The sequence below is a fragment of the Gavia stellata genome, chromosome 32, assembly GCF_030936135.1.
Source record: "Gavia stellata isolate bGavSte3 chromosome 32, bGavSte3.hap2, whole genome shotgun sequence".
In the NCBI taxonomy this organism is placed as follows: Eukaryota; Metazoa; Chordata; class Aves; order Gaviiformes; family Gaviidae; genus Gavia; species Gavia stellata.
Window position 1 is genome coordinate 3,198,025 of NC_082625.1, and position 143,810 is coordinate 3,341,834.

Below are 143,810 nucleotides of genomic sequence, written 5' to 3' on the forward strand. Positions count from 1 at the left end.
TGTTCAAGTGGGAGCTGCCCACTCAATACTTTCGGATTTGTTTTTCCATTTAATGCTCGTTCCATTCTCAGTGAACTGAGTCCAATCAAATGATTGCATTCCTCTTCCCCGGGAGTATCTCAAAAGCTCAGTCTTTACTTAAGTAAAGGATGTCACAACAATCAAAGATGTTTGGGGAATTTCTTCTTTAATAGGATAAAAGAAAAACATACAAACACCTCCCAGGCTTCTGTCATGGAATGATTCTCACAACTGTAAGGAGCACAACTCAAAAAAAATAAAATAAAAAAAAGGAGACAAAGAAAAGAAAAAGGTTCCTATGGGAGACATGCCTACCAGAGATCTAGAGCAAGCCCTCCATGCTCTAGTCTGCAGTGGGGAAGGGGATGGCTCGTAAAGGAACTAACACAAGAAGCAGCAACAGAACACTTGCCAAAACCGAGTGGCGTATTGTAACTGAAAGCCATGCTGATTTTTAACTAGAAAGCAACTGTGATGGCAAAGATGGGGAAGAAAGATGACAAGAATGACCAAAACCTGGTCCTTTCTTCCCTAAGTCTCTTCCTGGTGACATGGCAGAAATGCACGTATCTATCACACGTCTTTAAGAGAACTAACGGTAAGAAACATCCCAGCTATGAAACATTTCCTTCCCCATCTTCCCCAGCTTACAAAGAAGATAGTGTTTCTTTACAAAAAAAGAATCCAGAACTTTCCAGGACATCTGCTCTTGCTCTCTCTCTCCCCGTTGTAATATTAGTCACATTTCATGTGGGGGTGAGAGGGGAGGATATTGTCTAGTTTCTGTTTTAAAGCCATAATCTAGAAAAATGTTTTTTGGAAACTTTTGTTTTCCTATTTTTGTTTGCTTTTTTTTTTTAATAATGCTCATTTATAGAAAACTTCACAAAGGTGACGTCTATGTACAGAAAACACAAATCCAAAGGCTGCTTCAGTAGTCAATGTAATAGCACCTTTAAAGACAAAAGAGTTTGACATATTTTAAAAAGTCATTTTGTTAAATTTTAACCCTTTCCAAGCCTCATAAAAAGTAGCCAGTCACAAAGCTCCGTTAGTACAAACTCTTCCCAAGTCTCCATGTGAAATGCTGTCTGAAGGTTTTTCAAGCTCCCTGCTCTATTGGTCAGCATCGTCTGGCAGAGTAGAGGTAGCGTGCAGCCAGACAGGATTTTCTTGCCGTCCAAACCAAGAGTAGATGAAAGGAATTCACAGCAGGCTATTGCACAAGGATGGTCTTCTATTCCACAGTTTCTGGTTATTTTTCCACAGGCTTGAAAAGGGTTAATTTAATATTTTTATTTAATTCTGGTTAAAACATGTTGCTCTGAGAGCCAGGCTGGTACTGTGTCTGCAACAGGCTCTCCATAAAGGCCAAGTAATCTGGGTTTTGTCCGTATTCTTCGGGATTTCTTGAATTCCCCAGCCGGGGACGCTTGGCTGGTCTCACTTCATCTCCCGAAAATACATCTTCCTGAGGGGCCCCAGTGCTGAGGGACTGCGGGAGACAGGAAAGTACAATCATTAGAGGCACTGCAGAAAAACAGGGAGAGACACGGGCGCAAACCATGGAGCACGCCTGCGCAACGAGACAGCAGGGACAGCAAGTGAACAATTTGGTTCAGAGTATTTCTGTAGAAAAAGCAAACTCAGAAACATGCAAAGCACAGGGCTGAAATTAAAAATTCTGGGCTGCTGAAACCAAACTGGAAAGAGAAACCCTCGAGTTGCCTTCCTTCTGTTTCAGAGTATCTTTCACTTCAGCTCCTGCCTTGCCAATTCTCTGTTTACTCCTATCCTCCTCTGCCTCTTCAGGTTATTCATTCCTAGGAGAAGGCGCAGAGGAAATTGGGACTTCTCTAATGTCTTTTTTTTTTTAAAAAAAAAAAGCAAACCAAAGAAAGCATTTGGGGATCACTATACAAACAATTGCTTCTGCTCATCCTGCTCTTAGACTCTCAAATGAGATGCATTTCTTGGTAGAAATTATTATCTCCTATTGCTTTGTTCCTTTGTTCTGCTGTGCTACATTAAAGCACTGTGAGCATCACTTCCACAGAGCATCGTCTAACACTTCTGGCAGCAGAAAGTACATGAGAAAAGCCTGAGCTTTCAACCAGACTCGAAACTTTCTATTCACTTTCCAGCTTGCATTCCTTTCTCTGGAACTGTTATAAAGCCTGATGTCTCCACTGCAGAGAATATGTTTTCTTTCCAACTCCTGTATTTCAGGGCTCCAATACATTGTCTTTATTATTAGACAAGCTTAAATAAACTGGAATATTGAGCACATCCTAGAAATTAATTCTAGGGTGCTTCTTTGCCACCAAAAGTCTTTCAATGGTAACAAGGTAAATTATTAACAACCTCTAAAATTTAAGCCATGAGGTCTTATTGAGATAAACAACCTCAAACAAGATGGAGATGCCATCCAGAGCTACATTACGGAACGCATTTTAGAAGTGTTTTTTGGGTAAAACCCTTGAAGATTTCATGCATAAGCAAACAAAAGTTTCCTCCAAATTGTCATCAGTTTTTCCACCTAATGGCCTGTCACCAGGCCATTTTTGACGACGTTCTGCCACACGCTTCTGCTAGCAGCCACGGATTCGCAGGGTCAGTGAATCACTGGTTTAACTTGCCACAGCAATTCATATATTCTTAAGGGAAGGTTTTTGTCTCGTAAAAGAGACAGAAGCCCACAACCTTATCACAGGTTAACTTTGTGGATCCGCCCCGTCCTGCAGTGGCTGACACGACAGACATTGCGAATGAAGAAGAAAACTGTATATTCTCCATTTGCGAAGAAACCAGTCTCATCATTTGTTTAAAGGAGATGGCTTTAAAGGTTAAAGCACCAGGTTTGAAAATACCGAGCAAGTCTGGAACAAAAAAAAAAGCTATGAAATAAATCCCTCATTTTCTAGGCTCAATAATTCCATTGTATGCAGTTAAAGACAGCCTGATCGTTTAGATTAAGAGCTTTATAGGCAAGAGCTACATTCTAAATCTCCTATTTGGTGAGAAACGGGGGTTTGGTCCCATGTTGCTAATCAGTTCTTCAGAAACCACTTAGCTGTAGACCAATTCACCTCACTTCTGATGAAAGGCAGTATTCAGACAGAATGGCAGTCTGTATAACTAAATTCATACGGTGTAAAATGATATGAACATAATCTCTTAACCAGAGAAAACAAAAATCAGATCTGAACATGTGAAAGGGAAAATCATTTAAATGCTTCCCAAGCATTTACATCAAGGATTTCCTTTACTCTATGTATTTTGTGAATGACAAGTGGTTTTACAGCCACAGAAATTGGAGGCTGCATTCACCTAATGTCTAAACAACACGCTAAGAAAATGTGAACGAGTACTGCAAGCCACAGCCATTCTACTGTTTCTGTTACTTTGATACCCACCAGGCGAGACTTCACTCTCTTGGGAAGCTCTTCCTCCAAGGTATAAATATCACCACGCTTTACCATTAGTTGGGAACCATCTTCAAACTCGACCTGCAGAGTAGGCAGAAGATGAAATAAGATCATGGCCTCTACTTTTACAGTACTTGAACAGTCTATTCCCGGACTATGCCACATACGGTCCCTTCATGGGAATACCAAGGAAGCATCAGGGGCCAGCTCCGCTGGATAGATCCCCTGTTCTTGGCACTGCATGCCTCTAGGATTGCTGTAGAATGAGCATCCCTAAGCTGTGTTAAGGGTGCTGAACCCAAGAAGTGCTGGTTTCAGTGCTGCTCAGGCACCCCGTCTTATCTGGCCCAAGTGGTTTCATTCCGTGCTCCTGTGTATCCCAAAATGTCTATACTACAGCCAGACCAGCACCTCTGCTCCCTCCTCCCAGTCAGAGCACTGGAGATTTCCACTGATTTTGGATTCAAATCCTGAAAAGAAACAGCTTTTCACTTACAATAAAAGGCAGCCCTGTATTCAGGCAATATGGTAATAAGAATTTCTTTCATCTTAAACAAAGCATTTTCACACGTCATAAGGAAACAACTCCAGCTACTAAAATACATTTGTATTTTAACAAGCAGAAATAGTCAGCCAGGTACAAAAACCAGTGGTAACTCCTACGTCAAACCTTTTTTGCTAAGCACTGATTATATCATGAATTATGCATCAGATGTTGCAGGAATGTTTATTCACGGAAACATGCATATAAAAATGTTAAAACTATTAAAAGTTTTTAAGAGATTCTCATTTCCATCGCTCAAGGATTACTACTCTTTTCTGGATAATGCAGAAGGACGTACACCACAGTTTAATAGGGGACACCAGGTTCAGACTGGCCAAATTCAGAAGGAAGAAAGCATCTATGCTCTGAACTCCTGCTGCGCTGCCCAGGTCTTGCAGCTCATCAGTTACGCAAGCCCAGCGAAGCCTGCTGAGGTCCCTTAACCGAGCCGCATACATCAGCTGGAGTAACTACCCAGGTGGGAGAACAGGCTTTGAAAGATGAGCTCTGCTGAGCCCTGCTGCGGTGGTTTAAGATGCTACTGGTCCCATTTACTCTCTAGTTTTACAGAGCACCACGACCGTAACAGAGTCAGAAGGGAACACGAATGACGAAGTTTAACAGCCCAGGCACAAGCAGATTGCTGTCTGCCACTTCCACTACACGAGCTCAACTTCCAGTAGAAGGGCAGGAGTTGCAACTGAGGGCAGCGCCATCTTAAACTATTACTTGTTTCTTTAAGTTCCAAATTACTGATATGGGTTAGACCCCTGTTAGAGGAAGTTACGAGACAGTCATTTGGGCTCCATTTTTTAAAAAATATACACATTTAATCTAGTACACAAAATACAGACTTAGAGATGTGAACTGGGAACGTACTGCAAAATAAGACAAGTTTAAACGCAAAAGATAATCCACGCTGTTGTCTTCCCATTAATGCACTTACTTCATAACAAAACTGTTTCTGTGTTTTAAATATAATCCTATTCCAAAACAGATAAAAGCAATGTACCGTAAGTACTGAAAAAGCATCTACATAGGGAACCAATGTGGAAAGCTATTCAGGCTATTTTCCCCGTGGAGAAGAGCTTTACTTATAGGTAACTGCATGATTTGAAAAACACAGACTCCTCATGCATATTTTTCTGTCATCTGGCACTATCAGTGGAATAGCCTATTTCAAATTATTGTACCTTCGAGAAATCAATGACAATTTCCTATACTGTGATTAAACTGGAAAGCATGCATAACAATACATCTTTATGGAACTATATATTGTACTTATTCATAACCAGGGTCACCTCAGATCACATCTTCTCTGAAGCCGTTAAAATCCGTTATACACCCCAAGAAGTGTTAACTGACAAGGTGGATTACCGTGCTTTTCGCACACAGATATGAAACACTCTGGGTAGAAAGGATAGAAACCAGAATCCCATTTCAAACAAATACAAGATACAGGACTTCCTTTGCCTTTTTTCCAGAGGCATTAGTCTCTTAAAAATATTTTTTAAAGAAGTATTATTATTAAGAAGTATCATTAGAAGAAATATTTTATTTAATAAAAGTTATTTGCAAATTTCAGCATATATTTTTCAAAAGGATGTGCACAAAGCATACTCTCCAAATCATTGTAATTTTCAACTTCTTGGTATCATTTAAAAAGGATTTAATCAAACGAATGTACTGCATTTTATAAAACCTTCTGTGCCGAAATACTAACACTGTGTACCAGCTTAAATCTTCCTTTACTGACTATTACAACCTTCCACAAACAAAAATCCCATATGTGGAACAGACTCAAAGACAAAAAAAAACCTGGCTGCTGGTTTTCTCACCTTAAAAAGAGAGATGGTGAGAGCGTATGAGACTAGGTATTGAAGGTTTCCAATTCCTCAAGACAACAGCAGCAGGACATTATTCCCACATGCTGCTGCTGCTCCTCAAAGTACCCACGCATGACCAGATGATTATTCCGCCCCTTGAAGTAGTCTCCTGACCCATCGTTTCCCTTATTTCCTCTCAAAGCATTGAGGAAAGTTGTAATTATATAGATACTGACTCATGGGGACGAGCTCAGCTCCAGCCACAGGCTAGCCGTCAGAGAGTAGCTCGAGTAGGTCACTTTGGACCCGAGTCAGATCTGAGCTATAAGAAAAAGGGCAAATTTATTTTATATTTTAAAATCAGATACAGTCTAGACATTTGTCTATCCATACATCCACATTCCGCCACAGAAAACCTTTACCCCGATCCTATTTTAGCACTGTACTTCTCTTTAGACTACCAGCAGTATTGATTTCAGAAGGCAAATTCTCCCTTTGTGACCAAAGCAAGCATTCAACAGCAGTGAGCTGTACAATTTGAGCAACAACCAGACATGTTGACATGAAGTACATGAGTATTCTTCCACACTCACCTGGTAAATCTGACTGATCTGGGCTGCAATAAACTTGGCCTTATAGATGACTCCATCTGTCCACTGCAGTTGAACCATCTCACCCTCTGGAGGGGGTCCCATCTGGATGCAGTCTCTGCTCTGAAGACACAGAGTGACAGAGGTCAGACAGCCAACATCAACACAGCTCAAGAGCTAGGTGAAGAGGTGGGTTAAAATCACTGCTCAAGGAAGTTGCTACATAGCACTATAATTAACTGTAAGAAAGTTTCTGCACTTGTGATTAATTGCAGTCATCTCAAACAAAACCATTAACCAGTGAGAGACCAGAAATAAACGCTCGCCCCTCCTTCTGGTGACAGTCCTCAGTTCTAGGAGATTTCTCATTACAACTCCCAAAACATCAGATCTCCTCTATCAACAAAAACAAGTGGGGTGACCTGCTCTGTTTCACATGGTGAATCAATGGCACAATCAGGAAGAGAATGCATGAGCTGACAAGTCAGCCTCTTCGAGACATTCCTCCTATTAAGTGAATTCCCTATTTTGAATCAGAAGGGCTTACAGACAATCTGCTTCCCCCATGAATCACACTTGTCAGTTGAAAAATAAGAGATTATTCAACCACAAAACAAATAGGATGCAACTTAAACATTGCTTTCTGTTAAGTCATCTGCATATGGCAAAATCACATCTTTGTAAAGGAACAAAAAAAATGAAATGAGATAATGTCATAAACAAGAACAGTAATGAAAAGCAGTATGAGTTTTTCTATGCAAGCAGCAACTTTACTTTTTAATGTTTTTTTTTTTAAAAGTTTTACTTTGTTGTTCCACCCCAAAGGCCATAGAAGAGGAATGCACGCATCACACTTTGTACTCATCTATAACGGCAATAGACTCTACAGAGAGCTGCTTACAATAATGCTTTCTGGGTAAACGTTGTCACTGTATGAACCATCGTCAAAGTTTACTTCATAGAAAGTCTGTGTTGTCATGCCAATCACTTTACATCTGTAGTAGAGTCCATTCCGGTTCTTTGTGATCACAGTCTGTCCAAGGGTCACCTCCCGTCGAAATTGAATCTGTGTTATAGAGAAAAGGGAATAATTTGCAATTTGCAATCATAAAAGCTGCGTCAAAAATATAGGTGCAGAGAAACTATTCTACAAAAAAACCCAGAACATCAAAAAAACCAAACCAAAACAGAAACCCACCCAAACCCAGACCAAACCACATACATTCTGGTTAGCTGCTTTGTGTTTGAAGCAAGTGATGGACACAACATAGGGCCAGTCATCCGGCTCCATGGGCACGCCGGCTGCGTGCGCGCAGGTCACGTGGAAGGACGTGGAGCAGTGCTCGTAGGAGCACTGGATGCAGGCACCAGACACTTTCTTCATCCGTTTCCGACAGTACACACATTTCTGAAAAGAAACACAGGTCAGCGTTATGCAGGCAGTCAACAGCGGCTTTAACACAGCGTATGGCACCCTGTTACCTGACACGGTGGAAAAGTCCGTATCATTAGTGGCTAGGGCCCAGAAGCCACAGCCAAAGATGGTGACGTTTGCTGCTGAGAGGTCAAGTCCAATACTTCCAGAATTGCCTACATAAACTTGCCTAGAATCACTCGTAAGCCAAGAAACTACGGCAGATACTAACTTATCATTCCCTTGAACGTGACCACATCTACCAGTAACTCAGCCCTCCAGAACCACGCTGGACAGGGAAGCAGATGTAAATCCAGTTTGAGACCATGTTCACTGGAGGGCTGAGAGGAAGGGAGGGCAAATGCACATCAGCATTATCAGAGAACGGCTACAGCTCAATACTCATCCTCCTTACGTATCTGAAATGTACCTATGTTAATTCAAAGAGCAGCTGGATCTTCACAGATACACTGCTAGCAAATAATGTTTTCACTTTTTGAAAGAACAGAACACAGAATCACTGTGTAATAATTTGTTCTATTATATTTAATGGAACATTATACCTGTTAGATCTAATAGAATATAATTTTATACAATGGAACAATATTGCATGTTTATTTTACACACATAAACATATCAACTGTAAATATTTTATTGGTATCCATGTCAGATTAGCTATTGTAGATAATTCAGTCGCTGTTTTGCAAACAGAAGAGATAAAAACATTGTACCAAACACCAGAATTACAGGGGGAAAAAGGTATGAAATCTTTCAATATTTTTTAAACTCATCTTCTGCAAAGCAGATCCAGTTGTTAGGCTAATCGAGTCAGACAGCACTTAGGGGGGGAAAGGCATTCAACTTAAGATGTGCCACTACTTTAAAAAGAAATCTAAATTTTTTCTAAGCTAAAAATCGTAAGCCTTACGGCACTGTAGACTTGGCAGCAAGCATCAGGTGTCAGGGGAAACGAGATACATTTCCTCATTCCCTAACAGCACCAAATTCTTATTTCCAGCCCCTCAGAAATACAGAAGACCAGATTTTGGGAATGCCATCTAAAGAAATTTAAGTTGGACACTTGCGCAAAGTTTCCCGGGAACTATCTGGAATCTGTCACTGATCAATGGCAGCTTCTGCACCTTACGTGAGCCTTAGACAAGGCAAATCAGGGGAAAATTAGTATCTCACACGCGAGACGAACGTGCGTTTTACTTGTCAGAATGAACAGCTCATATAAATAAAATTCTGAGGGATATTATATGCCCATGAATCTGACTATACAGCTATGTAATTTATTTATTACAAAGAAATATTTTCCACACGTAAGGAGGAACAGAGGAAGGCAGTAATTTTCAGTGCCCGTTTCCATCTCCAAAGCACACCACACTGGCTTGCTCCAGCCACTGCCCCCAGGTTTGACCCCCACCTCCCTCCCGATCCATCCACTCATCTGAACATCAATGCCATATAAACATACTATGATACTAGGAATGACAGAGCCTTTTTCTCTCTGCAGCATGTGATATTAAACAGAGCCTTTCTTCCCCTCTTTCACTCTCCACAGCCCCTCGTTTACCTCACTCCCATTAAAGCAGTGCTCAAAGTATGCAACGTTACAGAACACACGACCTAAATTTTAAGATCTGTATGAATTACTACATCCCACGGGATTAGAAATGTAACATAAGCTGCCCGAGATCACACGATAAGCCAATACAACCCCCAGAAGTACAAATTCACTCTGCTTCTAGATCTGAGCTATCTTAAAAGTGTACCCTTGAAAATATGAAGAGTGGTATCATATTATAAACTACCCAGTAAATGCAAAATAAGAATTGCCAAATTTCAATGTTATGTTTTATTTGTGTTATCACAGCTAAGAGCCAGGGCCCCACTGCGCTAGCTACAACACATTGCCAAGACAAATAAATAACCATTCCTTCTCCATTTCGCCTTTCCTTGAAAGCAAAACATGCAAAAGAAAGGGAGATGCATTCTTCCCTATTTCTGTGCCACATCACCCCTCCCCGACTGGAGTCTGCCCCACACGTATATCACATAAGCTGAATCCACTTCCTGTGAATTAACTGAAGTCAGTATGTTTACACCAAAGATTAATTTGGCCTTTTTACTCAAACTAACAAAAGCCAGGAAATTCAAAGCCAGGGCCTTAGTGTTGCCAGAATGTGTTTTTTAGTATTTAATAAGCCGTGCCTTTATCGCTCTGTAAACCACGCTCAAAAGCTAGATAAGCACCACGGCAAAATGCGCAGCAGGAACATGGCACTGAAAGCAAGTCAATAGCAATGAGATCTCATTATTAAACTGTCAATACCCAATTCTCCCGCCAGCAGGGACAACTGCTGATATACAGTGTGCTCAATACTGCCTCTCAAGGGAGCATTAACCCTCCAGTATCAGGAATCTGCCTTTATTGATGCGAACAGGATTCTTCCAAGCCAGAAGGATTAGCATGCACCTAATGACACCACAGCGGCAAGACAAACTCCTTGTGACAGGCAAGAGAGCTACATCAACGGAATATTCAGAGCAAATACGATCAAAGGGTAAAGAAAAACATGAGCTACAGTGAGACTGAGACGTAGAAGATGGTGGAAGGGGTGAAGATGCAGAAGATCTGGAAGTGTGGGAGATGGGATGGACAGCGGCACCGGTGCCAAGAGCTGCGGTAAAGCAGCACATGTAGATTTAAAGACATTTTCTGCGGGAGGGGAGGTAGCAGGAAGAGAGAAGGTCTAAAGCACAGGAGAAAAATCTTCAAAATAAATGCACACCGGAGAGTCGGGTCACAGCTGAGAGTAAGAAATGGGCTGTCTCCTGCATGATGAACACTGCAATTCATTTACTCCACTGAGGAATGACAGCTAATTATTCCAAATTTCCACGTCATAAATAATTTACGCGCACAGGCCCGTAATACACCATTAATCAGGAAGCAGGCAAACTGCATTCTTTAAAATGATGCAACACCCACAAAAGGACTGAAAAGTCTATGCTTGAAAGGGGAGGCCTGGAACATGCTCAAAGAATGGGAGATACTCTTTAAACAGATCACTGCAACTGCTTGGTACCTCAGCCCTCTCACAGTAATGTAAAACAATACAACCATATAAAAAAAATTAAAAATAATCACAGATAACCCCTACCCCCCTCTTTCCTTCATTACCTTCATCCATTCACTTCAACTGTCCTCAACCTTCACATCATTCCTTCTCTCCTTTTCCATCTTTTTCAGCAACAAAGGCCACTCTCCAGTTTTATCTAGTACTGCATCAACTCCATCATCGCCAAAGTCATCAGATCCAACACCACCACCTTTGAGTCACCTTCAGTTTCTCTTCCTAAATGCAGCTGCACACCTCCAAGAAACAGACACTCCCCCAACTCCTCCACTGACTCTTCATGTGCTCCACGAATTACCAGAAAATTCCTATAAAAGAATCCTAAAACTCTTCACAATGGCTCACGAGTTTGTTTCTCCGCACAATCTTATCCAATTTAAATTTCCTTTGTACTTCTTCACACACACTACAGCAACGCTGCTGCTATAAGCACCACTGCCTTTACATTCTGCCATCCAAATTAATTTTTTTTTAATCTTTACCCAGTTCATAAATCTAAAACCCATTTCAGTTTTAGCTCAAGGTAATTTATTTGCTTTCTTTCCTGTAGCAAACAACACACATAAAGCCACAATGTATGTGGTGACACCACCAGCTAACTGTTTTCAACAGACATCGATGGTGTGTGCATACGTACTGTAAAGGCATTCACAAGTACAGACAAAGAGAGCAGAAAGATTTTTATAATCAGTCTAGATGAAACAACTACATCCCTGATGACATTGTTCAACACAGAGTAATTAGGCTGAAAGTCTACTTCTTACATCCTAACAGCTGGGCTCGCTGTATAGGGGCACCAGACATCTTACAGAGGGATCACCGTGGCATGCTGACAGAAACTCAAGACCAAGACCGGAACCTGTGTCCAAAGCTACCTGGACTAGCCAACATTCCTTGCTGGCAGAGTCACGACAGATCCTGGCAGAAATAAAACAGCATTACACCTCTAGAAAAGTTACTCTGATTGTGATGAAGCAGTGTGCAGCCCCATCCATGCTAACACTTTCCAAGTGAAGTGCTTAAAGCCATGCTTTGACAAGAATTGAGCTACAAGCCAGGCTCTTGCTAACTTCAACATAAGGAATAGGTGCCTGTAAATCACATCATTAGACTGTGGAAGTCAAGGTACTTCATATAAAAATCCTCTACCTTTCCTGAGACATGAAGAAAACATGAGGTGCAAATGGAATACAACGCTGAAGAAATCAACAAAACTACGAAGCTTTAATTCAGGAACAAAACAGAAAGATGTGTAGTAGGTCTGTGCAGAGGCTTTGGGTGGCATAGCCAATGCTACGGAGCAGAACGAAGCAAGAGTTTTACGTACGTTAACGCTGCCCTGGCTCTATAGGATTGTAAGGTAGCCACAGAAGAGTTAAAGAATTAAGTCATGTTTCCTTGTGAGGCTCCATTAAGCAATAAAAGTGAGTCTTGTGTAAAAGGATTTTTAGTTCATCGTTACAAGTGCTGGTAATGAAGAGGATGCATGCTGGAAATGTCAGATGATCCATAAAGAACCACTGCTGTAAGATTTATCACTCTCACATCACACTGCTCCATCGCTCCACCTGAATAATGAATGCTTTTTACATTCACATTTGTGTACAAAACCCATTTGCACAACAGAGAAATAACTCTGGAAGCAGACAGAGATTCTTCCTAATCTCTCACCCAAGCCCTGGCTGGGCTGCCTGCACTAAATAGCTGCGCAGTTAACAAATACATCAATGCTAACCAATGTATCACTGCTACATCACCTTCCTCCGTACCACACTCCCAACTGTCGCCCAGCTGACTTCTGTACGAAAAAAGCATCAAAAGCACAATTTATTTTGCAATAACACACTATAGTGATGGGGCATTAACTAACATTAAGATTAATTGCTCTGAGCTAATGAATCATCCATTACTAATCCCTCAGATGAGTCTATGCAACTAAATAACAAGTTGCAGCTGGATTTTTATTACAATTTTTGCAGAGTCTCGCCTTGCAGTCATGGTCACAAAGAACTGTTTATTAATTTCTACAAGAGATTTCTTGATAGAAAAAGAGAAATATTGTAAAGAAAGACGAATCAAATTACAGATGAACAAGTCAGCAACATGTCAACTTCCTTCTCGTTACCACGTCCCTTCACGCTCCCGCTATGCCGTACTTTCAGTAAATGAAGCTTTCGGGTAGCTTAGCCCTGACTGTGAGGTGGGTAAGCGTCCTACGCCCTGCCCAGGGTAAGAGCACACTCCTCGGGAGTAAAGGCAGATCTGGTAATCACAACTTGTTTGTGTGTCAAAGCACTGAGACAGCACCTCAGAAGACGTCCAAACGACACAGCTTCTTGGTGCATTTGTTGGAAATAGAAGCAAGAAGATCACCCCCAATCTCAGCTACTTTATGATCCCACACAACGTTCTTCTGCCTAGTTAAAGCCCTTTTTCTTTTCCTTTTTATTTTTCTCTTGCTCACAAACAGTCTCTACAGGTAAAAGACACCTACCAGTTTCCATCTCTGCTCTGGAATAGCACTGATATCCACAGGATGACGCTCTATTACATTGAGAAAACGGGCCTCGGGGACAGCAATAGCACAGATTATATGGATCCACCTGGAAAAAAGTTAGGGAGAAATCAGAGTCTACCATTGTTTGAATTAAATACTCAAGAAGGCAGTTAACATTTCTCTGACTCCCTCAGTATCAAGGCATATTTATGGTGGTCGGCAGCCTTGGCAACAGTACCAACTGATCGCAGTCACACAAGGTAAATGTCTCTGGAACAACAGGGATCAACCTTCTTATGCATCTCATCTTGCGTGATTCTAAACATTCTCTGAAAATACTTTTCTCTGAGAACAAACCAAATTTAACAGTGTTCAGAGCCACATTACCCTGCTACTGAAAAGCCTGGTGCAGAGTGTAAGACAGCTCAGTCATTCAAGCTCATCCTGTCAATTTAGTGAGTAGCAGTTACCTCCGTAATGACAAAACTAGCTGCTACACTGAGGACCAAGACCAAACTCACAACACTAGAACATTAAGACGCCATATGGAAAGACAAAACACTTTAAAACATCCCTTACCGCCCATCAGTGGTCATCTGAAGAGCTCCTCCCCTGAGATTACACAGGCAACATTCCTGTAGGAACAAAACTCCTTCAGAATGGGACCAAAAAGCTCTGCTAGACTGCCTATCTTTCCCCCAAAATGACTACACCACATCTGGGATGCAAAGGCAAACTGTACCCTCCCACCACCCATCTCTGTTGAAGTATCTAATTAATTCCCAAAGAATGTTTTCTTTTGTCTCCAGAAGAATAGATGCTTACCGCTGCCCATGCGTTGGCTGAGCACCGTGAGCAAGACCAACTTTCATTCACCAAGTCTGGACGTATTCCGTAACAGCCTGAAAGAAACAAAGTTATATCCTTCAGAGTTTTGCTAACATATCTGTAGTATTGACTAGTCGACTTTGAAATCAGCTGTAGCATTTGAATAACTCTATTCAATAGTCTAGGCTCAGACAAAAGTCATAAGGAAAGTCATCTTTGGGAAGGGGGGCAGAATTTGGGACCAGCAGGTCTGAAAGCGAACAAACAAAAAACCACACACAGGTAACCCTCAACACTTTTTGTCTCCTTCGTAAGGACTACAAGAGCAGTACTTTGACCCTTCAGGCAAGGACTGGGCTCAAAAGGTGATGCTACTGCTGCTGGAACGCACTCACACATCAAAACAGTTAAGACCACTGGATTTTAGCATGACTGAAGCAGTCATCTTTGGTAAGTGGTATTACGAGGCAGGACAAACCCACTGATATTGCAAGGAAATTAAATACATGCATTTCACATATTTAACAGAATTTAAACTAATACTGATTTCTGGTTATATGAAGTGTTAGAAACATACTTCTCTGCAGCACCAAAATAGTGAAGTGATACTATGCTCGTTATAAAGACAGGGAAATAAGACCAAAAAAGCCCTTAAAACTCTGTAAAAGACACTGAGTTTTGCCACTGAAGACAATAGGGACAAGACATACAAATGCTTTTGAAAAATTGGATCTACGTGATTCCCGAAAGCTTGCAAAGAAAGCCTGTAGCAGAAAATTAAACAAACCACAAATTGCTGGCCAGCATTCTAGCTAACACGAAGTTCATCCCATGGCCTTTACCTATCCTAACAAAACTGAACACAAAAGTTCAGCTGGAGAGTCTCCAGTTACTGAATTAAACTTAAAAGAAGTTATTCAGAAAGCACTGAGATTTCCACAATAACCTGATTTATAAAAATCATCCACTTAACCAGATAAACATTATGTCAAAAAAAGTCAATAATATAGATCCCCAGCTGTCTTCCACATCTGAAGTCTCTTTCCATCATATGGCAAATCAAGAAAGCAGATTCCACCCAGTCCTAGAAAACGGGCAGGGGTGTTGAGTTTAAAAAACTGATCTGGAAACTGAGCTGCAAGAGAAACAGACACCCTTAACCGAAATACTGCGGGAGCTCAGAAGGGGGTAGAACAGGCTGAAATTACAGCATTGATTTCTTGCTTCAGGACCAGAGGTAGCTGGACTAAGGGATCTGAGGGGAGAAACAGTCACGCTTGCTGAACACCAGATTGTCCCGTAAGGATGATCCTAACAGAACAAGAAAAGTATGCTCTTTTTATGGATGTTGTCAACACCTTAAAAGCCCAGAAACCTTCACAAAAGCTTTCTTCTCTGTACGTCCTTGCTGTTGTCACAGCTGGATGAGGGCAATTCTCAATAACAAGCAGACTGCCAACTGGTTTTACAGCATGCTGCCAGATTAACCAAAATACACCTCAACACTGCAATCCTATAATAAAAGGAAATGGATTCTCTGCAGCAAAGTCAAAGGGATATCACAGTCTAGAAGTACAAACAGCGACAAGGGAACAAGACGACACTGGAGACCACGTCAAACTAGATTTAACTTCTGCCCTATCCTCAAGGGTAGAGCACAGCCAGAATAGAAAGACAGATTTCTCTACACCCGTCTGAGACTGCAGATTAACGTCACCTTGCCCACATTCTTGTGTCCCTAAATAGAGTTTGGCCACTGAAACCATTTTGATGGACTGGACTGTCAAAGACATATGGATGTACAAGATGCAGCATCACTGTTTTGATCGCAATTTGTGAAGACAGACAGCAGTCTTTATCCTCACACTCACTCTGCATCACATGCTCTTATTAGCCAGAAGTGACCATAATCACGGATGCAGTACAGAAATAAAAGTTGCATTCTAGCTCTCCACAAGAGACAGTCATGCTGAGCTGCACGGTGACCTGCGGACTATAAAATTGGAACAACAAAAGTAATTCCAGCTGATGCAAGTTAAATAAGATTTCCCATCTGTCAAGATCAAACAGCTGAACAATAATTCGTCACATCTAGTACGAGTGCAAATGTTAGCTAGATGTCCCACAATCTACAGCAAAGGTACACTCTACCAGGATTAATCAGATCTTCTTTTAGACATAACTATCAGGGAAACAAACAGACATATGTTCCTTTTTGTAGTCAAGTGCCATTCCTACAAACAGTAATACAGACACGAATAAAATACATCTCAAACTACTCCGTAATCTCTGACGCACAGAAGAACAATACAACCTTACCCAGCAGACCAATATTTGGACAAGTGAAAAGAGTGCGATCAGCTTTGTGATTTCTGCTTTATTACAAAAACTGAAAGATAACGAAAGAAACGATCTGTTCTGTGAGACAAAGAATCAGCCAACAAAACAAACGGTTAAAAGAATATTTGTGTGTATTTTTGAAGACCAGTGACTGCCAAGATGGACTCAAATATACACACATGCTAGCACCAGACAAGGAAAAAGTGGGAGTGACACGTATAGCAAGCATACCCAGAAGGAATTCAAATATAGGCAACATACAAAGAAACCTGTGAATCTCTCAATACCCAAAACACTTTGGTGAAGAAGGAAACACTCACTAGCATGAACCTGCAGGCAGCATTTGGCACAGGATATCAAGGGACTGGTTCCATCCTCTCCAATATATGAATTTGAAGGAAGGGGCTCTGTGTTTTCTCCACTTGAGGTAAAGCACATCTCCGGGATCAGAGGCTTGGTCTTTTGTCCGCACTTAGAAAGGTGGACGAAAGAGGTGGTCTCCCCTACAGAGACTGGGACAGCTTCTTTATCCATCTGCAAGGACTTAAACAGAAAATACCATCATATGGAATCGCCTCTTCCCTGGTCACAATTTTAACCTTAAAGTCAGAGCATTCCCCTTGCGAAAAAAGTCATCCAACACCTGACGCCACGCAGCACAAATAATGAACTTTAAATCCTGTCTTGTCATGCACACCCCCCCACCCCTGCCTTTTTCTCGTCTCTCTCTTCCTTAGGCCTGTACTGGGATCTGTAATTTATTCTGAAAGCTCAAAGAAGGATTAGAATAATGAGAAGTTTTCCCTGTTTCTCTTCTGTAAAAATCTAAATTCCTAAATAGCAGCTGAAATAAAAAAAAAAAAAAAGGAAAATATTAGTAAAAGCAAGACCTTCCCTCCCCCTCTCCTATCCTTCTGGCATCCTTCCCTACTCTTTCTGCAAGAATTTCTCCAGAAGGACATTTCAAGGTTTCTGGTAGCAGACTAGAGCTAAAAACAATGGATTAAAACAGCCCAGCTGTACCCAGTTTTCCTTACAACCGTTATACAACAACATCCAGCAATCAGAAGATATTTTATTTTCAGTCTGTATAATAAATCAAGAGATTTTATTGAAGGGGGAGGGGGGTTCTGCTTTTCTCAGAAAAAGCTTCCAACACAGATATATGCATCTAAGGCACGTATTCCTAGTGGACACACAAAGCCAGATTTGGCTCTATAAGCATGCAAGAACAAATCAATACACAGCTGGGCAAATAACTAATTCATCTGATAAATTCTGCCTTTCTGCTCATAACATATCCCAAAGCATATTGGTAGTTTCCAAAAAATGATGTATGTGCTTACTCAGTAGATTTTTATTTTGCTGCTTGTTTGCATATATTCAGAAGTCCGGGCCTCTATCAAAACAAGAGCGATCACAAGCCCAATATGGCACTGTTTCTCTGCATGAAATAGTGTTTGCAGTGCAAAGCTGTTTAAGTGTGATTTAAAAAATGAAAGCTGAGAAAGCCAGAGAAGCCAGGGAAGAGAACAAAAAAGGCTCCATCCACCGCCTCTGCCAAATCCAAACATACTACTTTGGTGTGCAAATTTGTACGGGTCTTCTTGCTTTATAATAAAGGCCTGCATCATAACTTACACAGTAGCCACCACTCAGTACCCACCACTGACACGTCCATCTGAGCAGTATCAGGAATTACCTGGTTATATGGGTAAAAGAGGGTACAGACAGCACAGTATGGCTCACTCAGGGCAGCAGCTGCATTGAATTTTCTTTCAGCTGGGAAATTATGTGCTTTATTCTTCCACTGGAGGGAAAGTAAAGATTTCAAAGCCTCCGGGTCACTCATATCTTCCTCCCCAGAAAATGGAAATGTTTCTAGAAAGAAAAAAAAAATAAATCCCAAAACAACAGACAGTCAGTAGAGGCAAAACAGCAAGGTAGGGTTGAACAGCTAATGTTTCAACAACACAAGAAGTTCAGTAAATAAGAACATTCAACACATCCATGGTTCCACATACGCGTATGCCTCAAATACTTCCTTAAATGGATTTAATCGCCACTTTATGGGTAGGATAGACAAGATAGAGACACCGGTGACCTAATGGAACTGGCCACGAGGAAGAAGAAGGAAGAGAGTCTAGATTTACTGCCTTCTAACTCTCTCCACTTTCTAGCTGTGGAAACCTACAACATCCTTTTAATGAAGCCAAGGTCAGAATGTGTGACGCAAGTGCAAGGAAATCTCCCTTTCCTTTCTCCAACTGGGAGCTGTGTTCTCTGGAAGACGCACATGCAGTTCGTGCTGGTTTGGTTAGGCCAGCTCCCAGTTCCCACCAGTCAGCAGCAAGTCTGTTTCAACCGTCGCAAAGCGCATCCCGTACCTGTTTCTGCAAACACAAATCTTGGCCATGAGATATCCTGGGTTCAAGTTTTCATTTTACTCTTCTGCAGCTGCTTCACAGCTACTGCCATCAGGTGCACACCGCCAAGCCTTCAGTTTGCGTTCCCCATCACCTCTTCTTCTGCCAGAGCTCTGAGAGGTACCGCTTGTGCTAATTAGTTTGCTAATTCTTTGTTTTTACAAAACCTTTAAAAGGCCCTTGGCATTTTATGATTAAACCACTGCCAGAATCCATTTGTGTCAGTTTGCGGGTCCAAGTTTCTTACCTCTCCTTATTAAGGAATTTTGAGTCACTAAGTGTTAAAGAAATTTTCCACACAGGACTAAGTGTAAATCACTCACTGCATTGTCAATCTGCAAAGTTTCCAGAAGAACAGCTTTGGCCAGGGGAACTCAAAAACATCTTAGTGGAACATTATCCCCAGAGCTCAGCACATTAAACCAAATTGTTCACTCCTTCACTGTTAATTACTAGAAATACGCAGCTAATGTTCTGCTCTCAACAAGCCTAAGCCTCCTCCCCATTCCCACCTCCCTCTTAAGATTTTCAGACTCTTAGGCTACCAGAAAGGATAAAAGGAATTTGTAGTAAAACACTAATGGCTAAGTTTACATCTCAGATTTTAAATGTTGCCCCCAGCTAATCTGATATATATTCGCCAGACGACGTGGGAAATTTTATTGTGCTTAATTAATCAAATCTTTTTTGAGATCACAAACGCTGTCTGTGTATCTCTGTCATGCTTCAAATGAGGGTTACTTCCTATAAAGTGTCTTCGCTTTCTTACTGTATTTTTATTTTTATCTTGGACTAAAACTGGTATCCATAGGCTAACAATAACTGCTAATACCATCACCTTTTCCACTGCGTAGGATTCTGCTGGAAAGGGAGACAAATAGGAACTGCCGTGCCAGCGGGCGAGTTAGGCTCTCCTTCCGAGAGGAAGACACTGCTCATGCCAGGAGCTGACTGCCAGTTCAGCGTGTACCAGACCAGAGATGGCCCTCATGACAAAACAGATTTACAAGGACGTGTTCTACAGTCTTAACTTCAGCTACACATGCTTACGTGTCCGCACCCCGTGTAAGGCACAAACAAAATTTAAAAAGACCGTTGACCTTGGGTATGCAGATCGATACTTTCAAGATGTCTTAACCTTCAAAGCAGAGCTCACCACTCACCTTCTGAAGAAATCAAGCACCTTTAACGACATTTTAAGACATGAGCCCAAAACCAAACCACATGTTTCTCCAAATTTTAGTCAAAGCACATCAGGAGACAGGCAAGGATTTATGATACCAGTGAAATCAATGAAACCAGAATCATAATCCAGAGTGACAGACTGACAGAAAAAAGGAAATGACTGTTGTATGTTATCGTCACCTTCACTCATCCCAGGATGGATTCTAGGTGAGATGCAGCATTCAGGACAGCTCCTAAGTTTCAAGCAAGTTATACACAAGCAGAAAAGGCTAACAATTTGTCTCAACTGAATCTCAGTGTAGCATATGCATTCCCTTAATTTACATGCATGCTCTTCCTCACTGCAGCCTCCAAATCATCCTTATGCACTAGCCCTGAAAAAGCAAGGAGAAGCAGTTCTCTGCACTATTCCCTGGCAGGGAAGAGGAGAATCTATTTGATCAGATTTTGCCCACTAGTGTTGTAAATCAGTCTCCAAGAAATGCCAGCTTTCACAGAAAGCTGCTCCTGAGTTAGCCAGCAAAGTCCCCACATACCATCCAACAAGTCAAAACAGTGAAAAGAATGTGTCTAATGAGGATCCTTCAGCACAAAGTTTGTTGCAAGGTCTCACACCAAAACAAGATAACTAGTCTCAACTGCCTTTCAACGCTTCACTCCACGTTACACATATGCAAGACATCAAATGCATCATCCTTGGTAAGGAAATGGAGCTATGTATGTACAGAATATCCCCTTCCGACACCGAGTTTCTCTAAAATCAATGGATATATTCTCTGAAGGAAAGCGAACAGGAAAGACGCTGTCCTTTTGAATATAAAGTTGTAAGTACCATGAAAACAGGGACTGTCAACTACACCCTCACAGCCTGCCCTGGCATGCAAAAGCTTCTTACTGTGGACTTTTCTATATTCCGAGTACTTTATAATGTGGGCAAGACCCAGAAGTGGTAAATGACACCACACAACAGAAGTGAGAGATAAGAGTCTCTTGGTTTTATGCTCTAGACTGTTACGGCATTTAGAGTGACTGGAATGTAGGAAGAGAAAAATCAGTGATGTACAGTTAAGCACTGAGAGACTTTCTAATTCTCATTGCTGGATCTGCCAAGAAAAGTTGGACCCCAGCGTTCACATGAATTAAAAAGCCAACTGAAAAGTTAGAATTAACTTTCCCCATATACATAACAGCACTCTGAGGTGAAGAGATCGCATTTTAATGCAATATCTAAGAAGGAGCTTTTACTTTAAAGATGTTATTTTCTGTGAACTATTTTTTTTTCCCATTGCCCAAAATGCTGGCTCATTCCGCAGCCAGCAAAATATTTTTCTTGAGAGGAAAAAGGGTGGGAGGTGAGAAGGGACACCTCCCACGGAAGAATTTTGTTTCCAGCTGGGTTATCAAAATGGGAACATGCTGCATTTTCTATCAGTTAAGTGTAACACAAAAAGTTTCAGGCCATCCACTTATGTTAATGGCTTCTGCAATTTTTCAGATCAGACAAGACGTACACACATTGTTAACGCTAGTGCACTCACCCTCATCACTCGATGTCTCTTGTTTAACCACCGACAACGGGGAGCGGGTTGGTGGTTTGCCCAGTGGATGACGACGACTCTTTTTTATCTCCATCTTCATTTTTGAAAAAGCAGAAGCAGTCTGTAACAAACCAGAACAAGCTATATGGGAACCCCAAAATAAATAGGTAAGCAGAGTACAGGACAACAGAGGCAGAATCCTTGTCGTAAAGATTTCATGAATTTACACAGCAAACTTTTCGCTGCCTTTTGGCTGGAATCAATAAAGCCTCCCAAGCCAATTACTGCAGTAGATAAAGCCAATGCTATCTCTTAGGATGTTAGGTAAAGGTAAACTACAGTGTTTTCTTAAAATCAGAACAGCCTCAAGCCTGCCAATTCCATTAGCTTACGAAAAGTCTGGTCAATCACATAAACAGCTAGGAACTCTACCATGAAAATTAAGTATAGAGCATGTAGGACCAGAAACATTTTACTAGAACACTATGGTGCATTTTATGACAAGTGTATTTATATTGTACTGTATCCACTGCCCTGTGTACCAGCCAACATTGTAAATACCGCATGCATCCTCATCACAGGGGCTCAACGTCCTCTTTGGTGATGGGCACTGAACGCATTACAGGTGAGTTACTTTGCACTGGAAATCCCCTGTGCTTTGGTTCACAAACGTGAAGGCAAGCAGCAGTGCTACAGCATTAAGAATGAAATCCAAGTACATTCCACATTACATAGGAGCGAGCAGAGATGAAGGTACTTACGGCAGCCCATTGTAGCATAGCATAGCGTTTTTTTTCCTCTCTAGTCTGCAGCCATTATCTTACAAAAATTTACATGAAACGTATGCTAACTGTGCCATGCCGGTATGGCAATGCACATTTCCCCCTATCCCAACAATTTCTGAAAGTGCTTTGCCATTCCCTTGGCTCTTTCAGCAGCATCATGCAGGAAAATAGAGCTACATAACATTGCTCTGACTTGCTGCTAATTCCTGAACATTTTCCTCCTTCCTCTTTTGGAAACTGTCCTCGGGAAAGCACTCCCCAAGGAAAAGAGATGCCTGGGACAGATTACATGCCATGAACTGTACTGCCCATGAAGAAGTTTTCTGCCAATTTTTCCAATTCTAAATCTCATGATGGAAAAGATCCCTAGGCAACACTATATAGCAGGCCAACAGCTGGAAGCATAAAGCACATGCTATCAGCTGGAGAAGTCAGAAACAAGGGAGAAGAATTATCGAAATGTTGGTGCAATCAAAGCTCCTATGGGGATTGTTTGGTTTTACCACTTTTGGAATATTTGCTCTGCAGTAGCCATTTGCTTGTGCTGGGTCTTCCTGCTAGTGCTTGGGATGATCATTTCAGTATTATCTGTGCTGTTAGCAGCAGGGAAAGAGATTCTCTATTTTGTCTTTTGAAGACAATAAAAAGTTGGATTAATCAGCTAGCATCAATGCAATGACGGACTGAACTGCGAGAAAATAATCAGTCTCTTCCTGTGAAAGCACTCTGTGGCTCTCCAACATGGCACTATTCCACTGGAGGCTCAGGCACAATTCAGGACTCCTCTCATTCCAAGTTTAGTCCTCAACTTGTTGCTTAAAACTAGCAAATCTTATCGTCACCTCCATGATCACGCATACCTGTAAATCACCGACCTCTGTAGTGACCTCTGTATTTTCTGCTTCTGCATTCTCCTCCTCCTTCACAGAGATTTCCATAGGGACCGTCTGTTCCCGCCAGCTTGGACTCTTTTGCGTGGCAAACTGCTCAAACGCCTGCTGGCAGGACATGCGCTCCTTGTCAAACACCACCTTTTTGGTCCGTGGAACCACATAAAGCATGGGAATGATCGGCCGAGGTTTAAAGTCATCTTCCTCAACTGGTGCCTCTGAGGGCTGAATAATGTTCAGGGGAGCTGGGGGCAAGCTCTTTTCTGCTGCGGATGACGTGGGTGCTGCGGCAGGTACTGGCGGCCGTGCCGCTGGCACCTCTTCCTCTGCCAGTTGCTGCTGAGGTGCAGGCGGTGGTGGCAGCGGTGGCTGCTGCTGCTGCTGCAGAGGAGGCTGAGGTGCTTGCAGATGGTTCTGGTGTTGATGGAAAAGGTGCTTCTTCTTCCTCTCACCCTTTACTTTCGGAGGACGGGCCTTTACCTTGCAGTCACCTGTTTCAAGAAATAGGCAACATTTAGCTTCCTATGCCTAGGTTTCTGGGCATTTAGTATTTTTCTCCTTTCATCAAAAAGCTCCAATGCTGGGCTAACATACTACGTCATGGTATTATTCTTCCCTTCCAACAGGCAGACTGAAAGCTGTAGACATATTCAGCTGTACCTCAACATTGACTTAGAGAAGCCCACTTTAGATATAAAAGACTTGTGTCATTTCTCTGGACTATTTAATTCTTGACTGGAACAGAACGTCTGCCAAAATGAATGTTGGCTGGAGGGAAAATATCTAAACCCCTAAGAAACTGGCCAGTGTGCCAAAACACATGTAATATATTACATTAGCCTTGACTCTCTATTTCAAGTTTTCAGTATCAAGAGTCTCCAAAGTGGGGTGTGCAAAACCATCCACTGGGGTGCAGGAAGAAAGTATTTTTGTACCATTAATAAATAAAATAAATCTTTAAAATAGTATTTTATCTTTATTTCAACCTTTTAAAAATGTTTGGTTTTGTGTATGTTTTATAACATACATAATATATTAGCATAGTAATACATGTATAGATTTTATAAATAAATAGACGTATACTGGGAGGTGTGCTCCAAAATTTTTTGCTGATGAGGAGACACGACCAAAAAATTTGGAGACCACCATTCTGTATCACTAGTTTGCCCTAACCTCTGGACCACCCCCTTTACTGCTCCCTCTATTTGCAAGAATAGCTCTTATCTGTCTGTCAATGCATTCAACAGCCCTGGGAAATGAAGAATTGAACAAAGGCACCTGAATCATTACTACCAAAAGACTTCTACTTGTAAGGTCTTTTAAAAAAAAGACGCCTTTAAAGCATAAATCAAGCACAGCATTGAACTAAGCCTATTACAGACACCATGCCAGCACTGGTTACTGAGTTATCCTTTCCTAACACTCACTCCATTTGTCCTTGTTTCTCCTAGCTTACTGTCATTCGTCTTATCTGCATGGTTTTGTAGGTCTCTTACATGGCTGTGACAACAAAAACACTTCTCGAACAGCCAGACGTCTCAGTATTTTTACCTGAGGCAGTAAAGACCCATAAAATCTTCCCCACCTATCTTCCCAATATAACTCTGTTAAAGGATGCACACAGTCAGATTTTACAGCAGTAATTAAAATTCCTACTGGCCATTGAGCGAGTGTCTCCAGGCTAGGACAGGAGACATCTTCACATCGCGCCTTATTCCACCTACGATGATGTATGCTCCCTTTGCCCAACTCTTCCCCCACTTCGTGAATGAAGTTATCAGTTCACTCAAAGGAAAGTAAATAATAGATGCTCCACTGAGAGATGCCAGCGCTCAATTTATTTCATAAGAGACTGTTTTTCACCTGCAGATGCCATGACTAGATGACTCCGCTGCAAAAGGTCATTTTCCCACTAACAGGATGGGGAGGAGGGCTGATGACAAGGAAAGACAGAGAATGATTATTCACCCTAATAATGATGCTTCACCAATCCCAACCTACTCAGGCTCCTCCATTAAGGACAAAACCAAAGCTGACCAGCCAAACCTTGTAAACAGAAAATGAGATAAACCATCCCACAGTAACGAGGTATCTGCAGGAGGAAGGGTTTGAAAAGAGGTGAATAATCCCACAATAAGATAAAGCGCTAAAATCCCTGCTGAAATCTTCAAGGGGATACCCCGACATTTCCCAGAAGCCTGGTCTGATGACTTTCCACTAATTTATAAAAATGGGAACAAGTCCAGCCCAAACAGTTATTGTTGTACTTGTGTAGGCAGTCCCTCAGATAAACTGGTTTGTACTATCACAGAGAAAGGAATATAGAATTTCCTTAGAGAAACGAACATACTGAATGAAAGACAAATTGGATTTTTCCCCAGTTGCACAAAACCAGATCATATTTACTTTCTATACACTTGGAGAATTCTCTACCCAACAACAAAACAAATGCCATTCACCAGCTTTATTGACTTCTAAATGGGTAATTTGACAGCAGCTGGCATGTAGAACTTTGTTTAAAAGTTTCTGCATTAAGACGAACAAACTAGTTTGCAAGTGAATCTATAAAATCAGAAGCCAGGAAAAAAAGAGGTAAAATTCAAAGGCCCTATCTGGCTATCATAAATACTTCTAGAAAGGAAAGGGATCTTAATGCACAAATCAACATGGCAGGTTAACAAAGGAATGCCCATCAGCTGTCCCTCCACTGAAGGAGAAAGGCACAAGTAGCAGAGCTAGTACACACAGAAAACTGTAGCATGACGATGGTTTTTCAAGGTGCAGAAACTTGCTTGTCTAGCAATAATTTGAAATATTATAGAGTGCACTAACGTTGCAGGTATACAATACCTTTGAGGGGAAGAGGTGTTGGTGGGGAAATCAAACCACTTACGTAGTACCGTACACCGTAGCTTTGGGCAATGAGATTATAAGAAGCTGGTATAAGAGCATGGACTTCATCTGCTAGAGCAATATCCCCTGGTATCGGGCAAAGACAATCAGAGATGGACTTCAGAGTCAGTAATTTAGCCACAACTTTAGTTGAATAATTTGTACTGTCAACAGCTCAAAAAGCAACTTTAAATTAGACATATTAATCTAGCAGAAGCACAAGCACAGAGATAAGATGAAACCAAACACGGGAGGCAAGCAGCCTAATACAGCACTGCATCCTTCAAGAAGACGTCTACGGTTGTGTAATAGTTGCACTCAACAGTTTTTCTTCAATCCACGTGGGAGACTGTGCAGTAGATGAAATAATTACAAAGACTATTCCACCATCCCGAAGTTCCTCCTAAACATCGAGTTCACGTTTTCACTTCAACAGCATTACTTACTTTTAGGAAGAGAATATTACCCTAAAGCAATCCCTACGTGCCCAACGTTTATATCCTGTACATCGCCTATGCTAATAGAATACGTGAACACGACTGATACAAGAGCAGAAAACAAAAGCGGTAAGAAAACACCTTCTACTTGCTTCTAGGAGCTGTGTCTGCTCGGTTGCTATCAGAACTTCATACAGCACGTACTACAAATATGTAGATGGCCACAGTGACTGGTGGCAGATTTCTGAAAAGGCTCTATTTTTTCTACATGATGCTAGAAAAGTCCAGAAAGCCTCCAGGACAAACTCTTGTGCTATGACATTGTTTAATGATAATCCTTCCATCGCATTAAACAGTCTCATCTCTTAATGATTTTACACTGCCAGCTTAAGCAACGCTGAAGAAAAAATCAGCAAGAGACCAGCCACTACTTGGCAGTTGGCCAGTTGTTGAGATCTTGCCTGAAGTAAAATCCTCACGTAGCAAATGGCCATCTAAAAATCAGTTATGCACCAATCCGCTATTACATACAGATAACAACAGAAAAGTTTTCAGTTCTGGTTTACTGGCACCTTGATCACAGTATTACTTCATGTAATTATGTACTTAGTTTACAATTGCAACACTCAAGAGGATATGTGGGGATGGCATTTAATGAAATGGAGTGGAAAATAACACACAACTATTTTGCAGTTAGGCATCTCATTGCTTCTTCTCACATTACTGAAAAAAAAAAAAAGCATCCTCCTGTAAGATACGTGGTTTGTAGCCCAAGTCTGCAGGACTCTTCACAGGCACAGCGTAGCAGGTAACACCTGCTGACTCACAGGATATTTTTATGCTGCTTAGCACACCCAGAGAAGAGCAGAGCTTGAAGGCTCTCCTTTTTCATTTCAAGTCCCAAGACAACCTGCTAAGAATTCTAAATGCATTAATAGCAACGTAATAAATTATGAATATAAAGCTGAGTCATAAAAACCAAAAGAAAACACCTTAAGGTATCTGGGTCAGAGATCCTGAAAACCTCAAGTTATTAATACTCAGCTAGTCCAAATAACCAACGTAAAGAATAAGATCTACTTTGAAATTAGCAATGATTTCTCTGAAATCTCATTCTTCCTCCTTCTCAAGGTCATCTTTTCTGGTGTAAGTAGAAAATCAAGCCAAATTAAAACCACAGGAAAAGAAAAAGAAAGTGAAGGAGGGGGGGAGCTAAATTGCCATGAGCAGGGCCATGCAAACAGATGCTATTTTCTTTTTCAAGATGAAACTGTAAGACACTTGTGAGAGGTAATGCAGACAGTAGGATGTAGAAAACTAGAGAATTCAGTGCTATTGAATTGCTATATTGCATTAAGAAGCTTGTATATTTGCTAACAGCCACACTGAGCACTACACCCCTCAGAAACTGCAAAGCAAATAGTCCAGTTCTAAGTGACGCTTTCTGCAATGGTGCTGAAAATAAGCTTCTCCCTCCTGTGCTAATAGTTAAAGAGCTCTTAACATGCAGTCTAAGTGTATGATTTGGAACCTATTCGGCCAGAACAGAGTTTTTATTGTTCCTCTGCTGTTCTAAGGATTTCGGATCTGTCCTTGTCACTTATCTCTTTTCTCCGACGGGATATCAGCATTTTCGGGCCATTTATTACAAGCATCAACTGTTTAAACTTGTACAAGAGCTAAGAGCGTACAATTTAACACACTGCTGACACTTTCAAGCTTAGGGCAATAGGAACTGACTATCTGCACTGTGCTACTCCCGCTCTGTACAACAATGATTTTCAAACTCCTCATTTCCCGTGAAAAGAGAAAATACACCGTCTAGCTAAGAGACTCTGGAACCGAACAAAGACCTCAATTCTTTTCCCAGAGCTTCCACAGATTTCCTTTAAGATCACAATCAAGGTTCTCTAAACAGTTTGCAGCATCAGTTTTCTCCAAATGCTAAACAAATATCTCCAAATGCTAAACAAATAATGGATATATACAATCTATGAAAATGATTTCACTAGTGTTTATGAAATGCTCGAGAGTGCCTCAAAGAGAGAGCGCATCATAGATACATTAACTACTTAACCACACACATTGGGGGGAAAAAAAAAAAAGCAGCTTACTCCCAGCAAGAATTGCAACCTTTCATAAACAGCCAAGGAAAAAAAGAAAGTATCACAATAAAAGCCACCAGCAACATGGCTGAGGTCAGGCCTTTGGACTATCCATATGCAGAAGAAATCATAAAGGACTGGGAGTTGTCACGGGCTGGTATTAACTTCAGCCATGCAACGAAAGCCGAAAAGCTTCCCTCCTACAGCTAGACTTGAAGAAAACCAAACGTGCAACTTGCACGCGTGCAGCAGCTGTGGATCCCGCACAACCTAAGGCTGACTTTATTCACAGCCTCTGCAAGAAATGGGGAAGAAGGGAGGGAAAGGGGAGGAGATTAATTGCACAAGGGAGTGCACAAATCATTCCTTTTCAGAGAGGGACACAAAATATATTTATTTGTTTCTCTATGAAATATTTAAAAATATTCCTCCCCTAATATATATTTTTACAAACCTGTAATAGTTTTGGCAGAAATTTCAAGCCCTGCCAAGAAAGCTATTTGGACTGAATCCTTAAAGAGGGGGAAAAATCAATTGCTGCTGTAAATGATGGTGTATTTCAGTGAGCATAGATTTAATATTGGGAAAGACTCCACTGATATTTCAACAGAAATAAACAACAGCAGACAAGTTATTTACAAATGTGTTTTAGAGAGATAGCTTGCCCCAGTGCGTCACTGAAGTGATCTGCCATCAGTGAGCAGGGCCCTCACCTTCTGCTCCCTCAATCACTTTGCTTCTCTCCTCTTCCTCTAGATCTGGCCCTCTTTTCAGCTCCTCTTTTACTTTCACATCTTCCAAGGCAGTTTCAATAGCCATGACATCCCCAAGAGACTTCTGATCCTCTGTTTTATGTCTTCTGGGTTGACTTCTTTTTCTGTGAGACCTAGAAGTACAGAAGTGTGATTTGACATAAAAGAACAGCCTTCAATATATAAAACGATCACTGACTTAAAAAGCTGAAAACAAAACAAAAGGATCTTCTTTGGAGAGAAAACACAAGGTAGCTAACAATAGCTACAGGGCAAAACAGATATCTGAAAGGAAACAGATGAACCTTGCATAACACAACATTTAAGATCCATTCAGAGCAGCCATTAATTGTCCGGGTTTCTTGAAGAGCTTTTTCCCACCATTACTAATGTAAGCTCACAAGCTGCAGTTAAAATGACTTTAATTGTATTTTAAATCTATTTTGCTTGTATTTCAAAATACAGATGAAAACTTGTTATAAATCCTCCTTTCATCCTCTGCCTCCGCTCCATCATTTCTTTTCATTCTGTACATGCTCCCCTTTGGCAAACTGCTGGAAGTCTGCACAGCATCATCTTCCCTCTCCGAAACATTACCCAGCACTGCCAGTTTCTAAAAACATAGTATAATGAATGCTTATAGCATAATCAATAGGCAGTCTATGATTTTTCACTGGTATAATTCACAGGGTCCAAGGCCTACGAAGAAGTCTGACTAAAAAAAGTGCATATTAGTATGATCAGACTACTACTAACAAGCCAATAGCAATGCTGCTCTTTCTGAAGAGTCAACGCCACTAAGACAAAGAGATTACAGTAGCCACAATGCAAAGAAAAATGCAAATTCAGAAGTCACGATAATGTATTTTGGTTAGGAACTGTATTAGAAGCCAAGCACCCACACAGCCGCTCGCTCACTCCCCACCTCCCCAGTGGGACAGGGAGGAAAAACAGGAGGAACAAGAGCCAGAAAACTTGTAGGTCAAGACAAAGACAGTTTAATAGGTGAAGGAAAGAGGAAAGAATAAAAATAGAAAGAAACACACAAAGGAAATCCACTCACCATCTCCCACAGGCAAACCAATGCCCAGCCAGCCTCCAAACAACGGCCACCTTCGAAGCCAACCCCCCCTTCTTCCTTCCTCTACCCCAGTTTTTATTGCCCAGTGTAACGTTTTATGGTATAGACTATCCCTTTGGCCACTTCGGGTCAGCTGTCCCAGCCGTGTCCCCTCCCAGCCTCCCGCCCACCCCAGCCTACTCACTGGGCAGGGGGCAGAGTGGGAAAAAGATAAAGCCTTGACACTGCGCAAGCACCCTTCAGCAACAGTCAAAACATGGGTGCCGCACCAGCACTGTCGTAGCCACAAATCCCAAACACAGCCCCGTGGGCTGCTAGGAAGGAAGTTAACTCCATCCCAGCCAGACCCAGTACAATTTTTTTTACGGGATCCATCAAATAGCTGCTTGAATGTTGGGTTTAAGTCTACCAAGCTCCCTTTGTCGAAAGAGACTGATTCAGAGACCTGCAATTTTTACACCATTTTTAGCACATAGAGATTATTTTTGAAAGCAGCATCTTCCATATGGCCTCCCTGTCCCAGGCCCTTGCATCTACCATCACGTAACAAACTGTAAAACACAATCACACTGCATCCATCGGCCCAAAACTCTAGAAAAGCCGAAATTCAGCTTCCCTTCCTCAGAACCCAGAAACTCAGCTGCTAATTAGATTTGGAGTACAATCAAGTAACCAACAAAGGAGGAAGAAAAAAATTCAACCTGAGATGAATGATTAATAGAAAAGAAAGTTGATCTATGTGCACAGTAATCTATAATTGCTAGACTCTAACCATATGGTAGCCCTCCAAATATAGATGTTAACTTCACACCTGCAAGACACTCATTAGCAGGAACACACAGCTGAACCCAGAAGGATCAACTTTTCTCTTCTACGTATTCTAAGTACGCACCACCTTCTCTGTGGGGGAAAGCAAGGTGGGAGGGGGAGATAAACCTGTAAGACTTTTCCATTGCAGCTGGAACTTTCCAGAGTTGGTGAAGAAAGCACTGGAGTAGAATCAAGTGTTACAAGCTATTTTTAGTAAGGTGTGTGTTTTATGCCTGTGGTGTAGAAATGCCAGGCAAAAATTAAATCACAAAGCTTTATACTCAGAGTAGATAAAAACGATCTTTTTGCAGCACTCTTCTCACTCCAAAGTTGTGGGAAAATGAAGAGAGGCAGAAAGCACTTCATTTAAAGAAACTGTGCCTCCAGAACCACAAGGTGAAGGCTGTACCTTTCCAGAAGTGAAGATGTTCTGTATCTGACACAACTCACATACCAGAAATGGGCTTTTTGTGGACTAGGCTAAAACACTCTCTCACTGAAGCCATAAAGTAAACAAAGTTGAGTTTTTCAAGGTAACTAAGTATGAATGACCTCAAAGAAGAAATAACATATCTCTCTGCAGAGTTTAAAAGCTACCTTTTCCAAGAGAGTTGGCAAAAAAAGCAGCATTTGTACTCTTTGAAGAACAGACCACAAAGTGACTTAAATTAAGCAGATACAACTGTGAAAAGGTTTGGGCAGAGGTGAATCCCATTCTTCCAGCAAAGTCCATCCTGCTGAGAAAAGTCAGTCTTCAAGTAAAATTATGTCTTTCCGAGACATAAGCATAGGAGAGAGACTACTGCTAAGCTGTATTCAACAGCTTCAAAACTGTTTCAGGATAATACTGAAATAATCTAGGAACAATGAATAGATAAGAGGAGAAAAAAAAGGTACCTGGATATTTTGCAATAGCTCAGGGTAGGAGAGAGGCTTCTCTTCTAAGCAATAAGCTCAAAGAGGGAAAATAATCCTTGGTGTTCGTCTAGTACCTTACAGTATGCAAACTTTACAAATATCTAAGTAACCCTTAATAGCCATAGGCAGTAAAGCAATTCCCAATTTCCAGCTGTGGAAGAAAAAGATCCAGGGACCCAGTGGAGTTCAGTCATTGCCCATAGAGCATGAATCGCAGCTTCTGACTCTCAGACTACACTGCTTTTCCTGAAGCTCACTATAGAAGGAATAGCTAAAAACGTTTTAGAAATATAACCACTGGAGTGGAGCAATGTTGCAGATGTCAGTTATCGGCCAAATGCCCTATTTATTATGTCTTTTGGAGCATGGATTTAATGGGGAACACACTATCCCATTTCAGCATTTGTGAAATAATGGACAAATCATTTCACGTAGAAAAGGCAAGACACAGGATCACCAGTCCAAAGCAACACCAGGTGACTGAAAACTCCTGGAAGACAATAAAGACCAGTACTAGAGAAAGAGAGACATTCTTACTAGTATGTTACCTTTTTCTTTGCTGGAATGCCCAAATACATCCGCTATCATGAAATTATTAGGTCAATAGTTATTAAACTGTTACTCAAAGTCCCTATCAAAGATGGCCCCAGAAACCTAAAACCTATTTAAAGCTTTTTTCCTGGATTTCAAAGAAGTGATATTGGAACTGAAATTACAAGCAGAATATTACATCTGGATGATGTGGTACAAATTCCAGAGACTCCCAACACTCCCACCAGAAATTCAACAAATACTAGATGAGAGCAGAAAGAAGTAAGCTTTGTGTGCTACGCTGCAAGCACTTTGGGTAACAGGAAGAGCAGAAACGAGAACGATGTAAAAAAAAAAAAAAGGTAAGGGAGCATATGGAGGGCACACACTCTAGATCTGAGTACCCTCAGATTAAAGCCCTATGATAATTCCATTTCCTAGAATATAGAGTCTCATTCTCCAAGCAAGCTTGATGAGGAAGGAAAGTTCTCCCATTGGCAGCCCATGTCTAACACACTCTAGTTCAATTCCACCTTCTGAGACAGCAGCAGCGTTTTATTAACTACCTGCTTCGGTGACCAGTTAGCTTTATCCACAACCAGTTAACCATTACACATCACCACTAATTCAGTAGATTAACTGCACACTCAAGAATGGGAAACCAAAACAGGCATGAGGTAGCTGAGGTTCTCTAATGACGCAAGAGGAGAGCTCAGAAAACTACACAAAACCAAGATGAAGTCTGAAAAACCTCAGTGCCCAAGGATGTTCTGTGCCTTTTCAAGGAAGCAGACATGAAAAAACTAACTGAAAAAGGGAAACACTTTCAGAGTTACTATTTTAAGAAACTTGACAGGAAAAAGAATGAAGTCATTTAAGTTGATGAGGGAAGTCACATACCGGTGTTTGTTGTCCTCTTCCTCATCTCCTATCCTATAAAGCAAGATTCCAACAGGAAAAGGTTAGCATGCCAAATTTTCAATTCAAGCATGCTGTAACACACAAAAACCACAAACTTGTAGAAAATTAATACAGAGATCAAAGGAAGCACAGAAAGGCATGCATAAAATCCCTTTGGCAATTGATGGCATTTTTTCCCTCCTGCTGTCTGATAAGTGAAGCTATAAATGTTTACTATAGATTTTTTTTGTCTTCCAGGATAAGAGATGAGATGTGAAGGGGCACACAGCGTCCTACTTTCAGAAAACACGTGCTTCTATAACATTTAAGGAAACAGAACAACGAGGGAGCACAATACCCAAGAAAAATTACAAGAGGAAGTGTTTTAAAAAAAAAAAGTTCAAACTATCCCAAAATAAGAATTATAGTGCTTAAAATCTTAACAATTAAAATCACACACAGTGCTCAGACACAACTTTTTTTTTTTTTCTTTTTTCCCCTCTTTACCTGCGAAGCAATTTAGCCTTCAACTCTGCCTTCGTCTCATTCCAGGCATCCAGTTCTGGGCTAGTCAGAGCTGTGGGTTTCATATGGTCCAGGACAGCAATGTCTTTTCCTTGTTTCCATAAATCGTAACGTTCTGGTTGCAGAATCCTCACAAAGACGTCCATCGAAATCTTCACCATGTCTTTGCGGCAAGTACACTGCAAGAGATATCCAGACATCAACACCACGTCAGATCAGAGGAACGTCTTCTTTTCTCATCAGCTGAGTTTGCCTTTCTCCAGAGGCAAACTAACACTCCACCCGCTTTGTCTGTAAGGCCTGTGGTGGGTTACTGGGGTGGGTCAATGCTAGGAATCACACTGATGTATACGTGGGTATTTCAGCTTAATGGAAAGCATTGACTCTACCTGCCCTTGGCAAAACCAGAGACAGCACAAGCTGCCACACTCTCGAAGGGTAGTTGAAGATACTGTTCCCGAGAATCTTCTTCTCCCTCTAAGCCCACCAACCAAGCCAGAACTTTCTGGTGACTGACACCCAGTATACTACTCATCTACTGTCTTACAGTCATTAGACAGTAATAACTTTGGCCGATGTTGACCAGGTCTGAGTCTGATCTCAAACCTATGTTCCGCCCATTAGCCAGTCTCTGGTGGAGCCTCTCAGGCTGAAAAGAGATTATTAATATCACTTCATAACTGAAAAAAAGCCTCAAAGGAACAAAAGACTAACCTAGTGAACAAGGCAGTTAAACTTCACAATTATACATCATGACATTGCACATAAATCCTTCACAAGACTGTAGAGAAATAAAAAAGGCTACAACAATAACTACACTCTGCATCTAAACCACATACGCCTAAGCCAAAGAAAATGTGCATTATTCATTTCAACTAGCATATGCTCATGAAAATTAACCTCTGGAATTACACCCTTGCCATTGTACGTGCCAAAACAAAGACTACTTACAGGCGTTTGTACTTGGATATCCATTTGCTCTGATGAAGCACAGAATTAACAGACCGAGGGTAGCAAGGGGATTCTCACCCAGGACACAGATACCAGACTGAATGAGCATCTAGTCTTTATCAACTTTGAACTCAAAAGGAAGTACAGGATTGAAAAGGACACAGCAACACACCAACACCCGCATGCCTCCTGGGGGCTGCAACTACAGCTTTGCTGTTGTGTGTGAAAAGTTGAGCCCCCTTTTAGTTCCGCTCTAAGGTGCAAAGCTTTGCTTGGTATGCGCTTGCACTAAATTGCTTTTCAACTTCGAGTTGAGGATGAGGTAATTATAGCCACTTTGCAGTATTTGGGGTTTTTTAAAGCTGTTTCACTCTCGCTCCACACCTTTTCAAAACTGTTCTATCCTTTCTTTTAGCAGAAAGGCATGAAATTAAACTTGCTTCTCCCCTTTCTTCTTTCATTTTTCACTCCCATTATTAAAAGATTTATGGCCGTAGTTAAGAAGCCACTGAGAGAGAGAGAGAAGAGAGTCTTTCCGTACAGTTCTCGGCTATCCCACTTCCCTCCCAACTCCTGTTTTTCATTTTGCAAAGACCGCTGGCTACCTTCTGCTGCTCTGACTGGGAGAGCGGTAATAACCCGAGTGCGCTGAGTGGGAAGGAGTATTTATGGACAGGCACTTTCAGGAAAACTCAATTCATTTAATGAAAAATAGCGCGGGACAGAAAGGCTGGAAATGCAATTTGGCCAAAGAATGGCAGGAACACAGATGGTACCCATGCTTCAAATTCCTGGCCAGGCAGAAGCTTCTCACCAGCACCTCCGTCAATACTGGCTTAAGGGATTTGTATTGAGCAGATTTTCAATCACTTTTCCTAAAGAAATTTTAAAAGCACCTGTGCGCTGCTACAAAGAGGAATACAGAAGAGCACCCCACAGCACATATCATCAATGAGCTACGGAGATTGACCTCCTCTGCCTTTACAAAGCATGAAAAATGGCTTAAAAGGGGAACAGTCCACTTTCTGATCCTAACCTGGAACCAACATGCTGCAGCACACAGATGTCAATTCCTTCAAATCAAGCGGAGTAAATCCTGAGTCAGACAGGTCTAAAGGTCTCAAGTACAGTTTCCAACCACCGTCAGCTTAAGAGTCTCACAAAAATGTAAAGTATACATAGATTATTGAGAATCCACATACTGAGCTATCTGGATGCTATTCAGACTGCTGTTCAGAGAAATGACGCTGTGGGCTGCAGTCTCCAGCGTATCGCAACGCCAGAAGCCCGCAGTAGCCAAGTTCCTTTCTTTACGCAAATCTAACATGATGTATGTTTATATTTCAATTTTAATTTAATTTTACTGCTTTCACACTAGTACATATGAATAATTTACAAAGCCTCTTTCCTTTGGGGCTTCTTCTGGACCATACAGTTATATTTCTTCAGCAGCTGCAGTTGTGTCACATTCATGTTCCCATAACGGCCAGGATATTTTTTCCATACCCTTCCCTCAGACCCAGCAGCGAGATCCTGCTTAATACAGCAGACGCTTCCAATACAACTGCAAAAGGGAACGTGCATGTGTGTGAGAGAGGTGGGAGAGGGAGGGGAATGGGGGAGATCAGAGGAGGAGACTGCGGGTAGAGAAGGGCAAGAAATTTCCTTTGCAATTAATTACCTGCTCCATTCCATTAGAGCAGTACAAAAATAGCAAGCTTGTGTTTCTCTGTCAATGATACCCATTTCCATGTATTGTCTCCACTTCCATATACACAGAGTCATATTTCTTTCAAAGTATTTAATTGTGGTCATAAATGCATGTATTTCCTAAGAGATATTATGCCTACAGCCCCCACCTCTGTCTCTCCCTATCCCGATTTCTGCAGAACATATCCTTCCATATTCCATTCCCCCCCCCAAATGCTAATACTTTCATATTCCGTCATTATTAAACTTTATAGAAAAAAAAATGAACATGCATACACTTAAACACCACCTCTAAGGAGAGATACGAAACCTCGTTTGCTTTATGTGATCCAAAACTGAACCATAAAGCCCCAATTCAGGTATTCACAGAACTCCTACATACCAGCAGACCTGTGAAAGATTTAAGAGGGATATGGTCACCCAAAGCACAGTCCATGACTAAATGGCAACATGAAGGATACGCCTGTCATGTCAAAATGGCAGGTGAGAAATTTAAGGAACTTTGAGATCTATTCAAATACCTTCCCGTTTCTCCTCTGTCATTCCCCGTTTGATAGCCAGACCACCACACCAAACTGCTCGGGAACAGCAAGGCTGTCAGAGCAACAGATCAAACAACAGAATATTCGTAACTCGGATCTTCAAGGACCGACTGCAAGTCCTGAAAATGGGGGTGGGAAAAACCAAAACAAAAATCCTAACAGTTTTAGGGTTTGCCTTTGGTTACAGGGGATCTGAGACCCAAAACAGCAACAAGACAAGAGGAGCTTCCATATTCACCAAACCTGCAGGAACTTCATTTGTTCCATCTTCTGAAGGTTTTTCCTAGCCTCATCCCTGCTTTTTCATAAGCCAACGGCTTTGCTACCCATACAGGATAAAAACATGCAAAGGCAACTTGCAATCTAAGCACATGCAAAAATACTATAAGGAAATGCACAGAGTGAAGCACTTCTCAAGCACAGAAAACCGACATTCTTCCTCTACTTATTATTTTATCTGCTGCTCAAAGTTGGGGACTGTGGTAAAACATCTGACCACACCAGGAACCATGTCTCATCAATTATAACTCAAAGACTGATAGTGGGAAATTTGTGGCTACTGAATGTGTAACTATTATCTTATTTGCTAGATTTTTTAAAATAAAAACACTAATAAATCTATATAAAATAACAGTCAAATAAAAAGACTGTCTCCTTGCAGTAATAAAATGAAATGATACATGAAAAAATGCAGCTTCATTCAACCTCAACCTTCAGCGTCATTTTTGTCAGGGTATTTCCCTCACTTCCCAGCTATTAACACTAAACTGAACCCCATCTGTTCCATAACATATATAAAGTTAATGTGAAATAACCCTTCTCCTTATGTAGAAATAGGCACAAAAATGATATATTTAAATTGGCACCTCTGGTTCTCTTGGAAAACCCCCTCACATTTAGATGAAATCAGGGCCCACTGCACAGTTGTTTAAGACTCAGCTAGCCTCCCACTTTGCCTTAATGGAAATTTAAGTGTAAGAAAACCCAACAGGCTCACAGTTTAAGTTCTTTCAGCTATTATGCCACTATTAAATGCCAGACCAAAATCTTTGCTTAAAGCTTTTGTATCTGTTTTTTCATAACAATGAAACCTAACAGCAAGTTATTGGGAAAGAAAGATGGTTACGTTCAAAAGGCAGCCAAGAAATTCTTGCTAATGCAGACAACACTCCTAAACTTCTCTCCATAAATTTCCAGGACACGGTATAAAGTTTCAGCTTTTGGGAGAGACACAAAGTCCTCCCAGTATAATACTCTTAAACAGCTATCCAATTTGTTATCGAATTACAGACGTGTTACTTGAGATCTAGTTAATACTCATCCAGTATGACCAAATAAACGAGTTTGGGCTCCAGTTTAATTTTCCTTCCACTCAGCCCAAAGCTACATTTCTACTCTGACCCCGCACAGCAACACTCTCACGGATAGCCAAGGTTTCCAAAGTGACAAAGGCACACAAATTGCAAGTATGTGCCTGAAAGATGAGTGGCAGGTATTCTACAAGTAAATGAGGAGTTAAACTTCGAGAAGGAGAAAAACCTAAAATGCATAGTCTGTGTTTTTAACGGTTGGTAGTTGAAAGCTCATGGGGAAGAAGATGAGTCTTGACCCCCTGTTTCTAGTGTAATTACCAGCATTGCCCTAAGTCTCAACAACAAACCAGTTCATTAGGAAACCCACTGGAAATCCTCTACAGAATTTCATAAACAAAACAATTAGGCAAAGATTTCCAAGGACTCCCCCTGGTCCCTGGCTGCAGGGCACGCTTTCTCCTTGTGTGCTTCCTTAGCTTGCTTCCGTAATGTTCCATGCGGATTTTAGCGGGTAGAAGAGCTGGGTAAGTGGCAAGCAGTGTTAGCTGGGGAGTCAGATTTACCCCACTCCGCTCCATTTGTAATAAGAGGATTCTGGTTCAAGATAGAATACAAAATGCTTTGTGACATGCTTTATTTTAGGCAAATAAAGCAATAACCCATCCCAACTGGCATCAGGCTTCTGCTGATATGTTACAAGGAGATTTCCCTTTTTTTTTTTTTGGCAAAACTATTTTGCAGCCTCTGCCATAATTCTTTTTTATCTGTCACTATTCTGTAGACTACACCTGTAAGGATGCCGACCACTCCCAAATCTATCTCAAATATAGGCAATCCTCATTCCTGCAAGAGGAATACAGCCACAGCTAAAGGTCAGTCGGAGGGAGGATCACCTGGGTGGGGTCCTGAGTAACATGTCTCAGATAAGGCTGAAAGGACAGACGATGAAATTCAGTGCTCTCAGCAGCGCTACAAGAAGGGGATTCAATGAAGTACCAGTTCCTTTCTGCCTTGACAGACTCATTCCAGTACAAGGGATAAACAAAACAGACTTTTATCCAGCGGTTATGATGTAGTCTATAGTGAACATCATTCTGAGGTTATCTCAAGGTGTTATTTCTTCCGCATCAGAAGACCTGCAGCTGGTGAAAGCAGCCTACCGCCGACCACTGTCGTTCGCAGAAAACATGTCATTTCAGCAGGTCAGCACCCTGTGTTCACACATTAAGCAAGCAGCGAGCATGAACTGATGTGGCTTGGCGAACATCTACAGCTCTGAACTGACAGACACACGAGACAATTCTTGCTAAGCGAGTAAAGTTATCCTTTTATCCTCCTGCTTGATCATCTGCTTTTTACTCATTCCTTTTAAAAAGAAAGCCTGTATTAGTGAAATACAGCTGAAAGTGCTGTATTACACACCTCTAAACCAAAAGATTAAGTAGTAAAATCCACCATTTTGCATCCCATGTACGACAACCACGATCTATAGGCAGTTTGTAGAAACATGAATAATTATGTTTGGTGGAATATGAAGTGTCGGTATCTAAAGCGACAACCCAAGATTTGCTTCTAGCACACTATCAAATTCTTTCCTCTGGTAATAACAGGTATTCTTCAGTAACATTTTTCAAAAGGATACAAAGCTGAAAATATGTATTTTTCCAACTCTGAATGCTACAACTTAGCATCAAGGGAGGGCTGATGTATAAATAAAGGAGGCAAGACGTTGTATATCAATCCTAAAGGAAACAGCAATCAAGACCCCTCTAAAACCGCATACTAAATGAAGCGCTTCTGCCTCTTTCCTGTAATAATCTAGACCCACCTGCATGTCTTTTCGAAGCAGTTAAGAGAGCCGGGTGAGTACAGAGCAGAAGCAAGATCCGAATCCTGATGACTGAGATTAGGAGGCACCCAGCTATGAGCCACCCCACGACAACCCTGAAACTGCTAACTGCTGCTATTGAACCAAGCTGGAAGAAAATTAGAAGCACGGCTATCAGGGAAGACAAATAATAAAGCAAAACGGAGTTAAAAAAAAATTAGAAGAGGCTCTTCATAAGTAATCTACTCTCACGGCACCCTAAAAAAAAGTGTGTTCTTCATGCACAAAGCGAAGAGGCAGAAGGGTAAAAACCATTGCCTTTCAGTACACTGAAGGAATTTCTGTGGAGGACATCAAAAAGGAAAGGTACCTGATGAGAAAGTGTCAATTCACAGCTACTTTACACTTTTACCCTGCCTTCCAGAGTTCTAACACCACCACTTCTGCAATTCTTGAACAGAATGCACTATTTAGTCATTAATTCTTAGGTGGACTGTAAGACTGCTCTTCCTTCTTCATATCCATGCCCCCACGTGTCACCCCTGAAGCCGTTCCAATGGAGCAACACCAGCTGCACAGGAAAGCACAACACTAAGGCAGCTTTTAAAAGGGATTTTTGATGGCCTTGCCATACTAGCATCCCCAAAGCCAGATGACCCTTAAGGCTCCGCTCTGACACGTGAATGATTGGGGCTGGTAGACTTTATCAGGGAGCCCTGTGTGACAGAGACGCTGAACGAATAAGCTGCAGGGAGCACATTCTTCACATCGCTATTTACTGGGGCCACAAAGCACGCCACAACCTCCACACTATAAATCACAGGGTTAGCGAGGCAGAGAGAGAATGGGAGACTGTGTCAACCCAGCAACATCAGGACTCCATGGGTTCGGGGCAGCTTTCCGCCCCAGAGATCCGGCAGTTTCCATCACAGGCTCCTGGAGAGTCACCCTGAGCTGGCAAAGTCATTACTAAGCAGCATTCAAAAAGTCAAGAACAGCATGCTTTACACCTTGTGGTAATTAAGCTAGAGCAAATTAGGCTGAGTAGCATAAATAGGCCTAGTCTATTTAAAAAAATCTGTTTAAAAAAAACAGATTCTCCCCAGTTCAGTGCTCTAAGGGTTACAGCAAACACCGAGCCGAGAGGGAGGAGAGCTGCCTGAAGTCATCAGGGCCCCCAGCTGCCTGCCCCGAGATAGAATTGTCCCACTTGCTGCGTGAATCAAGTCCTGAACAGTTTATAATTAAATTCTGGATTTTAAATTAGTCTCTCAGATGCCCCTTCTCAAGGGCAGGACACCCAGACGGGGCAGGCCAGGTACCTACTTAGCACCCATCCATCTGCACAGACATCAGTCGTTGGGTCCAGCGGCAGCCGGGCATCCCGAGGACTGAAATCCTGGGAACCTCCAGGGTGTATTTTTTCTGCTGACAGAAGTGTAAGTGTTCTTCCTTCATTAACAAAACTGATGACAAGCAACCTCCCAATCGGTACTTCAGAAGGGGATCTTGGAAGAGAGCTGATAAAACGAAGCTCCGAGACAGTTTCAGAAAAATAACCGTCTCCTTTACACCTGAGCATGAAAAACACTGTAAAAATTGCGCTTCATTGCACAGAATCAGTGCTTCGTGGAGAGTAAGGTATTAGGGATGTTTACAAATAACACAAAAAAACAAGCACAGAAAAGTCGGAAGATTTTGTACAAGAGCAATTTTTGAATCTGTCTTACAAAAATAAACTATGGAAACTATTTTCCATAATAGGTTTAAGTATTCTAAGCTTAAAAGGTCTAATTAGAGTCAGTTAAGGCACACATACAAAGTCCTGCAAAAATACAATTCTGATTTCCCTTATTTCAGAGACCAATTTTACAATATTACCAAACAGTTTCTGCAAAAACCTCGTAAGTTTTATTTTCTTGGAAAATAAGGACATCTTTTAAGAGAAAACCTACTAATATCTGAATAGTAAGAAGTAATCTTCAATTTTACAGTGAAAACTATATGCTAGGCAACTTTAAATCACAAATATTCCAAGTGTATATTTGAGATCCGTTATTCCAGTAGTATAACAAAAAAACCACGGCAGGTGAGGGTTCAGAAGCAATAAGCTATGTAAAAGACCATAGTCTGAGATTCAAAAGGCACCTCTCTTGAAGACGCCTTTATATATCAGTAAAATCCAAACAGAAGAGTCTTACTTGTCTTCCCCTTCTCCCCAGAGAAATGACTAAGCAGCAGAGCAGGACTGAACCACACTGCATGGAGGTCTGCATGGGAATATTGTGCAGGATGTGATGAAGGCTACTTATTTCAGAACATAAAATGTAGGATTTGGGAAGGAAGGGCAACTTGACCCCATTCTATACTGAGACAGATAATTCCAGCGCTGTCTCTGGAGTAAACAGGAGATAAAATGAAGGTATGAAAATGTCAACCGACAGTAACACAGACATTATCATCCAGGAGTGTCTGCTATTTATATAAGGAAAGTGCAAGAAATTGTTCCCCTCCCATCCACTTATTTCCAGTCCAGTTTGCAAAGAAACAGAAAAGCTGACCCGTGAGGTACGCTTGAATTTCTTGTAAAATTGTACACTTGAAAGTGTCTTTTTGAATACCAGGGGACTTACAGGCCACCCTGACTCAGGAAGGACACTCCACTAAAACACTTGCCTTTAAAAGGGTTGTTTAGTCAAACACACAGCTATTAAGAGCCTTCATCTGTCCACGGTTGCATCCAAGAGTTTTCAGAAACAAAGCAAATCGAAACAGTAATGCAGAAAGGAACTGCAGGCTCGTGTAGCAAAACAAAAAGAAAAAAACCCTGATGGTTAGGAATGAAAATTATCATTCACTGCCTTTTATTCACCAGGCCTTCTTCAACAACCAAACAGAAAAAAGAACATGACAAAGAGTTAATGGAAGACAAATGACTGAAGATCTCCAACTATGGAGTACAAAAGAAAATATTTCTCCCTAATTTTCTAGACTCTGCCTATGCAGGTAAACATTAACTACAATATACACAAATAAAACCATCCCTGCTCAGCTGTGTTATTTAATCAGCAATGTTAGGTCTAAAGCAGAGTATTCAGATTACAGCTGACTCCTGAAATATTGTGCCAGTATCTCCAACGCAACGAAAAACCCTTTTAACTCATTTCTTCTGGATCTCTTTTTACTTTGCACACTGTGACAGATTGATACTCATGTTAGTCAAATAGGACTGCGTCTTAAAAAAAGTATTCCCTGTCAGAGTTTGAGCTCCCCACGCAGCACAGCAAAGAACGCTGCAATGAATTCCCATCACGTATTTGGAAAGTCCTGGTGACAGCACACCAGGATTATCTATGGGAGCCCCAAGATTAACTGAAGGTCTCTCTCCCGCCCCTCGACAAGTAACTGACAGATGTGCTGTTCAGCCGCAGCTTTTCACACAGATTAGGTGGAAAAGGCAAGCTGTGGTTGGCCTCCAAGTCACCTTGACTGGGAAGAAGTCAGCTGCAACACAAGGTTCCTCGAGGACAGATGGAGACATTTACATTGACAATAAATGGGACAGCAGTTAAAGAGCTGTTCATTCTTACACTTCTGGGCACAATGTCCAGCTGTAGGAAAGACATCTATTTCCCAGTGGCACACCACCATATAATTAAAGACATGAAGTAAAGGAGAATGTTACACCCTTCCTCTGAACCTAAGGAGATTGACATTTGCCAAGAACAGAGAGCAATCAGTCCTGAGGATTTATACACATCATGAGAGATGACATACATTTTGTCTGTCACACACCAGCACTCAGCATTGAGGCTAGAGAAGCAATTAGTAGAAGGATCAGCAAATCAGACTTAAGAAGCAAGCACCTGCTGTAACTAAAAAAGTGACGCAAGATCAGGGAAAACCTAAAGAGACAAAGCAGAGAATTCTGCCGAAGGTTCGTGGTAACCCATGTGCCAAAAGCCATCAGCTCTCAAATTGCCCACCTGAGCCTGGGACATGCTAAATAGATACAGGACACATCTGATACAGATGAAGACACAAATGTATTGGCCCTGTGTTTAGTTAATAAAGATGGTTTGGTCAATACGTTCTTACGGCAAGAGGCTACTTGTCAGCGATGGTTGCAACTTCCAGCTAAAGACATGAAACCCAGCATCACACCCTAGTTACCGTTATACATCTACCCTTCCAGTTCCTTCACATCAACTTCTCCCAAGCAGTTCCGAGCCTCCAAAACCTCTCACTACGTTCGCAAAAAGCTTTGAACCGAATGGGACAGCTAGTTTATTCACTTGGGTATTCACCAAACCAATTTCCACTTGAATTTTTAAGCATCTGTTCATCCTGGTTACAAGTTTACACAGATAAAAGCATATTTACCCACTATTAGTTTCCTACACAACGCTGCAGCCACCGCTTTTTTTTTTTGCTAATGCTGATGCTTGTTCTACAGTTAGGGCAGAAGCAGTGTCTAAGAAGCTGATCTTTAAACTTCAGTCGGGTTTATTATGTATTTTTTACAGCCTCGGCAGGTTCTGCTGTGGTTAGCAGAACATTTCATCCATCTGGCAGGCAATTAGCACAGCTCTGGCTACGATTCTCCAAGGTGAGCCATTACCTTCCTATGCGAGCTCTCTCTTACGCTACGCCACTGACATGCATCGCTCTCAGTAGAGCGGAATCCAAATTTCATCCCCAGGATAATGTCCAGGGGAACACTACAACTGGCTAATTTTGAACCTTACCTTGTCACCAATCTCATGAGTACTCGTAGGACAAGATAGCCATATTGCTAACCTGAGGAAAGGAGAAGAATCACCTTCCAGCCAGCTGGTTTCAGTGCAGCAGGAGTATGTACCTGCAGAGTGCTGCGCAGGCGAGAGTTTCCAAGAACTTTATCAACGAGTATGTGACAAAAAAAAAAGAAAAAAACAAACCACAACCCTGCTCGGATGTGAGCAAGGATTATCTAATTGTGCCTGAGAGCACAGAAATCAATATAGCCATTTTTTTAACTCAGTAAACCTGCAGTAGTTAACCAAAAAAATCACGCACTCCAGGATGTCTCTCTCCACGAATTGTCTCCACAAACGTGCAGGCAGCTCAAGTGTACACAGTCAGCTGATACTTCATTAAGTCCCTGTTTAACTTAAAATGAGATTTAAACAAACCTTTTGCCCTTTCAGTGTAACAGCATTCATACCTCATCTGGAACCTGATAGTAAGGTATCAAAGGGTTAATTAACATGTATGCAGTGCGTGGTTTAGGCACTATTAAATGGAAATCTCTGAACAGACAAGTGTCACTGAGTGCAATGGAAATAAATTGGGCGTCTCCTTCCACACTTCAACTTTCTCTCCCTGGATTTGCTCAGAACTCTCTATGCTGCTTGTTCAGTAATTTCACGGTACGCTGCTTAACAATGTAAGCATGGAGGCTCAATCTAAAACTGCACTTCCCAAATGTCACTTGTTTGTGAACACATGGCTGAACCCAAAATTGCTTTTAATATTAGAGTGGTGCCCGCTGGCACTGCTGTAGTTAAGGGTCTGTCAGAATTTCCATGATAAACCCCATTTTCTGGGGTTTAATACCATGACCATTTGCTACAGATAAACCTGGTATACAAGGTCACAGCAGACAAACACGATTTTTAAAATTTTCAAACCAAGTTTGCTTGGCTGTTTTTGAGTTTAAGACACTTAACGCTGATTTGAGGCCTCTTACGGTTCTAGGTTTTTCTTACCATCCCTTCGACTCCAGAACAAATTCAAACCTACAACTCCCACTCCACCCAGCCCTGGAGCCTCGACTACTGCCACAGGGTCTGGTCTACAGCCTTGATGGGATACAAAGAGATTACAAACACCAACGCAGGGTTCACGACTTGAACACGAGTGGGGGACAGAGAGGACAAATACACAACTTTTCAGCATGAGGATTTTTCTGTTGTAAGAATCATTTCAGTTCCCATTACTAGCAATTTAGAGGTGTTACCCCACTGGCACAGTGAGTTCGTGTATTTTGTATTTCATGGTATATTTCTTTTTTTATATTTCATGGCACAGCCACTAGCATGCCTAACAGAAGATGCTTTTACACCACAGTAGTTTCAGAAATGAAATAACAAAATCTGTTTATTTTAGAAAAGGAGAGAGCTCAAATGTCAAATTCGTTGGCTAACAGTGGAGTCCTTGAAACTATGGGCTGACTATTACTGAAAAAAATAAACAAGACAGACACTTCACCTTTCAGGAACTTGACCGGCTGAGCTTGCTTTCCATGGGATAAGCTTCTCAGACACCAATTATCGTGCCATTGGATAGTCAGAGACTGCTGGCCTGCAGTTGCTGAGTGGGGATATAGAATACCAAAGAGGGAAAAAAGCAGGAAAAAAGCTCCTGTGGGATGACAACCTTCTTCCTCTTCTAGTTGGGTTAATGATGTTCACTTATTAAAAAGGAAAAATAGGAAGAAACAGCATGGGGTTTTTTTTGTGATTCTACAAATTCCCTTGAAGCCTGCAGTGCCAGAAACAGCACTAGCCTCCAGAAGCAAAAAAGAGCAACTCGTATTAGTCACAAAGCAGCCACTCAGGCTGATTAACACACAACATTGACCACTACCAAACACAATTCTGTGCAGAAAGTTTCAGCTTGGCTCAAATACAACTGAAGGCATTATAGCAAAAAGATGGAGGATTTAAAAGGGGGCTGTCAAGTACCTCAGGATCCCAAAGCTGAGAAGAGAATGACGCCATTCAGTAATCATCTACCTTTTGCTACTCTCGGAATATAAACCTTTATAACGGAAAAAAGGACATCACTACATTGTTCCACAGACGCGGACGTACTTGCAGTCCATTTTGAACAGAGTTAGTTTTGTCCAGAAGAAAGCATTAGGATGCATTACAAAAGTTACAGAGTCAAGCTGAGTTGATAGAAGAAAAATAAGTGAAGGAGATATTAGAAATGCTATTCTAGAGTGAAAACTAAGTCTGCCTTTCTGGAAAGGAACATCTGAGGCAATTTGCAAATGCTATCCCCCCTGTAATCATTTATCCCTCCCCCAAAGACTGTGTGGAACTGATCCCAATTTAAAAATTCACAGATCCTATTGAATCAGTTACGCTCATCAGCTATACTTCACACTTAAAAACAAGAGAAGGCAGGACATGTGCTGTCGTGAAAACTGTCACTGACTTCAGAACTGTCAAAAAGTAACAGAACATACAAGAAATTTGCCCTAATGAGAAATAGTCACACAAAGTCATTTCAGCATGACTCTCCTCTTCAAACTTAACTGAGTGCATAGATTAGAGAAATTCAGATATTTTTAGGAGGTTATTACCATAGTCTTATTAAAGCTTAGAAGTATTTCCAGCTTGTTCCTTCCCCTTCAGTGTGTACCTAATGAGTTGTATTCAGTTATATCAATCACCTTATTCACTGTGAAATGCAGTTTGGATGCATCAGAAAACTAATCCTAACTTACTAGTCTCAAAGCAACCTCTTCACAAGGTGTACGGTAACATCTGGCATGTAAGAAAGTCATTCCTATCCCCTCAAAATGACACAAATTATCAACAGGCATAAACCAGCAACATGGCACAATGAAAGAGCACACTGTCAAAACAATGGCACTTTCCATTTCGTTCTTAAGGTTAAGTCTCCCACTCTCATTCCTGTGTATTTCATGAGCTAGTGGTTTTAAATAATCCTTTATCCCAACAGACACCTACTTGGGTTGCCATTTTTCCATAGTCAATCCATCGCAAAGTGGCAAAGTTGGTAGACTCAGCACAGTTGAAGCCATGATTGAAGCCAGCATGGTAACCATAAGGAAATGTAATCATAAACTCTCCAGCTTCCTGGGTGATCTGAAAAACAAAAACAAAAGGAAGAGATACCTCATGGATCAGTTGACATAGCAGCTTGACAACAGAGACCTATAAAAAAAATTCACTGGTTAAACTTCACTCTTTCAGCTGGAGGGTAGGCAGAATAGTCATTGCCAACTCTTGGCTAAACCTACAACAATTTCTTGTTAACTGCAGAAATGCTGAAGTATTTCTATTAAGGAAAAAAGACAGTACAATGGATGGAAGGGGTCACAAGATCTGAACTTTTTAGACTCACAGGCTCCAGTTACAAAAAAGGTCTCAGGCTGCAGCATTCCAAAAGATCAATAAATCTTTAGATTGTGACCGCTTTAGCTCATGGCAAGTCCAAATCTACACTCCCACCACCATGCTAGTGGAGCCAAGAAAACTAGATTTCCCTCCTAACATGCACTCTACATTGCAAGGTCCTACTGAAGTACATGCTACATTTCACTACATTTATTTCCCCACTCACATTTATCAGTCTTACTCCCATTTGTTCACCCATAAGTCAAACAACCTAAAAATTACAGCCCACCATTTGTCTACTTAAGTAAAATTAAAACAATAAGCATTATGGACATTATTAATACAAGGTTTAAAAACCCTGCAGATTACCGCTGTAATCAGAGGCCAATCAATTTGTGATGCTTCTAGAAAATCCTCTTTTTAAATCTTATGCAGAGCAGACATCAGGGAAAAAAGGAATTTAATTCTTAGAGTATGGCATGGATCATAAGAGCGACGGGCAGTGATTCAGCACGCTTGGAGCAATCCTTCCAGTCCAGTTCTCTAGCTTAGCAAGCATGCGACAGCACCTCCCGTCTATGGATTAGGAAAGAGGCAAAATTTGACCTTCCCTGTCTTTCCAACCCAGAAGTGCTGACAGACCTTTCGTAGCAGTCACATGCCAAGCAACTCCATTTGGATTCCTTCCCACCAGCAGTAACTCACAACACAGCAGTTCAGAGCCTACAGAGGTTTCAAAGAACTTGCACTTCAAAACACAAGGATGAGACCAAAAAGAAAATGTAAACAGAAGTCAAAACATTTACCCACTTGGCTGGACTAACACCTAAACTTGCTAACATTATCAACATCAGCGGAATAATGAAGAAAAAAAACAGAATAAAAGGTGATATGATAATACAAGAAGCTTCTGCAGTATTTCTGGACGAGAGGTGCTGAAGTCCGGCCTGTACCCAGCTTCACGGAGCATCCTCCCACCCAGCCCCCTCCATAAATCAAAGGAGAGTGGTAGATTGCTAACTTCAGAAGATGGAAAGATTACGTTTCTGTCAGGAAATCTACATCCTCGCGTCTTCATTTCAAGCCCACAGTGTATGTCCTCCATGTCACTGCTGTCAACATTATCCCTACAATAAATTAGAAAGCACTCAAGATGATGGATAGGCCATGCAGAAAAGTAATAACTATTGAAGGAAAGCCAGCACAAACTGCCACTCATGGAGAAAGCCCTAAATTTACTGACTTCTGCAAGCTCTTGAAGAATAAATGGAGAAATCAATAGAAGATTACAGAAATACACATTTTTAATTATTAAAAAGCCCTAGTATTGATCTGTTTCTTTTTTTCCAGAAGTAAATACCATTATAGAGATTTATAAATGCGTGCCTATTCATTGCATTGAAATCTGCCAAGAATTTAGATGAAGGGATCCTATCTCTGTTTCTAAAGAAAAATGGCACATGTTCACTGTTTCTGAATAATAGTGATCCTCCTTCAAAAGCTACTATTTCAGGACAAGAGGTATTCAGATACGGGCTGCTCAGACGAAAGAGATCTCCTCCTCCTTTTTACATTTAAAAACATCCCTCCAGTGAGTGCCAGAGAGAAGAGAGAAGCTATCACAAAAAACACACTTCCCCACACACTCTGTAAACCAGGATTACGAATTATATTTAAGTAACATGTTAATTATCCCTCCTGCTTTAAAAAAGGAAGTTTGGTTTTGACAGTAATAATGTCCTCTATGTGTACACTGGTGTCTCCTTTTTTTTTTGTAAGAAAACAGGGAGACTAAATCAGGTTCTTAGCGTTAGGGTTTCTACACATACGCAGTGTGAAGAAGACACAAGACATTAGTCTGCAAAAAACCTTCATGTCACAAATCAAAAGATTCATAGCGGGAAGCCTAGCTAAGCAGGAAAAGACTTTTTACCAAGCAATACATTAGAAACTCCCATATTTAAACCATTTTGAATCCCATCCCTATCACCCTACAGCTCAGTAAAGCTGACTTGGGATAAGCCTGGACAGAAAGTTTTCCTCTACTGCCTTTTTACAAACTCTTTTGCTCTCCTTGGTTGGTTATTGATCAGAAATCACTTAGTATATAATTACTAGTCAATGCCACTTTCCTCAGACAGATGGAAAAGCAAACATATAACAATGTATTATGCTGGAGAAAATATGCCCACCTATAACATTCAAACATTTGAAGTCCTGCAAGAATTTCCTTCACTTTCTGACCTCCGGCAGCCCCAGAAGCACTGCCCCAGCGTGCTGCTTGAATGAAATGGCAGAAATTAATTCCCATTTCCTACTCTCCTCCTTTCTGCATGTCACCAGAAGATCACACGGCAAACTTCACTTAGAACGGCTAGTGTGCACCAACAGGTACTTTTAAAATTATTATTTTCAGCTGCTTCTTTAGATAAGCAGTGCACACTTTTTAGGCTCTGTTCAGCCAATTATTGTACCACTCGTGGCTTCTGGTTAAAACAACTTCATAAGGAAAACACCGCAAGAAGTAGCAAGACACAGCATTGGACTGATAAGCAGAAAGAAGCATAAGAAGAAATCCTTAAACTTTACAGTTTAGGCCAATAACTAAAGATAAGGTCAGCCAGATATTTTAGGAGCTTGCACCGGCTACAGATTTTGTACTTGTTTCTGAATACGGTCAGGATAGAGAACACCTTTTATCCTCTATTAAAAACCATTTCTCAGAGGTGCATATATGCATTAAACTGAGATGCCTCCCAAATTCCAATCCACATATCCACTTTCCTGAAATTTGTAAAGTGAAAATCCTTACCAAAAAATTCAGAACCCACAATTAGATATTTTCATTATTATTTTCAACCATGTGTAGCAAGTACCCGTGTAGTCACGCTTGGGAATTAGGTTCCACAGATAGAATTACAAGAAAAATGGTTTGTTGCTCTCTATGAACAATTTAATATCAACCAACATGTGCAAACTAGGCCAAATCTAGCCACTGATGTTGAACCATAAGCACCACATTGCTTCGCGCAAGTCTCCCCTGCACTGACAGCAAGCTCATCTGACAAGCCAGATGATCACACTTCAAATTTCATTCATCATAGCTATCCACGAGGAAAAATGAAACAGTCTCTGGAGCAGTAAATTGAAAGAATTCATAGTTTTTATGCTATAAAAGAGCCAAGATCTTTTACTTCCATCTCAAAGAATCACCAGGCTCATCAAATAGGTGCTATACTTTGTCCCAGGTGGACTAACTCTAGCAAAACCTTGCTTAAAAAAACCCAAACGATCAGGACGTGAGAGTTCTTACTTAGAAAAAGATGGCTGTAGCATATATCTACAGCTGATGATGCAAAGGGGATGCGGAAGGATGAAATCAGTTTGAATCACACATTCTTTGACACTTTCCACTGGAGTTAAGAGCCCTAGTGCCTCTAACTCAATTCCTCTCCCCACATCCAAAGAATGTCCTTGGCCGTCCCGGCAGGACGGGCTCTGCGTGCCACTAACACACACAGCAGCAGTTGTTTGATTCTGCACAGATACTAAATCCGTGGTAAGCATGCTTGGCTGAGGAGATTTACTTCTTGCCAGAAGACTTTAAGAATAAGCATATTAAAACGATCATACCAAATAAACATGACCCCTCGTTTCAAATAAGAGGACTTAAGAGATTCATGGATCCTTACTGGCTTAGCATAGAAAGAACGCTTACACAACAGAGAACCAGCACGTCGAACTCCAGTTTTTGGTTCATACCGGATCCAAGAGGGAAAAAAAAGTCTGTGTTCCAGAATTACCAATGAGTTATGCTGCCTATTGATAAGCCACAGCATCTGTATTACAGCTTACTCCTCTCTACCTGGACAGGCTCCCTAATTCACAAAGTTAGTTCTAGTGAAAGCTTTTATGAAGAGAAGCACTTCACAGAAAGTGTCTTAGCCAAACCACAAATCCTCATTTACAGGCAGCCACCTGGTTTAAACCGATAGGATACATTTAGCATAACAATGCATTTATAAATTAAGCAAATTGCTCCCCTGCTGCTTGCAATGAATTGTTTCCTTACAGGAGGGGTCCTGTGCTTTGTGCACCTCAACAACTTGCCAGTGTCTTCAATGCGCATCCTTTGTACATACCCGGTCAAAAGGGATGCCATACTTCTTCAAGATGGAGGGTGAAATGAGGGTCATCTTGTGACGGAGGAAAGCATCACATCCCTGAGAGCTTCCTGGAAAAAATCCTGTCGGGACATTAAAAAGAGGAATATCACTATAGGAATATTATATCCAATCATTATTTAAGCAGACAAGCTGACAAAATGAAAACCTGCCTCAATACTTTATACAGATCAAAACAATAGGCATACAACTGAAGACGTCAGTAATTAGCACATCCCTCATCATTTAAAATACCACATAAATTTTGTGACAAAAACTTGCATGTTGAGGCATGTAAGTCTAAATTCCATTCAAGCTGAGCGTTAGCACCTACGTCTTCTATGTCTGGGAATAAGCAACTTGGTCAAAATCTCAATAAAACCCTAGCAAATTTAAGAAACAGAACCCGGCTGCCTCAAGTTTTGGCTAGTACCCTAAACCCTGAGCCACCCTTTTTCTGCATACGGACAAGGAAAGAGTGACAAGCATGCACTATCTACTCCAAACACTGCTATGTCCTTTTTGTACCTTCTCTGATGGGCAGCTGTATTATTCCTGGGAAAGTAATGCAACTCATAAGATTCCAAACCAATCTGCCCTACATACCAACCCCTAAAGGGAAAAAATAAGCACGTAGACATTAATACTCAGTCAAAAGAAAGAAACGAAACAAAACATATGCATCACAAGGCAGTGGAAGGAGGGACACTCATTCACTGGCCACAGTGGTCACTAACAAGTCTGGTAGAAACAGTACGACCTGACTCGGGCGCATCTCAACACTATGAAGTGCTAAGTTCAACCATAGCTACAAGATCCGTGCTAAGCTATTAAAACAAATCACAAACAATTAAAAATACTAAAGTTGTGGTAAAAACTGAACAAACTCCTTGATGTCAGCACTTCGCTCCCAGAAATGTCAGCTGAACCAATGTAACACCATTTTGCTCAAGCCCATGTGCTCCACTCCAAGTGGGTGATTCAATAACAAATTATGTGTTTATAGGGATTAAAAACCATCACCATTTAGGAAAATAAATAACCCAAGCTCTGGAAACAAAACTAATTGATGAGACATAATGGAAGGGGTTTCAGAAAGTGAAAAGGATTACCGGATTCCAGGTTTTCTTATATTTTTGTACTAAAAGCATTTCAATTAAAATTATGACTGTCTGCTACCCAGTCTGTCATCCCTCTCTGCAGTTCCTCTTTTTAATGCACGGTTTAAGTGGCTCTCATTAAAGCTACTAATAAAGAAGCACATTTTAAGTGATTAGCACCAATAACATGGCAACACATTAACATTCTCTCCATGGGCTCCACAGCTCTCCCAGCGAGCCCATTTACAGCTCAGCTATTCATTTTCCATATTAATTGCACACTCATTTCTCCATAGTAAACTTCTTCATAGTATAGACCATGGATGCATAGGACAGGGAGAATGCCCAAGCAGCAATACTGCTTCATTGTTGTTTCGAAACATGACTCATCCCAACTTCCAACAGGTATTAAGCAACAGAAAACTAAAACAAAGACGAGATCATTGATAATGTGCTTCTGGTTTATACATTGCCAACCATTGACGTGTCTCGAAAATTGATCATCAGTAAAAATAAGTTACGAACAGCAGGAGACTTAGTGTTACTTATGTCAGACTCTGGTGTGGTATTTCATCTGGATTTATTGACTTTTTAACAGATGAAAAAGTAACTTTTCTAAAGCTGGCAAATGACTAAACTGAACTGTAGCTTTGAAACGCAACATTTCTGAGCAGCAATTCCCAATATTATTTGTATTTTGGGATCATGACTCTCAGTGCACAGGAAAACAATACTGCCATGCCCTAGGACATTTATACCCATTTATTCTACATTTATCCTACACAATCAGTTGCTCCTTTCAACACCCTCCTCTTTTTTATTCAAGTATGAAACAGTCAATAGAATGTCAGACTGTCAGCAAGAAATGTCATTACTATGAATTTGCCTACTTTCTGGAAAAAACAGTATCAGAACTTTTCTTGTTTTGCACCAGAATACAGTCTTCCAGATTATCCTGTCTGCTTCTGCTGCACTAACTTCAACAACAGATTTAAATCATTAAAGTACGCCTCACTGAAGATGAAACACGTAGAATTTGAGTTAATGATTCTGGGACAGGAGCTTTTTTTAGCTGGGCACCACTTAGAATATTTGCAAGTAAATGAAAATAGGAACAAAAACCAAACACAACATCAACAAATTAAAAAATATATACTTCTGCAGTCAGACATCTTCCCTGAAGCTTCCAGCATTACCAACTGGAAATCAGCAGAAATGCCAAGGACAAGGCACTGAAGTCTGCGCTCGCTGCTCGTGCTGGGGGTGGGCGGCCGCTTACCGGCCGACCTTGGCAAGCAGGCAAGAACTCATACACAAGGTTTTCAGCAGCTGAGGCTGGCGCTTTGTAAGGCCAAAGATTTACAGACAGCCTGGTGAGAGGTGGAAGTTTATCACAGCTCGAGCTAGCCCTGCTCTCTGGGGTTTTTTTTTCCCCTTCTTTCTTTTTTTTCTCTCTTTTTTTTTTTTTAAAGATAGCCTCTTTTGTACTGAAAAGATAAAGGAGGATAAGGCTGGAATAAAAGGAAAGGCACCAAATACAGCGTGTATCATTATAGAGCAAAACGAGAACTCCACTAGCTATTCTCTGTGAATGCTGTCGCTGAATTTGTAAGCACTTTCCTACTTAAGAATGAAAGTAATCAATGCTAGTACTGTATATATGTAACATTTACAGTGTAGGAGGAAAGAATAGTTCCTACCACCCTTCTTCCCTGCAGAACGTGTGTCTGGGGGTGTCAGGAAGAGCCCCCAGGCTGCACTCCACGCAGCTGGAGCAACAGTTCTCACCTCACTGTGACAAACCTCATAATACACACAGAGATGAATGATGGGTCTCTTATTAAACCCATTTCCCAGACATGGAAGCGTTTGGTCTCAATTCCCCAAAATCCAAGGGGTTTTTTTCCATCAATTTTAGTTAGGGTCACGGCGTGTCAGAAGACCAAGGTTGTGAGAAAACACTTGCACTAGTAGGGAAATTCACTGACAAGTTTTCCAACTCTGAAGCTATTATACCAATGCAGCAGGTTCATCAAGCAGCTCTTGCAAGAATAAATTATAACAGCCAGTTCAATGTCAATGCTTTATCAATCCATTTAAAAACCAAGGGTAGGATTCTCCCCTAGGATGCTTCAGTTTTCACTGAGAACACACCCCTGTGTTTGTCCAAAGCGTACCTTTCGCCAGGCGTTCCAATCTCTTGCCATGTTCTGGAGGTATGGCGTACCTAGGAGAAAGTTAACACAAAACAAAAAAATAAGAAATAATCACTCTATAATGTAAAAACAGTGAAAAAAAAAAGGCTAGAAATAAGTGTGGTAATAACTTTTAGCACAGCACACTTACAATTACCATCTGGAAATATAACCAAAATTTTGTAACTCTGGAAGGTATCAGTAACACATAATACATGGAAGAAAGCCAGTATTTTAATAAAAGTCCTTAGACATGTTATATGATGTGTGCTATTTTCCTGCAATTTTTTTTTTTTTTTTTTTTTTTAACAGCATCACAGGACTTCACAAGGTAGAAGGAGAATGAAAGAGGCAAAGTGATGATACAACACTGGAAAAAACAGAAATAAGTCAGTACAGGGAACAGCAGCTATGTTTTTCGCTGGAAAGCTATCTGCAAAATAAAATTATGAGGCTGCGCTAAAGATTAACACGCAAGAAATTTTGGATGGGCTGAGAAGGTGTGAAGGAGGGTCTGTGTACATTGGCATATCTACAGCGAACGAAGATACATTTTTCCACAGAAAACTCTGTGCGCATCTTTTTGGGTTTATTCAGAAAAGTAAATATTCTTTGTAACAGCTGAAGTAGTCAATCCTTATATCTATGCTGGATTGTATTGTCTGATGTGAAATAACAGAATTAAACTATTTGATAATTTTCTTGATGAGGTGAATGAAAAAGGAGGGTCTTCTGAGGAAAACAACATTAAAAGGCATACAGAACAACTTGGACACTTTTTAATGATAGTTTTTTATGATTAAGGGTAAAAAAGTGCAAAATAATTTGATTGAAATGTTTTTTTTTTTTCCCCCCGTAAGTGCAAAGAGTTGAACATAATTCTGGAAAAACAATCAACTGCCTAAAGTCACACGCAAGCCTAACTGCGATATTCTCCTGTGATTGCTGGAAAACAGCAACGGAGTCCTACGTTTTGCCATGTGAAGAGATAATTCGCTAGGTTCTAAAAAAAACAAAGACCGTTGATTTCTACCACCCAGAAGCCTTCCGCTGAGCTCTTCTGGGTGTGTAACAGCTCATAGCTGCTGCCCACGTGCTCAGTCCGCGTCAGAAAGTTAAGAACAAGAAATTTCTGTTTTCTTACAGGCAATGTGGACACTTTGATGTGCTTTAATGTAATGAAGACGTTTACTGCTTTGAAGTTATACTACCTCAATATTCACAGAAGCAAAAAATCAGGCAACAAAGATTTTATGCGTTCAGGTTATAATGAGGTAACTAAATACCATGATACACTTAAACGTGTTTAACACGGTGACACACATAATAATATCAATGGAATGTTGTAAATTCCTGTTTACATACTGCATCAAATTAAATGTGGCTCTCATACCATTTTTTGTAACAGAGAATTTTGAAAGTTTACATTTGTGAGAATGACAGTTATTGCCAGCTATAACTCTTGTTCAACTTGAATAATAAAAAATGCATTATTTTTGTTACTCCCAATAAAGATGTCAAAACCACCATGTCTCATTATAACAAGCTGAAAACAGGATATTGTAGCGGGCAACCACACAATCTCAACACCAAGTAAACAGTATTGGTCTACTTATGATAGGATCTCTCAAAATACACCTGATTTTTTTTTTAGAGGACTTTCAGCCAGTCAGCTTCTCAATCTTGAAGTCTAAAATTTATCTATAATGTAAGGAGAAATAGACAGAAATCATATCCCATATTGCTTTTGTACGAAACCAAAATTTACCTATTGTGGTCTGGCAGGTTAGAAAGGATAACAAAGGACAGCAATCATACATAAGATGCTTCAAGATTGAGACATTAAGCCGATTTAAACTGACAGCTTAAAAAAAAAATCTAAGGGAAAACACTATGTAGCACCTAATCTTGTAAAATAAAAAATATTGCAATGGACTCCCAACATCCTCTGACCAAAGTTTGACAGTGCCTTAAATTGCATAATTATCAAACAATTCATTTGTCTGGGACAAAGCTAGTAGCTTTCATTTTACAAAGACCATTCAGCACTTACATAAATGTGATAAAACTAATCCCGATCCAAAGCTCCTTTGTGGGATTAATGTCCCTTAAAACAGGGAAATGAGACATTCCATTCCTTCTGGGAAAAATGCTGAAGGATTGGGAAAGAACTAATTTATGGCTACAAGGCTGCAGATGATTAATGTAATATCCCCAGTCTACAATGCAACCTTCACTTAATTAGTGCCTGTAATTGGGAGTTGTAAAGATAAGATTAATTGAATCTTGAGGATGTTAAAAGTTTAATACATTGGAACATGGTTATTGTGTTATCTGAAACTGCAGACTGCAAAAAGCCAAGCTGAGCTTTAGAGAACGGTCCACGGAGAGACAAAGAAAAAGGACTTGCTTGGATAGAAACCAGCAAGAGAGGAGGAATTTCCAGCTTATAAAAAAGAACTATATGTAATAATATACAAATCAGAATACCCTACCACAGAACAGCCTCTTGGTAATAGCTGACTCCAATTTTAGAAATTAACTTTTTTGTTTGGGCCAGTCTTTTAGGAAGCAGAGCCTATACCTCCTTATACAGTTCTTCTTAGGAATTCAAAAAAATTAACTGCAGAAGAGAATTCAAAGTAGGTCAAATTCTGCTTGAAGTTACAGTCACAAATCTGACTGATTTACATGAAGATAGGCAATAAAGAAAGAATTTCGGCTGCTATTTAAAACCAGTAAGAGAAACAGAAGGCTTCCACAAGTATTGCACAGATTGAGCTGCCTAGCTCAATCTAGACACAAAATGATTGATTACAAGGTAGAATAACAATGGAGGCGACATGGAAAGATTAGAAATTGCTGCAATCAAAGGAGTACTGTTATTGAGCATATAAACATCCACGAAGGGCCGGCTTTTGTGTACGACCTTATGGTACCATCCTCCTGCTTTCACGATGAAAAACGACCAGGCACTTGTTGGGGACAAAAATCCTTGACAGAGGGAACTGACAAAATACTGTCATTCAGTATGCTTTGTTACCAACCCTCCTGCACACAGAGGCTGGGGCTCAAATCAACAGCAAAATATCTTTAATTCCAGAGACAACTGACAAGATTGTGCATGGTAAAGTGTACCCAATAATTTCCTTTTCGACGTTCATCACTTTGAATACTTTTTTCATCAAATAGCATGGTTCTTCTTCCTTTAGTAGCCCAGACCAAATGCTAAATGTAGTACGTTTCTTTTAGAAAAATACCAAAACAAAAAACCACCCTATCAAAATCTTAAAAAAAGAAAAAAAAAAAAAAAAATCAAACCGCATGAAAAGCTGCTTCCCTTCCCTGTCCTGTTCACATCATAGCACAAATGTATTCCACAAGGACAAGGAAAGAGAAGAAAAAAACCTCAGAAAAAGCAAAATACCACTTTTATATCCATTGGCCAAAATAGGCTACGGTATCCACGAAAGATCTTGAACTGGGCGGTGTCAGAGACTATCCGACTGAGAACTGCCCGATGCTTCCCCCCGTTGACAGAAGCAGTTTCATGACACCCCTCTGCCTGGGGAAAACTGAATTAGGAGTAGAGCAGGACTAACTTTGATCCAGCCTTCAGCAGACACTTCCTCTGAACCACAGCAAAGATGAAGCAAGGATTTTCCGTTGCCCCCCACAACCTAAACTAAAGAGAAGTGGTGGTGGCAGCATAAATATTTTAACAGCCCTGCTTAAGAACCATTTTTTTTTTTTTTAACAGACAACTACTGCTTCAGAGAAAACATCTGCAATGGCAAACAGACACCACAACAGTGCCAAAAAGCTGACCTCGAGCCACTCCTTCAAGTGCAGAATCTGTCCCTTCTTCTTCAACCTGGTTCCCCAATAAAAGCAAAGTTACGTAAATAGTGCTAAACCAGCAACTGTTTTAAGATATATCAAACTTCCCAGAAACAGGGCTTGCAAACGAACCAAGAGACTAATGCCTTAAGTGCGTACTTCCAAGGGTCAGCCTTGCAGCAGTTGACCAAGACAAAGGGCCAAGCTTTAGCTGAAAGCCTGACACTCAGCAATTTGTTGGATTACAGCACGAACAATGTCTTGCTGCTTTGCCAGGGAACACAAGATTTACAGAATAGGAAAAAAAAATCTCAAGATAAAAATTAGAGCTATATGACTCAAATGTCATCTTACCCTGAAGTAAACAGTCTGCAAGTAATATACTGATCCCTTTAAATTACCTTTTTCTGCTCTTTCTACCAAAACAAAAGCAGTTCCCTGAAACAGATTAAGTATCACTTCCACAAATATGGAACTAACTGTTCTACCTGAAAGACTTTCAGCTTCTAAACTTGTTTCACGAAACCTAATTCCAGCATTTCTGATCTCTACCTCCACGTAACTTTCTGAGTTCTTGAGTAACCTGCAAAACTGATTCTGATTGTAATTACCAGACATCAGGGTCACGGGTCCAGAAGGTATCTGCCCAAAGCTACAAAGGTGTTAGATAATCATTGCCCTACAGTGGTAGTTCACTTCTGTTAATACCACTTTAACTGGACTGTCCCCTTTTTATCCTTAACACAAAAGAAAGATCCTTCCTATTTGCCATAAAGGATGTCATTAATAGTGTAATATTCTTGGAGTTTTGTTTATTCCCCTGGAATGTCTTGATGGATGCGGATAATTATCAGACTATAAAAGCCAGCAAATGTGCTATTTTCTATCCCTCTAAATCATCAAACAAATAAAGTGTGAAACACCATTTTTGAATACAATTTTCCCCTCTAATGGCTTAGAATTATCATCAGGAACAATGAAAATAAATAAGCAAATATCTTGTGAGTTAAGAATTAAATGAGCGTGTCAGTAAAAAAGAGCAGACAGACCATCCCGGGATACAAGGACCAGTTTAGAAGCCGGTAAGGGATGACATAACAGGGAATTCACTACGGCAGCAACAGTTTCCAGCATCAGATGCTCTTCAGGGACTTTCCAGTCTAGCTCAGTTTCTGTCCTCACCACTGCTTCTTCCAAGTGGGTGCAATTCAATTTTGTCTTCTTCTTGGCCACCGAAAACTATTAAAAACTTTAACCATAACAAAGGCAATCCTCAGCCTGCTCACACCCTCTCTGCTGGTTTCTCTCCATTTAAGAACTGTTCTCACCTGAAGCTATCACTCACTTTGGCAGAGGACCAGACCACCCTGTCCCTTAGTTCAACCTCCCCCCAAAGCTTCCATCCAAGACCTTTTCTTGCTACAGTTGTCACACACACACACAGAGTTTCTGATAGTGACAACACACTGCCTCCCCACTCCCTTGCATATCAGCCTCTCCTTGCACCAACACGGAGCAATTAAGCAGTGATCAGATTACTAAATCTATCTCTACTAGAGGCTGGGCACCATGGGCAGGAGGAGGTTCAACCACAAGGCTTCAGAAATGTCACTTCAGTCCAATTCATGTTAGAAGGTAAGAAAGTTAATTTCACAGTGTCTGCACAAGGTCTGGCCAAACAGGCTCCACAGAGTTTAACATACTATAATTACTGAAATAAGGAACAGAAACAAAAAGAGAACAGCACATTTAAAATGCCTAAGACCATATGTCAAGCTGGGGGTGAGTTATCTGTCTTCAAAGCAGATTTAGTTGTGCCAAGAATACTGACCCTTTGAAGATTCAAATGCCAACCTACTCTCAGTCACACCAGGCAGAATAAAAAGCTATTATTTCAATCTCTGTAAGACAAAGTGTGTCCATAAATGCACATAATCTGAACCCTGACCTTCAACATCTTTAGCCCCCATGACAGCAGCAATGCCTCCAAAGAAAACCCCTTAGTCTATCAAGAATATTTATCACCCAATAGAAGCCATTAAGAACCACCACTACATACAGGGTAGTCCCTCATTTGCAAAGTTCATATCCTGCTTCAAAGGTCTAATTCTTCTACAAGGTAAAGTATTTATAATACTAGATCTCCTAGCAGTGTCAAAGTAAAGCTCAGAGCAACAAAAGTCGTTTTTTCCACACTATTTTAAGCTGTTTTGCAGCCTGTAAAAAAAAAAAAAAGGGCATTTCAACAAGAAGAATGGATTGCTCCTTCGTCGATACCGCTGTCACCTCCCTTTCATGGCCAGCTCTCTTTCCCTCACCTTTACCTTCCTCCATGTTTAACCTCCCTTCATCCCTCTCTCCCTCCCAGTTTATTAAAAGATGGAATTCAACTCCCTTTCTTCTTCTCCTCATCAATATGTGAGGTTACCCCACAGTGAATTTGCTGTAAGTATCCGGTTTCCCTTCTCAAGATCACCGTTTGGAAAGGAAAATCTCCAGCCTCCCTGTCTGTCCCCTCCTGTTGTGGCTCCTTTACATCAAGAATGCAAACGCGTGCTCTGGAGATAAGATCACACAAGGATCGGAGAACTCCTTGTTCCTAGGAAAGAACCTTTATCGAGTGTCTGCAGTTTTATCTTTAATGGATCATTTTACAGGACAATAGATGATGGAATTCAGTATCTTTAACCAGCAGTGTCAATGATTTCAAATAATGACATTTTTATTGAAATACACATAGGGAGAAAGATAAACACGGAGGCTGGGGAGTATCTGCTCAAAAAGCCATAATAAGGAGTAAATAGGTAATGACAGAACAAGATTACAACCACACAAACACACCAAATCAACCTGTCTTCTAAAGCTTGGAGAAAAATGAGCTCTGCAGACAGCTGCTCAAATACAATCCTTTGGGAACCAGCACAGGAAGAAAATCAGGACAAAACCTGCTCAGAAAGGGCCTGGGTAACAGTAAGCATTCTCAGCACTTACAGCACGGAGCCTATTTCACTCAATAAAATCTCTTTTCCATGCACATAGCTGCCTAATTATCAACCCCATTTCCAAGCACAGTATGGAGAAACGGCAAGCAATTTTGCGGCTAACAGAACAGCAAGATGAGAAACTTCCTCCTGCCCTTAAGAAACTAAAGTTTGTGCAACTGCAGACTCTCAGTTTGATTTCCAGTAATGTTGGGCAGAATATCTCGGGTCACTCTGGAGTTGGGATCAAATCCTTATGGATTGACTGTTGGAAGATTAGAGACAAACCTAACTTGCCAGTCACATACGACTAAAAGAATCTTTAACCCATAAAGTTGCCATGAGCTTGAAATAGTATTAAAGAGGCTCTAGGTTTCAAGAGGTGACATTAGACAGCAGCTTTTTAAAATTCTGCTTTTAAAGCAATATGAATTTTCCAGAGGTACACCTGAACTTATAACTACAAGATTTGCACAAAAAAACCCCTAAGCAATTGGCTACTTTCACATTGTTTCACTAACCCAAAACAATGAATACAAAAAGGAGATTTTTCCAGAACTCAAATGCAGTTTTTAAATACTATTTTAAAACAGAGTTTAATATGAACAACCATCTGCTCTTGGAAAGACTATCAATGTACCAGTCCAGTAAGCTTCATAGCAACAAATGCCAGGCACAAAGCACAAAATTACAAATCACATTGGAGTGACTCTCCTTCCACACGTACAAAATAAACCCATAGTCTGCTTCTGCATGCAGTGAATAAGCAGTATGAAGGAGTATTTTACTAAGAAAAGGTGTTTGGGGAAAAACATTATTTCATAATTTATTCATTCAGTTTGGCCAAGAAGATAATTAGTATACAATTCAACAGCGATGAATGACTACAATATTCATCCCCTTGCCATTCTCCGTTATTTGTTTTGGAGAACCTGTTCACATCAGATTTATTTCCCTAAAACTGGTAATCAGATTAATTACTGGTTGCTTTTTGTAGTGGAGCAAAGATTATGCTTCAAAGACCTTACATTCTAAAAAAACCTCAATGCAACTCAAGAAACAAGGAGGAAAAAAGGTAACCAGGGGAGATCACAGATGTTCCCATCTTGTATCAACTGGCCCATGAGAGCTGCCTCCTTTACTGGGCACAGGCACATGTACGCTCCTGCTCAATGCTTTTGGAAAAAAATAAGGGTAATTGCCTACATCAGAACAAAAGAAGTCTGCTCACTAGTAATGGAAGACATCTTTGGATTAGGAAAGCCCTTGTGCTAGAGGTGCAATGCCTCTACACACACATTCTTTTCTTTCTTGAGGGGAAAAAAAAAAAAACATTCCAAAGGTTTAATGCTCCTCATCCATCAAGCTGCATTGTTTCAAACTACAGCTACTACTTTGAAGCTAGCGCCTATGCTCTTGTCAGCATCAAAGCTAGAAGTGTTACAGCTAAGATTTGATAAAGATCAGTGACACAGTCTGTAAAGTTTCCTTTATTTCTTCTACTTGATCTCCTTTGTCATGTTGATTGGCCAGTTAGAAATGAAGTGGATAGAAACCCAGCATATATACTACTTAGAACATTAACTAGCTAACAATTGCACAGCACTCAGACAACGCAGAGTGCTATTTAAGTACTTTCATTACTATAGGCTTCTGTTATTTTAAACTACACTTGTACTGCACTTGGCATCACCCAACATCAATTTTCTCTGCTGAGTAAAGAAAAAATCCCCACTGATTTCTGCCAATGTGTTAACAAAACGTGAATAAAGACAAAGCTCTGCAGTACCACTGTTGGTTCCTTCTGGTCTTTCCAACCCCTGCTTTCAGTGCCATGCCAAGCCAGAATTTGCAAGCTCATTCTCCCACAGGGCCCAAGTCAGATCAGCCTGAAAGAGTTATATGAAGCATGGAAGCACATCTCCCTCCCATTCTGTCTCCGTGGCAGAGTGCACTGTTCAAAAGCCTCAGTTATTAAAACCAGTCTGTGATCCTGTCAGACTTCCACAGATCTTCATTTCAAATCAGGCCTGAGCTTTGAGCAGTCACTTTCAAAACGCAAGAATGAGTTGCAGCAAGAGCCTTCTTGGATCAAAGACATGCTTCTCTCAATCCAGACTGGGGCTACTGAGCTGTGATGAATTATTAGTGCTGGTGGAAACAGCAGTACACGTATTAAACACTGTGTCAGTGGAATAGGAGCCCACTTGAAGACACTGCTGTAAAAACGAGGATGAGATCACAGATCAGCATTGCCACCTTTCAAGATTGTTATGGAAAGGTACAGAGACGAACCATAAATTGGAAGGATCTCCACTTTGCTAGGTTAGGTACAACTCACAGATGAACCCCAGCCTCTAAGAGTTCGTAATTTCAACAAACTAACTAAACAGGCCCAGTAAAGATGGACATAAAATGCACAGATTGCAAAGTAAAATGACAGCAAAGTACTAGTATCATTCCTTTTGCAGTGGATTTAGACAAGAATAAGAAACGGAAAGCGAAGAGGACTGGGGAGGGGAAGTACATCTACAGAACAGAGCTGAGTGAAAGGAGGAGGGAGACCAAATGGGTGTGAGCAGCCAGCCGGCAGGCTGAGGTCATTTCATCCGTTCTCTTACGGAGCAACAGTCCCTCCTCGGACAAGTTCCCTAGTTGATCCCATCAGTCCAAGAGTCTGGCTTGATCTTCATGGCATTTTCTCTCAAAGTTAGACGAGGGTTAATGAAGAAAGGCAACACACAAGTCCTACCTCCCCACAATACCGTGCCTCCTCTGCATCGGAAAAATTATCTTTTAATAATCTGTCTACAACAGCATAATAAAACACAACAAAAATCTAAGTCTATTAAAAAGAAAAATCTCCACTATTCCAACTGCAGGCACCTGATTGGGAAGATACTCCACATAACACAAGTTAGAGCGCATAATTCTTCATATAGTTTGGTTTGATGACTTAACCACATTAAAACCACTGCAGTTGCCCAAGATTCAGCCTCTGTACAATACACCGATTCCCTGGATTTTTAAAGCAGACTCTCAACTAGCACTGTTCCCTCTCTAATGAGATTTCCATCATCCTTCACCCACAGCACCATCTCCAGGATGAAGAGTACCCCTCAGACCTGCATGGAGCCTGGAGGAAGGCTTCTTTGAATATTAGTAGTATAGTGTGGTTTGCATTGATTAACTAATGACTGCGGTAGATGAAGCTTGAAAGGCTGTATTAATAACTCACTGCTGCACTGCTCTCATTTATCAGTGAATTACAGGGGGATGCAACTCTGCATCTCAATATATCACTTCTTTCATGAATCTCAGAGCAAATCAACATGCACACAGATTCTCAATGCACAAAGCCTGTTCCAAAGCAGCTTTCACATAACAGTTTTGGAACAGGTAGGAGAGTGAAAAACTGTTCTGCCTGGCCATACTTTATCTCACTTTCCTTTTATTTCTTTTAATGAATATCACTGTTCCTTCCTCTATCCCTTTTATCAACAGAAAAGGGTCTTGCTTTGCCAAATCTGCCTGAGAGCAAATGGTGTTGCAGTTAATCTACAAATCAACCATCACCATAAATTCTACTCTTTCTCCATCCAAAACTGCAGAGCTGTAAAACAGATTACATGGGATAGCAGAGGCAGGAAGGAAATTTGTGAGCTGCAAGGAGCCCATCACGGCCAAATGGCCTTCCCCTGCCCCTCCTTTCTCCCCCATTCCACCCCAACAAGCCTATAAATCTCTACTGTCAGGAGTGGAACACACAAACTGCAAATGTGCGCACACATTTAAGAGCAAGGCAACCCCACACACTTCGCACGGAAGGCTGATGCAGACCTTGGGGATCGAGGGAGGAAAGGCTGCAGAATCTTCTTCTGAATTCCCTAACATCAAGAAATGGGAAAAGTAAAACTCAGAAAAAAAAAATTTCTCTGTATGGAGCAAAATGGAAAGTCATAGTGTCACAAAAACAGAGTCCTCAGATCCCTCAAGGGCAAAATGCATGTGATTCCGGCTAATCTCGCTTTAAAAAACTCACAGGATCTCCAGGGTGCAAGGGTTACTGAGATCCCAATAATCAAGACTTATAATCACATCTGATCAATTCAGCAATTCAGCCACCTTGTGCGACGGTCCCCTAAGGGGTTGTAAGAGTTAGAAGGCAATAAATGATGCAAGGGACAAGTGCCCTTCCCCCCTGCTGCCATACGATTCAGTATCAAACATTAAACCCAGCTGCTTTAAATGAGATTACATCAAGCTCACAACAAACTGCAACATATGTGAGAGTGTGTTAAAGGAGAGGGATGGTGCAGAATACCACATGGGGGAAATGGGGATAAGGACCCAGCATCTTGCACTGAAAACGAAGAAAGAGAGAAGCTGGAAGAGTTAAGCTCCATGACTGTATTAGGTCATTCTCTTTCTCCAAGACAGTTTTCCAGGGATTAACATTTTCTATCCCGGGGGGAGGATAGGACAAGAGTTCTGACTAAGACAGCTGCAATGCTCCATAAGACAACAATGAAAAATAAAATCAGCCGTGAGATCCTCAGCACTTCGTATCTGCAGCTGCTTTAGTATATGCTTTTAGCCAAGAATAAAGAAGGCTCCTTTTACAATCCTCTCCCAGGGGAACAATCATGTCTTGCTTTAAATCTCCCCATCATATCACTGTTAGAAAATGTAAGGTTTCCCTATTGATGGTGGCATCAGTTACAGATACTACAAATTTATTAAACTGTAGATGTTACAAGCAAGTCCCCCCGTGGACTTGTTTTCCTCGATTCCTACAGACAGACCTACCCTACACAGGGAACCTCACTAGACACCTGGAGGAAAAAAAGCAGAGATTCTAAAATACTTTAACCAACAAAGTTTTCAGGTAACTCTATGTACTTTCAAGTAAGCAGTCTCAAGACTTTTACAAGACAGAATTCCAGAAGTGTTTTGTAAAACGTAATTGTATCTGCGACCAGTGCTTTCAACTAATCATATTATTTTAAAGTTCCTTTGGTAATTTGTCCTTAATTCCACATAAACTGCTGTTCTGGCATAAAGTGTACTTTGTGATATCAAAGTCAAACAGATTAGGCATGATCCACTTCCAGCAAGGGAATGTTTTGGAGAGGAGACCATATAACTTAAAAGCTAAAGCTGGCTCCCTCTTTTAATTAAAGGGGATTAAACATCCATCACGATAAGGAAACAGGGACGTTTTATAAAAATCAATTACTGTCCTCAGTGTCACTCTGGTTTAACACCTGCAGTTTCTGAGAGAAATAATACAGTATAACATCCCATTAGTACTTACAGAAGGTACATTAAATATTGTTGCTATACAACAAGATCAGTCACAAAATATCTGAGAAAAATAACCTTACTATCCAGTCAGGTGTTACAGTGTTGACAAAACAAGACAGAGACATGACACCTCCAAAGCATATCCATCAAATCCACATTATCGAGATTTAAAGTTTTCTCCTGCACTTCCCTACCGCAGGAAGCCCTCAAGGTAGGTATTGCACATTTTTGTAGAGATGAAACAAAGTGATGGTGGAGTATCGCAGTGTTTAAAAATACGTTTTTGAAATTGCAAGGGCTGAGACACATACGTTCCTCAATAAAATGCCATAATAACCATGAAGTATGAGGCTTGGCATTCAGTTTTGTTGCTTCTGTCATTATAAAAATCAGTCTTCTGTTAGCATCGTTTGACAATATGCTCTATTTTAGATCTCAGCGTATGAATGTATAAGGTAATTATACATAATATGTATAATTGATACAGTAAAAACTCCTGCCACAAGAGGTTTAATATAGGGCTGCAAAATGAAATACATTCAAACTTCTGAAAAAACTGAAGACAGACTATGAAAAGGTTGTAATTAAACTACTAATGGGAGAGGGACATTTTATTGTAATCTGAGAAACAAGCAAGCAAGAGACTCAATCTGGCAGCTCCCCGCCTGAGAAGCTTGACATGAAGTTACACAACAGCTCCCAATTCCTGGTATGTTCGATGGGAAGTGCCCACACCTTCCACGCTACCTCTTCAGCCTGTCAGACTGATTTTCCAGTTAAAAACAACAACAGTGTGACTACAATGTAGACCAGATTCATACGCCTGAGAAACGGCACATCAGAAAAGATCATCATCTTCAATATGAGGCAAGCGTAACCCAAAGGGGCAGTACGGATATCTTTGCAGCAGCAATCATGGCTAAAGACATAGAACAGTGCTCATTCTTCTTGGTACAACAAGACAGAATTTAAGAAATAAATGCATTGCAATCTACAGGCATAGATAAATCATTTAATGAGACTGGAAGCAGGAAAAAAGCCGTCTTCCATTACCCCCTTTCCTCTCCCTCATCACTGGATGACCCTTTACTGCTCAAGTACTTCACTTAGCGCTGAACAATTTTTTAACCTGCATCCCCAGTGACACAACTCTGTAGACAGCTCGTATTGCTGCAGCCTGTTCTACTCTGCTTATGGAAAGAAACAGTACGGGAAAGTGTTGGCAGCAGGACTTCTCTGCAGTGACAGAGACACACATTAATCAAGGAGCTGTACGACCAAGCAGATGCTCATTAGGTTGTACAAAGAAGCCATCTTCAGTTGTTGAGCCATAGACATTTATTTTAACTGTAATCCCAACAGTCCCCAAAGCACCTGTTTTGTAAGAGGTATAACCCAGAATTCCAAAGACAGACATGAAAGACACATACAAAATAATACTTCAGTAACTATCCTCCCTGACCCATGAGACAGATTCCTTTCTCAGCTTATCTTTGTCTACTGAGGTGGCTTCTCATGGTCTGAACATATCATCCAGACCTCCTTGAGAAGGTACGTCACCTCTTCCACAGCAAATAAACATAGAGATTTCTTGTAGAACCCACTTGAATGAGGTCTGGGAGGCAAGCTTAATCGGCCTGGTTCCTTTTTCACCTTGCCTTTCTAAGGAAACAGAGCTGGTGGCTTCTCACCACTCCTACACACTACCCTGCAAAGCAGGGCTTTGGTTGCACAGCCTGGATTAAAGTAGCCTAAGATAATTTATGAGAGACATGAAGAAAGAGTTATGGTTTTTAACAGACAATTTTGAAGCAGAATACTACCAATATACAGAGTCTTTGGTTTCACTATATAAATATCTCTGACAGCCAAACAATAACTCTGTCTATTATTTTAGAGCTCAACCCTAAACTGGTAGGCTTCGTAACTCTCCACACTCCTGCTATTCCCCGAGGTGCTTCTAAGATGATCACTGTCAGAGTCAAAGAGTCTATAAAAAGGATGAAGGAAGCTGGGAAATTTCCACAGAGGTGGTGCCACAAAAACAGGACTAACATTTTAGCCGTCTTTGAGTAAAGCCAGGCTGCGCCACTGGAATTTCATCACTGAAGTCCAAGAGCTCCCCCAGCCGAGCTCTGGGATGACTGCAATCACAACCAGAAGACGGGTGATTGCTCAGGTGCCTGGAAAGTTCCAGGTCTGCTCAAAGGGCTATTCAGATTTACTCCTTAGAAGCCAATGCTTGTTCACGGAAGAGCTTGAGAACTCATTAACAGAAGCTGTCATAGTGAATAACAAGGAAGAAATGACTTGGGCAAGTGGCATATTCTTGCCTTATGCTTAAGGGAACAGCCAGGGAGGCCTGCCAAACCAGCAGTGGCATCCTGTCACAATACATCTATTTTTGTGTTACACACTGTCATCTATATAAGAAAACTCAGTTGAACAGGAAAACATTTTGCCCAAAACATGGTCTGTCCTCAAAATCCTCATTTTCCCCCAACCGTGTAAGGTTTGTAGAACCAGTTACTACAAAAAAGCCTATGCAAATACAGAATGGCTCGATAAAAATCCTCCCCTCCTTTTTAAGTGGGGTAAAAGCACCTTTTAAAAAAAAAAAACCAACAACAAACAAACCATAAACCAACCAGGTGCAGAGCACATTCCTGCTTTGACTTTTAACCAGCAACACCTGAGCTCCTTTACAAGAAGATGATTTCTCTACTCCAATTATAAGCAGTGGTGACTGAACTCTTCAACAACTGAAACCCCTCTTAGGGGATTATCAGGTGTTCCCCAGCATCTCCCCAAAAACCTCAGAAGATTAGACAGAAATGAAAGCTACCAAGAACTTCTAAGATCCAATATTGCCAGATACAATTTTCCATCTAGAATTTCCACTCCTTTCTGATTTTTAACCTCTTCACACAAACATGCTACACAAGGGTGTTTCAGGTTTTACTGTCTGCAGGTTTGTTTTGTTTGTTTCTCCACTATGCAATCCCTGTTTCCCCACAGAAACAATATCAAACATAAAGACACAAGGAAAAACCACCGATTAGTAAAGATGAAGCAACAGCTTCATGCAATGAGTTTATCATCTTATGATATATACGCAGTATGTGGATATCCACATGTTGTATCTACGATGCTCAAAAAAACCCAAAGCCCACCAAACCCCCAACAACAACAAAAAAAACCAAAACCAAACAACAGCATAAAGTTCCTAAGATGAATGCAAGAAGAAAAACAGTTTGGGTCAGGCTACAAATACTTGGTGTATACTTCATTTAGCATCTGTTCTCTATCTTTTACCCACAATGTGAGAGTTTGTGGAACAGCCATTATTTTCATGCTGTAACCAGCTTCTCTTTTCAAGGCAATCTGTTCTTATTTCTACTTTCTGAAAGCAACAACCCTCTATTCTGCGCTAGGAACAAAAAGCAAGCAGAAGACAGATGAGGCAGAACTGATAACACGCAGGCATGAAAGGAGCGGTCAGAGACAGCCGTGATGGCACGACCCTAACGCAAACCTCAGGTCAGTTGCTCTTAGAGCAGCCAACTCTTGTGTGCCGATGTGCCGAAACCGCCACGCTAAGGAAGACGCCAGCTTTGCTGGTGGTCACTGCGCTGCATGGGCAAAGGAGAGCAAGTGTTTCTCCTGTGCTGGTGGCACCACCTGCTGGAAACCGCGCCCGAAAAAACCCAGTTTTGATGAACTGCTTCTGAAGATGAAGGAAAAAATGAGACCGTGTTACGTCTCATTCCTAATCCAGAGAGGTGTTTCTTGAGATCAAGTTTGTTTAACAGAGGTATCGTAACAGATTCTGCAAAATCTTTACGCATCTGCCTAAAAGAGGGAGACTAAGAATCAGGAATGCTGGGGAAACAGATTTTCTGACATGCTGGAAAGATTTTCAAAATTCACATTAAGACTACAACTGAACGTTACAGATTCAGCCCCACCTTCCACTCCTTTTCAAGACTGTAAAAGAACACTATATCCATTCATTACAGCCTCTTTGCTGTTGGTAGCTTTTATATGCCCACAGGCACTAACAGCCTGAAGAAACCCGGCGTCACCGGGGACTCATATTGCAGAGACATGGGAGGATCTTGTCTGCCACTGTCAGGGCACAACGACAGCAGCTTCACAGTGACATTTAAGCTCTAATTTGCATGCAAATGTCAATATTTATTAGTCACATTCAAGATCTTCACCAAAGCTCTTCTGGGTTGCTAAGCCTTTGTGGTGATACTTTCAAATAGGAGGCTTGAGAATGAAGAATACTGGCTCTTTGTTAACTTTTTCCAAATTTCCCAGGTTCTTAATTTCATCCTTATCTATTGATTATTTTTGTGGAAAGTTATTTCCAACCAGTCAATGCATCAACAGTGTTGAAAAATGCTTACCGTTATTCTAAGAATTGACCATGAAAAAGTAACCCTTTGACTTACCTTGTCCCTGGTGTTGTAAGCAAATTTACATATTTAAATAATGGAAGTTTTAAAGTAACAGATGTTTCCTGCCTACAGCACAATGCAAGAACAACAGTCTGTCACTACTGAAGTGCACCTGAAGCATCCACACATTCCCATCACCATTTGCTCTCCCACATTAGTGCGAGTGCTCTCCTGTGCATTAGCTTTCAAAAAGCCCCAAGCGTTGCAATCTGGTTTTACTCGTAATGTCACCAAGTCTCCCTAATTCTGCTACTTCTTAGAAAAAGTCAGGAATTAGGCCTCTGAGCAAGTCAGCATGAAAGAAAGTAAAATTGCTTTCACATCCAGAGTAGGAAAGGAGAAAAAAAATGGGAAGTAAGAGATTCCGTAAGCGTGATGGAATTAGGTAGACCTGAGGCAAAGGGTATTGCAGTGGTCTCTAAGTGAGGGCAAAGGTACATAGCCACCATCTATTAGTACTCTATCACTTACCAGGATTTTGGCTCCCCAAAATGCAAGTAGTTGATGCTGTAGAGATCCATGTCCTCTGTATGCCAAGCAAATGTTGTCTTCCACATCCCGAAGTAGAGGTAAGGAGTGTTTACACCTTCTATGATAATGCCACACTCATGTTCCACCATGTCTAAGAGAGTGTTCAGATTGCCAATATTCCATTCTTCCACATCCTGTAAATCAAAAGAAATGTTTTGTACTGGAACATATCAGGACTTGCTGTAGCAGACTAATAGTCCACAGCTTCCTTTCAGTGTCTTAGTGGAAATCCTAGTGTCATCTGCATTAACTTAATTCCACCTGCTTCCAGAAAGCTTATTTCTAATGTTCATCAATAACCATGAAAAGGATGCATTACCACGACTTTGTGGCAAAGGGATTGATTACTAGTTTCTCACTAAATGTGTTCTCTGAAGAGGCACTGGTACTATGTGATACCTACCATTAAGCAACTGTTCTACCAATAAACAAAAGATAAACTAAGGGTAAAATACACTTCTCTCAATGACATACTCCATCCAGATGTTCTTCACCTGATGAGAAACACTAGACTTTAATGGGGCCAAAGTGGCAGAGGCCTCTACATCAGCCCAGTGCTTCAGGTAAAGAGTAGGGAAGACAGTTTTGTTGTTATCAATATTCAAACAGAAAGAGCAGTAAGAAGTTGTTCTAAATCTGATAATTGGCTTTCTCTACGTCAGTATGAAATAGAGAAGTCACATAAACTGGTACAAATCTTTAAACTTGAGATTGTCTGAAGAGTAATACAATCTCCAACAGGAAACAAACAGTCACCTTCACACCCCTTTTTCCCCAGTGTACTTAATATGCATGCAAGTAACTGATGGGTATGTGAGCAATCCCAGCTTCATACTGCTTGCTGGAGTAACTGCAAGACAGTGAAACCTCACGCTGCCCAATCCTGAAACTTTCTAAATCAACCTGCAAAAAAAAAAAAAAAAAAAAAAAAAGCAGGGGCAGGGGAGAAAGGGCTGAAGAAAGGAAAGGGCTGAAAGCGGATGAAAAGTGAGATGATGCAGAGGGAGAATGTTTTTCGTGACTCTCACACCTCAGTGCTCGCAGCAATGTCAGTAATTGGACAATAGGAAACGATCTTTAGGTGTGACTGGTAATTCAATTATTTCATTTCTCCTTACAGGAACTTGAAGGAAACTCAATGTATATTCAGTACGTCGCAGAAGCTACTTCTAAAGCTTGCATTTGTGCCTGTTTATGTCACCTTCCCTGATCATACCATGGACAAGAATGCTATACTCTCATCAAAGCACCAAATAGTATGGATGACTTCGACATCCATGGCTGTGAAGGCCTCAGGTATCTATGTTTATTCCAATTAATTCCATATTAAACCATACTGTTAATAAAAAGACACTTTTATATTAACACGCTGTTTATACTGCAAACAATCAGACAACACTCAAAAAAAAAAAGGCCACTTTCCACTCAAAAGAAAACTACAGAGGAAGGGCACTGCTTTAAATTAGCTGCCTGAACAGAGCAAGAAGATAAGCAACCTTTATCATTTACAGCAGAAGAAACCACAACAGAATTACTTTAAGCACAGGAAGCAATTTCACCAAGGAAAAGCTTAAACAATTTGAATTGTAAAATAATTTAGCACACAGGTGCATTTTATCCTAATATAGCTGCCTACAAAGAAAAAACCCAAATGCAAATATTTTAGTTGTGTTAAGAATAAAAAAAAAGTATTTTTGATGAAGCACCCAATTCCTTGAAATGCTGCTTTTTTCTGGCTCTCTAAGGTGCTTCAGCAGAAATCTCTATTTTATTCCCTTTAAAAAAAAAAAAGAAAAAGTAAAAAAACCCCAAACCCTAGCATGATAGAAATCAGGATCAGTAGCTTACTTTTAATTTACCTGCATACCATCACATATACCTGGGCATATCACTATGATACCAGTCCAGTTTTCTTTAGCAACCTTTTCTGCAAGCTATATACAATTTTCGGCCACGCACTTTGTAAGAACTCATTTAAATCACTTTTTTCCTCATTTTTCTAGTAAAACTAAGCTTTTCACAGCTTCCACTGACCCTATTATCCTGAATCTCTGGGGAAAGTGGGAAGTTTAGTCACACTTTTGTAATGAGGCAAAAATAAAGCTATTATTTGCTTTTTTTAAGGTTGCTAAATCAAATAAAATTCTGAATTACTGTTCTGTAATGAGACAAGAGCAATAAGGAAGTCACTAGCCATATTTAAAATAAATAAAAGAGAAGCATTTCACTTACTGCATCATACAGTGAGCCACTGATATCAGCCCCATAAATTGGTGAGACAAATGTGAGATTCTTCCAGTACTTGCGCTCCAAGTCTTCAAAATCTTGATGGCGTGGAGTACAGTACCTGATAAGAACATATAAAAGATAAGGAAGCAAGAAGTCCTAGGGAACACTCATCACAGACAAATAAACGACTGAAAAGAAGCATGTATTTCAAAGCAGGCACACTCAGGAGGTTACTGAAAGTGCATTTCATTTTTAATTCTGTCCAGATTCGCATAATATACTGCCTTTTAAATCTTTCTACAAAACCTCTTAGTGCATACTGACAAACGGGATGTGCACTTATGTGAAGCACCAGATCCCCATCCTGAGGATGCATGAGATGAAGTTATCACACAGGGAGCTGAAGGCAGGTAAAGCACTCATGTATATGCTGTATTAGCACCACTTCAAAGCTGATTGCATAATGTCAGTATTGCTTGAGTTAAAACCCAAGGTACTCCAGAGCTCTGGGAAGGTGACTCTGGAAAAAGGATGCAACTGCAGCTTGCAACAGTTGGCTTGTCCCAGCTAACTGAAGTGCTCTGCAAAGTTCCCAGTCACTTCGGAAGACACTCATGTTATATTAGCTCAGGCACTCCAAGATACTTGTATTTCTACCTCAGCAATGGAACGCATTTTCCAGAACAACCATTAATATGCCGAGAGCGCTTCTTTGAGTCCCAAGCCATTCTTTTCAGGAGGATTCTTAGCCAAATACTGACTTCGAAGAATCTTTCTATACCAACTCCCAGAAAAAGATCTAAGATACACTAAAAGCCACCAAGTTACAATCTTGTTTGAGATTCTGGATGTAAGCTTTCAAGAAAATGACGTTTCCTCAAAAATGCTTCCTATTTAACAAGGCTGCATTTTCTTTTCAGCTTGTTTCTAGAAAGAAAAGCTTTCTGCACAACTCCCCCCCATTCACAATATAAGCGCATCACTTAACACCAACATACTTCTCGCTATTAGCCAGACGTCTGTATTCTCCCACAGTCATAGGTTTCTTCTGTATATTATACTGGGTGAATAACCCCGACTGTCCAGTAACCACCTGCTGAATAGGAGCTGGGATAACCATGTCATCTATGTCATCATAGGTTTTTCGGGGCTTCCATTCCTTGGGAGGAATCACCTGGAATTGGGGGGAAAAAGGAAAAAAAACAAAAAACACTTCATGTTCACAACAGGCAAACACAACTTCTACTGAAGAAAAAACTGTTGAAGTGGAAGATATTTCATCCTGCTACTGCAGGTTATCAAATAACAGCAGCATCTCAAATAACCAGCCCATATGAGAAGACACCTGTTCTGCATCTGCTGAAGTGCAGGGCTAGCTGACACGGTTAAAGGGCTGATCGCCTGCCTGCTAGCAGTTCCATCAGTACACTGCCACAGAAGATGGCCAGTGATGATAAAAATATATATAGTTGTTCCAAGGAAATACGCTCCATGCCGGAAGGACTGCACGTGCCTTCCCTCCAGAACGGCATTCCTCTCTCACCTACCATTCCACAAAGCTGCATGAAGACTCAAGCATCTTTATTAGTATGTTGCATCTCTACAACTCCACAACCTTTTCTCATAGTCTAAACTACTATTCCATCTAGGAGATCACTTACATTAGGGTTTTCTTGGGGGGTTGGGGGTTTTTTGTTTGTTTGGGGTTTTTTTAACTAGGAAGGCTCAAAATCCCGTCACATTATGGCTGTCGATGTTTCTGTATTCGTAGGTGACACACTGGGGACCAACTCCTTAAATGAAAAGGAGCGAGGGGTAGAGAAGAACAGAAGAAAATCGTGGGGAACGCATCCAGAACTCTTCCCTCACTCTTGGAGGCTGTGCAAAAAAACTGCTGCAAAGCAGTGCTGAATCTGGAAGAAAAAGCTGTAATTTTAAACAGAAGAGCTGCCAACAATTCCAGGCTCAAGATCAGAGAAGAATCAGTAGGACATTCAGTGGGCATGGGGAATGAAAAAATAAACTGTCTGCAATCTAATTTGGTGTAAGGATTAACCAAAAAAGTTACGGGAACTGGAGGACAAGTTAGTGACTTTTGTGGGCATGGTTCCTCCAGGATATCATGAGTTCTACTTCCATGACAAGGCTCGGAACTGCAGTTGCAACAGAGACACACAAAAATTAACTTGGAATGCTCAGATTTAGTCCTACAAGTAGAGCAATTTCTTTACAACATCTGGAATTCACCAACAACCTCCATTAAAATAATCTACTCTGGTGGACTCATGGAATGTAATTGCTAGTACCCTTGAGTGGACAGGGAAACATTTCACAGAGAGCTTTTTATCAATACCCACCTCTATTTAGAACTGTAATCAAAACAGTAATTGACCTATGTTTTAGAAGAAGTAAGAATTCTTTCACGCCTAACAGCTTTATTTCTCTCCTGTGCTTTATTAAGTTTTGCTAAATACCATACGTAACAACTACCTTGTCAGAACAAATGATCTCTCTCAGCCTATGGTGCGACATGACACGGCCGCAGAAATACTCTTTCTGATCAGTTAGTCCTGATTTTTTCCAAGACACTGTATGTCAAGTACTAGAATTTAGAAGCTTCACATGAAGAGTTCTTATAATGTTCCATCAGTTTCAGTGTAAAGATGCAGATGGGAAGGAAGCAGAAAGATTTTTTTAGAGCTGGCTGGAGAACTGCTTCCCAAAGGTCAAAAAGGCTTTCAGGTATTTTGGGAATTGCACACGCACACAGGCCATGTTTACAGGTCTAGATTCAAGCCAGCGTAAGGTGGTAGCCCAGAACATTAGAAAGGTAAGAGTAAGAAGTCTGCACCCATTGACATAGATATGATTTAGTCCCTCTTCCCCATCCAAACCTAAGCAGACTTCAAAAGCTTGATCCTTTACCCTACACTTTGGGGGAGCCGAAAACCTCAGGCCTCCAGCCCGTGAGGACCTTGGCTACCTATCTGTATCCTCAGCAACAGCATCAGGACACGGAAATACCCTTAACCCATCTCTGCAAGTGCTTGGAATGTCCTTGTTTTCCAGTTAGGGATCAGGAAAAAACATCCCACAAATAAACACTTCTTTCACTCTTAAGAAAGCCCTGTAACTCCTCTGCCTTTCCTCTCTCGGTAAACCGAAACGGAGACTGCAAGTACAATTTTCAAAAACACACTCTGCTTGACCACACGAAAGCAAACTGCTTCTGAGCGACAGAACTTCACAGGCACCTCCCATAACGCCAAGCCTCGGGAAGGCAGCCGTCAGGAAGCTCTCAGCTGCCTAAGCTAGGGCAACTCACCTTGGCAAGCCCTGCTCGGTGAGCTCCTTGCGATTCCATGTAAGCAATGTACTTTCCGAAGTCCCGAAACTCCTCAAGGGTGGGACGAAAGGTCATGATCTTACAGCCAGGGTTCTGCGGACTTGGGGTTTCTGACCCCATATTTCTACCACGGCGGCAGCGCCTGAAGAGGGGAAACAAAAAGGGAGGAAGAAAGAACAGAGGCAGAAAAAAAAAATACTGGTTAAAAACCTTTGTTTTCTTTCTACTTGCTTTAATGAATTTCACAGAAAGGCATGGATGTATTTTTCATTTCTCTCCCCTGTTCCCCCAAGAAAGTATTTGTTAAGTACCATCCTCTAACATGGATATGAAGAGCTTCTGACCAAAAATCCGCTCTTTATTTAGTCTACTTGTTAGCAGCGCCCTACGAAGGGTCAAGTATCAGGGAACTCCTGATACCAGTATCATCTGAGAGATCAGACAGGGCCTAAATATAGATCATAGACTTAACATCGCCCCCTCCATTCATCGTATGAAGTTGTGTCTCATCAGAATGGCGGTCACAAACAACAAACTTCTCACTACCTTCAGCATCTATTCAGTGCGTTCACAGAACTAGCTGCCCCTCAAAGTTTTCCACCAGAAGGCTTCATCCTTTTCCATACTTAGTTACAAAAACAGCAGCTTTGGCCAATGTATTACCTACGATTTCTTGGTTTTTCAGGTGCTAGGCTACATTAAAAATCACAAAATTCGCTTTTTAAAATGTAGCTTCATTACATATTGATTGTATTTGCAATGTACGTCAACAAAATAAAGTGTCAGACAATTCTTAAAAGATGCACAATTTCAAAACACCTTTCAATGTGAAAAGCAAAATCGCTCAATTTACTTCAAAAGTTGGGGGGGGTGGGGGGGGGGGGTGGAAATCCAAAACAATTCAGGATGAAATCACAATGTTGAAGATGGACCTTTGTAAGGTTATGCTGGAAACTTATAAGGCAAACAAAGAGTTTTAATGGCATTTCAGTTGCAAACATAACTACGAAAATATTCTCCATGTCAGAAAAGCAGCTACAGCCCATACAATATGCTCAAGCTATCACGAGAGGGCAGTACGGGGCTTTTAAGGAATAAAAGGCGCAGCAACGCTATGTCCAACGTGACTTCTAAATCACAAGCAAAGTATGTTTGGATTTAAATTGATTTTGAACTAGCCAAGAAGTATTCCAGATGCTACTAAAAGTACTCTGTGTTAGGAAAACCAAAACAAAACAGAGAAGCACTGCTACATCATTGCTTTCATCAGCAAGCATGGCACAAAACTCACACTTCTCTGAAGAGACAGCAGATACTCTCGCTTGCCTCCTACAGTTAAAAAAAACATCACACACTAATTTGGACGGACTCAACACCCAGCTCAACCAGGGCACCAAGGTCTCCTTCACAATTTTAACTGGGTAAACCAGTCTTTTCATTTCAAAGGCAAATGAACAGTTTTGACTTGAAATTTTAGAAAACCAAAAACTTTAGAATTTGTCAGAATAACTTCTACATAACATTTGTTTCAAAACAATGGTCTGCAAGTCCAAGCCCTTCCCCGACGCAGTCTTTGAGGGAATTTCAGGCAGAAAATCGCAGCCTCTCCCATGCTCGTCCTATCCTCTAGCACCTGCCTGGTGCCTCCTCAACCACAGCGTTCCTGCACCCCTACAGCAAAGGCGATGCCAGAAGAGCTCCTCCCAAGCCAGGAGCCACAGATGCAAGGCACATTCCATAATCAAATCAAACTATAAACCCCAATATTGCACAGTATCCCAGAGCTAAACCAACTTAGGAAAAAGGCACCGTTTCACTCCCTTCACTGGGACAGGTACCTCTAACAACTGCATTTCCAACAGAAATTGTTGCAGTCTTAAAACAAAAAGGCCCTTTAATCAACCCCTCCCACCTTCAGGGCAGCCCTGCCCAAAAACGTTTCCAACCTTGCCATACAGAAAAAAAAAATTGCTATGTTTCAGGGTCAGCACTTTAAGATAAGAAACGTACTTGATCTATACCCACAAGAACAATTTACTACACAAATCTTTTGCAGAAATACAAAAAGAGGAAACAGCATCTCCCGTCCCCGAGACAAACCACAGGAGCTGATAAGCTCAGGGCATCCATCTGCCGGAGGTTTCCTCCAAACTACTGAAAAAAACGTTGTTCACCAGGAAAATATGGCTGACCCTAGTGAAGAGTCGGAAGAAAAAGAAAAGTGATTGTTGGAGAAGTGGGACGCAGGCAGAAACCATCCCCAAACTTCTATTCCAATGCAATCTCACTGAGAATACTTCTGCTATTTTTAAACTGGGTCTAGAAATGCCACAAAAGTTCAGCCGAGCGGGAAGCCCCAAGTCAGGCTCTGCAGCAGTGCTGCGCACCGGCGGATCGGGAGGATCTGGCTCAGGGAAAGGAACTTGAATTCTGTCCTGAGGAGGATCTGTGCCAGCACCATCTGCTCCAGGGATGCCTTCCCAGTATTTGCAGCTTTACCCACAACCAGGGAAAAAAAAAATAGTCAAAGACAGGTTTTATCCCATCTTTTCCTCAAGATCATCTCCAGCAATTCCAATTTTTATTCTATGAACTGGGAGCGAATAGTCAAAATACATGCTCCAACAAGGCGGGGCAGGGGGGCAATCACAAACTAATTCATGCAAAGCTTAATCGATTAATTGAAGGGTCTGCCTGCCTCAATACAAGTGATGTCACTCGGCACTCCGGAACTCCGGAACTGCAGAGAGAGCAAAGCACAACAGATTTTTTCCATGTTTAATCCCACCTCTTTATTCCAAGGAACATCTTAACACCTACCCTAGATAATGTTTGCTGCAATGTATGTTCATATAAATAAACGAATTAAACTACTACAAAAAAATAGCCACGGAGCTCACGGGAAGGGAGAATCAGTTCAAATCTTTCAATTAGAGACGCGTCCAAAGCCCCGACCTGTACATGCTTCCCCCCACCAGCCCCAAGGAGCTCGAAACACCCAAGCTACGGAGAAAGCTTTGGGAGAAAAGAATTTCTTTCTTAACTACTTTGCACATAGCAGCACTAATGTATTTTGGATAAATAGTGGCAGTATTTACTGTTACCTCCTTCCCAGCTCCCAGTACCATGGAGGAGAAGAGGCCAAGGCAGCAGGACAAGCCCAGGGCTGCGACAAGAGCCCAGCCGTGCTGCAGCTTCCTTATGGGATTTTCAGGAGACAGCCTCAATAAAACAGTGCTGTAATAAGCTCGTCAGCATCACCGAGGAAGATTTCACAGCGGAATCCAACTATTCTGCGAACACTGAAAGCATTTTTCATTCATGGCTCTGCCGTGCAGCGGGGTGGATGGTGACGATGTGAACAAACTCTTCTCTCTTTGCTACTAATAGTGAAGAGGATGATTTTGCAGAAAGAGTCTAAGCTGCCTATTAGTTCTTGAAAAGAAGTATTAAGGTATTTTTCTCAGCTGGGTGCATTCCGTTTCTTTGTAAGAGAGGGTAACAACCTGAAATATTATGAAAACCCTCTAATTTGCAACCACAGTAAGGAAACACTAAAACTTGTCTCCAGAGGCACGATCTCAGTGGACACAAAGAGCGGAGTTTTTAATTTCAATGACTTGAGACTTTTCCCTCTAAAATTGATGTGAACTAAGACACTTTTGTGACTGAAATCCTATACCTGTTGGTTGAAACCTTTGTACGGCAGAGGAAAAGCCCAAGAAACCCAGCCGAGATCAACGACTCGTGCTTGCTAAAGGGCTTCCAGGACAGGAATCCTTCCTCCAGGGAAAGGCACGGGACTTTCAAGTAGTCCCCCGCTGCTCCCCCACTACTGGTCTCAGAGCAGTGGATAATGCCAACTCATTCCCCTCTGCTTTTGAGTCAGGGGGTAACTGGTAGTGACTGTTAGTGGCAACGAACCTGCCTTTAGGCACCAGCGCTGGAGCTAAACACTGTGCCTACATCCAGGGCGCACGCCTGAGAACATAAAGCAAACCAGTCCTGCTGGTTTGCTATAAACCCTCCGTTATCCGTCTGGATTTGAACAGTAAAAACACAGCAGAATTTGCGACAGAAGACTCACTTTGTTTATACAGTAACACTAGAAGACCATCTTTAATCTTGCTAAACAAACTTAATATGCTCTCTGGGATTATCAGTTTCTTCGATAAACCAGAACGCGTGTACCTTCAGAGCCCTTTAAAGAAGGCACCAGGTCTAAAGGTAAACTTCTACCCAAGTGATGTATGCCCTGCTACCATATACATTACATTGTATACAACTGGCAAAACCACTTTTGAACAAATTTCTGTCTCTCCAAAGGTGCAGTTCTCCACCATCAGCCCCACAAAAACTCCTACGAGCTTTTTCCCAAAGGCCTTGAAGCCAGATAACCAAAATTCAAAAAGAGGAAGGAAAATGCCCTTTGGAACATATGTCTATAGCAAAAAAGAAGAAAGTAGGCGTTCAAAATCTGGTAGACAAAACCATTGCATGGAAGCCACAGGCAGCAAAAATAACTTTGTGAAAAGAGGATATGTAACATCCACAGCGACTCCACAAGATTTCACTTGGGTTGTGTTGGAAGGGGCTGAAAAGACACACGGAAACGTCCGCCCTGCAACCTGCTGCCAACTCGGAGCACAAAACACACACGTTAAAGCCTGCGTGCACTGGCGGTGGGCACACACGCTGGCACCAGTATCACACCCCGCTGAAGGAAAAAGAACCACAGCCATCAGAATTTCACAGAGTAAACAAAGCACTGGCCGCAGTTTGAAGCAAGAGGAAATTTCACAGCAGTACCAACTTGGATAGCTACTGAGCTCCCATCCACGGCCATTTGTTCTGCTCCTGTGCCAAATACGATGATTTGTGGTGCCACAGTGCAAAATGATCAGGGAGCCAACTCTGGTTACATGGCCGTGCCTTAAAAGAAGCGCGTGGCTGCAGAGGTAGGACTCTTACAGCAACAGAGCAAAGCCACCATCTCAAACCACAGCCTCAGCGTGCAACAGAGTTTCAAACATCTGAAACAGTTATAGGAAAAGTCTCAGTGCATTAAACTTTTCTAGAAGGCGCACTTATAACAAATTCTCCTCCTACAACATAGTCTCTCTTCCCCAAACAGAAGAGCTTGTTATCTCCTACTTACACTGGAGTTTGTACAGGCCTAAAAATGGATTGAGGGTTACTGGTGCTCTTCAGTCGAATTGCCCTTTTATTACAGAACACTGAACCTACTAACTCTTAATCTAATCGATGCAGACAACAAACACAACTGCACTTGTAACGCCAGTAAAACTGCTGTTAGCAGTTAAGAAAATTAAGTTCCACAGCTCATTACACTATGTAAGGACAGTGAATTATACACCCTTGCAGGAGACCATCTAAGGACAGCGCATGCCAAACCAAGGCAGGAAAGTGTAATAAGTCCCAGATGCTGAGGAGGAGAGAAAGAGGAGATATAATGAGAAGATCTAAACGAGGCACATCTAAATAGCTTAGATAATTGAAGACGTAAAGAAGATGTATCCAGCACAAAGCAGAAAAATCATTAATATATAACAAATTATTCATTTCAATGCTGAAAACATAGCAGCTCACTTTGGGGAAGAAATTCTGAGTGCATTCTACTCCTGAGTGAAGGAAGCTGCTATCAGGCAAATAATTTACTGTTTTAGTACTTCAGAAAGATAAAGAGGGATGCTGTATCTTAAGCAAGGTTTTTAAATCATAATAACAAAATCTTAAAACCTCCCTTGCCCTCCATTTTTCATTATAACTCTCTGGATGTGTCAGAGCACAAACCCTGGCAGCACTGGGTTACACAATGGGAGACTGAGTACCAAAGGTAACAACTTCTATAATCTTGTTTCAACACCCAAATTGTTCAACCTTCTGTCTTCTTGCCTTACCTGGCAATTTCCCCTGAAAACTCACGTCTATTGACACAAACACATCTACTAAACCTCCCCTGCCCTTTCAATAATAACTAGAAAAAGAGAAATTCGACTCATCCTAGGATTCCTCATCCTAGGGCAGGCTGGACAGCGTACTAAGAATTCCTCATTACCTGGCCATGGTTGCCACCAGCCAACACGACGTGCCTTACTTCACCGCCATTGAGAAGCGAGCTACTGCGCTTTTACCACTGTGCACTCCCTGGAAACTCTCGTAGAATGTTCAACTGCTAGGAAGCAGTTGGAACTGCTAGGAAGGTCATCGCTTACCTCACAGTGCCCTGTCTCTGCAGCCGCACCCACCGCTCCACTTTCAAGTGAGACGGCGCTGGTAGGACATCCTTGTTTTCCCCACAGGCATGGGCAAAACGTTAACACAACTACTTCTGTCAGTGCTTGGAAAACTGAAAAACTGAACAAAGGACTTAAACTTGGTCATTTATCTCACTGTCCTCAATTAAACAGTCAATCAGGTTGGGTTTATGCCCATTCTCAGGGAGATGAGGCCAAGTCGGCACTGGCGGAGTGTGGGAGAAGGCAGAGCAGCCACCCTCGCCTGCAGTAACGCACGCTGTTCTCAGCAAAAACCATGCTGTCCAGAGTCAATCGGACAGCCAAGCAGCAGCACAAGAAACCAGGATTCACAGCCTCGTTGCAAGTTTTTAGCTCCCTCTGCTCTTTGCCAGAAGGGCTCTGAGAAATGCGTACGGAGGAACCTCTGCCTTAGGAACCACATCCCCCGGCTCGGACCTGCAACGGGCCTTGGGCTGCCGGCTCCCTTCAGGATTGAAAAATAGGAAAGCTCATGGCCTGTGAATTTTGCCAAATCTACTTCAAGTCCCTGGCAAACATGAAATGAAAGCAAGTTTACTTTAGGGGGGGGGGGGGGGGGAACCTGATCCTCAACTGAAAATACTGTAGTCACAAAATGAAACAAATAACAAAATACAGATTTCAAGTGTGCCTGAATTAACTTCTTGTTCTGACTCCCTTAGCATTTCTGAGGCATCTCACATACAATATGGTTAAGAGCCCTGTTTGTGAAAAAATTCTTCAAATTTATTTTTAACTCATTATTTGACTACAAAGTACTGAGCGCAAATATTAATGGAAACCTCATGTGTTTATTTGAAATGGCATTTTTTTGATGAATTAGACTGGAACTTAGAGGGCAGATTCCTCTATTTCCACCTACTTCCTTTCTCAGTAAGCCAACTAATTATACTCAAATTTACATCTAGATTCTCATGGATCAGGCACTATCAAAAGTTACCTAGTAGAACAAAAACCAAACTTTTGCAAAACATCAAGACTATATAAAGCAGGCAATTATATATCGCTAATTTTAGAAAAGAGTTATGTGTTGCAAGCATAGCTGCAACGACTTTCCTTTCTTCCCCTTTATTCCCGAGAATCAGATTACAGCATTTAGAAATTTACACTCTCGTCGTCTAAGTTTGCTATTCGTTGTGATGTTGCTCAGCCCAGTTTTAAATGACTGTAAGATTACAGCAAGACTTTAGAACTACCACCTTTTCCGAAAAATTAGTTATATATTCAATTCATTACATTTTTAACCTCCAAATTGCTTTGAGCTTTGTAGATCCTTCATAAGGTCTAAGTAAATATAACAGAAGAGTTGAGAAAGAGGATCAGAGAGACACCATTCCCATACAGGCACGGTGAGTTCCCACCAGCTGAGCAGATGAAGATCTACAGTGCTTGGGCTCTGACAAATTAGAGTATCTTCCATTAAATTTTACACTCCACAAGGCTTCTCCAGAATTCCAGATTCTCCTGTACTTGACATCAAGCAGCATATGTAGCTCATTAAAGTAAAATACAATTTTCCCTCAAAACATCCTCTTAGCTATCTAAGTGTACAGTTACTCATACTTTTCTTCAAACTGCAGCAAAATTAGTCACAAACAGCATTTAAAAGCAGAAAAAGTGTTTAGATTTAAGAGCAATAAAATTGTAAGAAATTAAAACTGTTCATTATAGCCCGAAGCAAGGTAGTCAACAGCCTTCTGTAACGTTTATTTCTGACTAAATTCAGACTCAGGACCCAGCTGTCTCCCCGCTCAAATTCAGAGTTTTACTGAATATGCAAGACAAACTCATACTAAAAACACCGATCAGCATACCACTAATGAGACAGAATCTATAACCAGGTATCTTATGAACTTTAGTTTACTGCACAACACAACAGTTACCTTTGCTGTCTTTTATTATCTCCACTATATTTACTGCAAGGCTATAGAAGTATAAAAAAAAGGGCATTTAATCTGGACTGGTTCCTCTCAGCAGCTCTGCTGTGGCTGTGGCTCTTTGACGCCAGGTACACAAAACTACTTTGGGTTCACTTTGCTAGAATATGAAGAACAGCATTTAGGAGCTCCGCATTTCAAACTGCAAGACCACAGCGAAAGGAGAAACCTCCTGCCCAGGCCAGTTGAGGGGGAAAAAAAAAAGTATCCCTTTTTTATGTATTCCTGTTCGGTCTGAACAAGAATTCAAAGTGTCAAACCATGACACCGGAATCCAAGGCAGCAGTGTTGCAAACCTTAAAATACTGTAAAGTAACCCATAGTCTATTATTCTTATCATAAGCGCATGCATTTTAGAAAACTTCATTACTGCACCGCTTTGTACAAAAAGGTAATTCCTATATCAGATTAATACCTTAATGAGGACTAATTCCCAACAGTCTTCCTTCAGCAAACCTGCCAGAACTACAAGCCTGCAGCGACGTTCCCAGTAACTTGCTCAACTTCTCTAGGTTGCTTCAGTACAACAGAATTCCAACAAACGTGATCGTTGCAAGGGCTCTTGACTCTTTTGCCAACGCAGAATCAAAATCCTGGTTGCATTTTTTGCACAAGGTGCTTTAGGTCCTGCCTAGAGTGGGTGTGACACACTGACCCAGATTCCAGGCTTAAGAGCAGCTGCATTGCCAGAAAATTATCTACTTGGGAAGAGACGGAGCAAGAGGCAAAGCCAGCAAGGGAAAGGACAGGACCAAGGAGCGTAATGTAGCTTGTACGGCTCCCGAAGCGCACTTTAGCGGGAATACCTGTCCTCGGCTGCACCTATAAATTACTTAAACTCCTCGTCTTCACAGAGAGAAGCGGGGGGAACCCCGCAGCCTTGTCATGCACGTCATATCTCATGTCATAGCTGTCTCACACTTCTTAACCAAAATCACAACTGAAAGGAGAGAAGATTTAAAACCTAAGGAAAAGCAAAACCTGGGAGGAAACCAAGCTAGTTTCACATCAGCTTCAAGGTAACATTAGGCGAGTTTAATCTCTCCCAGCTCAGTTTTATCCAGTTCTTCTCTCGGGAAGCTACAGCTCCAAACCCTAACACATATATCAGGGCCAAAGCTGCGCTGCTTGTTTTGCCAGCACAGAACCGAGAACAAATATGGCAAATTTCATATAAACTTCTTATCTACAACAAAAAAACCCCACAAAGGCTCACCGAAACCCTCCCCACTACTCTGAACACGTATCGGAAATTGTAAAGGAATATCATAACACCTCAGGAAATCATCTTAACGCACCACCAACTTCCAACATTGTCTTCTTAGGCCATATTCAAATACAGTATTTTTATCAAATAAGTTTAGGAAACAAAAGAACAATCCCATATTTTCCAAGAAATTGGGAATTGTGGCTTGGTCACGAGCCTTCTGAAACAGCAAAGAAAAAAAAAATAATTAAGTTGTAGGTCATTTTTGCCACAACTGAGGCACAGACAAAGTGAAGGATCTTATGCTACACAAAAATATTACAACAGAATACAAATGAGCTCTCCCGTGTGAGCAGCCATCCAGTAAGAACAGAATTGAGGAACTGCTTAATTTATAAAAGAGAATAATTTACTCCATGAAACTATAAATGAAAATAAGTACTTTAATTAAGCCATTGTAATAAATGACTACATCCATGAGTTGTGACAAGACAGAACATATTTGGTCCAAAACAAAGATAAAAAAAAAAATCTTACTAAGCAATGATCAGTTTACTGAAAATGGAAAAACGCCCTTCTCATCCCACAACGATTTTATACCGAGAACGATAACACAACATTAATATCACTAAACCTCTTACAATGACAAGATTTCTGGCAATATTTTGCAGTACTCAAGGTGGACAAACCACCTTTTGATTCTTAAATAGATGACAACTAATTACTTCAAACAGCGCCTTGCACAGCCACAGAGAATCCTGATGGCATCCGAATATATTAAGCAAATCCCTCACTTGCAGTGACAGATTTAGCTGTCATCCATCTTTGATATTAACAGATGCTATATTGCAAGTAATGCTGCGTATAGCACACGCAGACAACGGACGGACAGACAGGAACAGGCGTTGCAAATCCTTTTCAACAGCACACGGTGAAACGTTAAAAAGTGAGTCAGAGAGGGTGGAAAATTCACCGGTCCGCAGCTCTTCTATATTGCCTGGAATTAATTAAAAGGAAATAAACTTTCTAATTCTTATGACTGCAAAGAGATTTTCCTAACGTGTTAACTGATGCCTGGTTGTCTCAGCCTGCAGCAAGACAGCGCTGTTATTTCTACTTACATGTGAACTTCCCTATTGATCGAAACGAGGTGTAAACTTTGAAGGCTAATTACAGCTACCTGAATGCCAACGCATTGTTTAGTATTACAGCTGGACATCCTAAAAGAAAATAAGAATACATAACTCTTGACAAACGTACAAGAAAACCCCATATAGCTAACACGCTTATCCAGCACATCTGGACAAACTGGTTTTCCCAACTCATACAAAATTTCTTGAGACCTCTTATATGGAAATAGCTCAAAGTTTTCAGAAGTTGCCTATATTTTTGATAATTTAAAAGGCCTAGTGCTTGCAGATCTGTAAAACAACCACTCCACGTTATCTGTTAAATGACAGGAGTTGATGGTATCGCTAGAAATAGTTCTCACTTCATTCTGCTCCAACAGTTCAGTTTAACAGGCCGGTAAGCACGTTTGAGTACCGTATTTGCCTCAGACCAATAACCAGCATTATCTAGAGGAAATAGGTGGGATTCTCCCTGAAAGCTTCTCATCAAAAGCTGATGAAACCTCTTACATATGCAAGGTCTTACTTACAAAGGCCCATATTCACCCTAAAGTCAAACTTCGAATGTCAGACCTTTGTTCTTTTGCCCATGTGTTCTAACTTACTGAGAAAACCAACTGCTAATACATAAGACCATATATAACCGATCCAGTGGGACCAGAAGAAGTGAATTATTTCTTTTCAAGGAACAAAAAAAAAAGAGAAAGAATAATACAATGCTGAGCATTGGACAGCACTTTCCTGTCAAAAGATGTTTCAGTGAGTGTCTTATACGTGAACATTAGCTCTGGAACAAGGAATCAAGTATATCCACCTACATATACTTTGCATAGGAGTAACTCCTACCACTAATGAGAAAGAAACAGCCGTCGACTCCTTTTGGCACTGGAGGAGTCAGTCTACCTGCCTCAACTTCTTTCACTTATTACAGGGGAACCTAAGAATTAGGAACTTACTGTCAAAAAGCAATTACCCCTACATACTCCAACAGTTATTTTATGTAATTGCTGAAACGTAACTGTAATTGTTAAATTCTAGTCTTAAGATTTCTAGTGATTACCCGAATTTTAACAAAACAGGAGAAAGAAACAGAACAAAGGAAAAGTTCATAAGAAAGAAGTGACTTACTGCACGTGAAAACGGAAAACAAAAAGCGCTATTAGGTTTCTGATGAACAGAGTTCCATAAAATCGACTCCTTTTGGTTAAAGGAAACTTAACTTTGCAAGGGTCAAGGTTGATATAACACGATAATGTATTTACACTGCCCCAGCACAAAGACAACCGAGTCATACGCCAAAACTCCAGCGTTCTAGACCTTAACAGCTACACAAAACCGGTTTGTGAACAGCACCCACTCTCTACAGCAGATTTTATTAGAAAGTATAAAAGTTAAAGAACATGTATAAAACTAAACCTAATCTGTGACTTTAACCGTTTAAAACAAAGGGGTCCAAACCAGGCTTTCTGCAATGTACCTAGCTCCTACGCAGCGATACGTACCATCTCCAAGAACAAGGATCAAAGCCCGCTTTAAAGGAAAGCCAAGTCCCACCTTGAGATGAAGGTTTCCTGAATAGTTTCCCCTTCCACCACGTACTACCTCGCAAAAGAGCCTAATACATCTTCTATTTATTCCTTTACAAAACAGGGCAAACTGAGCAACTAAAACCCAGGGCAAGTCACCAAAGCGTGACCAGACAAACAATTTCTGCAGACCACAACTCTTTCAGAGCCGGTCATCTCACTTCTTCAGCCTGCAACGTTTGTGCTTGGCAAGGGGCGAGAGCCAGGACCCTGCCTGCGCCCGGGGGGCTGCTATTCACCTCCGGCTTGCGACGGGAAAAACGCAACGGGAAAAAAGCTAGTTTGGGCCCTAGACTTTTGACAGGCTCTGGAGAAGGGGAAAAAAAATTAGAGAAGAGGGAATAAAAACCCGCCGGTGTCATGTTCGTGCCACCGGGCTCCCTCCCGGCCGGGCCTGCCGCGCACCGCCCCGAGGTTTAACAGGGGCACGGACCTATCGGCGGCTTTCAGTCGCCGACAGCTCACTTCGCCCCGCGGAACCCCTGCGGTAAATCGCCGACCAGCCCATGTATTCGCCATCGTCCGCAGGAACCCCCCATCGCGGGGAACAACCGCCCTCCAACGCACCCGCCGCCGCGACGGCGTCCGCTGCCGTTACCCCGGGGGGGGGGGATATAAGGGACTACCCGGGGCCTCCCCCCGCCCTCCACACCAAAAATCCTGCGTTAAGCACCGCGCTCAGACGCGGAGCCTTCCGCGGACAGCGGGCCGGGGCCCGAGGCACCGGGGGAGGGTGCACGGCGGGGGGACACGGTGGGGTGTCGACACGGGGGCGGTGGGGGGGCTCCTACCGCGCCGCCCCGAGACAAAGCGGGCGGCGGGGCCCGGAGGAGCGGGCTGCGACGGGCCCGTCCCGTCCCCCGGCCGCACAGGCCGGTCCCCCCCGGGGCCGGGGCCCGGCGGCGGCCGAGGGCCGGGCCGCGAGGAGGAGGGCCGGCCGGCGGAGGGAGGCGCGGCGGGCCGCCGTCCGGAAGCGAGAGGCAAAGCCGGGGCCCGTCACTGAGGAGAGGCGGTGGGGAAGGGGCTCGGGCCGGGGAAGCGAGGGGGAAGGCCGGCGGGACGGAGCCCAGCGCGCCGGTGGGCGGGCAGCGCCGAGCTGCGGGGGGCTCCGGCGCCGCGGTCCCCGGGGGTGGAGCCGCAGGCGGCGGCAGGGCCCCGCAGGGAAGGAGGGAGAGGGAGCGAGCGAGGGGCAGGCGCCGGCCGGCCCTGTACCTGAGCCCACGGGCGGTCTCCCTCGGCGGCGGCGGCGGCCCCGGGCTGCCCGTCAGCGGAGCGCCGAGCGGCCCGGCGCGGGGGGCAGAGCGGAAGGGGGGCGGTGAGGAGAGCTCAGCACCCCGCGGCCAGCACCTGCCGCCCGCCTCCTCGCCCCGCTCGTTGGCTGTGGCCGGCACCACCTTCGCCGCGATTGGGCGCGTCGCCGAAGAGAGGCGGCGGTTCCTGCCCATGGCGGAGCCGGTCAACGAACAACAAGGCGAGTGCATCTGTTGATTGGCGGATTGCCCTGGGTAACGGCCCGCCCATCAATAGGCGGAGCAAACGGTCGCTCTCACGTCGCTCAGGCGCTTTCCGCCAATAGGACACGGCCGTTGGGAGACGGCAGCTCGCCCTCAGCTGCTATTGGGGGAGAGAGGGGTAAGGCGGGCTTCGATAGGCGGCGCGGGGTGCCCGTCACCGCCCCACGGCTCTGCGCTCCGGCGGGGGCGCGGGGCGGTGAGTACGTGAGGAGCCGCACAGCAGCGCGCGGGGGGGGGCTGCGGCCGCCCTGCGCCAATGGGGCGGGGAGGGACCGCCCCCCCCCCCCCCCCCCCCGCGGCCTGTGGCGGCCTCATGGCGGGCAGGGGGCAGCGCGGGGCCCGGCGAGGCCGGGGGGGGCCTGGCCCTAACCTTCCCCCGCTCCCCCGGCCCGTCCCCTCCCCGCCAGGGCCGGCGCCCAGGCCTCGGGGCCATGGCGGCGCACGCTGAGGGGGTTTACCCTGAGGTAGACCCCCACAGAGGCCCGAGCTGCACCTTGCCCTCAGGGCGGCTGCGGTCGCTCTGGCCCCAAGGAGGGCCCGGAGCGGGGGTAGCACAACGGTGTTAAAGATGGCACACATGACGGTTCCCAGAGAGTCACATCGCCATCACGCAGGGCAGAGCTCGGAGACCAGCCCCGCATCTCCCCTTCTGCCTGACACCATCAGCCCCGAGGGGAGGAGCAGCCCCAGAGGGACCTGAGGAAGCACAGCACCTGGTGAGTGAGAGGAAGAGGAGGAGAGGAGAGCACTCTGCTCTCACCAGAACAGGGCAGTAATTATAGGCTCCCCCTCTCTCATGACTCCAGTAGCTAGAGCTTTGAAAAAAAAAATAATACACAAGTTAACCATCACCTACTTACAGTGCACTGAATCCACCTCTCCCCACCAGCTCATTCTTTAAATGCAGCGAGATTTACCCACACTTCATTCCCATTTCCCCCACAGAAGATACAGCAGTACCATGCTATTTTGGACAGCTGGTGGGCACCTTTCTCCTGCTCAAGGACCTGACCCACAGCTGCAGCTTCCCCCACTCCTACAGAGATGCTGCAGGCCCTGGTGAGTACCTGTACCTGCACCTCCAGCTCCCGCCGCCTCTACAGATAACTCTTTTCCAACTGGCTGCAATTACAGGACCATGGAAGCCTGCCAGGATGAAGAACTATCAGGGGCATTTTTTAATTTGTGCTCAATTAAACTGTGCAGGCCATAGATTCTGTACACTTGCTGGGAAGTGAGATGGGAATTCCCAAAATAGAAGAAAGATCCTTGCTTTTTTTTTTTTGCAACATTGTTATTCTTGCTTCCCAATTCCTTATCTGCAAAATACTTATTTTACTAAATCACATATTGGATATTTACTCCAGAATTTCACAACACAAATGTATACAAGTATGTACAGGAAATGAAGCATCATCCTACTAACAATCTCTACCATAAAAACACACAATCCCCCCACATCCAAAGCCACACACCACCTCACTTTATAGCACAGTAGTTCTCCTGGTAGAGCTTTATGTTGAGATCTTCAAGGCCCAAATTATAAAGTGTCTAATTTGCAGAGAAATTCTAATTCATGCTAAATAAACACTAACGCTCAGAACAGTATGCTGAAACCTATGTAGGAAAATAAAGTCTGTTTTCCAAATTCCAAATAACAACAAAACCAATATACTAGAAGTCATTGCAATAGGTTTTCAATTTAAATACACACACACTTCCTCAATCTTACCCACTCACCCCAAATTCTCATCACAATATAGAATAATGAGTGGAAGGACATTTTCAATGACATTTAACTACCTGCAATTGAAAAAGTGTTTAATGTGAACACTAACCTTAAAATAAACTTAAAGAGGGCAGATTGTGCAACTGCTGCTTAATTTCACAGCTTTTGTTTTCAACATCTTAAATGCCTGTATGTTTTCTTCACTTACTTCATCTGCATTTGCTTATGAAAAGCTCAGTCTTTTAATTTATTTCTCTGGTTTGGTAAGTTGATGGAGATGCTCACACTACTTGCTATAAACACCTCCAATACGATGCATGACATGGCAGTCTAACAATTCTGGTCTTATTCATTAAATGTGCAGCTGATAGATTTCCACAGTACTAAAATCCAACTAACAGAAGTTATGCCCCAAAAGAGAGAGATTTTGGGAATCTTTGGGTTTTTTAGTTGAACATAGCATATGCCTTTCACTAGTGCCTAGAAGCAAATATTTTGAAGACAAGAATATTAAATTAGTATTTTCCCAATTTCTTTGTAGTGAAAAATCATCATAAAAATAATAAACCTTAGAAAATAAAAAGCTTAGCATAATGGAATGTAAGCGCAAATTCCTGCACAAGCACTTAGGTCTGGAAACCTGCCTCAGATAAAAAGAATTAAAGGAAAACAGTCACTTTCATCTGAAAAGATATTTATTTTGAGAACTTCAACTTGCACATTGTACAAAAAATTGACAAATTCAGCAAAAACCCTATAAAACGTGTTTTTTTTCCCTAACATATTAACATTATAATTTTAAAAAGGGTAAGAGTTAAGAAAACGAAAAATAGGCACATTTGTTCCAGTCTGTCTGCAGTGAAGTGTGATTAAAAACATCCCTGTCTTGTTGAGGTATTAAACTGCAAACTTTGGTAATGTTAGAAAAAGACAACCCATTCACAAAAGTAAGCCTTCTCTGTCATGTACAAGAAACAAAATATTTCATAAAAAAGTCAGAATTGGTTATTCTCCATTTCCAGGTAGAAATGCAGCAAAACAAAGAAAAAAAGTCATGTTACCATAATACACCTAGCATTAGGAGGAAACCTGAAAGGTTGCAAATCCACGCTAATCATATACAGCTACAGTGTTGTATTTTACCCAAAGAATGAAATCCGGTTGGCAAGTTCAAACAATTCAGTGCTTATGAAAAAAATATATATATGGTGATTCAGAGCCCAGTCTTCCAGAAAAGGACAAAAGGCACTTAAAGAATGGCTTTAGTATATTCCACAATGGCATTTCTGGATAGAGGACAGCACCTGGCTGAACAAATAGTTCCCTAATAAGAAAGAAGTCCAACTGAGGTAGTACTTCATATTGCTCCAACTACTTGGCTATCTGCAAGCAGCTTTTTTTTTTTTTTTTGATACACAAAATTAGCAGGAAATGGCTTTTGATAGGTTTGTCAAATGTATAAAAAACCAGTTCTTAAAAAAAAGCAAATACCCACTTGTGGTAAAAAGATCATAAGCCAGGAACCATCTTGTACAAATTGAGCATCAAAATGCTGCCAAGGTGATGCGTAAGTCTACCTTTATGGCCAAATCCCCAAACATTGAAGATTGTTCTAGCAACCAAGCCATTTTTTGGAATTAAAAAAAAAATTTTAAAAAAAAAGAGGGGGCACAGGGGGCACTCTGAGAACTTTCACAATCATTAGCAGCCTTACCGGAAGCACTTTGTAAGTCCATTAAAAAAAAAATAATTCTGTGCTGATGAATGGCAGTTTTGAGGGGAGGAAAAAAAAAAATGCAGAGTTCAACATTTAGAACAAAAACAAAACCCACGAACATACAAAAGGATATTCCTTGAAGTTTATAGTTTTTTTAAAAACAAGGAAGACTTTAAACTTTTTTAGGGGTCTGGGAGAACACAGACTACTTTTTTTAAATTAAGCCCATTGAAAACCCATTAATAAGTTTGAACAAAAGAAAATTAGAAGTGCTTTACAGAATCACCGTCCATTGCCATATCCAGGAAAGAGCTGAGTTAGAACGCTCTGCAGTGTTTCATTCACTTGCATGGTATAATTTTTGCCAAGATCGTAGCGGCAGGCTGGACAACTGTACACATCAGCTTTGAAGGATCTATCCAAACAATCCTGGTGAAAGGCAAGAAAATAATTGGTTAAGAAACAGCCATGCGCAGTTTAGCTTATTCTACAAAGCCCCCAATGGAAAGGAGATTCCTTTTACATCCTAGTTCACCCAGGTATTGGCAAGAGCTGAGAAAGGCCGAGAGCAATGCGAGGCTGCCAGCTGGAGAAGAAACTTCCTTCGTTACGTGCAATAGCACGTGCCCTTCAGCAGAGCACATAAGTCATGGACACGGTATTTAGGTGTATGATAGAGATACTTCATTCAGTTACATTCCTAAAGATCAAGAATTCCCCCACAGCTATGAAAGATTGTTGGAGCTTCTGCAAAAGCAATTCACATCATCCTTCAAAAACCAAAGCAAAACCCCATACATTCTGTAACAGTCAAATCCATCAGAGCCACCTAGCAGTATCACTGAGCCCGCAGAGAAGCTCTCATCATCTTTTAAAAGAATGGGATAGTAGCAATACAGCAGTGGAACTTTCTTTAAAGCACAGACTTTTCTACACCAAAAAGCTTTAATCAAATCGTAAAGTTTTCACATATAAACCTGACTCATGCTAAAAGATTAACTACTGGCAAAAAACCCAAACCAAGCCTCCCACCTCTCTCTCACCACCAAACAAGCCAGCGGAAGGCTCCTTGGCTCCACAGAACTCGACACAAGAGTTCTATCTATCACTCACCTTGCACACGTTGTGTTGGCATACAGTTGTGACTGGTCGAAACACCACCTCCTGACAGCAAATACACAAGAAGGCCTCTTCAACTTTATTTAGAAATTTCTATAAAGAGAACATTTGAATCAACTTACTGCTACTACCCTCCAAAAAAAACAGACACCACATTAAATGCAAAGCATTACTTTGGTTATAGAAAGGTTTTCTACAAAGCTCAACAAGGAAAAAAATAGTTACATTGAACAGGTTCTTATCCTTCTTACTGACCTCAAATACAGTACTTTAAAGTTATGCTGTGGATGTCTACACTACAAAAAACACTCTAGGTCTGAAGCTGTTTCTTTAATGCAGGCAAGAGGTTTGTGTCTAGGGATAGTACAATAGTTAGTTGTTACTTTATTACTGGGAGGGGGCAAAAAAAGCATGATATACCGGTCCATCTTTGAGAGCTTCTAGTACTTCATTCCACAGTTTTTCATTGGCTTCATCACTTTTTATAAGAGATTTTTGCTGAGATGTCAGCTTGTATGGCTCAACTTTAGTTTTCTTTGGAGTCCCTGTAGGAGAGGTAATGAGTTTTTCCTCCCCACCTGAAAGAAAAGACAACAACTTTTTAAACAAACAAACAAAAAGCAACCAGAAAAGAGTAACTAGGTAAAACACACAAAAGCCTACAAGGCTTTCTATATCCACTTGCCTACTCCACAAACCTGCTGATTTCCTTTTCCTCTTTCCTTTCCCCGGGGTATCAAACTCATCATCTCCATTATTTTCTTTTTCTTTATCTTTGTTTGCAACAGCTTCCAAATACCCTTCAGGATACTACAGGAAAATACAAAACAGAAAGCATCCAATGCAAACAGGCCAGTTCGTAGACTTACAGACTACTACAGGTGGGATGAACGACCTCTGGAGAACTGCTCCAGGGATTCTCTATGGTAAGCAATAGATCCCCGCTCTTGCAAAGCACTTAATTCAGACTATAGAAATTCTGTACCAGAAAGCGAGTTTTGTCCATTTAGCCTCCTGATGTAAAAAGAAAAGAAACAACCCACGAGACTGAAAGCACTTGTGTCCCCCTCAGCCTAAGGGGGGGCTGTCTTCATTCTTATGGAAGGATCATCCTCAGTAAGAAGGTATAACAGAAAAATTCCTGCTATCCATCAAGTTCATTGTCCAGGGGAACCCTGATGATGTTCCAAAAGCATACCTGCATTGTCAGGCCAAGTTTTTTCATCCTGTCCTTTCCTTCTTTCGTCCAAGGAGCAGGCTCTTCATCATCCCTCCTAAGTAAGTAACGCCACACTAAAAATCCAGATTTCCCTGTCTCAGGCCAGTATTTCACAACCTAAAAAAGTCAGATGCAAGTCCGTCACACACTATAAAAAACCTTTGGCCATAACCAGATTATCTTTCCCTAATTCAGTAGGCGAATTCAAATCCTTCTTACCTTATATATTCCATCATATCTGTTCCCTTCTACGGGAGCATATTTGCTATGTTTGCCTCCTTTTACATTCCTCACCACTCGGACCGGCTTCCCAGCTTTCCAGTCCTTGGCTTCAGCTCCATTTTTGTCGTTGATGGGGGCACTGCAGTTCAGAGCCAGAGCTCTGCAAGAGAAAGTCCAATCAACTCCATGTATTTACCAGGCAGAACTCTTCAGAATCAGAGGAAGGACAAAGCAAAGCAACGCTTGCAGGTAAACCAGCTACTAAGAAGTAATAAATTTAAACTATGCTATTTTACTCAGAGCAACGCATTAGTACGGTTGAGTACAATACTAAGAGTAGCAGTGTACTGGCATTGTGCTGAACCACAGCAATGGCTACCAAGAAACAGGAAGCTACTGCCTCTTTGCAGATACAGAAGGAGCCTCTTCTGAGGAAAAAGGACATAGCCAAGTTTTTGTTTGTCTTAAATGGTAACACTTTCAGGTATCTTGTATAACACTAAGAACTCTGGGAGACAAGAATTAAGCCTCCTGACTAGGGACCACATTTTAAATACACTGATTATTCATTACATTACCCTAATGTAATTGCATGGACCACCTCCTCCACTGAAGTCCACGCTTATTTGTAACAGTAACCATTCAGAATTACAAACGATCTGGTCTCCCAAGGTGACCAGTGGCTGCAAAGGTCTTCAGGAGAGAGTATTACTGATTTACTACTCTGTTCCTTAAGTTTCAGTCCATATTAAATATGAGATTAATACCATTTACAATTCTGTTTCATTCTAAGAAACATTTCCATCGTGCAGCTGGTCTGCAGCCTACAACACGGGCGAAACCCGATTTTGACAGTTCTTCCACGTAGCCAGTTTCTTTTGATACAAAGAGGACAAACAATTTTTCAGGTTGATAGATTGCGAGCTACTAAGGTTAGGAATGGAGCACGAATGTTGCTGACCTGTTCATATTGGTGAGTTTTTGATCACAAGACTGTTCGGCTGTGCGTTTGTTTCCAGAAAGATCACGCCCTCCGCTCCCTGTATATGTGAAGGAATTTCCATGATCCTGAAACGTACATGGATGGTTTCGACACATTCACAAAAATAATTCAATAAAAGCAGAAGAGTCTTTTAATCAAGTAGCTTTAGTACGGTATTCTGAAAAAAAGAAGAGATGCTTCCTCCATTTAAGCTCCCGGATTCAGTTAGTCTATGGTCCTCTCTTATAATGCCAAGAGAGAAGAGTCAGGGTGACAACTGTTGCCCTGTCACACACCTTAAGAGTGTGGAGAGCTCTGCCAAGAGAGCGGCGCGCCACACGCACAGGATCTGCTTGGAAGTGCAGGGACATGTTCCAGATAAGGATAATGTAACTCGTGCCTCAGTACTTGTGCTGCTACACGACCTGGCAGTCAGAATTAAGACTCAGAATGGCTACTGAGATTCGTGGCTGTCTGTTTTACTTGAGTTCTAACACGCCTTCGGGGTAATGGGGTACAGGCTGGTAATGCACCGGTGATCTGCAAGAAGAATGAGCAGTAGAGCCTGGTACGGCCTTGTAAGGGTTAGGTTTGGCTAGCAGAACCAAACAGTATATTCAGAAGCAAGACTTCTGTCCCTAGTTCTGTTCTGAATGCTCTCCTGACACAGGAAGATCTGGCAGCATATACCGTGAGACTCTGTTCAAACTGTGGATGCAAAGGAGACCCTAAAAGGGCAGCTAAGGGCTCTTGGATTAAAAGCTGACATACGGATATTAATTTAGATGATCCTGTTTCTCAGGTCAGCACATATTACTGGATCGTAGTCTTCCTTTGCCTAGTTTTCTTCTGAAGAACGTAAGTATCAAGATGGGGAAATGTCTGATACAGAGTGTAAAAAGTAATTAAGGCCAAGTTTTTGTTTTAACTACAAGGTAGATTGGTTCTTAGGCATAAATAATCAAGATTCACTTACTATGTCATCTTCATAGCCTCCTGCCAGAACCAAGGAATAGGCACCATCGTTACTTCTGCCATGTATACCTGCTACATGGGGTCTGTGAACACCGGATTCGCTCACCTGGGGGAAAAAAGTTTGCTAGGCAACTGCTGTCACCAGGCTACAGACAATATAACTATCCATTGGTCTTGGAACTAAATTAACTAATAGTACTATTTCAGATTTGTTTTGCATATATTACAGGGTAAAATTGTGTTCTCACCACTATCTTCTAAAAAGCTCCAGGTAAAGGAAAGAAAAAGAAAAGCACTTTTAAAAAATAAGCCATTGAATATTTTAGTAAATTGAACATATTTTTTATGATGTCAATTTAGAAATGTGGATCTTTCTCACCAAGACTGCTTATTGAAAAGCTCCAGGAATTTTAGAATAATGCAGGTATTAAAGTTAAATGCTTGTATAAGGGGATTGGTTTTGAAAGACTTGCAATAGCAACCTTCATCTAATACTTGAAAAAAAGATCTGGATAGTTCAGGGCTTTTACTTCTCCAACTTTCTACCAGGATGAGAAAACCTTCTGTTTAATATATCTAGGTACCTGACAAAGACCCTTACCAGCAGAACAAGTGGGAGATACTACACATCTCCAGGACAAACTACTGGAAACAAATATGTTTGGTTTCGGGTTTTTGAGTCACCAAAAAAGCACTAAAGAAAAAAAAACACTTAAAATGCCTGGACAATGCAGCATTAGTTATGGAACACTTGATCCAGACAAAGCCAGAATTCTTTCCTTTCTGCATTTAGACATCCAGTTACATACACTCCAAGATTAACTGTTTCAGGTTTCTTGTAAGAGCTGGATCATTCCCATTTTTCCCTACAGCGGCTCAGGCCAGGATTCAGTTTCATACCTGAACTCTGAACTTCCACATGGTACCAACTGGAATCCCCGGAATTGGTCCATAGTGGTTTGAGGGGACAATGGTACATTCCTTTGTGCGACCAACACACGCCATGCCCTGTTTCAAAGAGCAAGACCGATCAGCCAAGAATTACAAGGAACTAACACACACTATTCTTCAAAATAAAACTGCTTTTGAACTGACCTTGCCCCAGTCTCTCCGCGAGGATGAATTAGCAGATGCCATCTTTTGTTTCTTTTTACTTTCTTTTAATTTCTCTCCTGCTAAAACCACCTCACTTGCATCATTTCGACATTCAGGGCAATACCTAAAGTCACCAGTCAATGACAATTAGCTAGTAGCAAAGCCTTAAATTAAAAAGATCATTTCCTCAAAACATACTGAGTTATGTTACAATTTCCCCATGTGAAACTAGATGGGACACTGCAACAAGACTCCATACTAGAATTAGACCTGTATTAGCTACTGTCCTTGCACAATCTTCTAAGCCATTGCAGATGTGTCAGGAAATCAGCTGTATCATAAAATCATTGTATAAAATGCTGAAACAGGACACAAGGAATAAAACAGTGTATTCCACTACCTAGATGTATATAGATAGATGTATTTCACTATCTATATCTATCTATCACCATATATATTTCATATATAAAACAGTATGTATCACCAACCTAATATGGTGATGGGGCCTGTGGACTACCTGTGACCGATAAAAACGATTACACAGGTTAAAGCTCCTGGCATCAGGTTTGCATTTGGTTTATAAGTAGCTGCACTTCTCTTTGAATAAGCATATAGATCCCAAAACTAGGAAGAGAAGTTTGAAAGACACTGTTTTAAAACATACTCTCACTAAACTGGCGCTCAAGAAAAGCTCTAAAGTCCTATAAAAAACCCAAAACACACACAAACATCTCTTCACCTCGGACAGTCACAATACGGCCACCTAAGGGCGGCACGAAGCCCTAGACATCACTTTTTGCTCTTAATTAGATGGTAATTGCAGTACCACACATGCATACTTAGAACTTACCAATCCTCATCATCTGGTATACTACTAAGGGGAGGGCTGAGGCAGTAGATGTGGAAAGCCATATCACACTCATCACACATTAGCTGTTTATCTGGATCTTGTTTACCTCCACAGATATGGCAAGCACAAATTCTGCAGGTCTTGTTCGGGTTGTCCTTACAAGCTTTACACACAGGTCCATTTTGTCCTGTTAGCGAAAAGAAACCACAGCCTACTTCAGACTCCAGAAAGTGCCAAGATACGCTGGAAATGGTCAAAGGAGTCACAACTACAAGCATCTTGGAACTCTTAGACCTTTGATCCTCACAAAGCCAATTAGCAGAATATCACAAGGTAAGACTGAGACATGCAAGAACTATGCAACAGACTCACGTTTTAATGGACTGGCACTAATTGGACAAGCACTGCCTGGTTCTTCAATTTTATAAATTTCATCCACTAATGTAATCCTGCAGTCATTCAAGGAATCACCAGCATCCCTATAAGGAGAAGTTGATAAAAGTCAAAAAGGTCAGACTTTGAAAGTATCACACAGCATGAATTCACAGCTGTGCATGTACATCAGTAATGCAGATTGGTCTGGTACTAGTCCTGTATCGCAAGAAACCTGTTATAACATCACATCGTCTGGGACAGTGGCACGACATCACCCTGAATCAAATAATTTTCATGCAATTAAAGTGTACTCCTCTTGTCTCAATGAGAATCCAGGCACTTGTAGCATTCAATTTATCGTTAGTAACTGTTCTCCCTCTTTGAGACTAACTCTTCTCATATTTTATAGTTAAAAAGCCAAAATCACTGTGGTGAGAGGAAAAAGGGCAACTTTTCTGGCAACTCTGTGAAACTTATCTGAAACTTTAAAAAAATATATATACACTTTTTTTTCCTGAAGTTGAGAGTCCCTTATATGTAGGCTTAGTTTTCTCCTTCAGGAGAGAACTGGAGTAATTTTTCATCAACTTTATAAAGTGAGGGTTCAGTCTACATTATCATATCTAGCACAAAATACCACACTGAAGTTTTGTTAAAGCCATTATGGATAGTGAACAGAGTAAACAATTCTTCGCCTCTTAGTGAATACGGGGCTTCGCATCCTCCCAGCATTATGCGAATCCACAGATCAGCATGCCCTGCAATTCCTTAAAGTGTCCACTTTCTCCAGTGGAAGTTCATCAGAAGTGCAGCACGACAAAGTCAATCGCCCAAAAAGGACAGCCCACCTTCTCCTCTCTCCGCAGCACCTCTGTTGCACCACTTTTGTTGCATTGTTTTTTTCAGCAGAGTCACTTAGACCTCATGAAAGCTTAAGCAGAGTTGGGGAATTCAAGTTATTCCACATTATGAATTTGCTTACCCAAGTAAGATCTTCGCATTTATCTCCTTGATCATTTTCGTTTCCCTTTTTTGCAGTATCTCTGCATCGTACCAAAAACCTCTCTCTTTTGGTTCATCGGGGTTATAGTTGACCATCACCACCTGTCCTACTTCTAACTGGTGCCACTTCAAAATAGTCCGCGCACGAGCCCGTACATCATTCGAACTCAATTCTACAACTCCATTCTCTGGATAACTTGAAGTAGAAGGGAGGCACAGAGAAGAAGAAAAAAAATATCAGATTCAACATCACAAGTTGTTACAAGTGATAGGTTCTTAAATCGACCTGTCTGGACAAAAATCTATGTCACGCAATGTACGAGAATACCATCAGGAATAAAATCCCCTTCTCCCACAGTCGCAGCCAGAATCGGGCAGTCTAACTTTGCTACTATTGTATCCCATTTAAAACTTATATAACAGCATTTCATATTTCTAAAAAACATGATTCCAGCCCACTGGTATTCCAGTTAGAATTCCAACTGGAAGACAAACTTTACAGTTAACAGGGCTCACTAGTGTAATTACTGTGTCAGCCCAGTTCTGGTTTTCCTTGTGGATCTCTACAATAAAATTTCCCAACAACATCACGATCCAAATTACTTCATTAGCCAAGAAGGTAACAAAACTCACTCTTCATATTTCACGTGATATATTACATCTTCTTCAGGAATGGCTGTCGGCTGATCAGGATCTGTGCAACTTTCAGCTGATTCATTTGTAGGTTTTTTTCTGGTTACATTTACAACCTGGGCTTCAAACCATGCTCCCATGTTCATATCTCGAGCATCAACCAAGTCATTGATCTACACAAAGCAAAGCATACAGCTCACCAAAATGGAAATTAGCGCTTAATTTGCAAATCCAAGTCTACTTGGAGATTTAACCATCTCAAGAACTTCACCATTATCAAGATATTTAACAGATCATCTTAAAAATTGATTCCCTTTGCTTTCCTGATCCCGTGGTGCACCCCGACAGTCTTTCCAGCTTGAACCTCTAACCATTCTACACCGTCATGTGTACAAACAGCTTTGTTATCTAGTACAAACCATTATTAGTTAGTCTATAACACTTTCAGAACTGCTTTGTTCATAGTCTGGCAAAGACATCACTAGATCTGTAATAAAATCCATTGGAAAGGACAAGTAAAACGATTCTGAACAACTGGTTGAGATTTTCTTTTGTTCGTTCAAGAAAGTTTCAGCTTTGACAAATGCAGTGACTCCAAGCAAAACTACTGGGAAAATTTTTAAAATCAAAACAGGCACTCTGAATGCCTTTTTTTTTTTAATCAATTAATGCACTGTAGTTTTAGTTGAAAGGGTAGAATGAAAAATAAATTACTTTGACCCACAACATGTTGCATTTAATTGGTTTGTGGGTTGGCTGGTATTTTTTTGCTTGTTGTTGGAGGGTTTGAGAAAAAAATACCCAGACAATTGGGGCATGCAAGATTTTCAGAAATTCTCAACTACAGAGAAACAATGCCCCTCCCAAAGTGCAGTTTTAAGCAATCTTTGTTTTTTAATGACTCACCTTATAGAGGCCAAATCCCGGGTCAGGCCAGTCCGGCTGTGCCGCTGTGCTCGGCTGTCCCTCCAGTTCCATGGCACCTTCTCCATTGTGAGAGCTTTTGTCAGATTCGCTTTGGCCTGAGCCACAGCCAGAGTCTGTGTCGGAGAGTTCAGAATCCTTTTCCTTACTAACAGCAGGAAGCACTGCTGGGCTTTGTCTGACCAGGAGTTGAACAATATCATTCAGTCCAACGCTGTAATCGAAAAGGGAGTGACCATCTTCCATCTACAGGGAAAGCATCGAAATAATCTGGTCGCTTCATTCAACGGAGGTTTGCCAATTCAAAACCACCCATCATGCTGTAATCGTCTCTATGCGCCAAGAAATACCACATCGCTTGAAAACCATTAACAATCAAGGAACTTGGCAGTTCTTCCGCACCACAGTTACTTATAGTTTGTTATTCTTACTATTTAAAATGTTCTTTTTTCAACGGACTCTACGAGCTAGAAGAACAAGACTTCCATGCTGCGGTAGACTTGCTCCCCAGATTAAGCCACAGCATTCTAGGCGATCTGAAAAGGTTTGCAGTACATTCCCTAGAAATATCAATTCTGGGAAGAAGGACTTAACAGAACTACAGATCCCCTACGTTCCTATCAGGATTTAAAGATAATTCCACATTAGCCGCAAACTCAAAAAGTCTTTCTTCCTTAATTCAGACATATCCCGTAACATGAACATTAAGACAAACTGGTCTTTCTATTGTAATTGTGTATGTTCCATCGCTCTGTTAAACGTGGCATAAGTAGAAGCCAAAGAGTTAATCACCTACTTTTCTCCGGGCAAGCACACAATTTTTCCATTGACAGTAAAATCAAAAACGATTCAATTCAACTTGAAACTACCCAATCACTTTTTAGCATAGCCAGGCATGTCCTAATTTCACATCCTCTCTAATTTTAAGAGTTTATTTTGCAAGTCTGGCATCGTATGTAGTCAAATCAAGATCCTACCCCTGCAAAAAGTAAGAGAAGTACAGAGGACCAAATAGGTCTCTCAATTACCTTTCAAGAACTCTGAGGAGCACTACCATTTTAGAGTTAAAATGTAGTACTCGAGACCACAGTGCAGTCAGAAGTTTAGACAAGCTTCACCACATATTTAAGGTCTGACTAAGAAATTATACAGGAAATGATCGTCCCCTTCCAGCCCAAACCAGCAGAAAAAGCAATCCCCAGAGCTTTGTTCTCTATCAGGGGGAAACAGAGCAAAACCACAAAAATTTACACTTCACAGGAATGACTATGATAATTCGATTCTGATTTATGGCATAAAATGGCTATGGAACAATCCCTGGAAATCTGACTGTACAGGAAGTGATCTGGACTTTTTCTGGTTTAGAGATGAAAACTCATCCAGATACCCAAGACCAAGCTAGAGACGGGTTGTTTCTTCTTAACAAAGAGACGATATCGCGAATACAGCATCATTATCAACAGCAGTTATCACCACGGCACCCAAGTGACAGCAGGTGCAGACAGCAACGGGAGAGCGGAGAACACGAACAGGACGTGGAACCACAGGGGTTCAGAGGACAGTCTGAAAGAAGTGCCAGCATCTGGAGAGGGACCTCTAACGAAGGAGGCAGGTTTTTTAATGGAGTGTTTTCCTAACATCCTTTTAAAATTTTAACTAGTAAGAATTTGAACATTTCTAATGATTCAAAAAGCCAGACAAAGCACAAGTGAGCGCAGCAGGGGAACGGTGACTAAGAGGGGTTAGATCACGCTGGATAAACGCTTCTGTCTAAAACCACGCCTAAGAAAGAGGAATTATCTTTGCAAGGCAAGCGCATCCTTACTGAAAAAAAGTTACCACTTCTACCAAAAACCTGTTTAACCTTAGTTATCTGCACAGACTTCAGTCTACACATGGCTGACAGTTGGCACGTACCCTGGACCAGTCCTCCCTTATCACTTTATCTACAACCACAAAGGGATAATTACTGCACCAACACCACAAACGAGGTGACGCTAACCCTTCAGAGATGCTGCTAGCCCTTCTGAGATGCTACGTACACCTACAAGCCTCTTTTTTTACTACTACTGGTACCCAAGCTTGTTAGATTAAAGCTAGTCCAGGTGTATTTCCATACCCTACAGTCACACCTGCTAATTCCAATGTACAGCTAGCTCTGGTCATCCCAAAATGGAGGGAAAGGTGGAAAAAAGCCACTAGAAGTTATTTAACGCCACCCATCTCGCAGTATTCCAACTGCAGTCTAAAGCACCCCGCTATTTCTGAAATTAATTTCTTTGCACAGCCAACCCCTGGTTCAGAAGTTTCTTTAGCGTGAAGGTTTAGCCGTGCAGGACTATGCAGGGTATGGAAAAAGTATTTGAAAAGAGTTTCAGTTGTCTGTAATACTAATTTAGATATATTATTAATTCAGGTGGAAGAAAATAGCTGTCGTACCACTGCGATAGTAAACATACTGTCGAGAAGATAACGTACCGCTGAGCCGCTCGAGATTTTACGGGGTGTTCTGTACCTAGTGGGATTTTGGTGTAAGAGCAGATCTTAAAGATCACGAGCTGCTATATCCCAATTCCCGAAGAAAAATGGGAAACGGGATCTTGATGGCTTTCGAGCGGTAAAACCCGCAAGGCTTGAAAACTTTTAAGCGCCAGACCACCATAATATCTGTATTTTCAGAGATTTCGCGTCAAGACAGAAAAGCAACAAGACTAGGGGGAAAATAATAAGGAAAAAACACTGAAAAGCTTTACAACTAAAATAATTTTAAAAAAAAAAAAAAAAAAAGCCCACTATCTTGCTGACTCCTCTCCTTGCAGACCCGGGCAGCGCGGAAAGGAGCCCGGAGTCACTAGATGGCAGCAGAACATCCCACTTTTAGGCAATTTAAAAAAAAAAGTAATTAAAATCTCCCTCCCCAGCTGGCGGGGGACAGGCCGGGGGGGGCGGCGGCGGGCGGGGGGGGGCCCGCAGCCGCCTCAGCGGCTGCGGGCCCCCCCCGCCCGCCGCCGCCCCCCTTCTGCTGAGGCGCTGGGGCTGTCAAACCCCCCCCCCGCCGCGTCGGTACCTGCTTGCCGCGGTAAAAGAGCCGTTGCCGGTGAGGCTCGATACCGAAAACCTCGTGTATGCGTAGCCGCAGCCCCTCCACCTTGGTGAGTTTGGAGAGCGAATCCACGCGGTGGGTCTCCTTCCCGTCCATGGTGCGCACCTGGATCCACATGGCGCCGGTCCTGTTCACAGCGGGAGAGAGCGAAGGGTGTTAAACGGCGGTAACCGCGGAGTCCGGCCCGCCGGGCACCGTATCAATGAGACCGCTCAACCTACCGCGCCGCCCCGGCCCCGCCGCCCGGCCCGCCAGCCAGCCGGCCGGCCCGCCCTCTCCTCTACCCCCCCCGCGCTATTGGGCGACAGCCCGGCCGGTTCCAGCACCGATTGGTTAGTGGGAGCTTAATCCCGCCCCTCCCACGCCGAGCCTAACGGCTTTGGTTGCGCCTGTGCCTCTCTGCCGCCTCGCGGGCGGGCGGCGCGCGCCAACTGTATCTCGCGCCACAATTGAAACGCTCGCTCCGCTCTCGCGGGGGACTCCCCCCGCCCTCCGCGGCCGAAGTCTCGCGCGATCATGCAAATGAGAGCGGCGCGGGGCGGGGGGAGGGAGGGGGAACCGGGCGGTCTTAAAGGGGCCGCGCCAGCCGGTGGCCCCCACCCTCCCACCGCGGCCCGGTGGGCGCTCCCCGCGGGAGCACCCTCGCGCCGCGGAGGGCACCGGCGGCCGCGGCCCCACAGCCCGCACGCTCACCCCGGGGGGAGGGAATCGCTTTCGTTCCCACCCCGGAAAAAACGGGGGGGGGGGGGGGAGGTGTCAGCGGCCCCCCCAGCCCCGGCCCGGGCGCCGCCAGCCCCGCCCGCGTCAGCCCCGAAAGCCAAGCGGGGCGATGCCGGTCCGCGCCCCGCCCCGCCGGTCACCGGCACCGCCGGTCACCACCCCACCCGGTCACACCCCCCCCCCCTCCCGCGGTCCCGTTTCGGGGGCGGGGGGGGGGGGGGTCGGTCCCGCTGCCACAGCCCCCGAGCGACGCTTCCCGCTAACCGGCACCGGAGCGCTCACCCCCGGGGAGACCCGCCCCAAGCCGGGGCGGGCGGGGGGCAGCAGCGGAGCCGCGCGCCGTGCCCCGGCAGCTGTCACCGGCTCGGGCGCCGCGGAGCCGCTACTCGCCGCTCCCCGCAACGCCCCCGGCACGGAGACGGCGGGGAAAAACCCCTCCGCCTCCCCGCCATCTTCCCCCTCCCGGTGCCACCGGCCGCTCCCCGCCCCGCGGCGGGATGGGGCTGGGGGGGGGGGGGCCCGGCGGGACTCACCGGCGTGGCGGTGCTGGAGGCCGCCGCCCGCGCTCTCCCCGGGCTTTAGAGTTTGGCGCGGAAAAGCCCCGTGCGCGGCGGGCGCGCGCCCATTGGCCGCCGCTGGCGGGAACGAGCGGGCGGGGCGGGGCCGCCGCCACCTCCCGGGAAGGCGGCGGGGGGGGGGGGGGCGGGGGGGGAGGACACGACCCGCCGGAACCGGCGCTCCCCGGGGGCGGCACCGGGGATCCCCGCCGAGCAGCCCGGCCCCGCGCCCCCCGCTCCGCTGCCCGGGCCGGGGGGGCGAAACCCCCCAAACTCCCGAGGCGCCCCCGCCGGGAAAGCCCCTCTCCCTCCGGGGCCGCGGCCACGGTGCCCGTTATTGTCCTGAAAACGAGGCCACGGAGAGCCCTGCGAGCAGCCTGCGGGAGAGGAGACCCCCCCCCCCCGACAGCCACCCTCCCAATGCACCCCCTCACCCGAGGGGTCCCGTCCCCCCGGGGAGCTCCAGGCCCTGCTGTGATGCGAATAATCCGAATAAGCGGAATAATCCGCAAGAGGCCTCTAACTCCCCAGGCCCTTAGCTCCCGGTCGCTTCTGGGGCTCGCGTACGGGCCCGCTCGTGGGAACGTGGCCTGGGTGACATGGCAGGGCCGCGCGCGTGGCTGCGCACGCCGACAAAAAGGGCTGGTGCGGGAGGATGGATTTTCCCCCAAACTACTAACGCTACGAGGAAATTAAAAATGATAAAGTTTGCTTAAGGTGGCCATCGGATGGAGTAAACTCTAAGGAGGGGATTACCAAGAGGTTTCTGAGAAGAGTCAGCTTCAAAAGATGGATAACAGCACGAAAATCGGTGGTGGGAGGGGAGAGACCCCGGAGTGGGGAAGCGGGAATGGCGGCGGGTTCGGCGCTGCCAGAACAGCTCCACCGACACTGCAACCGGCCGAGGCCCCGCAGAGCCGCTGTCCTGCCTCTGCGGACAAAGAGAACACGAGGCGCGCTGACGATAAATGCAGACCAGTATTTCCCCTGTTACACCCGCCCTGCACCCGCAGAGCGAACCTCTCACGTTGAAAAATACAGAATCGGAGGGACGTAGCACCCTCCTCACCCCCCCCCGGTTTGCAAACTGCCGCAGAGAATACATACGGCAGGCGAGAGCCTCCTAAGCGGCGTGCGCCCCTTCCTTATTCCCCTCCTTTCTCGGGATCTGTCGGGGATCCCACAGTTAAGGCACGGATCGCAGGTTGAAAGCCACTGGCCTAGATGAGGTTAGCACCAAAGGTTAGGCATGTGTCAACGCACAAAAGCTTTGCATCTGACCCGCGACCTGCAGCAGTCAGGCTTCCTTTCCTCCCAAATCCGAAGGCTTTGCCTTGCCAGAAAGTCATTTTTTTCCCCTTATAGATGCACCAGAGTCTTAACCTTGACCCAGCCCAGCAGCAAGCCCTTCCCACAGCCCGAGACGGTTCTTGGACATTACAGACCTGGCAGGGAGCGGGAGGAAAGGCCGAGTATCGGAAATCCATTTTCCCCTGTATAAGGACAGGTCGCACGTCTAAAGCATCTCGGTTTGGGATCTCCTAGCCCAAAGTTCAAATTAGCGTCGCTTACCAGCGTACCTGGAGCCATATTCCGTCACCCACGTAAGTCCCATTTCCAGAGGAGTGGAGAACTCCCATCCCTCATGACTTCCAGCTGCAGGACGGTTTAACGACAGACTTTCACTACCCTCTTTCAGACCTTCTTTCAGCACCACTTACATCTCTATAGAAGTGCCGTGAGAAGGTCAAAAAAAGCCACTTTAAGGTACAGACCTGACCCTTCTTTCCTTGAGCACTCTGTCCCATCCAGCTGACGTACAAGGACCGTGTATTTGAACACTTAGCTATTCCCCTCAACTTTTTGACACTCTCATGCTAAATATGTTTCTGATCGCACCTTGCATTTCACCCTAGGGCCTTGCATTTCACCCTACCCTCTGCCCCATTAGGGTCCCACCTCGTGTCCGTTTAAGAACGGTGTATACATCTATCCAAGTGCGTAACACACGTACGTCCTTTTGCCCTCAGCAGTTCCCATCACAGCGCAGGGAACGCCATCTTACTGTAAGACACGGACTGTTCAAGGAAAAGGCTCCAGCCAGTTGCTGTATATGACTGGTAGCATCCCTAGAACCATCAGAGTCAGAAAACAAGCAGCCCACTTGCTAGAGAAACTTTTACTCATTCAGGGAATCCACAGACTGCATCCTACACACTGTTCAGTTGGGTCTGCAAATCACCTAAAATAAAGCTCAATTCTAGATCATTCTAGCAGTGGAACATTGATTTCATTAGAGGTTAAATTATACATGCTCTCCTTTTAAGGTCCTCTCTTCTATTGAAACAGGAACGTTGCCACAGTAACTTACAGAGAACTCGGTGTCAGTGAGATAAAGCCCCGGGAGCTTCAGGTTTCCACAGACTGTCAGAAAAAAAAGATAACTCGGTTATACTGCAGTTATCTAAGAGGCTGATGAGTTTTAGTTTCCTCCCTTTCAGATTGTTTGAGGCATTTCTTCTCTTTGGAGTTACAGTTCTGATTGAAAACACTGTTCTGCCATCTGGTAAACGCTCCATGCTGTGAGGAAACAATATCTCGGGTCTCCTGCCAGCGGGGATATCCAGTTCAGTTTATGAAAACTTAAAGCATTGTTGAATTCATTTGCAAACAGATGCAGTTAGCAAGACAAAATTCTAACAGTCTCCCAGCCCATGCTGATACTGTTCAAAGTGAAGGTTTTAAGAGAAACGGAAGTCCAGGCGTGTACGTAAGAACTACCAGCTGATAAACACCATTAAAACAAGCCTTCGATGAAGGAGAATTGACAGCCGGTCTTATCAATTCCAAGAGGGGCAAATTTATCCTTGGGTGGGCAGCACAGTCTCCCTGTTACAGCTACCACGAGCCATCGCCCATCCCTTGCAATGCCTTTACAGCACTTTCTGGGAAAAACAGCAGGCGGGCTGGTCCCATAAAACCACAAGAAGCATCACAAGAGGTACGAACACCCTAAATGTTTAAAATGCTCACGGTAACAGCAAGTCGCACAGTTTGCCGAAGGCCGGCTGGGTTGAGGAATGCGCACCTTTGACTTCTCTCTCCGCTAACCTCCCTGGCTCCCCTCCGCGCTCACCAGCTAAAGAGGCCACATCTGCTTCGTCCGAGGGTCTTGCTGTGGCTCTGAAATCATCCCAGCTACAGAGAAGATGCATTTACTGTTGCAAGAATCCCTTGGCAATCGAGACATGCAAGTCCAGGTAAGGCAAACAGACTCTTCTACCTGACACAGATGGAAAGAATGCCAAGACCCTTTGCCCCAGCTAGCTATTCAATGGCTTGCCCATCACTAGTAGTTGAATGAACTCATAAAAAATCATTGTTTGATGTGCAAATAACTTAATTCTGTCTTCCACCTTTTCTAAGAGAAACAGTTTGATCTTTCCGGAGCTTGGAAATCAATGCTCAAATGTGGAAACCAGTGCAGGAAAACACAGGTCTCAAAGCAAAACTATCTGAGCTGGGGACACACGGAGTTCTCACGTTCTCATCTAGAGCCTTAACTTTCTACTGCTCAGCATCTACGGACTTCCATCACTTTGCTGAACCTTCTTCCTCTTAGTGTTCAAGGGGCACCTTAACTAAATTCGGCCACCTCTCTCCTGGGGTTTGCACTATGTTTCTCTTCTAGCACATGATGCGTTTTACGGCTTAACCCCCTGAGCCGTGGGAAGGGCTCTGAGAGCCAGGCTGACGTACTGGGGAAGCAAGAGTAGGGGTCTCGGCAACGGCCTGAGATGGAGAGGACACACGTAGCAGGCCCAGATGACCCCCACCCTCTCATCTATCAAAAAACAACCGGCATTATGATAACCCACCCCACCCCTACCTAAGGCATGAGGCAAGAGCGCAGCAGTAGGGAGAGGAGCAGACGGGTGTGTGGAAAACCAGCCCGCAGCCTGAAAACCAGCAGAAAGGTGAACTGGAAGACCGGGAGAGCAGCCAAGAACCCGTCAGGCTGTTCCCTGCAGTGAGGGCAAAGCCGGCTGGGGCTCAGGGCAGGAACCCCCCTGAGCTGCCACCGCCTGCCCTTACGCTGGGGTAGGCGAGCTGCCGGAAGGGAAGCAGGGGCTGAGAAACCCTCAAGGTGAGATGGGCAGCCAGGCAGCAGGAGATGGGCAACTCCTGTTTCTGCTGATGCAGGGCGAGGGCAGCAGAGAGCTGCAGCATGCCCTGAACTAGGAAGGTGCTTTGAAGACTTGGAGAGACCGGGGGGGTTTGTTGGGAGGCAAGAGCTGGGCTGAAGCTTTTGGTACCTCGCTGGAGAATTGTTTTCAGAAGGCCATAGCACTGTGAATGCCGTTGCCTTCGCAGATTGTCATGCAAAGACTGGTGAAAAAGACTAACAGATGGGTAGCGTCGGACAGGATCCGGTCCTGCTGCCACAGCCCTGTCTCCATGACTCCACTCTGGAACCGGACAACCAGCGCTGCAGGACCAGCTCGAGGACACCCAACGTTCCTTCAGACTGTGGCCCTGGACAAGGCTGCTGTGAGGAGCACCACCGACTGCTGCAGCCGCCGGGAAGCTGGAGCGCGAGGGGGAAAGAGTGCTTTGAGCTGATGTGACCAGCTGAAACTATTTCTGCCACTGCTACCACAAGGACCACACACTCCCAGCAAGGGGAAGTGGTGGAGGAGAAGACGACAGGAACATGAGAAAGTAGAGTGGAGACAGATGGGGCTGTCAGCAAACATCTCATGGACTTTGCACAGCAATGAATGGCAAAGACCACGGGCTGACTTGTCCCCTTGGTGGGCTCCAGACAACGCTGTGCTGCAGCTCCGAAAAGAGGGACACCTGAGCTCAACAGTACAGAGCTTCTCAAGCAGTTTGCTGGAAGCCCAAGGGCTTTGCTTGACTTAACCGAGGAACACAAATCCAAGCAACGCATACCTCACCCTTGAATCATTTTTTCTCGTGCCTGTGTCTGCCCCGGGGAAGGTGACCACGGCATCGTGGCAGGTTACTAATGGAGTAAATGCCATGGAAGATCAACAAGATCATTTCCTTCGCAGTAGATCAACACTTGCAGATGGGGTGCTTCAGCATCACATGTGGCCTCTGGTCCCCGCAGAGACAATGCTGAGCTGTGACGCACCACGGAGCAGGGAAAGGAATTGGGCCGAACAGTGGGGACTCAACATAAGGGCCTGATCCTCCAAATCCTCCACACACCGGCATGCTTTCCTCTCAACAGAAATCCGAAGAGGACTGGGACAACTGAGAAGCATGTAGCTGGAGAGGTCTCGTCCACATGCAGACCCCAGGACACGGCTGAAACCAGAGCTGTAAGCTAGCAGCAGGGCTGCTGAGGAGCGGCGTTTCCTGGCTGCCAACAGGCACGGGAGACGGAGTTTACATCTGGGGATCACCAGAAGGATTCTGCCCCGTGTCTTGACGATGCAGCATTTGCACAGAGGCTGCAGTTACTGATGCAATGCTGCCTTTTGTGGGAAGCGCTGCCCAGTGCCACAGGGCTCGTTCACTCCAGCCAACACGACTCCCTTTCTTTTCCCCAAACATGTTTCTCTGCTTCCTCCTACGCCCTTCCCACACCCACCAAACTTCTTAGAACTGATTTTATCTCTGCTTTAAGTACGTGGCATTTATACAGTAACAAGGATCACAGAAATGATCATGCAAACCTTTGCTCTGAAATTGCAATCTCCAAATTTTCAGTGTTCTGGCATTGCAGGCAGGTCTACCACCGAGCAGGAGCTCCAAGCATTGCTATTTTGACCTAGTATCTAAAGCCACACTTTAGATATTAAATATTTTCTCTTTAATTATAATTACACGTTATCTCATGCAAACCACTTGCCATTTCTGGTCACATTCGTCTGTGCCACGTTACAAGCCACATGAAGGAGTATTGTGCAGATAGTGCTGTTTTACCCACTTAGGTGATGAAAAATAACCTGCCTCATGAGACTTTCACCATCACCACCACAACTGGCCTGGCCTACGCAGGCACTTCACACCCATGAACTCACAATTTGCATCATTGACACTTTACCTGAGGATGCAGCCGCTGTCCATATACAGGCCAAGATTCAGAAAAACAGAGGATTAATTTCTTCATTCCTGGTTCCTGGAAAAAAAATAATTCATCAGATATTCAGAGGACAGACAAGAACATCCATTCTTTCCCCTACACACATCACAACCTATAAAAGTCACCATGTGACACCTGCTAATCAGCTTCAGTTTTAGTGCAAGACATTGAACATTTCAAAACTGCAATTTACCCTGTGAAGGGAACGAGATCAAAGGAGGACCACGAGTTTGTTAGATGAAAGGTTCCCAGGTGATGCGAGAATATGAAGTTTATATCACACAGACAAATGCGCAAAAAGTCTTCTCAGCAGTGCACGTGGCAAAACAAGAGGCAAAAGCCACAATTTGTAGCTAGGGAAGGTCAGAGTGGACATTAGGAACTGTTTCTTTATTAGGAGCACAATGCAATACTGGATCCAATTCCCTCCCTGGGAGTTTTCCAGACTCAGGGAGACAAAGACACAGCTGACCGGACCTGGCCCTGCTAATAGTCCTGTCTCCAGCTGCAGGTTGGACCACCCGAGCTCCAGAGGTCTTTTCAGCCAACGACTCCAGATAAGTCTGACTCAAGTAAGGAGGGGGATTCCTTTCAACCTCAAAGCTGAGAAGTGATAATGGTCTGCATTTTTGTCAGCTTAACAGCACATTCTCAAAAAGCACTGACAGCCTCCTGCTCCCACTGCCTTCATGGCTTTCTGTGGGCAACACAGAAATGAGACCCAAGGTCTCCTGCATTCACGAGCCAAAACCACGGTGACTCAATCAGTTTAATAGCTTTAGAAGACTTCAGATAATTCTTACCTGTGCCTCAATTTCCTCCTCCACTGATCTTGCAAACAGACAACAGGAAACATAATTGATGGTTTCAAACCAGTTTTTGAGATCTGAAGATGAAAAGGCACAAATGGAAAAGCAAAGCATTAACTAAAATTTTCATTATTTGTAATTGCTATTAAAGAGCCCAAACTTCACCCAGCCAGGCTGAGTCCTGCATTGCTGGGTCCTCTGCAAGTATAACAATAAAAGGCAACCCATCTTGAAAACCACAGCAAACTTGAGAAGCAGCACGTTTCACCAGCACATATTTGCTGTAGCCGGGCAAGGGCTGAGAGCGGGAGAGCATGTCTTACTCCTTGGGTAGTTACAGCACCCATGCTGCAGGGTAGGAGAGATTTGCCAAGGAACCATCACTGCTGAGTGATGTTTTCACATCACAGACCCCACATCCTGCTTCTCTGCGACTTCTTGACGTCTGCGATGCCATGCAAGGAGCAGCCCAAGAGCAGGCGTTGGCGTGCTGAGCCCCACCACCCATGCATGGACTTTCCAACCGTGCCACTCGCTGCTATCGCAACCGCTCCTCAGAAAAAGCCAAGCACAAGCTGCCTGCTGGCGCTGGCTGACCCCCCACGTGCCCACGGGGGGAACAGGTCCCCCGACCCGGGGAACAGGGCCTGAACTGCCCCAGCACCCTCCTTCCAAGCAGCTCTGGTGCTAAGTCTAAACCCAGGCTGAGGATGTTTCACATCCCCACTGCGGATGGCGGGCAAAGCTCACGCTTGGATCTGCGTCCCGAGTAGCCCAGAGGCACCTTTGCGAGCAGGGCTTTGCTACAGGGTCTGCAGGAACAGCGCAGTCTCCGGCCAGGCCTTTCTTGGCTCCCAGAAGCAGGGCCGTGCGCTTGGGCCAAGGCGGCGGCGAGCAGGATCACCCAGCTCGGAGATTCAGCCCAATGGGCGCGCAAGGGCACGGGAAGAGGAGCGGTGCCTGCAGGCTGATGGGCTGAGCCCGTTTCGCAACCATGGGGCATGTCCCCACAGACTTCCAGCGTCCCTCAGCACCCCGCCATGCCGGGGGGTCCACAGCTGCCGGGGCGGGGGGCAACGCACGGCGTGGCCCCAAGGCCAACGCGCTTGGGGATGGACGCCCTCCGACAGGACCCCCTGAGACACACCGGTAGGTATGTTCCTCTTGGGGGGACAAAGAGCAGCACCCCCACCCCACGGCCATCAGCTCCCTGGAGGGTCCCCCACGCCCCCCACTTACCTCCCTCACCCCGCCCCACACACACCTCCCACCCCGCCCTCTCCCATCCCCTCCCCATTGGCCAGGCCAGCACCTGCAGCGTCCCGATTGGCTCCCTCAGGTGCTCATCAGGCCTTTGGGGTATTTATGTGGGGCGAGGCCCTGCACTCCCCGTCTTGTCGGTGCTGGGGAGCGGAGGAGCCAGGTAAGGCAGGGCTGGTGGGGAGGCGTTTGTGGGGTTTGCGGCTTGGCTCGGGGCTGGGGGGCCTCCCTAAGGCTGCCCCTCGCCTTGGGTGGCTCTTTGCACCCCTCCCGGGGTGGAGGCTGGGCTCGGCGCTGGCTCCATCCCTGGGCTCCTGGTCCTGGGGGGCACTGAGGCTAAAACCGTACCTGCTGAGGGGCTGTGTTCCCCCCGCTGTGCCCACGGGGCTTTTCCAGCTCCCCGGGAAAGTCCGGTGCTGTGTGTTGTGCCTCTGCTGCCTTTCCCCATCTGTGGGTGGGGGGGTGTCTTGGCTTTTTGAGGCCAAAGGTGGCATTTTATGGTGTCATGCTGCATCCGTTGTACCTTGGGGATGAGCTGAAAGGCTTCAAATCCTTCCCTAAAGACTTCTTCCTAGCCCTGAGATGACTTCTTGGTAACGTTATGGGTCTGTGCTTGAGCAGCTTTGGGTCCGAAAGCTCTTTTCTGCTTGTTGCCTGCCGCGGACCAAAGCTGTGCGAGGGGGTCCACAGGAGGTGGCTCTCCCACGCAGGGACAGCGCGTGATGTGCACCCGGGACATCACCGCTGACTTGTGTTGACGTGGGGGGAAGCGGTACGTGCCTCAGGAGGCAGATGGATCAGTTGGGCATTCCCTTCCTGTTGACAGTGCTTCCAGACGTGCCTGTAGCTATTTCACATGATCATTTGGTGTAGGCATGCTAATAGTGTTAACGAAGGAGGTGGCTTCAGTGACAAGTAACCTCTTTCTTGCTCAAGAGCACCGTGTCTCTGCAGACGGGCTGCAGCCATGCACGGCTCTGGCAGCTTGCTGGAGGGAGCGCTTGGCAAACTAGCTTAGCATTTCTCAGGACTAACAGGGTTCTTAAATGTGGTTGTGACTACCTGAAACTGCGTATGACTGTGTAGGACTTCAATTACCGAAGCTGGTTGTGCTGAAACTTCCAGATGAAAATACGTGTTAATGCTGCTTGCTCTGCAAGTTACAGCTTCAGTCTGAAACTCAGGGTTTTGTCCTCATGGAAAAATTGGTAAATGGAAAGTACTGGAAAGCCCAGATGCTGTTTTAATTAAACTCTCTCCTCTCTTTCCTAAAATGTCTCCAAATTCTAGTAGCTTGGATGCTCGCTGTCCCAAGGAGTTACTGATCTAGCAATGGCCACTGGCTGTGGCGCTTAATTTCCATTGGAAGCATGTGGGGGGAAAACCCTGCCTCCATCTGCAAAAGTAGCTTTAATCTTTCAGGTTCCCTAATGCTGCTGGCTTTTCCAGAAAGGTTAGATGGGCACCTCTGCCAGCAATTCTGAAACTAATGTCCTAAGGTCAAAGCTGGGAAAATCATCTGATCCTCCTCTTAAAATTACCTCTGCCCCGGGAGCATTTGCAAACGACTCCCTCGGCTGCGGGCAGTGCCATTCCCCACTGCAGCAGACATCTGTGACCCAGTTCTGCCCACTGCATTTATGGTAACTGGGGTATCGGTGGCAAACCTCGAAAAGAATGTAAATAAGTGCTTTGACCACAAATTAATACCTCTGCCCTGATTAGCCTTCCCTGTTCATATCTAAAGCACTAAATTTAGCTTTGTTTTCCTAAATAGTCAATAAGGAATTGCTAGTCAAGCTGTTGAACCAGGCATGCTAGCCATGGCTCAGTCGGTCTTCCCAAGGCAAAACTCATTTGGAAAGGAGAAAACCTTCCTGAACAACCAGATCCTCCCTCTCTGTCTGCAGGACAACATAACAGCAGGCTACCTTCCTTCCACAGGAAAAATAAAAACCTGACAGAAGTTGAAGAACTACTTTTATGTCTGCTGGTCACTGTCAGAGCGACAGAAATCAAGGTAGGTGCTTACCCCGGCAGGAAAGTACGTGCCCTTCTGCCAGGCTAGCACGTTGCGCTGGCTGTGACAGTCCGACCGAGGCAGGGAAAACGACAGCAGCTCGGCAGTTTTGGGGGCATTGCCCTTGCTGTTTCACCGAGTTCAGACTTGTGCCCGGTTGGGCAATGAGCAGCAGTTAAGCTATTGTGCCATGCTAGAAATGTGCACTGAAGAGTTTCACCTCTCTGAAACTACTGTTTCAAGAACTTTCTCCAGCGGTGACCTAATATTTCTGATGTAGCAATGGTATGAAGTCATCTGATCATCGCTTTCATACAAAGCAAATGGTGATGCTGTTTCTGCTCTTCTGCCTGGTGGTTCTGCGTGGTTCTGCATGGGGTCTGCCTGCTGGGACTCCCACTCGCAACTACCCTGCCTTGAAGCTGTGCCTTTCTCCAAAGGATTCCGGAAGGACTGACCCAGAGGTGCTAAGCACTGTGCTTTCCTTCAACCTCTGAAGTAAAACAAGATCTGCTCACACTTTTGCAGGGGAGAGACTAGAAAGAGAAAACAAAACCATGCTGCGAGCTCATGAAGATTTGCCCGCACAACAAATACTGGTGTTGCAACACACCCCAATTCTTCCTACACAGAGGAGAGCAAACCATGTTCTAACATGACTGTGCTGCAAGGATCGTCACTGACACGGTTGCATCCATAATTACGATGGGCTCCTAGGACTTCTGAGGTTGTTTCTAACCTTCTACTAGTTTTTACATCAGCCAAGGAGTTACTCCTGATTTACGCTAGCAACTAGAGTCCTCTCCTCTTTTTTTGCTGCACTCTGCCTCTGTGTGCTAACCCTGACACCAAGGCCAGGAAGACGCTCTGCAGCTTGAGTTTTTCCCACCTGTCTAGAAGTAAAATAACTGAGCAAAGGGATTGTTTGTGATGGTGTTGAAATAGTTGTGCTTTGCCCTGTGACAGGGCTGCAGACTGATCCAGCCTACTTGGCTTCAGGAAAACCAACAAGCTTGCCCTAAAGCAGAGCAAGAGGAGTAACCACTAACTGAGCAAACCCTGTGGACTTTGGGACTGAGACTTTATGTTCAAGCCCTGCTTTAGTTTGGAGCAGTTTTCTTGAAGTTCTCCCAGGCTGATGAAGTTCAAGCTGTATTTTTGCTGTGCTGTGAAATTAGGCAGCCCCTGGGCAGGGTGGCTACTGGAATGTGCAGAAGGCTCCCGGCTTCTCACTTAAAAGGCTGGGGGTCCCAACTTCTGTGACAACTTCTGCTGTAGACATGCAGCCCTCTGCATCCCTGCCTTGCTTGAATCTCGCTAAAACGCTGACTAATAGCACAGTTAATGCTGCAATATTTGACATCCTGCCAAGTTACTTCCTGAGATGTCTCCCCGAGCTCTATCCGTAGTCAGTCCAGGGCTAACAAATGCTTGTTTCACTGCTGCTTCCCCACCTCTCTGTTCCTGTTTCCACAGCAAATAAAAACCTTACACAAGTCAAAGAACACAAGAAACAAGACAATGGTCTCTGTTGCAAATCAGATGGCAAGTTTTTTTGGATAGGGTTTGCCAGGGAGCCTGGAGCAGTGCTTGGCTTGGGAATCCAGTTTGTGAGGAATTTTGGTTTGGGGGTTTTCCATTGGAAAATGCCATCGCAATTCTAAGAATAGGAATTAACTGGCAAGGGAAAGAAAAGCAGACGCTGCAATGAAGAACAAATATGCTGAAACCCCTGCTGCGTCTGACTAAGGCTGAGAAGTAATCCTGGATTTATCGCACGATACTGGAGTGTCCAGATACTGACCTAGGTTGATGCTAGGGAAGCCAATACACATTAAAGATATTGCATAATTTTTATACTTAACTTCTTTAATCCTATTATGTAACGAGAATAGTTCTGAGACTTGGTTTCACGGGAAGTGAGGAGAGATTCCCTGCCTAGCTGGTCAGTAGGGTGGGAACCCAAGTTTCAAGGTAGCCAGCCAGAATGCTGCAGCTGCGAAACCCGGCTCACTCTCCTAGGAAAACTTCGAAGGATTTTCATAGTCTTCCCAGAGCAGCGAGACCGCCAGTGTTGCTGGAGTTGCTAGTGGTGGGAAGTTGATAGAAGTTCCTACTATGAACACAGGTGCAGTGGGATGACTCTAAAATGACACTCATCTCAATGTCCTTTGCAAAGGCTACTCCAGAGTGAGCCTTCAGAAGAAGGGGGCTATGAACACTGAACACTTTTTAAGTAAAATATGCCTGTTGCTGTTTCAGCGTCTCTGGCCCTGACACCTTTCTGAAGGGAAGCTGAAGTCCTGCCAGTCTCTTTTTTTCCCGAAGAGGAAAATGGATTAAGCCATTTCAAAACCCACCTCCCCTTCAAAGTGGGGGAAATGTGAGGGCTTTTCCCCCTTAAAGGGTATTAAAAGCAAGTTCAGACTTTTTTTTCAGAATAAGTGTTTCTGGGTTTAAACTCCATTACTAAACTGTTTGAGCTTGCCACATTTTGAAAATTAAAACTAAAAATTACTTATACTATTGTCTGAACAATCCCTGCTGCAGCTGTATTTCTGCTGTCCTTCTAGCAAGCCCTGCTATCTGTCACGATCAAGTGAGACAACGTTCAGTGATTCCCACCGTTAGCCTGGCTTCTGCAGGGTGCACCTTTCAAGTGTTCCAGTCCTTGGCCAGCAAAGAGCCTGTGCAGTGGGAAGCTGAACCAGAAGTATCTCTAGCAGAGAAAATGCATGACAGATAAGATAGTTCTCACCCCCTTCTAACCTGCAACTTTGAAGCCAGTCAAATGTTATCAGCAATAAAATAAGTAGGATGGTTATTCAGTTTAAAATATTTGGCTGTTTGGGGATTGAGGGAGGTGACTGAGTACAGTCCTTGTCCTACATAAATATTTGCACATCATAAATCATGGAGCCTCTCAAATATCTTCACACCCTTGCAAGAAAGATTAGTGATGCCACACGAGTGTTCCTAGGACGTACTGCTTGATGGATCTTAACTTTGCTCTCTGCTTTTCACCAGTTTTGCTAAGACTTTAATTCACTGGGGGAAATTAAGTTGTACTCATGCTGTTATAATCTTGTTTTTCCTTTCAGCTGCAGTTGAATTCAGTATGGCATCAGAAAAGACCACAAAAAAGGATCTGCCAAAGGCCGAGGAACAGCAGCAAGCGGTAGGTGCCAGGGCAGCCAGCTAGTACTAACATGCAGTGGTTAAACGACCTGCTGGCAGATATGCTGGTAAACTAACTTCTGTCAGCACATCAAAACCAAGCTGGGAGAAGCAGAAAGATTAACCGTATGAAACTGTGGCTAAATCTAAACTCGGTTAATACAGAAGCTAACTTTTCTTGCTCAAGAGAACTTCAGGGCTGGCTCAAGTAACGCAAGTAATTCTGAAACGCGAGCTGCTATAGATCCTATTTCCACATCTGGGTTTGGTGCTGAAACCCAGTGTGACTCAGAATTGACGAGCCCAGAGCTCAAACTTTTAATCCTGGCTTGTTGCTGACTTGCTAGTGGTCTTTGGAGGAGTCTCTTCAACTCTGAGTTTAAGAAGGATGAGGAGACTGGATGTCCCCTTAGGATCTTTCTGAATAGACACATGGCTTGTATTCACCCACCAGCTTGAGGCTGGGCCTCTAATGTCACTTATTTCTCCTGGGTTTTAGAGTGCTGTCAATCGGGTAACCAGCTTGCCCTTGCTCAACTCTGCATTCAACCTGGTCTCATCTGCCTACAACTATACCAAGGAGACGCATCCTTACCTCAGTGGCGTCTGCAATGTGGCTGAGACTGTGGCCGCTGTCGCAGTAGGTAGCGTGGTTGGTGGGGCACAGCCCATCCTGAACCAGCTTGAGCCACAACGTAAGTGAAGAGGCTGGAGTGACCCTTTCTACACAGAGGAATAGGTGGGGAGGGGAGTTTCATGGGCCTGTTGGTGATACCCATCTCTTATAGCATATTGTTCTGTTAGTTGTAGCACTGAGTCTTCCACTCAGCTGCTCAGTGAACCCGCTGAATTTCATGGACATGAAACTGTTACGAGCAGAAGCAAAGTTTGGCCTCTTGTCTGTCGTTTCTTTAAGTCCCTAAGCAAAAGCTCCCTGCTTTTTCTGTCGCTCCAAGTCATGAGCATCCCAACTGGTAGTAGCAGTGTGCAGCTTGGATATAGCTCAGTCTGCCTCATCCAACACTTTTCAACCCTTTAAACCAATTGTCGTACCCAGCAGGGGCAAGTATCATGCTCCAATTGGAGCTGGGAAGGCAAAACTGAGACTATTTGAACCTGCCAAATTGTAGGGTTTGTTCACATTTGAACAAGACACCCTACACACGCACCACTGCAGAATAGTGATTTTTTTTTTTTGGGCTTGCTTTCATGAGTGTACCTGAATTGACCACTGTAGGGTAAAAAAAACCCTCTCTAAATAGACGAGTAAACTGGTACCTCTTGTCTTGTCTAGTTGCACTTGTAAATGAATATGCCTGCAAAGGACTGGATCAACTGGAGGAGAACTTGCCTTTTCTTCAAGAGCCGGCAGATAAGGTAAAGTAAAGGCTTTTCCTGGGGAAGCCATGACTTGATCTCTTGCTTGATGGAACTGTTATGCGTACAGAAGAGTATGGGGAAATAAACTTCACCAGCACTGCTTTGTCAGGTCAGTCCCTGGTATGGGCTAGCTGATGAGACTGCTAGCTGGAGAGATGCCTTCAGCACGTGGAGGTGAACATGTCCATGTAAATACAGGTGTACTGACTTCCCCAGCTCTGCCACAAGACTGCAAGCACAATTTAGCCATATGGAAAAGTTACTTCAGGGAGGGAAAACCTACTTAAGAAAAATGTATCTTTCTCTGCCTCTCCCTGTTGTAGGTTATCTCAGACACCAAGCAGCTGGTTTCCACCAAAGTCACATCTGCTATGGATGCTGCCTGTGAGGCAAAAGAAGCAATGGCTGATAAAGTGACTGAAGCTGTGGACCTCACTAAAAATGTTGTTGGGGACAGCGTCAAGCTGACTAGGTCAGTGGTCACCTCCACTGTTAACAGTGCTGTGGAGGCTGCCCAGGGTGCCAAGGACCTTGTGACTAACAAGGTGACTGAAGCTGTGGACCTCAGTAAACATATTGTGGAGGACAGCATTGAACTGACCAAGTCTGCAGTTGCTTCTACAATTGTCAATGCTGTGGAAGCTGCCCAGGGTGCCAAGGACCTTGTGACTAACAAGGTGACCGAAGTGGTGGACCTCAGTAAACATATTGTGGAGGACAGCGTTGGACTGACCAAGTCTGCGGTTGCTTCTACTATTGTCAATGCTGTGGAGGCTGCCCAGGGTGCCAAGGACCTTGTGACTAACAAGGTGACTGAAGCTGTGGACCTCGGTAAACATATTGTGGAGGACAGCGTTGAAGTGACCAAGTCTGCGGTTGCTTCTACTATTACTGCTGCTGTAGGGGCTGCCCAGGGTGCAAAGGACCTTGTGACTAATAAGGTGACCGAAGCAATGGACCTAACCAAAGGGGCTGTTCAGGATGGTGTTGAGAAGACCAAATCAATGGTCACTTCTACAGTCAACACAGCTCTGGATGCTGCATATGGCACCATAACTAGCAAGATAAATACAGCCTTGGAGCAGAGCAGAGAGGCTATCCAGGAGGGTGTGGAGATGACTAATTCAGTGGTGACCAACAGCATAAGCAAAGCCAAGACAGTGAGCCAAGCAGTGGCAGGTGGTGTGGAATCTGTCCTGGGTATATCAGAAGATCTGGTGGATCACTACCTCCCGATGACAGAGGAGGAACTAGGTGAGAAAAAGCTTAGCTGGCGGTTGTGAATGCAAATCCTTTCCCACATGACTAGAGAGCACCTGACACTGTGAGACTCATCTTCTGAAGTAGACAGGTAGCTCTGAATCTGTCACTAAGCTGGCTGGCTGTCAACACTGGCTTGCTACATGGTATGGGACAGAGTTCAAGCATTTGCTAGCTGGTCCTTGCCCGTCAGCCTCAAGGCAAATAAACACGTGGGCGCATGCTTCAACCTATCTGTCAAGTCTGCTTATCTGAAGAGAACACGCTGAGCAGGGACTAGCCTACCTTTAACACCTCAGCAACTACAAACCTCTACTGTTCACACCGCAAGCTTCAGCCTTCATGCTTTTCATTGGGTGATCTTACCTCTCCCCCCCCACTTACAGCTGGGGAAGTGGAGCACAGCTGCATCTCTGTTCTTGTTTCCTCCAGGTCAGCTGGCCACTGCTGTGGAGGGATTTGGTATCGCTTCTGTGGAGGAGCAGAAACAGCAACAGAGTTACTTTGTGCGTCTGGGTTCCCTCTCTAACAAAGTCCGCCACCGAGCCTACCGGCACTCCCTCAACAAACTGCAGCGCATTAAGCAAAGCACCCAGGATACTCTTTCACGACTACAGCTGGCAATAAAACTGGTACAAACACGCTTTTTCCTTTTTCCTCCTGTCTGTAGTCTTCCTGCCCTGCTATCCAGATGGAAGCTCTTCCTCCTCCATCCTGCACCAGCTGCATGCCATCTCGGATCCCTCCCTGGGAGGGAAGCACTCATGCTTCTCTGTGTGTGCTTTTGCAATACAGCTGTTTCTTTTGCTTTCCCATCAGATTGAATCTGTGAAACAAGAGGTTGGCCAGAAGCTTCTGGATGGCCAGGAGAAGCTCCATCAGCTGTGGGTAGACTGGAGCCTGACCCAACCCAAAGGAAACCAAATTAAAACTGCCTCCCAAGCAGAGGTACCCCTAGAAGGGCGTATTTGATCAGGCCTCTGGTGATGGTGTGCATCTCATCTGCTCTAGTAACTGAGCTATATCTCTTTCCCAGCAGGTAGAGTCACGGACTCTAGCTATGCTGCGTATCATCACCCAGCAGCTACAACCTGTTTATGAGAATCTGAAAGCCAGCATCCACGGCCTCCCCAGCAACATCCAAGAAGCTGTGCATCAGGCCACTCGAAATATCCACAAGCTCCATGGTTCTTTTTCCAGTGCTATGTCTTTCCAGGACCTATCCAGCACCACCCTGACCCAGAGCCAGGACTGCGTGGCAGAAGCCCGAAGGTCCCTAGATGACCTGTTTGAGTATGTAACTCGGAACATCCCGCTAAACTGGCTTGTGGGTCCCTTCAGGGCGATAGTTGCAGTGTCACAGGATAGCAGAAAGCAGAAGAAGAAAGATACGGTGACTGATACAAAATCACCTCTGTTGGAAAAGGCTACATCATCAAAGGAGGTGGCTAAGACACCCAAAGAACCAAAGGGAGCAAACAGGATCCCAGGGGAAGGGTCGGAAGTGCTGGAGAAGCAGGAAGAGAAGGCAGAGAAAGACACAGAGGTGGCACTGGCTGCAAAGGAGATAAAAACTAACGCACCAGAGGAAGATCTCTGAAAAATTCCAGCTCTTCTGGCCAAGGCTCCCTGGCTAGAAGAGCACTTCATCTTTTAATTGTGTGTCCAACTGCTAATCGTGCCAGGAGTGCCTCCTGCTCTCTCACCCTGTCCCAGGCTGAGTTTACAGTAAGATGTAGTTTGCAAGGAGACTTGATAACCGAGGTGGGGTGATTCTGTATCTTGATTTACTATTTTTTTTAAATCATGCTGCTGCACTGGAAGGGAAGATGGGGACCTGTACTTCAGCTTTTTAAGTCAGCCCAGCTGTTTGTGAATGGCTAATTCTTGCTGAGACAAGTCATGGGAGAGAACAAGTGGTCTCAACTTATTTTTAATGCTGGATTTGTTTTTAATTCATCCAAGCTGCAGAGATCTTGAGAGGATGATGTGCTTGACCTTTGATAGGGTTTCCCTCCTTCTACAAGTTTAAAAATACATGTTACAGACCCAACTTCCTTTCCGCCTGTTGTGCCTCTGGTGAGGCTCAGCCCTGCAGCAGAGCAGAACAGTTGGGGGCAAGGGGCTGCTTCTCAAAAAGACTTCTCTTTATGGGGCAGCCAAACGCTTTTTCTTTCACAGAGGAACACTTAGCAAGGTGGGATTTTTCTTTTAAGCGTGTCAATCTGCAGTGGGATTTTCTTTCCTAGTCGTTTATTAAGACTTCAGGGATCATCTGCGTGTGAGCAGCTCCACGAATAAACCTTTTCAGCTGTTAAGAGGCTGGCACAGGAGGCAGCTTTTGCCAGGAGCTACTTTGCCATGCTAATAGGTTATCCTGTTAGTAGAATAGGGGAGATAGGTGCTGCGTGTTTTCCCAGCAAACAATGCTTTGTAATAATTTCTAATGTAACTTATTTTGGTAATTTATGTCCTGGCCTGGTCCCTGTTAGGCTGGAATAAGGGCAAGCAGACTTCAAAATAAAGCATGACCTGCGTTCAAAGAAATACCTGTTTCTTGTGTATAGCTAAAGCCGCAGCATTATGTCTTCCCTTTAGCCTGAGTTGGTAAGAAGCTTGTGTTAACAAATCACTTCTCTGGGCAACTCCCCTGTTCCCCCATCGTGCTGGAGGGAAAAAATAAATGCTTTTAGCAGGTCCCATGTCTCAGTCTTAAGCAGAGAAGTATTTTTGCTATTTTGTCCCCCAGACCTCTGCCTCTGCTCCTGAGGTTCAGCTGCGTCTGTCCCCCTCCAGCTCCCCCCACACCTCTCTGACCCCCCCCCCCCACTTTCCAGCCCCGCTCGTACCGGACACCGCCGCTTTACCGAGGTAATGCCGACGGCCTCTCACTAGAGGGAAATGTCGGCTCCCAGGCCGAGTCTCCCCTCGCCCGCTCGGCTTTAACACCTTCAGGCGCCCACGGGGAGGGCACCGAGAACCCGCTGCCGCTGCCTGGCTCCAGCGCGGGGGGCAGCGCACGGCCGGGCCGTGCAGCGCGGAGCGGGACCCCTCCCCGCGGAGGGGGGGGGCGGCTCACCCGCGCCCAGACGCTCCTGCCCCGGACGCCCGAGCACCGCCGCGCACCTCGCTCCGGGCTGCCCCCGCCCCGGCCGTGCCCCGCTCCGCCCCGCCGGGCGCCGCCGCTTCCTCGTGTGCCAGCCAGGCTCCGGCGGGGCGGGCGGGCGCTCCCCCGGGGCCCGCCGCAGTCCGGATCGCCCCGCTTCCCCCCCCCCGCCCCGCGCCCCGGGCACCGGGACGAGCCGGCCCCGCCGCAGCGAGCCCTCCCGCGGGCAGCGGGACCGGCCGGAGGTAGGCTGGCCGCTTCCCTCCCCGGGGGGAGCGGTCCCGCGGGGCCCGGCCCCGCTGCCGGCGCACGGGGCGAGGCTGAGGGGCGGAGAGCGGGGCGAGGAGCGGGCGGCGGGGTGAGTCAGCGGGCGGAAGGCCGCAGCGAGCGGCGGAGGACGGGGCTGCCCCTCCGAGCGCCTGCCCTCCCCTGCTGCCGCCGTTGCACTGAATCAGAGGTTTTCATGGAAGAGCCAGCGACTTCCTCAGGTTCGGCTCGAGCTCCTTCATTAGGCAATGAGAGGATTTTTATGAGAGAGAGAAAACCGATTTGAAATTGCAAACTTTCCCCAGTCGAGAGCTATTTTGGGGCATCCGCTGGTGCTCCCTTTAAATAGGGAACGCTTTTCCAGCGGGCTCAGTCAGTGCCTGGGAGCGGGGCTCTCCCAGCTGCCCGCACACCCTCCGGCCACCCGCTCCGCCACTCCGGCCAACTTCTGCTGTTTAACTTAACCCCGGTCAGGGGCCTCTGGTGAGTGCAAGGGTTTCGCAGGGCTCAGGGAGCTGATGTGGATGGAGACAACGTGTCCACCACGACATTAGGCAGCCTGACACTGCATGTATGCGGGTTATCGACCCTCCCGGCACGAGCAATTTGAAAGGGCTTCCTCTAAGCGCGCTTTATTCCTCGACTGCCCATCGCAAGGAGCCTGCGAGGCGGCTGGGACCAGCTGCCTGGAGCAGACAGACACTTGGATTTACCTAAATACATTATTAGTTCAGGAAGTATTTTAAACCAGTTGTAATTAACGTGAAGTGCACGCAAAGAAGTTGTTCTTTGCTTAATAAGAGAGTTGGAACAATGCGTGGAGCACTGGCAGACCTGCAAACACTGAACAGATGCAAAAATACTTGAGAGCTGTGAGGGAGAGCCTGGGAGCTCTGCGAGCACCCCCCAGCTCCCCACATCGCTATTTCTGAACGTTGTCCTGTGTTCTTCTCGCAGGTCCCTCGGGACAGAGATATCCCGGTTCTGAGATGAGCCCCTGAGCAGCAAAGAGCCATCGCTTGCGCGGTACCTGAAGCGTGACCGGGGTGTCACAAAGCACCGCAGGGGAACCGACCTTCGCTCCAAGTGCTGTAATATGCTTTTTCCATCCATGCTGCTTCAGTCCGTCATCTGGGCCACCAGCTGATGAGATGGCACAGAGCGCCAAGCTCCAGCCAAGCTTTGAGGACGTTTTTAATATTCTATCCCAGATCCCACAAGACAAACTCCTTAGCCTCAAGTATAAACTGAAGCACTTGATATTTGGGCCCAGCAGCAAGTTACTGCAAGCCATGGTCCTGCTTACTCTGGGGCAAGAAGCGGATGCAAGAATTTGTTTGGATGCCTTGGGAGATAACCGGGCAGCCCAGTACGTCCACCAGACCAAACTGGGCGCTGCAGGAGCGCAGGAAGATGGGGAGGATTTGCAGCCTCCCCAGCTGGATGCAGGTGCCATAGCACTTCTGGCACAGATCTACTCAGTGTTGGCGGAGGAAAAACTGTGCAGCCGTGAAGCCATGGACAAAGCCTGCCAGGCTGCCACCAACGCCTGCAATGCCAGCAAGGAAACGCAGGGGGAGACGCTCAACAGCATCCCACCTGAGGAGCAGGAAGAAGATGGCTCTGCTGTCAGCATGGGCCCAGGTGACAAATTTCAGACGCTGAGATCTGATAAGGGCGTAGGATTTATCCAGATGGCCAGGCCAAACTACGTGGTGAGAAGTTCCCCAGTGCAGATTGGAGGCAACTCGGACCTTTCAGGCCCACAGACCTTGCGCTCCTTGGGGAGTCCCTCCTTCCCCAGTCACTTTGAGATCAGTGCGTCACCAACAGTTGCTTTTCGCACCCAGCCTTCTTCCCACAAGCATGTCCCCCAGCCCAGCCGGCTGTGCGAAGGGAGGACCAGCAGTGCTGGACAGCCTGACGGGGACAGACAGAGCCACGGCCTGCAGGAAACAAGCTGGGCCAGCAGACCCAACTCTCATCCTGGGCAGGACACAGGTGCCCAAGTCTCCCGACCGGAGAAGGTTGTGCAGGTCAGTTCATGTCATCCAACTCTCCCTGTTCCTGAAACGCAGCTGCCCACAATGGGTGCTGTGAACCAACCTGTGGAAAGCAGTGATGTTTCCAGCACAGTGGCAGCAGAACCTCATGCACCAAAAGAAAGCACAGACAAAAAGCAAGATGAAAAGCAATTACCTACAGGTCTTCCCGACTCAAGAGCTACAGTGGATACTGGTCCTGCCCACATGTCCAAGGAGGACTCCTATGTTCCAGCAGGCATTTCTTCTGACTCCGCATCTGCTTCCATTTCAGCCTCTGTCCTTCCTCCTCCTATCTATCCCTTCTCCTCAACCCTTCCCCCTCCTTCCAACTTACCGTATCTCCCTCCCCTCCATTCGTCCCCCTCTCCAGCCTGGCCTCCTCCTCTCCAAGTGCCCCCATCAGAGCCAGATGGTGGAAAGTTCTTCACTTTTGTTGTCCTGCACGCTAGCGAAGATGAGATTGTTGCCCATCGGGTCAAGGACCTGCTGGAGAACATGGGGGTTCCCAACGGTGCCACACTCTGTGAGGACTTCTTCATTGCCGGGCGCAGCCATCTGACTTGCTTCCAGGATGCTATGGAAAACTCTGCTTTCATCATCCTTCTGCTGACCAAGAACTTCCCATGCGACCTGTGTATGTTTCAGACAAACACTGCTCTGATGGAGTCCATCCTGAAACCATCCAAGCGCGACTCAGTCATCCCTTTTGTGCCCAAGGAGAACCCCCTGGAGCGGAGTCAGATTCCCACCACACTCAGTGGGCTGATGCCCTTGGATGAGAACTCTCCTGGGTTCTCCAAGACAGTGCAGAACACCTTTACCACCAGCAGGATCAAGGAGAGGAAAGCCATGTGGGACCTGATGCAGATAAGGAAACTACAGGCATATCAGGAACGGAATCGAACTCTGCAGAACTTCGCTGCTCTGAACCTTGGCTCCCTTCCCCAGGTGCCTCTGTCAGCAACACAGCCACCGCTGCTGGAGCAATCACCCCAACAGTGGTGCCCCCCCGCTTCGGCTGTCCCTCCTGCCACATACCCACCTCCAGCCGCTGGTCACCCCATGCCTGCTCAGGTGGGTCCCCCTCCTTTCCAACCACTTCATCTCCCGTCAGGCCACTACAACATGATGACAGATCCAGGAGGCATCCCACCCCTCATCATTCAACATGCTCGAATGGTTCAGATTGGGAACAACAACAGGATGCAGGTGGAAACTGTCACACCAGGTCCACAGGACAGCCAGGAAGAAACCAGGTAGAATGCTTGATCAGAGACGCAGCAAGTCAGCCGAGGCCAGAGATGCTCACACTTAGTTTCAAACCCTAGATTATAGTGATTCTGCTGGGACTGGGATTACTCTTATTTCACTGTGGGTAAAAGGTGCCACTTTCTTGGAGCACAGGAGAAAATTACCTTTTTTGTTGGACAAAAGAGGTTGCGATCTCCTGAGACTGTTTTCCTTGTGCTTATTTTCAAGTAACTGAGAAAACTCTTTTCCTGATTTTCTGAGGCTACCGGAAGGTTTTATAAATAAATTTTAATTAATTTATTTCTGTTTCTCTGGTTCTTTCCTGTAGAATTAGCAAAGGGGCAGTCAGGCCTATCGGGAAAAGTGTTCTGCCTGTACCTCTGGGGTGCAGGGGGCTGGCACACTGGGGTTCTGTTTCATAATCTGCTGCTGACCAAATCATTTGAGGGAAAATCTTCAGGGGATGCTCTGGGGAGCCGCTGTGGCCTCCTGTCAAGGTGCTAAGCACCACAAGGTCCCACTGTTTTCTTCCAGCAGTCCTCTTTGCACGGGGTCGCACAGCATCCTCCCGGCCCCTCATGCCATACGTACTTGGCATGCGCGGCGCACTCCCCTTGCTGCAGCATACCAGCAGCGCCATTTCCCCCGAGGCTCTCGCGTCAGAGCCCGGAAGGTTCAGGAAACCAGCTTCACAGCCTTCTGAGAGGCTGCAGGCCTCTGGGCTGAGGCAGCAAGAGATGACTTTTCCCAGTTCCCCTCTGAAACTACAGAGAGAGAAGTTTTTCTTTGTGAAAGACAAAATTCCCATGTGCCCCTGGAGGCATGGCTTGAAGGAAAGTATTTTTGTATTTACAAAAACTCTGTTAAAGAACTGAGATTACATGTCAGGTCGAAGGCTACACAAGAATCTTTACAGTAAAGCTGTGTTTGGGAAAAAAAATTACTTAAGGTGGAATGAGAGGGGGGGAAGCGGAGGAAGTCCGAGGAGGCAGAAGCTGAGTGTTCACTCCTCTGTTCTTACCTGCTTGTAAAAGGCCAGAGGTGGGACCAGGGCCCTGTTAGACCGGCTGCTGCACAAAGAAACGGTCCCTATGGACATTACTCCACCTATTCATGTCATTGCCTTTGAGGAAAAAGTTTGCTGGAAAAACAGAAGCATTGAGCAGAGCATTACAGAAGGGGTGGAAAAAGGCCAGGAATGGGGGGGTGTTCTGCAGGACCCGGGCGAGGGCTATACCAGGCAGACCTCTGCTGAGCTTTGAACACAAGCAGGGCATCCGAAGCAAAGCCCCAGACCCCACGCTCGCCCTCCGACGGCTTCTGCCGCGGCCGTTTTTGCCTGCTCTGTCAGCAGAGGTCAGCCCAAAGCCACCAGATGACTAGAAATGGGACTGCTCCCTCTGCGGACCAGCGCCCAGCCAACAGCATCGCGCTCCAGAGGCGGCTCTCCCTGCGCCCGGGGCTCTGCAAGCCGCAGGCAGCGCTCGCCGTCCTCCTCACCCTAGGAAGGAGCCCGAGAGCTGCCAAGTCCTCGCTGAGATGGACCTCGAGGGCCAGTGTGGTTGATACAGGAGGGGGGTGATCCCGTTTCGGGTATTTCTGCAGATGTGCGTGAGCTCGTGTCACTCCAAATAGCTGTCCCAGTAGGCTTCAATTGGAGAGGAGCCAGCACGGTCTGGCAGCCAAAGCGCAGGACAGCCACAGACCGTCCTGGACCTGGGACTACCCAAGCTGGGCACTCACAGGGCCTAATTCTGCATTATAGTCCCCGTCCAAGAACCATCCAAGCCATACAACCAACACCTGCATAAGAAAGACATTAATAACTCCTTGGAGAAAAAACTGTTCAGCTGACATTAATCCCCTCTCAGCGAGCGCTCTGGTCACTGGGCTGAAGACTGTCCAATTCTCACTCTCCCTCTCTGGCTCAATCTACCTCAAGCTTGTTCTGCACAACGCATGCCCTCCCAAACAAGTACCAGCCTACTAAATAAAGCTCACTGCTGAGACACGAATCCCCAGCACGGAGGAGAGAACAGAATGGGAGTCTCTCCTTAGTCCTGGCTCCTCAAGAGGATAGCAGATAACAGTATAAAGGAGGACAGTCCCCTCCACCTGCCCTGTGTTGAAAGCTGCAACTGCTGCCTTTTTATTTTCGAGCAGCTTGTGGCCCTCAGGAGGGGCCGAGGATGTCTGCAGGATGACGCTGGAGAGCCTGGGCACGAACCAAACTTCAGCGCAGGCTCTGGAGGTCCTGGGCACCACCAGACGTAGGAGCTGATAGCTGATGCGTCGCTACTCTTAAACCACAACAGAGCAGCGGCTGTCGGTTTTGGATTTAAATCCCACAGAACTGCCTCTGAAGAGGCCACAGGTCCTTTCTCACGGGTCTGTCCATGGAAGGTCTCTCTGCCTCCCTCACCCCCACCTCAAGGAGGCTTAGCTCCTCCTGGACCTCCTTGGCTGAGAACTAGCACAAGACCCCAGGCTTGCACAAATCAAAGTCCTTTCTGTCCTGAGCAGAACAAGAACCACATAAAAGCATCGCTATTTCAAAGCTGCCATCAGTCGTTGGCTTCCAGCTTTGAAACAGTTTGGCTTTTAACTTCGAAGGACCCAGTGACAATGGATTAACTCGTTTTCTCTTTATAGAGTCTGCTGGAATCCTCCAAGTGCTTGAATTCCTTCTATTTCCGTATTTTCTCTCCTCTACATCACCTTTGTTCGAATAGGTGTTGTGTTACTGCAATTGCCGTCACACTGCAGTTGTCGCTGTGCGGCCACCAGGACAGCCCCTCCCCTTGGGAGAAAACATATACATCACTCCTTCCCCAGCTCTTCTGCTTTCTATAAATAAATGCCATGCAAAACTGCTCAACTGGAAGCTGCCCTAGCTCGTAAACAACCGTAACACAGTCCCATCAGGTTTGCTCGGAGAAAGGGAGAGGGAAAGACATGGTAGTAGACTGTAAAACATTGCAGGGTTGGGTGTTTTTTTTTTTAAGCTGACAGTGTGTGGAGGGCCCAGAGGCTCAAAGGTTATTGGGAGCAACTTCCACGTAAGAGCCACAGCCCTGTTTTAACCACGTCAGCGGGTTCACTCATCCCACATTTTCAGGGCCCTCTTTGCTGTTGCTCACCCCAGAAAGGGACCTTTGCCACCAGGGCCTCGTTTTTCACCAGGAGAACGCACGTGTGCCTGTGACCCCCTCGTTCCCTCCCCAGTTTCTCTGGGAACCTGGGAAATGCTGACACGGTATCCCTATCTTTATGCTCTAGGCCACTATCTTTGCAAACACTGAGCTTAGGGCATTAGGAGGCTCCAAAGATGTCCGTAGAAGCACCAGCAACTGGCTCCAGGAAAACCCCAATGAATTTCTCACCACTTTTGCATTTCTAAAGAAATGTGTATGGAAGGCTTTATTGTCAAGAGGGCCAATTACCAGTATGAGAGAGAGAAAAGTGCATCTTAGGTTTTAAGAAAGGAATAAAAGGCAGACATTTCGTTCGTGGCAGTGTACAGAAGGGCTCCTGGAGAGCAATGTGCTACAGGAGGGTCTGTAGCCACCCCAGTGAAAAAAACCCTCCACTCTCTGTCCAAGATAATGACTCAGGTAACAAACTCATCACTGAAACCTTTCACTGCTCCCTACAACTCCTTGTTTTGCCCCACATACTGGAGCTGGCCCAGATAACACCTACAATAAGGACTGTTCATTGCAATTACCCCTAAACTCATGCGGTGATTTCTCCCACCCAGTCATTACTATCAATATTTAATTGCTGTGTCCTTACTATGTAATTACAGATTATGTGTGTGTGTGTGTGTGTGTGTGTTAAAAAAGAAAAAAATTCAAGCCCTTTTCTATCACACAAAGTATTCTCCTCCTTGAGGCTTTTGTACATGACTGGATCCCCCAGCTACCTGATGACACAATCCTAGTTCCAGAGTTGCTTCCCCATCCCAGCTATGGAAGAACTCTCTTCTCATCTCCCTCCTCCCAACAGCTCTGCATAGGGGATGGGATCGCAGTCAGCAACGATCAGCCGCTGCCTCAGTCCTGAGGCTATCTGGTTCCTTGTACCTGCGGTGGCAGCTTCCCTCCTACGTACCTGAAGATAGATCACCTATAGCACAGCAGCAGTATTTTGATGGGAGAAGCACGTCCCACAGAACTGCAGACACTGCTTAAATGTCACGTCTAGCATTTTCAAAGGAAACAGAAGGCAGCAACATTTTGATCAAACCATCAAGAATTATTTTTAAGGATAGAGCAATCAACGAAGGGACAAACATTCAAATACCTTATCCGTCTGCTCCCATCCTCCCTGAAGAAGGCCAAGCATTTTTTGGAAATCCAAGTTCTTGTGTGGAACTAAATCCAGTACCTTTAATTTCTCTGTCTGCTTTTGACCTCCCACTGACAGCTCTGGGGTTGAAAAACATAAATTGATGACAGCCACACTGCATCCCTCTTTCTCCTTGCTATGCCCACGGTCCCAACTGTATACAAGGCAGGTAATACCTGAGTAGCATAACAGAGTAGTAATAACCTGAGTAGTAATAACAGAGTAGCATCCTTTCACACTGTTTCATTGACATCAAAAGATAAGGCAAAGTATATAAAGAGAGGTGTTATTTCAGTGTCAGTGTTACTCTTTTTCAGGGGAAATGTTTGCAACTGCAGTACAGATTAGTTTTTCCCAGGAGTAAATCCAGATGAAATGAAACAATCCCATCTGTTGATTGCCAACACCCAGTACTTCCGTACCCACGAGTGTACCATCCCTAGGAAACAAGCTGAAAATACAGGCTTACCAGCAAGAAGTCCAAGGCACTTGCATTCTAGCAGCCATTTTTTGTTTTATTATTTAAAGTTAAGAGCGCTCATCAGCTCACAAATTAACAAATTCCATTCCTGCAGTTTAGTTCAGGTTTCAGCCAACAGGAGAAAAAAAAATAGAATGTAGCTAAACTAACTCTGCACTTTACATCTCAATAAAAGTTAAACCTCCTTGCTTTATAAATAAACATTATAGTTAACACTGCAAAAATGTAATGGCAGATCTACATTATCTTCAAGGGGCAGAGAGCATTGGATTATTGAGGCATATGGATATGCTGGCTTATAAATACAAGTAGAGAAGCTTCAGTAGCATATAGTGCATGGTTGTTTATCAGGGTTCTGCTCTCCCAGTCTTGACCTTTCCCAAAGCTCAGAGGCAGCTGCTTCACCCCCAACTGTGCTTTCCACTCTGCCCAGGGCCAAGAAATGAGCCACAGGCTGCCAAAGCCCAGCCACTCCCCCTGCAAGAAGATAAACTGCTGGAACAGCATCATGTTTACCAACACTGACTGTTTACCACCTAGGAGGGTTCTGCTAATGGAGGCAAATGCCTACCCTGAGACTATGGATTTCAAGAGAAAAATGAGTTGTGTGCAGATCCTAATAAAAGAAAGGAGCTTGCCCGAACAGCAGCCAAATGAGATTTCAAATTCAATCTTTGAAGTAGCACCATCCTCAGTAAAGTTGCAAAAAGAATCAAAAGCCAAAACCAGATGCTAATGACCCACTCCATGTAGGTTTTCAGAATGGGATAATTAATAGAGCCCAACCAGTTGATACTAATAAACCTCAGAAGAAGGCGGCACCTTTAACTTTCATTTCTTTCTTGCAACTTCCTTCAGACCACCCTCATGCAAACATGCCACCAGCACTCACTTGCTTTAATAACCCCCCAAGCACCACCCACACCGCAAGTACCTCCCATCCTAGAGGGCTTGCAGGAGCACATCCTCACAGATGGTTCAAAATGCACTGGTTTGGCTCTGAAACCTGGCCGTATCCCCGCTGTACAGCTCAATCCCTGCTGACCTCTGGAGCTAAAGGACCTTCACGTGGGGAAGGGAGCAAACGTGTGCAGAATGGGCAAGCTAAGGGCCTGAACGCCACATCAGTATTTTGTTTTTAAGGTAGCAGTTTTTCCTCCCCATTCATAAAACCCAACAGCTATTGATGAAACTACGTGACCAGAACTGACCTTACTACATCTTACAGAATTGAAGAAGTCTTGCAGCATAGATAGGGCCTGGCTCTAGAAGAGAAAAAATAACCCAGCTTTATGCACAATCATTGAAATCTCAGGCCTTTAACACCACTTGCTACTTGGCCAACCAAGGGAGAAAAAATAAACATCCTCAGCATACCCAGCCCTACTGCCGGGCAAGGCAACTACCTCAGCAGAGCACAAGCTACTCGGCTGTTAGACTCGTACTGTACCAAATCTGAGAAGGGGGTGGGGAAAAAATTAGTTGGAAGATATTTTATTCCTCACTTGATTCCTATCTGTTCAGTATTTGGGATGGAAACGGCTAGAGCACATGTGTGATGTGTAGCTGCTCCAAAGCTTAACGCTGAGTTAAACCAGCAGTAGTGGGAGAGGCAGCGGGTCACAGGGATCTCCATTTTCCTTCCTTCTCAGGACAAGAGGGCTGGCATGGGAACAGGCAGGGGCTGCAGCCTCCTCGGGATACAGTGCACTGCAGATATCTGGTACCTGAAGATGACAACAATGAGGGACAGCCATGAGCTCTCGAGCCTCCTCCTCCCCTACCCCTGCACACGCCAGCTTGATGGTGACAGATGAGGACAAAGCTTGCAGCCTGTCTCAGCACAGCGACGGCCTTCGGCACCTAGGGAAGGATGGCCTGAGATCTCAGGCTGCACTACCTCTGCGGGGTGAAACAGGTGACGGGAAAGGCTGGGGACTCCAGCTCTCCCGCCCTAGTGCAGTTCAATGAAGGCTTCCAGCTCCTCGGGGATGAAACCCTTGTAGGGAATCTTGTGCTTGTCCAGGGCGCGAGCAGCAAGGCACTGGAGGGTGATGTAATTGAAGGGCTGCATCATGCTCTTGGTGAGCAGCTTCTCATCCAGCAGCTCATAAGCAGTCTGCTTGAAGGCATTGGTGGCGTCCATATGGGCTCCAGCCTCCATCAGGGCACTCATGATCAGCGGGCAGTTGTTGCGGGCAGCAACATGCAGCGGGGTGTTGTTGTCATAGTCACGGCTATCTGGGTCAGCCCCACACTCCAGAAGCAAGTTCACAACGTGGAGCGATGGGAACTTGCCCACAGGATAACGTCCCACTGTTGTGGTATCTTTGTCCACAGCCATATGCAAAGGAGTGAAGCCATTCTTGGCCCGGGGGCTGCACTTTAGCAGGCGGTAGATAGTCTGGCGCTTCTGGTGTTCCTGCTCCGGGGTGCACTCCACCTTCTCCAGCAAGAAGACCAGGTGGAGGATAATGGCCAGTGTCTTGGTGAACTGCGCTGAGTCAACTACAGGGTCCTTGCCATGCACAAGAGCCCTCTCCACCTCCCGGACCCCTTTGCTCAGTACTCCCATGAGGTCAGAGAAGCCCAAGTGGGTAGCTAAAGTGCCTTTGGAGCGGTCCTGAAGCACGTAAGAGAAAAGCTCAGCAAAGGAAAGGAAACTGCTGGCAGTCATCGGGCTGAGAGGCTCCAGGTTGCCTTGCTGCATGTCCAGAGCATACTTCCACAGGTTAATGCAGCGTTCGAAGTTGCCAGAGTCAGCATAGACTGCTCCTCGGTAACGGATGTAATAGGAAGTGTCTGGGTGGGAAGGACCCAAGATGCGCTCCCTAATCAGCAGTGCCTGCATGCGCATCTCATCTGGATCAGTAATCAAGGCTTCCAGTTCCTCCAGCGAACTCACTTCCCGGGAATAGTCGTAGGCCAACACCAGCTGCCGGGGCTCAGGTTTAGGCAGGTATTGCCCTCCCTCACAGCGAAGCTCCATCGCCCTTCGCCAGTACTTGTGGGCTCCCAAAAGGTCACGTTTCTTATCCACAAACGTAGCACCCAGCAACTCCAGTGCTTCCACAGCAGCCTCTCGAGTGCAGAACACGTTAGGGACCTGCTGCTCATCCTGACTGGAAGCTGAGGCACAACATCTCTCACACCCGTCTTCATCACAGCCCTGAGGTGTCTCCTTGTCAGCGCTGCAGCACCTCTGATGGCTCCCATTTTGGTTCCCTGCAACTTCCTCCTCCTCCTGCTGCTGCAGCCCTCCTTGGATGAGGTACTCCACAATGTTGGTGTGGCCGGTGACACTGGCAGCTAGCAGCGGAGTCATGCCATAGCCATCTTTCTCCATGCGGGCTTTGGAGCGGAGCAATAGCTGCAGGATCTCCAGGCTGCCGGACTCAGCGCAGTCATGCAGGGCCGTATTCCCCTTCACACTCCGGCGGTTGACATCAGCCCCTTTCTCTAGCAAGTAACGTGCAATTTCCCGGTGCCCTTTGTAGCAAGAAATCATCAAACAGGTGTGTCCGTGACGGTTGGCTACTTCCAGGTCAGCCCCGCGCTCCCCAACTAAGTAGCGCACAATCTCCAGGTGCCCATCAAAGCAAGCAGCCCGCAGCGGCGTGGAGTTGGTCAGCGTGGTCTGGTTCACTGACGCGCCGTGATCCAGGAGGCTGCGCACCACTCCCAGGTGCCCGGCAGCCGAGGCCGCCCAGAGCGGCGGGGCCCCCTCGATGGTCTCCCCATCGAAGTTGACAGAGCCTCCCTCCTCCACGCGGGCTCCGCAGTGATCCAGCAGGTACTCCACCACCTCCAGGTGCCCGTGCCGGGCGGCGATCAGCAGCGGGGTGCTCCCTCCCCCGGGGCCGTCGCCCCCGCCGGGCCCTGCCGTCAGCGCCTCCAGCTCCTCCCGGCTCCGGCTGCCCAGCAGCTTCTGCAGCAGCTTCAGCTTCCCATCGCGGGCCGCGTTGTACACAGCCGTGCGCAGGTCCATGGCGACGGGGGCCGCGGCGACCGCACCGGCCACCTCCAGGCCATGGACCGGCTGCTCCTCCACGCCCCCAGCTCGGCCCGGGGCAGGGGATGGGCGAGGGCGGCCCCCCGGGGGGAGGAGCCCTGCGGGGCCGGAGGCGCCCGGCGAGACACCCCTCACCTCAGCGCGGCAACCTTCAGTCTCTTCGCCCGGCCGCCATCTTAGGTTGCAACGCGAAACAAAATGGCGCCCGTACGGACGCAGGGGCGGGGCGGGAGGAGGACGATGGGAAATGTAGTCTCGCGCCCGCCCCGGCCCGGCTGGCCCCGCAGGAGCGGCTCCTCGGCGACTCGGTTTCCCGGCAGGCAGCGGGAACGGGGCGGCAGCCGCAGCCGGCTGGCCGTGCCGCGGTCCCGCGCGGGGCACCCTGGGAAGTGTAGTCCCGCTGCCCCCAGAAGCGCAGCCCCTCCCCTGGGATCCCGGGGACGCCGAGCCTGCGTTTCCCAGCGCGCCCCGCGCTGCGCCACCGCAAGGGCTGCTGGGGCGGGGAGCGGGATGGCGCCTCGCGGCAGTGGCGCTGAGGGAGGGCCGGGCCGGGCGGAGCGGTGGGGCCCGGGGCTGGCTGCGTTCCCTGCCCCGCTCATACCCAGCGCGGCCGCGGCTCTCGCAGGGGAAGGAGACCGGCCGGACCCGGGGCCTGGCTGCCCCTGGGCCGGCGCCGCGGACCCTGGCGGACTCAGGCCCGGGGCGGGAGGGAGCGGAGCCAGGTGTGAGGTGGGGCCCTGGGGCGGGAAAGAGCCCCAGGTCCTTGTGCCAGGGCGCCCTGAAAGCCCGGGGAAGGCGACCCGGGGTCTCCCTGTGGGAGGCAGGTGCCACCGGGGCTGACAAAGTTGTTCTATAACTTCACAGCGTGTGCAAATTTCATGGGAGGTTTTATTTCTGTTAAATTCCTTGAAGCGATTGCACTTCAAAATACAATAGCTGCACAGCGTGCTAGTACAGCATTAGTCGGACGTGTTTTAATCATTTGGGTTTGGTAGAGCATTTTAAAGTACAGCTTTTCTGCCTAGGACAAGGTAGTCTGGAGGTAGCAAAGCCACATCCATAACAGCAAACACAGATTTATTCCCTTTGATCCCTGCCATAGGGCAAGATGTACAGCTTTCTCCATTCCTGAATGATAATACATGGCTGGAGTGAGGGAAAAATATTCAAGGCAATAAATAGCTTAGCTTAGATGAGCGAAGCTTTAGTTACCATAACCTATTTTTAGGGCATAAGTTGAATTTAAGTGGCTCTAATCTTTATATGGGGAATTGGCACAGGGTTTCTCCTGTTGTATTTTATTTATAGCTGTTTCTTCTCCTTTCCAGGGAAATATGATTAGCCTCATCATTTCCATTATTATTCTGTCTGTCATTATTACTATTCAGTCCATCCATCCACCCATTTAGGTCTTGTCTGGAATTACCTAGGATTATCCTGCTAATGCATGTTGCCTTCGCACAGAATATCATTTTTGTTGCTAAGAAACTGCTTTTGCATAACAGACAGCGTGGGCCTAATTTTCACTTCAGCAGCTGTTAAAGTCAACGGGAGCAGCAGGTGCTCAGCGCTCCTGAGAGCCAGAGCCAAAGTGTCCGTGGCAGAATTCCCGCACAAGGTCTGACTGTGCATGCCAGCGTGTCATCTACGTGTGCGATGTGCTCAGGGACGCAGCGGCTTGAAAAGAAAAGGAGCAAAGGTGCCTTGAGCGTCTCCAGTGTGTCAGTGCTGCGCGAGCGCAGTTTCCTGCACGCTGGCATGGGAGGAGCGGCTGCGTGCGATGGGTTATTTGCTAGGTGGGAGTATTCCCATGTCCCCACTGCACACAGATGTGTGAATACACACCTACGGTCACAAGCTAAAAATTGTGTACTCGTAAGTAAATAGCTGTCAGCAACGAATTTGGGCACGTGTGGTCCATTTTAATATTAACGTGTCAGCCTTCATGTGCGTGTCTGTCTGCACCGGCTCACGGTGTGCGAATATCTAATGGCTGAACGCGTGAGTGGGCTGTGTGCATGTGGGGCCGTGTGCCTGCACGTGTCTCTGTCCCCACTTGCGAACATCCGTGTGTGAAATCCACAGCACTTAGGCTGTTTATGCTGCAGGTCAAGGCACAGACACAGTGACATTTCCTCTCCCTGCTGGCTCTTTCATGTTGCTATGGTGATCAGATGCACTCGCACTTTTATCTGAAGTATCTATTAACTAAAGCTTCCTATTAATTTCCTCTCCATACAATGCCTATGGAAATCACCGGAACACCACGTAGGCTTTTTAGGTCCCAAATTTACATCAGAGCCTGCCCCCAGTTAGTTCTTGGGTGGGCTGTC

The 143,810-nt window shown here is 44.4% G+C and overlaps 5 protein-coding genes across 8 annotated transcripts; 2 read left to right on the forward strand and 3 right to left on the reverse strand.

The window, feature by feature from the left end:
* Positions 1-230: 230 nt before the first annotated feature.
* On the reverse strand, positions 231-79,166 carry KDM4B (lysine demethylase 4B). Of its 2 annotated transcripts, none has more exons than XM_059832018.1 (22): positions 79,026-79,166; positions 76,699-76,874; positions 75,704-75,818; positions 73,412-73,605; positions 56,329-56,378; positions 53,031-53,134; positions 48,499-48,636; positions 34,392-34,588; positions 33,885-33,917; positions 29,606-29,778; positions 23,444-23,949; positions 21,784-21,904; positions 18,337-18,515; positions 16,955-17,177; positions 14,292-14,368; positions 14,046-14,101; positions 13,464-13,572; positions 7,632-7,817; positions 7,311-7,475; positions 6,413-6,532; positions 3,438-3,530; positions 231-1,516 (listed from the first exon to the last, which is right to left on the reverse strand). In XM_059832018.1, exons 1-22 carry the CDS (start codon positions 79,164-79,166, stop codon positions 1,331-1,333), a joined length of 3,342 nt encoding a protein of 1,113 aa, XP_059688001.1. In that variant the 3' UTR covers positions 231-1,330. The 2 variants fall into 2 exon arrangements, with proteins under 2 accessions (XP_059688001.1, XP_059688002.1); XM_059832019.1 differs by having other exon boundaries at positions 29,600-29,778.
* Positions 79,167-96,285: 17,119 nt separating this feature from the next.
* UHRF1 (ubiquitin like with PHD and ring finger domains 1) lies at positions 96,286-108,781 on the reverse strand. 2 transcript variants are annotated; one of them, XM_059831716.1, is made up of 16 exons: positions 108,629-108,781; positions 105,544-105,807; positions 104,638-104,810; positions 103,985-104,200; positions 103,000-103,106; positions 102,628-102,814; positions 101,778-101,901; positions 101,583-101,690; positions 100,684-100,788; positions 99,687-99,793; positions 98,723-98,885; positions 98,483-98,620; positions 97,987-98,094; positions 97,705-97,854; positions 97,279-97,377; positions 96,286-96,594 (listed from the first exon to the last, which is right to left on the reverse strand). In XM_059831716.1, the coding sequence occupies exons 1-16, from the start codon at positions 108,779-108,781 to the stop codon at positions 96,448-96,450; spliced, it is 2,349 nt and encodes a 782-aa protein (XP_059687699.1). In that variant the 3' UTR covers positions 96,286-96,447. The 2 variants fall into 2 exon arrangements, with proteins under 2 accessions (XP_059687699.1, XP_059687698.1); XM_059831715.1 differs by having other exon boundaries at positions 97,705-97,862; positions 97,983-98,094.
* A 14,485-nt stretch (positions 108,782-123,266) lies between these two features.
* LOC104252488 (perilipin-3) lies at positions 123,267-127,565 on the forward strand. The gene is made up of 9 exons (XM_009808552.2): positions 123,267-123,349; positions 123,848-124,020; positions 124,620-124,702; positions 125,029-125,103; positions 125,620-125,745; positions 125,863-125,959; positions 126,398-126,597; positions 126,785-126,913; positions 127,005-127,565. Exons 1-9 carry the CDS (start codon positions 123,267-123,269, stop codon positions 127,563-127,565), a joined length of 1,527 nt encoding a protein of 508 aa, XP_009806854.2.
* Positions 127,566-130,615: 3,050 nt separating this feature from the next.
* TICAM1 (TIR domain containing adaptor molecule 1) lies at positions 130,616-132,737 on the forward strand. Its single transcript, XM_009809799.2, has one exon. It carries the CDS (start codon positions 130,631-130,633, stop codon positions 132,641-132,643), a length of 2,013 nt encoding a protein of 670 aa, XP_009808101.2. The 5' UTR covers positions 130,616-130,630; the 3' UTR covers positions 132,644-132,737.
* Positions 132,738-137,032: 4,295 nt separating this feature from the next.
* Positions 137,033-141,453, reverse strand: FEM1A (fem-1 homolog A). 2 transcript variants are annotated; one of them, XR_009484547.1, is made up of 2 exons: positions 139,366-141,453; positions 137,033-139,192 (listed from the first exon to the last, which is right to left on the reverse strand). XR_009484547.1 is itself a non-coding variant. In XM_009809801.2 (2 exons), the coding sequence occupies exons 1-2, from the start codon at positions 141,451-141,453 to the stop codon at positions 139,420-139,422; spliced, it is 1,881 nt and encodes a 626-aa protein (XP_009808103.2). In that variant the 3' UTR covers positions 137,033-139,419. The 2 variants fall into 2 exon arrangements, 1 of the variants encoding a protein (XP_009808103.2); XM_009809801.2 differs by having other exon boundaries at positions 137,033-140,544; positions 140,698-141,453.
* Between the last annotated feature and the right edge of the window lie 2,357 nt (positions 141,454-143,810).

Bases quoted from the DNA above. Each gene is read 5' to 3' on its own strand.
- FEM1A (XM_009809801.2), bottom strand. From the start codon at position 141,453: ATGGACCTGCGCACGGCTGTGTACAACGCGGCCCGCGATGGGAAGCTG. The intron at 140,545-140,697 runs GTTGCAGGGAAC...TGCACTCGAGAG, and splicing joins AGCAGCAGGAGGAGGAGGAA to GCTGCTGTGGAAGCACTGGA.
- LOC104252488 (XM_009808552.2), top strand. From the start codon at position 123,267: ATGGCATCAGAAAAGACCACAAAAAAGGATCTGCCAAAGGCCGAGGAA. The intron at 123,350-123,847 runs GTACTAACATGC...TCGGGTAACCAG, and splicing joins GGTGCCAGGGCAGCCAGCTA to CTTGCCCTTGCTCAACTCTG. The intron at 125,960-126,397 runs GTGAGAAAAAGC...TGTTTCCTCCAG, and splicing joins GATGACAGAGGAGGAACTAG to GTCAGCTGGCCACTGCTGTG.
- KDM4B (XM_059832019.1), bottom strand. From the start codon at position 79,166: ATGGGGTCAGAAACCCCAAGTCCGCAGAACCCTGGCTGTAAGATCATG. The intron at 34,589-48,498 runs GTAGGTGTCTGT...TATCTCTTGCAG, and splicing joins ATGGAAAAATGGCAACCCAA to TGTACTTGCCGCAAAGACAT. The intron at 33,918-34,391 runs GTAAAGAGGGGA...CTTGCTTTATAG, and splicing joins AAGGCTAAATTGCTTCGCAG to GATAGGAGATGAGGAAGAGG.
- TICAM1 (XM_009809799.2), top strand. From the start codon at position 130,631: ATGGTCCTGCTTACTCTGGGGCAAGAAGCGGATGCAAGAATTTGTTTG.
- UHRF1 (XM_059831715.1), bottom strand. From the start codon at position 108,781: ATGTGGATCCAGGTGCGCACCATGGACGGGAAGGAGACCCACCGCGTG. The intron at 102,815-102,999 runs GTGAGTCTGTTG...TTTCGCTAACAG, and splicing joins TAGTGCCAGTCCATTAAAAC to GACAAAATGGACCTGTGTGT. The intron at 96,595-97,278 runs GTGAGTGATAGA...GCCTTTCACCAG, and splicing joins GCCAACACAACGTGTGCAAG to GATTGTTTGGATAGATCCTT.